The sequence below is a fragment of the Taurulus bubalis genome (genome assembly GCF_910589615.1).
Source record: "Taurulus bubalis genome assembly, chromosome: 12".
In the NCBI taxonomy this organism is placed as follows: Eukaryota; Metazoa; Chordata; class Actinopteri; order Perciformes; family Cottidae; genus Taurulus; species Taurulus bubalis.
The window spans coordinates 7,885,589-8,022,234 of record NC_136600.1 but is presented as its reverse complement, the minus strand read 5'-3'; the positions used below and the strand labels follow the sequence as shown (position 1 = coordinate 8,022,234).

The 136,646-nt window shown below is 43.7% G+C and overlaps 2 protein-coding genes across 2 annotated transcripts; one reads left to right on the top strand and one right to left on the bottom strand.

Annotated features, from left to right (window-relative positions):
• Positions 1-2,468: 2,468 nt before the first annotated feature.
• slc52a3-2b (solute carrier family 52 member 3-2b) lies at positions 2,469-5,656 on the top strand (the record flags this gene model as incomplete). The annotated part of the gene is made up of 3 exons (XM_079227923.1): positions 2,469-3,502; positions 3,703-3,826; positions 4,895-5,656. The coding sequence occupies 3 exons, from the start codon at positions 2,469-2,471 to the stop codon at positions 5,105-5,107; spliced, it is 1,371 nt and encodes a 456-aa protein (XP_079084049.1). The 3' UTR covers positions 5,108-5,656.
• Positions 5,657-16,821: 11,165 nt separating this feature from the next.
• LOC306745114 (nuclear factor of activated T-cells, cytoplasmic 1-like) lies at positions 16,822-73,459 on the bottom strand (the record flags this gene model as incomplete). The annotated part of the gene is made up of 10 exons (XM_079227850.1): positions 16,822-16,877; positions 34,578-35,237; positions 41,309-41,441; positions 43,387-43,442; positions 53,077-53,217; positions 54,227-54,399; positions 58,168-58,370; positions 66,989-67,148; positions 68,900-69,962; positions 73,339-73,459. The coding sequence occupies 10 exons, from the start codon at positions 73,457-73,459 to the stop codon at positions 16,822-16,824; spliced, it is 2,766 nt and encodes a 921-aa protein (XP_079083976.1).
• Positions 73,460-136,646: the final 63,187 nt, after the last annotated feature.

Sequence of the window (136,646 nt, the reverse complement as noted above, 5' to 3'; positions counted from 1 at the left end):
TGACAACCTTGACAAAAGGGGCTGTGATTGTCTGTAGACAATACTATCACAAATGAATGAGTGCGACTCTTTTTTTATGTTTCTTGATTTCTGCTGTCTCCTTAATTTTAATAAATACATAAACAAAACAAAAAGTTGACATGATGATGGTGCTACATGAAAAATGTAAAAGATCCCCCAAATTAAGAGAGATGGGCGTCGTCAAATTTCTTGGCAATTAATCCAAAAGCTGTCAAGACTTTTCACTAGAAACCAAATTCCATTGCTGGGCACCATGGACAGTTTTTGAGTATCCTGCAGGCTGTGCTCCTTAATTACATACTTGCTATTAATGAAAGCATGCATGCTGCGATGTCGGGAGGCTCATCAGCAGCAGTCAGAGTAGCCGGCGGACAGAGAAGACGGCCTTTGTGACCCCGGAACTAATTTCACAGAGCTGCCTGTGGGACAGATATATTGGAGGAGGTGGTCGGAGGAAGGCAACCAGAAGCCCTGCAGAACCAGAACCATGCAGTTTTAATTGTGAAACTAGAGACTATACCTGAACAAAAATAACTGCTGGCACAGGAAGAAGCCAATAGAGACGAAACCAAGGCAGGGACAGAGGACTGGCGGGACAGTCTGTGTGATATCTCGTGCTTCACTTTCATCGAGTGTGAAACCACAAGCCGGTTCACTCTCCTCACTCACACACACTGCAGTCTGTGTGTTTAAAGGAGGGCAGGCCACAAGGTTGTATGCTGGCTGGGGGAGGGAAGAGGAAAAGGAGGAGCTCCTCTCCCGTGACTCTCTCGTTCCCTCCCCTTGCTGATCTCCCAGGGCACACACGGAGCACATGGCTGAATGGTTTTAAAAGTGCCCTCCAATAGGAGGATAGAAGTGTCAATTCAGGACCATGTGCGCCTGTGCAGCCCCTCCTCTGTCAAGTGCAGCACAGACACGGAAGTAGAGCAATCCTGTGTGTGTGTGTGGAGGAGAAAAGGGGGAGGGAATGTACACACATTCGACTAATGTACAGAAACAAAGCTGTGATCACAATGGAGTGAGCGTTTTTGAAGGGAAAGAGGAAAGAGGAGAGCTTCCTGGTTATGTTCTGACCGAGGTAAGATGAGATATTCTGACACGCACTGTGGAAGGTGTCTGTATGAAGGCAGTAAGGGTTGTGGGATTTTCTGGATATCATCCCCCACATGTTTAAAGGAACCAGGATGATTGTACAGTTTTAGATATAATATGTTGTATTATATGTTAGCAATAATGAAGATACATTACAGTGATGACCGTTTGTTTTTTGACGTCTCCTATTTAACAACCTTTTTTTTGTGTCAGCAACCGAATAACAATATGCAAAAGTGTCGGAATAGTGTAAATGAGTTTACTATTTCTTTATGGTTTTAATTACAGCTAGTCATTCACAATGGTAGTGATGTAGATTTATTGCACGGCTTCACAATATTGTCCCTTTTTAATATGTCTGTTTATGTCACAACCACATGGGGCTTTTTATATGTGAGCAGTGTGTCAGTGTGTGAAAGGTCAGGCATACCAAATAGCACATGAGGCAGGGATGGAGTAAGAGGCAGAGCAAGGGGAGACTGGGAAGGTCAATCCCAGCCCCATGGGGACATGCTTTTGTTCTCAGTGACACCTATGTGACATTCAGCTCTGCTTATTCACTGAAAACTGTATCGTTTTATTGTATTTTGATATTTGATGGATTGCTGTAAAAACAGCTGGTGCATGTCACACTCAGAATGTACAACTCATCCAGTGCTTTTCATTATGTCAGAATTGTAATTTGTTTTGGTTTGTGACTAAATACCTATAAACTGTCTTGACATTCCCATCAGCCTCAGCTGTACCTGACGTTTAGTGCTGGTACGCAAATGTTAGCATGTTCACATGCTATAAGATGGTAAACATTACTTTGAAAGCATTTAAATGTCATTGAGAGCATGTTAGCAAGCTGGTGTTAGCTAAAAGCTCTGCTGGCAACAGACTCACAGAGGTGTCTCCAGCGGGCATGGGCTGTAGATTCTTGGTCTTGTTTATGACCCACACACTTTACACCAATCACAACCAACTCCAGATTCCACTTCTGAAGCCAGGTAGTTAAATGTTTTAGTGGAAGCTACTTTAGCTAGTGTTCATGCCATTTGTTATTTTCTTCAAATGCAATAAAGAGGCCTACACACTCAAGAGTGCTTTGGAACAAGTATTCATCCAAAGTAGTCCCTCTCTCCAAGGTGCAACATCTCTAATACGCAATAACTGTAAAACATGTTTAACATATACCTCATAGAGTTGTTGATAAAAGTAAAAAGCTCATATTACATTTTTATTTCATTTTTCATAAACATCAGCTTTTTCTAGATTTTGGTGAAGTCGATGCAACTATCCTGTCTTGCGTTTGTATTTCAGATTGTGCACGTCTACATTTCCTGATTGACCACATCCCCGCCTCCATCATGTCGCTAATGACTCATGTTCTGGCGTGCCTGTTCGGTATGGGCTCCTGGGTGGCCATCAACGGGATGTGGGTGGAGCTTCCCCTGGTCGTACCGGAGATCCCAGAGGGCTGGTATCTGCCATCGTACCTTACGGTCATCATCCAGATGGCCAACATCGGTCCCCTCGTCATCACTCTGATGCACCGCTTCCGCCCCGGCATGCTAAATGAGCGGCTGGTCATCTACTCCATTGTGGGGCTGGGGATCGTAGCCACATTCCTGCTGGCTTTTTTCTGGAGCCACACCGTGACGATAGAGGGCTCCTTGCACAGTGTGCCCCTGCTGGTGTTGAGCTTCCTGCTCTCTGTGGTGGACTGCACCTCCTCTGTTACATTTCTGCCCTTCATGATGCAGCTGCGTCCGCAGTACCTCACCACGTACTTCGTAGGCGAAGGCCTTAGCGGCCTGGTGCCCGCACTGGTGGCTCTGATTCAAGGTGTTGGCGTTGTCCACTGTCAAAATGCCACTCTGGCCGATGCCGCCAGCGGAATAGTCGATAACGCTACTGTTGGCAGCGGAGAGCTTCAAGCTGTCTACCAGCCAGCTAAGTTCTCTGCCCAGGTCTTCTTCGTGTTCCTCAGTGCCATGATGGTTGTGTGCCTTGTAGCCTTCATCCTACTCAACCATCACCCAGCTTTGGCTCGGGAGAGAAATAACGACTTGTACTTCAGCAGTGATCTGGCCTCTGGGAAGAGAGAGGAAGTTCTGTCCCTGCACTCCCAGACACCAGAGCAGAAGCCTATGATCAACCCGCTGAAAGCCGTTATGAGGGAGCCCAAGAGCTCCTTTGGGAGGGGGATGTATAGCAATCCGGAAGTGGTGTTCATCTTTCTTGTACTGGCATGGGTCAATGCTCTGACCAACGCAGTGCTGCCCTCAGTCCAGTCCTACTCCTGTCTGCCCTATGGGAACAAGGCCTACCATCTAGCTGCCACCATGGCAGCTGTTGCCAACCCAGTAGCCTGCTTCATCGCCATGTTTGTGCCGATTCGGTAGGTATGATTACTGGAACCATCTCTTATAAAGATTCTCAGTCTCTTCCAAACACATACAATTCAAATAAGTGCAACTCCTACAGATTCCTAGAAATTGTCGGTTTACTGAAATCATTGATTCTCCCACATCAGTGCGTTTCACGAAGCAGTTCAGTGTAACATAAAATGCTCAGAAAATGCATCAATTTTGTTTGCAGGTCTCTCATCTTGATGGGTTTCTTGGCCATGCTCGGGACTGGATTTGGGGCCTACATCATGGCCATGGCTGCCCTTAGTCCCTGCCCGCTTCTGGTCCACAGTGACTCTGGAACTGCAGTCATAGTAAGAATCTTTCTTCTAATGAATTTGAACATTAAGATGTTTTATTTAGACTGCAAAATGCCACTTAATAACAGTTAGTTTTGAAACTGCTGTTCTCTCTCGTCATGGGTTCCGTACACCCTATAAAAGAATGAAAGTGCAATCCACCTGTCATACTCAAACGTATGTTCAGTGTTGTGTGATTGGCAGGTCTTAAAATCAAGTTGTGTCAACTCCCTCTCCGACCTTATTGAGACATCACTGTCAAACCATGTTTGTGCCAACTTTATGAACGCGCCGAGTTTTTCCGTGTAAATTAGCTGGTACTCTTGTGTCACCCCGTTGGTAGCGATACGTTTTGTCAGTGTAATAAAACTTAAAAACATGATGCTGCTATGTAACTGCTCTGAAAAGTCAATGGGCTCACACACTCTTTCAAGAAAAAGGTTTATAGTTGAGAAAGACAAGCTTAAGAATACCTTAAGGAAAAAAGAGGCAAGAGAGCAGGGTAGGCCTAAGACAAGAAAGAGTAAGAAAGGGCGAGGTGAAGCAAGTGAAAAGATCAGTAAAACAGATAAAAGGTTTAACTGATTTTGACTCCAAGAGCTTTTAAAAGTCAACTTCTCTTTGTTCTTCTTTCCAAACAAATTGGAAAATATATATATTTTTCCCTCTGGATGTATCATATGATCAGTTTCTCCATGTTTGATATATACCACACTATACCACCTTACGGTATATGCAGCCCTCTAAACAGAGTTCCAAAGTGCTTAGCAGTAAATAGGGAAAACAATAAACAATGCTCAAATCATGAGACTATCAGAACATACAAAAACAAATCGAATGCAGGAAGTTCAATAACTAAAAAAACAATGATTTGGTGTATCAGCATTCATAATCCAATAACTGCAGCCAGCAGCTGATTTTATGAACTGCCTTTAGAGAGGAGGAGGAAGCAGGTAAACAGAGTCAGTTGTTGATGGGAGTGAGCCACTGAGTTGGACACTTTGCGTATTTGAGTAACTGAATAACAAGGACTGAGTGTCAGATCGTTGTAATGTATACCATTGATCTCTTTCTGTGATGCAGGTGCTGGCCTGGGTCCTGTTCGTCCTCTCCCTGTCCTACGTGAAGGTCATCATTGGGGTGATTCTGAGGGACGAAGGCCACAGTGCCCTCGTGTGGTGTGGAGCAGTAGTGCAGTTGGGCTCCATGGTTGGGGCCTTGTCCATGTTCCCATTGGTCAGTGTGTATGGACTTTTCAGGTCAGGTGATGCTTGCAACACCAAGTGTCCAATGTAGTGAATAAATATGTTTCAGTGAAACACTGCTGTACAAAACTCAAAAAAGAATGCGCTTATTTTAGATGCATTGAACTCATTGCAGTCGTGAGCTTTACATAATCCGATTGTTACTGTCCTGAGTTGTTCACCTACAACAGTATCACTCCCTGATGTTGTTTAACTCATTGGCTCTTATCGGAGTCAGATGGTTTATGTTTTATACAGAAATCTGTATGTATTGACTAACGGAGCAGAAAGATGAAAAAGACCTCAACATTATAAACATGTCCAATCACACAAGACCGCTTTGTTGTTGAGCAAATTACAATTCCATGTCAATTCAGAGGTCAAAGTCAGTTTACTTGAACTGTTAATATGATGTGAAAGTATAATTCATGGATGTTGCTTTTATAAGAACATATGGTACTTTTGGCTTTAAAATGTGCCTTCATTTTGGGACAGATTTGCACTGGCTTTTGGTGTACATAGTTGTACATTCTAACTTGCTTTGTATATGTTACTTGTGTGGAGAAACTGTTCAACAATACCAAATAAAACATGTTTTATGGTTACCTAAAAATCCTCATAAACATTGTCCTTATCCTCCGTCAGCTGGGGCAGAAGGTTTTGTACACATGGAGCGGTCAGTGGTCGGTAGGGCAATAGGGGGAGACACAAATAGCATGAATTTGTCTTAAATATCACCTATTGTTTTGCTTTTTTTAAAGTTACATAATCGAGAAAGACACTTTTGATTGTGTCTATGAAACTCACAATTCCTCTACACACACAGTCTGATCCCCCCCACCCCCATGTGAGTACCATTGATCTGCTAATGTATAGGTCATACTACATACAAAATAATTTACAATAACATGGCTATATGTGCCAATAGATTTATTATTACAAATGGTCAACATTGGACTTGGAATGATCTGACTGCATCTATGACTTGATAAATGGATGCACTTGATTCATTTTGATAGATTTTATGGTGTGATTGCGACATTTTACTATATACTATACTATACTATTTTCCAAGTAGTAATCTGCCCATATGAATACAGGCACATCTAGTTTTGTATTCCTCTGGTTTGCCATTGAGAGAAATGGATGGCTTTATTTTCAATAAATACTATAACAAATAATCATGTAATAATGGTCTACTGTTGTGCTATTTTACCATCCATTAACAATCTTAATCAAATAAGTAAGTATTGCTCAAAATGTGCATACAATCTTTATATGATGCATCATTGAACAATTCCTGAGCATCGGTTGCCTGCACGCCTTTAAAACCAACACTAGATGTCACTGTATGATTAAAAAAGCCTCAAGAGGAACTGAGGCTTTTTGCACTTATCTTGCCTGCAAATGTCAAGCTTTTAATGTGCAGGAATAAACTAAACTAAAGGACTCCGATGATTTGTTGGATCACATTTGCTCAATTGGTCATGGAAAAAAGATGGTGGTTAAATACATGGATCTTGGATGTCTTTTGGATTATACAAAACCTTGAACTCAATGTGATTGAAAACCAGAGCTTGTTCATTCATTTCTTGGATCCATTTGCTTTCATATTCAGTTTTCAAAAGTATAGAGTAACTGCTGTGTCTCAGTTCAGGAGGAGGAGTGATGCACGTCTCTGGATAGTTTGCCCGGGTCACCGGAGTCATGTCTGCATCATATCCTCCTCACACTAAATCAGAGAGTGTTTTAGCCATGTAAGTGTATTTGTGTGTGTGTGTGTGTGTGTGTGTGTGTGTGTGTGTGTGTGTTTTGATCCTTCCTCCACTCCACGGGGACGAATAGGAATGAGGAGCTCAAGGCCAGTCAGAGTCTGATTCAGATCCCAGTGGTTCCTCATCGAACATCTGGGGTCATCATCTCCTGTGTCTCACCCTTCACCTACTCTCCTTATCTCTTCCAGTGGTTTTATATGACATATGGTGTGCTGAGTTTAAAAGCTGCAGACCTGTTTGGAAAGGATTCTCGCAAAAGCTTACATTTGAGGAATGAATACATATATTTTCTCTGAAAAAATAATATGAAAGGGTCCCTTTAAGAAGAATGCCATGATACAAATGCACTGAGATCCAGACAGGTGTTTATTGTGCAGACTGCACAATATGAATGTGGGTGGCAGGATGACACAATGAGAGGAAGTGTGAGTCCTCCGTTATCTTTCTGCCTGCCTCTTTCTTCCTCTCCTTCACTCCAACTATTTTGATATCTCCTTTTCCCCCCAAGCTCCTTGTCTTCCTTGATTCACGCATATGGCAGACTTTGTGACCTTAATTTCAATTTAAAACACATGAGGGGAAATCCTAGCCCTCGCTGCTCTTTAATAGGCCGTCATGGGATTGGAGTATGCGAAGAATGATTGAATTTTGTGAGAAGGCCAGGAATGATCAGGTCTCGCCTTCCGTTATGCAATCGACCATTCCCCTCACACAACGCGACGTCTGGTAAGACCTAGAGGAGGAGCGGGGGAGGGGGGCGACGGACTGGAAACCTCCACGTCTAGACCAAACGACAGAAAAATATTTTTTCTTCTAAATGACTCAAGACAAAATAAAGCAGAAACTCGGCTATCATATATAAAAATAGCCCAATGAGATGTGAGCCACCACCCCAAAGGTGGAGATGTTGAATTGGGTCGCGTTTAATGGTTGTAAATGAGTCTTTTTACACTGTAATGCATGACATCCTATATTTCCTCACAGACGGAAACATATGGATCCCATACAAAGCCCGTCATACTGTTGTATTCATACGATTGTGTCATGTCTGTTTTCTCCCATGACTCGTTCCACCTGCTCGACCCACTTTTACAATGCCGAGATAAAAACTCCAAGACATACACACACATTGCCACTTTGTGCAAACTTTTTCACACCCACTGTGTTGGATTACACCACCGCGATATATATCCTTTAAATGAAGCAAGAGAGACTACCTTTCCCGTTAAGTCCATTATATTCAAATGGGCCTGGCCTTTTTATTTTTTTGTCTTCACAACAAGACATAAAGTAATCAAAAGTTAAAAGCAAACACTCAAGGAGGCACTTAGCAAAAAAGAAAAGCTTTTATGATAAAACATTCATATATAGTGCAGGAGACAGGTAATCTTTGAGGATGATAGGGTTGTCTTGTGGTCAGTTTCAGTATAGTATGGCTTGGGGAGCCTTGTAGATGAATGCTCCTAATAACATTCCCGCCCACCCATCACCCAGCGGAGCATCCAGGCAGAAGAACTAATACCTGAGTGTATTTCTTCAGTGGTGTGAAGTAGGCCTTAAAGAGCTGTTGGAGGCTGCAGTAAAGTAGGGTTCATTACCTTGACAGACTGATGACAGCTAAGACTGGCTGAGATGCACAGATATAGGCTACATAAATATCAAAGTAAAGGCTAAATAATCTGCAATCAGTGCTCAGTGTATATGCACACACAGCATGACTTTATATATAAAACAGAACACCTTAGCTGCAGCAGAAAAGAAGAGAAAAAAGGAAATACATCAATGTTTTGTTGCGGCTCTAAAATGTAACATCACTTTCTCGAAGTCCTTTGAAAGTAGTTTGCCTGAGGCATCCAAATCAATATGTGATTCACATGTTGCGGGTGCCAGATAACATATTTGTATTTGAAAAAGTTTAGTGGGAAGGGGTTTCAAAAGAATAATTCAAAATTTTGTGAAATGCTTGCTCGTTTTGCTTTCTTGCCGAAGGCCAGAGGATTGATACAACTGTCTGCACGGTAAATGTGAAGCTGAAGCTAGCATCCAGCTTTGCATGAAGGCCGTAAACAGGGGGAGACAGCTTGAGTGACTCTGCTCAAAGGTAGAACATTAAATCCATTCTAAAAAAGTAAGAGTAAAAACAAGTAAGGTTTTACGGCTGGTTGTGCATAGGAGTATTTTGTGGTTGGACGCAATGATTTCCAGCGACTTGCACGATATACCTAAACATAATGGGCCAGGCAAACTCTTTTCTACATTTCCCGTCTGTATGTCACGCTAAGCTCTCGTTTCCTGCTGTAAGCTTCATACTTATCCAAAGGCAGTAAAAATCTGTATTATTTTGGCTGGGAGCAGTGACTTCCTCGGGTCTTGTCGTCACTGTGAAGTTGACAGGCAACCAGTGGAGACTCAAGGAAGGTGCATGCCTCGCCATAAAAAAAAAGCTTGGCACCCATCTCGTTTTCAGACTCAAGTTTTTGTACAGATTAAACCCGTGCTAATTAGTGCGCTTTAGAGGTGCTTGTGGATTTTGTTACCGTTGGACAGAGCCAGACTGGCTGTTTCCCCCTTTTTACAGTCTTTACTCTAGGCTTTGCTAACTGGCTGCTTTAATATTTTGATATTTACCTTATAGAAATTAGAGTGGTATTGATCTTCTTCTAACTCTTGGCTGGACTGCAATGAAAATGTAAACTATTGCTTTTACATTTTGAGTTAAAACACATTCCCAAAATCAAGGCTTGTGACATACTGTGCTAAATCAATATAGACCACATAGAGTTTGGGGTCAGACATTATGTTTTATAATCCCTACTCCTGTGTGTTCAAATCATAACCAAAGAGACAAATAACTAAAGCAGCAAACTCTCACTCCTTCATGTCGGGAAGTCAGTTCGCATGGGTTGCATGTGGGGTCAACTTGAGGTCATTCTGGCCATCCATTAGTGGCCTTATTTAGAGTCTGATTCCTTTAAGAGGAGTGATTGGCCAGCAAAGACAAAGAATCATTACCTTTGCCCGCCCCCTCCCTGCCAGCAGTCAATAATGAGGGATCATTAAAATGAATAGATGGACATTCCCCTTTTCTCCGGATCCTTATTGCAAAATCAGTGTCAGGGGAAATGAAGATTGAGCTCGGAGAAGGCGTCTAAAAGCCTCACAGTGATTGTCGTGAACTCATCTCCAGTGCCAGGCTCCTTTATCTACTGTAAGAGTCTGCACCTGCCTGAACTCTTGACTAGCAAGGGCTTTTACTGTAGCCCATTAAGAGCATCCCTAATGTGCGCTACAACGTACTTCAACATAAACATTCTGCGTGTGTGCCGAAACATTTACAGCAAACAGTGGATGAACAATTGCTTTGGATGTCTTGGAGGGGGTTTATTTTCAACGAAGAAATAGAGCTCTCAGGATGAAAGGGATGTTGAAAACATTGACTTTGATAAGGGGAGAATGGAGAACTCGCGTGGTATTAACATGTAAACGGACTCTCAAAAGGTGCCATGTGTAATGTCTAGACACACATATAATATAAATAGGGGGGCAGCACTTCACCACTACGACCCGTAATAACTTAATTTACAGCCGCCAGTGGCTCCAGGAGACTTATCCCAACCCCAACACAAATACAGCTACTGTGGCACAAACCCCAAGCTCCGGGAGTGACAGCAGTCTGGTGGAGTGCTGGGTTTTCCCTGTGGCTGCATTTGACCTAACTGCTAACTGGAGGTCTGTCTGTCTCCCGGAGCCGTCGCCCTCTCTCCTCCCGACGAAGCAGCTTCCCGGCGGCGGGAGGACTAAACACAAAGGTTTTTCTCTGGTTCAGTCCAATTAACACACTATCAAAACATACACAAGCCATGGATGTATTATTGACAAAAGGGTGATAGCTAGCTGGTTGGCACGCTCTCTTCAGCAGATATCTCGCAACACCAAACACAAGCGTCTTTGACAACGCTGTCAACACTGCAACCTAATAATGTCCCTTCACTTTTTCAACAAAAATTCTGGCCGTGTCCACACATTGCGCCTTTAAAGATACTTCTCACTTTTCACATCCGTGTGCTTTCAAACATCTGTCCCGCTAAATTTGTGTAAATCCTTGCACAACATTTCACGCATCACAAAAGAGAGAGCCATTCAAGCTGAATGATTGCAGATGGAGAATAAAAGACGGCACAGGATTTTCCAGGCCCCATCTGGTTGTCTTTCGGAGCGTCTCTTAAAGTGTCTTTTAAAAAGGTGATTTGTCTGTGGGTCCGCAACGACGTGACCATGTCTGCGGGTCATCTGCTGGTCCTGTCCCATGTGATGCAGGCCCATGAAATGGGTCGGTGTACACCTGTGGAGCCCCCCCCAAACCCCGCCCTAAACAGATTTAAAAAACACATGTAAACACATGCTCAAATCCGCACACATGTGGTCCTCATCTTCTTTCTTTATCATCCATAAGGTAATTGATAAGACGGTCTGTTTATAGTCATATGACACAGCTCTGAAAGAAAAAAGAAAATCACCAAAACTGGTTTAAGGGAATAAAAAAAGTCTAATGTAGGACTGGCTTATGGGACAAAACTATCAAAGGTCCCTAAGTATGGTCATGCAATCATCTCTTTAAGCATCTCTTAAAGCCACCCCCATGGTTCTCTCAACATGCCCTTCATAACAGAGGTATACTGAGGATTTACTGCTTTCAGATGGCCGACGAGAGACGAGGGCAGCAGCTCCAGCGCTGTGCCTATGCACTCACTTTATAAAAGCCTGAATCAAGGGCTCTGTGGGAATACAATGAGGGAGGAAGCAGGGCCGTAAAGATGCTATAAATCCATACAATGAAACTTCTAAGTCATGCCCTCTTGCCAGGTGCTGTGAGCATGTGGACCCTGGGGAGAAAATGGCACGCGCTGCAATCGTCATGATCAGGGAATGCTTCTTGCATGTCTGTATTGTTGTGATGCTGTGGCCATCGGTTGGCAGTCAGATCGCCCCTCAGTCATGTCATTGTCACACTGAAAAACCAAATGCTGCCATAAAGCTAAACTGTGATCATCAGTATTAGACTGAAAACAATAATGACTCCTGCCCTAAAACTGCAACACAATCATCCGAGCTCTTTTTTTTTGCCACTTTTTACTTGGGTGGAAGCTGTAAGTAGCCTTTTGCGTAGTATCTTGACACTGAAGGTTCCCGCATGGTTAGCGGTGTGGAACGGTCCCGGTTAACGTTGTAACACAATGGTTAGCGGTGTGGAACGGTCCCGGTTAACGTTGTAACACGATGGTTAGCGGTGTGAAACGGTCCCGGTTAACGTTGTAACACGATGGTTAGCGGTCTGGAACGGTCCCGGTTAACGTTGTAACACGATGGTTAGCGGTCTGGAACGGTCCCGGTTAACGTTGTAACACGATGGTTAGCGGTGTGGAACGGTCCCGGTTAACGTTGTAACACGATGGTTAGCGGTCTGGAACGGTCCCGGTTAACGTTGTAACACGATGGTTAGCGGTGTGGAACGGTCCCGGTTAACGTTGTAACACGATGGTTAGCGGTGTGAAACGGTCTCACTCAACAAAGTCACGACTATTTGCTGTCCTGGCTCCTCAATGGTGGAATGAGCTCCCCATTGACATCAGGACAGCAGAAAGTCTCTACATTTTCTGTCGCAAACTAAAAACACTTCTTTTTTGACTACACCTTGAATAGGGAAGGTAGCGCCATAGTAGCACTTTAGTAGCTCTTAAATGGCACTTACTGATAAAACTTTGTGGTTTCACTTTATTGAAGAAATTGTTCTTTCTTGATTCTTGTTGTTCTGAGTTTGTACTCATGGTTGAATTGCACTTATTGTAAGTCGCTTTGGATAAAAGCGTCAGCTAAATGAAATGTAATGTAACACGATGGTTAGCGGTGTGAAACGGCCCCGTTAACATTGTAACACGATGGTTAACGCAATGAAATGGTGGCGGTTAAAACCACTGAGTTAGTGATCCAAAAGAATCATCGCGGTTCGGCTTAAAATAAGCACGTTTGTAGAGTGGCGTAAACTACGGAGATAACGTCATGTGACGCAAGAGACATAACGGGCCATAACCTAACGTTTTACGCAGGATATGAGCACAATTCTTTCGTTTGTATGACGCCTCCACCCACCCGCCCTCAGAGGACTTCTCACTCTTTGTGCTGAGTATCTAATACTGACACGGATGAGTTTACGTTGGAGTCTGTTGAAAGACCAGTGCGTCTCATACGGTGCAACGGGGGCCTTGTGCATTGGTATCGAGACACCAAGGACTTTTGCTCAAGCATCAGTATTTGACGGGTGAGACCGGGCTGGTCCAAAACTAACTAAACCTGCCAATCAGCACCTCTGCAGCCCACTAATAAACACACGGTATCTCATTATATCATGCAATGAAAGTCAAATTTTGTCGTCCCTTTTGGATCATTAGTAGTTTTTTTATTTTTTATTATTAAAAGGAAGTATTTCGTCTCAGCCGGCTGGAGGAGAAAAGACAAACAAATTTGAGTTGTAGTTTACATGTTATGGGCAGATGACGTGTTGTTAGTGATATTGAAGAGTAAGAAGCACAGCAGCATCTAACCGGACCCAAGTGATCTTTGCAGGTATGTTTATATGATGTTTAATGGACTGCAGCGGAGGAGTTAATTAGCTATCTAGCCTACAAACTGAGGTTGGCACTGCATTTTTGTACGGTGAATATTTGACAAGTGATTTAAAGAGCAGATGTGTAAGTTGAAGTAAATAGAAAAGGGAAAAAGAGCAATTTAATTTCAGTTGGATTTTAATAGTCTAGCACATGCATAATTCAATGTTTCACTTTTACAACTGAAATATTATGAACAGCATATAATGCAATGATGTAAAAATGCATATAACATATTTTTTAAATTGTATCGCTGCGTGCAGGTTATGCACTTTTCATCATCAAAAATAAAATGCAGGTCTGTCAATAATATGTCAATAGATTTGGAAGCCCCATTTGTTTTCATATCATGGATATTCCACTGCTTCAGTTAGTCTCTCTCTGCTTGACTGCTGCCTTGGTGGAAACTATGGCCTGGAGTCATCGCTCCACTGTGTCAAAGGGTACGGCGCCGTCAGAGGAAGACCAAGGTAAGAAGGACAGGGTGCCAGGAAAAAGGGGCGTGACTGCATCTGAAAATAGTGGGGCTATTTTGGGCCTACCACGCAGTACAGGGGAGCACCGCCTAGGCCTGCCTTCTGTCACTATGGGGATGGGCGCTCCATAACTTTGCTGGATGGAAAAAGTCTAGAGGACTGGCAGCTGGTACACAGGAGCTCCCATGGCACTGTGCTGTTTCACTCATAACTACCCGCCACTAACAATACTCACCGGAAAACACGCAGGCCTCTGCTTGTACTTGGCAGATCAGCAGCTTGTTGCATTTCATTCTGCTAAAGTACAGTGGTAGGTTTGTTTGTATTTCACTTTGAAACAAAAGTGGAAGGCCAAATGCCATCTGTTGATGGATTTAAGTGCCCTCTTTGCTGGAAATCCCATAGGAAAAATTGTAAGACGTGAAAAAACCTGCAACTATTTTGTTGCAATTGTAACGGTAATAGAGTAAAATAGATAAATACATTTAAATATTCATTAAAAAAAACTGTGAAAAAGAAAAATGTTTTCCCTACTCTTGTCAATGTCAAAATGTCTCTACTTCAGGCTTTATTAGGGATATAGGTACAGGCTAGAACAGTCAGAGGTTTACTAAGGTCAAGCCATATAACAAAAGAAAATCACACAGCCAAGTTAAAGTGAAGGCCTTAAAACTAAAGCACAGCCATATGGGCCATACGTGTAAAAGAAAGAATGCTTTTAGAGGAAAAGTACTGAATCCATTACCAACTGATTCACTAGTTTTTTTTTTAAACAAAATGTATTATCTCAGCTACGTAGAACTAGCTATGCTCTTTTGCAAATAATGTACTCCAAACATTAAAACATATTTAATGAAAAACATTTACTTTTAGCAAAAATAACTTCAAAAGTATTATGAAAAGGCCTTAATTATTAATGCACTTGCTCATGCGTAAACACAACACCAAAGTGATTGAGAACGTAGGTTACGTATGGTCACCATTATGACATTTATTAATTCATTGTCGAGAACACATTAAATGCACTTAAAACACATTTAATTTTTCATAAATATTTCATATTAAAGAGAAATATGTTTCACCTTGTGCCTACTGAGAAAAGCAGTATAGAGTTGCAACTATCTTGTAGCCAAGAAAGAGAGTAAGGCACAAAATAGAAACCTTATTCATACAGTTTAGTCATGCTATTATACTATATGTCCGCAGATGTATTAGGAAGCTATATTGTAAGCTACTGTCAGCTAAATGATCCCCAACGTTAGTACACTGTGCATGCTCCAATTGACAGATAACATGGAATAGACTGCAGCTGTGGGAAAGAAGACTTGACGAAGATACGTTTGTGACACGACAGTGGAAATCAATCTACAATATTTGGTCTGGAAGCAAGGAAACCTGCTCTGTGTCTACGGTAAAGTGCATAATGTTTTTGTCTTTTTTTGTACGGGGAACCGCTCTAAGCTAAAGTCTCCGACAGAAAAAGGAAACTTGGACAATAATTTCACCAAAGATAAAATCCTTTGGTTAAAGCACATCGATTATTGCCAGCTGTGAGTAACAGTCCTGCCAACTCCTCAGTGGAATCGACCGAATGACGAGTAAAACTGAGCCTGCCGCACGCTTAGATTGTCCCTGTGCCTATTTACATGCAAACCTGCAGTGCAACAAGTAACAGACAAATATCTATATTGTCCCGGAGTATTCTCATCTAAATTCAGCAGGTAAGCATACCGTTGTTCAACTATCTTATAGCTGGGGGAGAAGAAAACTCTGATACCTGCCTTTATAAGCCCGTGCAACCAGGGACTGCTGTCATAGGATATGTACTGTATATTTCTCTGATTGTCTGTGCATCATTATGTCATGGTCTGGGTGGGAGGGCTGGATAAAAAAAGAGAAAAGAAAAAGGCACTAAGGTGAAAAGCATAATGCAGGGTAGTAGAAATGGTACAAGTCATATCAAGGGGAAGACAAATTGAACAAAAATGAACGCTAAATAGCAAACTGCATGATATAAGCATAAGGCATACATAAGTACATTTTCAAATACATGTTTATACAAAAGAATATCATACAATAACATTCAGTATAAATGAACAATGAGATAATAATGAGGAAGCGAGAAAAAAATACATTTCTAATCTATTCACAGATTCCCTACATATTTTCCAGCCTTTTATTCAGTTTCCCTGTAAACAAATCATTGAAATTATACAAAAAAGTCATATAAAAACTTCCACTCTGGGTGACAAGGAACTATTTGCATTTGTGTCACGGCCGCTGTTGCCTGCTGTCAATATCGCTGCTGTAAGGCACCAGTTCGGTTGTTGCGGACGGACGGCACAAACGAATGAACCAAAGTGATGAAGCACGACACGTGTTGTCCCATTAGCTTGTCCATGCATTAACATACAGATCACACTGGAAATGAAGATTGTCATTCGTCAACGATAAAAGTGTTTCAGTCTCTTTGAGCTGTTTGGTCCGCTAAACAACATCTGCTGTGAATTAAGGCAAGTGTAGTCGTATACGTTGCCCCTGATTTCACTTCCCTTTTTTTTTGTAAATATAACATTCATCCATTTGTTCAAATAGAGCTTGCCAGGGATTGTCATTGTGAATCTGCAGCGAGCTTGAGCTGATGGGGATGAAGGTCAGGTGGGAGATCGTGGTCAAAAACGGATTCTTCATCATCTTGATCTCAAGTTGTTGTTTTTGGTCCTCTATTTGTTGACGCTGCTGCTTTGTGTCTGTTTGTTTGTTTGTTTGTTTGTGTATGTGTGTGTGTGTGTGTGTGTGTGTGTGTGCGTGCGTGTGTGCGTGCGTGCTGCTGCAGAAGACTTCTGAAGACGTCTATGCATGAGTGTGCACGGAAATGCTGGAGAGGTCGTTCCTGATGATCTCGTTAACTGTGGAAAGAAAAAATAAATTGGGATTCATTACCAACTTGTCACGTTGAGTGGCGAGTCAGATCATTCCAACACGATTGCATTTGGTGAAGAAAGGTGGCCTAGAAGTTACAGAGGTACGGCTTATGACAAGAAGGTTGGCAGTTTCTGGCTGGTTATTCTAAAGGTGTACGTTCGTTATGCAACGTCCTCTCCTAGATTATTCATCTGTTTTTCACGTATCACAAATGTGTTTCTATTCTAATCTGCAGATTTCCATGTGGGTATGGATGGGTCAGAAAAAACACAGGACTTTCACACAGGAGATAGCCGTTTGTGTCCCATGTGAAACCAGAAGAGGAGATTGACTTCTTTTTTTTAATACATACATTTTCAACATCACCTACTGCGACTGTCATCCGGGAGAAAATAAGTCGTTGAGAATACAGTTTAGTTTCATGGAATGTCATTTTGCAGGAGACAGGGTTGTCAGTGGGATTTTCAACCAGGAAAAGTGTGCAACAGAAGTCCCGGTCACAAGAGAAATGCTAGTCATGTTTTATTTGTGTTAGATTTAAAAAAAAATTGCCATGAAACCACATTAAATGTCACATTTGATGTGATTTCACAGAGAACACTTGACCGAAGACGATGTTAGTCGTGCGCTTGTGGCCTGCAATAAACAATGTCACATGAGGCCACGCCGCACTGAATACTTGGCGGAGATGTCGTCAAGTTGAAAAATACCGGATATCAGTCGCTGCAATCCAAACATATCACCGTGGTTACCATCCTTTTTACACTCCTATCTGCCCCGTACACACATGTCTGTTTTGAAGTCATCGTCTTGTCTTTCCTGCACCAGTTCCTGTGCCCGCGCCTTTCCCACAGTCGGGCAGACGCAGATCTGTCCCCTGTCTTTATCTGCTCTGTGTTCTTTGGCATAACAGAGGGAAGTGGCTGTGAAGATGGCGAGGACCCTGAAGACCTGTGGCTCAGCGCAAACAAGAAGCTGCTCAGTCATAAAGCTCGCCGAGATAAAGTGGGCCGATGCAGACAGAGAGAGAGAGAGAGAGTCTGGTGAAACCACCATCGGCGGTGAGGAGCCAAGACAGGAAGTCCACCCACTCTGAGGCCCACAGGCCTGCAGTTTGTTATCACTTTGGCGATTGGCGACGCATCCGCGCCGATTAAGACGAAAACAAGACGGAGTCCTTTCAATACTCCACCATTTCAATGGCGTGAACTGCCGTTGGTACAATGCCGTATTGAACGGCTCTGGTAACTCTTCTTTCACAACAATGTTGTTGAGCTGAACGGATTTATGGGAAATTAAGTGCAGACACCACATGGCAATATGTACACATATTACCAAGGATGGAGACAGAAATGCATCTAATCAATAATCTGTCACACATTGCAATTTAAAAAAAAGTAGGCCACACACCTATAATAGCATGCCCTGCTTTCTATACACACACACACACACACACACACACACACACACACACACACACACACACACACACACACACACACACACACACACACACACACACACACACACACACAAACAGATTGCTTGGGACTCACCTCCCTAAACAGGAGGAACTCCCATTGGAAAAATCCCACCTGTGCCAACACTGCTGGGTGTTTTCAACTCCATTCTGCTCCAGACCAAACATGCATTTACACGCTGAGGTTATTTTTAGCTCTGCCATCGCAGGGCATGAAGGAGGTGCAAGCGAGCGCATGTAAAAATTAGACGATCAAACTTTAATGTCGCTGCTCTTCTCTGTTCGCTGAGGTGAGAAAACAGCTCCAGGTACTTTCGAAGAAGGGAAGGGAAAACCCAACGGCTCGGCAGCAAAACACCACAAATGTACCGGTTATTTTTTTCTCAGAGGGAAAGCAGTGGTTTCCTTTCTACTTCTTAGTCATTTTTAAAAAAAAAAATAGTGACGTCTCCTCCGCCCACATATAAGCTGCGGTGTTATTTTGCTGCGCGTTATCAACTAATATTTTCCATCGGCATGCTCGACGATGTTCCATTCTGAAGAAGCGAGTGATAAAGAGAGAACAAAGGTAAACTGGCCTTCATGTTCTCTGTCAGAAATGTGAGAATCTCAGAAACAGGATGTGGCCGACTGTTATACCACAATACAACACCAAGCTGCTATTTATAGCCGTTCAAAAGGGTAGCTCGCCTTTTCTACTCGCACTGACTTCTGGGAAACCAAGAAATTAAAAAGAACAGTTCAGGCAACCTCAATGTGCACATAAACACAAAAAAATTATAATTCTGTTGAATATCTGTGCACATGCAATGCTACAAACCTGTCCGATTGTTTTTGGCGACAGCTACCCAAATGCATTTTGCAGTTTTTTTATATAATAGATTTACGTCAAATATTTGATTATATTTTGTCAAAAAAAAAAAAAAAAAAATCTCAATACTGAGAAGAGAGCAGGTGCGCCAATGAATATTTTCCTGTTTTTTCTTTTTTAAACCAAACTTTTGACTCTCACCTTCCATGAAGCGACTAGATAACCACAAATATGCAGCATGAGAGAAGGCAGGAAGACTTGCAGAGGAACATTTTGTGCAGAGTGGAAATTGGCTCCAAAAATTAAAGATCTTCTCTGTAAACTAAGCCGTGTAAAGCTGGCTAAAGTGTGATCATTAATTGTTCTCTTCTTCTGGTTCCTATGTGCTATCGTAACAAAGAACGCTATGTGATGTTACCCAATAATATGTTTGCTGTCAGATACGTACATGAATGAACTCTCTGTGGCCTGGCATCCTTCTCAACAGCATTGGAAACTTATTTTCTTTTTTTTGTATTCTTTTTCCAGTTGCCCAGGTTAATAATGGAAAGCTGTAACTGGGAGGACACACTCTCATGACTAAACAAAAAGTGGAAAATTAAACTCCAAATATTCCACTGCTGTAAAAAAAAAAAAGAAGAAAAAGAAAAAAAAAGCCCTACCCTGCTAGTCTTAGTTAAAAAGAGTGACATCCTTTATTAGCCGCAGTGCCAGTACAATCAGCGAACCGCAGCCTGGACTTGTCAGGACTTAAAGTTGGAGCCGGGCGGCTGCGAGATCTATTTAACGCAGGTGTGAGAGTGACACGGAAATATGACTGAGCGCTACACTGATGCCAGCCGCATTGAACAGTTCAATGGGCGATTCAGCTGCTTTGTGAAGGCCTACCAGTGTTTCTTGGCCGTGGATGGCAGCCAGCTGAATGAATGTTGACATCGCGAAAATAATCTGTCTGTATCAACTGTGACGGGGAGTGATTTGCTCCGACCTGCCGGAAAGGGGAGGTGCAGCGCCCCCCCTAGTGTGGTGCATACATCAGCCACACAGCTCAACTGTTATACACTGCAGAGTTGCACCGATGCAACCAGACAGGTTGTCTTAGAACAACCGTAGCAGAAGGTCCAGACTAAGCGGGCGCTCGGACCGAAAATAGCACCGCTAAAATAACACACGGGCCTGCGTAGGCGTGCACCCGCTGCTACAGGTACAGTACTAGTCTGAAGATTTTATGAAGTTTATGAATATGCCAAAACACTGCACATCAGTTTATAATGCAATGAACTATCAATTTGTATTAATCATAATGGGAAACATCAGAACAGTAGTTGCAGCAAAAGTTGAGCCAGTTTTGTTTTGTCGGAGATCTTGTTCCGACACAGCGGTCTCGTTGACGTGGATGAGGAGGGTTTTTATGACGCGGTGCTAATGTCGGTATGGACAATCTGAATTATGCGGAAAGGAGCTTGTAGAGATGGAGACGTGATAAAGTGACACTGTAGAATATGTATGCATTTTAATCCGCCCCCACCCACCCATGTTTTTGTGACTTTAAAACCTGCAATCGAGCCTGCCCCTTTTTTTCCAATCGCGAAAAATATGTCAATAAGCACAACACCACACCAATATGAATCGCTGGAAAATATCCAAAACCAATCAAAACTAGTAAAGACACGTTGAGATATTAGAAAATAATTCATGGTGCGGTGAATTTGGCCTCCTTTGTATTCAGTAATCCAAGCATTTGCGTTGTGACCTCATCCGTCTGCTCTGAGAGTTCAGTGTGAACCTGACCGGCACTGGGGATTTAGTTAGCATTGTTAGAGGAGAGTGCTGTGCATTGGGGTTCGATAACAGCCGGGCTTCATCAGAGAACAGAGGATGCCCTATGTGGTTGGGTGAGAAGCGGAGCCTCGAGGCCTGAGAGCCGCTCCAAGGTTCCTGCCGTCGTAACACAATCTCCTTCGGCCAAATCGGGCCCGGCTGGCAATGACCTGGCAGAGAGTGACTTCACTTTTCCCCCACGGCTTCCCTCAGCTGACCATCAAAAACACAACCTCTGATCTCCAGTTTGTAACGCAGGTTTCCTGCCAGGGACTCCTGTTCTCACTTGGAGTCTCTTGATACCAAAGTAGCAGGAGGGCACCTTCCTGAGCTTCTCTCACTTTCACTACATGAATAAATGGCAGCTGTGCGAGGGTCAAGGACCTTCTCACTGTAGCGAATGGGGATTTCCTATGCTTACTCGTACCTCCTGTAGTAGCACATCAGGTTTGTGAGAAAGAGGTGGCTTCCGTCTATTGTGGCGCTCCCAGCATCATAATGAGGAAATAAGTCTGAGTCACGGAGGCTCTTTCACATCAACACAGATAAACACTGGCTCACGCAGAGCAAAAGGAGACATCATCTTAACTGCTTTCATGTGATTTGGTGGGGAAGTCAAACTGAAGCTCAAAACTTGCTTGGAGAGAGACAATTGAATTTCCTGGTCCATATTACTTTTGTTTCCCCACTATATCAAATCTTCTCTCGGCCTCAGCAGAAACACTTAATGGACAATTTGCTGCCTCCCACGCACGGCTCAAGCGGCTGGACGCAGAGAGAGGCTCAGACAGCGTCCCTATCATCTTGTGCTGATAACCGGCAGCGTCAAAAATAGGGTAGGGGTCAAAGGTCAGAACACACACATACATGACACAGAGAGAGGGAGGGAGAACAAGCAAAATGGAGGGAGACACAATCATTATTCCCACAGATAAACACAAATGGAAAGAGACGGAGTGTTCCACTAATGCTTCATCATGATAAAGTGCTTCATAAATTCATCTGAGCCTCGCAGGTAGACAGCTTCTAATCCATCGCAGGGATCCCTTTGGGCCTAATGATGTGCTGATATGTACAGACAGCATATTTCATCCCCACAGCTAGGCGGATGTGTGAAGCCCTGGGCTTTCCCATGTGGAACCACTCAGTCTCCTCAACTGACACAGGAGATGGGGAGAAGAAGAAAAAAGAGATAGGACTGCAGAGCCACAGTTTGTTTTAAAACAAAGCCGAGTTTACTCTGAGAGCAGAGGTTTTACAACTGCCCTGCAGCAGCTGTGTGGTACTGTGAAAACACAGCTGTGCCATGGGCCGCAGCCAATCACCTCCTCACATTGTAAAACAACGAAGCCATGCAATGTATGATTTAGAGTCAGAGTCAAGGGTGTTATTCCCACTGGGTTAATCCCCCCTCACTTTTATGGTTTCAGGTTGATTTTCCCTCTGATCATTGTCTTACTGTCCAGCGGCCACAGTCCACATGAGAGAAGATCTGAGGCTGATAAAAGTTTTGAAACACTTTGGCTTCCAGTATTACCTCAAAGGATCGAACTTACCGAAAAGTGGAGCTGCGAGTGCTTTGCATTTGTCATGGGGTCTGGCCTCTCAGGCAACATGCTGCCTCATTGCTGGAGGTTGTTTGGGGTAGCATGCGGCCTAACATATATACCTCCAGATGCCCTTGTGTCATGGAAACAGTGTTAATTTTGCTAATGGCCATCAGGGGGCGACTTTTATGGTTGAGGTCTATGAAAAAATTATCTTAATTCTGACTTCATTTATTACCCCAGTAAACATTGTAAACATGAGTTTATGGTCTCATTCGCTAGTTTCAAGTCTTCAATACAGAATGATGTTCATTTAGTAAATGATGGGCCCATTTAGAGGAAAATACACCATAAAGCAGGGTATGCTTTTAGGGTGTGGCTACCTCTTGATTGACAGGTCGCTACCAAGGCGTCGACCTGCCTGGGAGTTGTCGGTGTTCGTTCATGAGAGTTAAATGTAACGCTCTGGTCGCCTAGACATGTTTCATTCAGTGTTTGGTTGTGCTTAGCTCCGCCCTAGGCAGTCCACAAACCAATAGAATGACGTGACGAAGACGAGAAGATGAGGAGACGGCCCTGACGTCACTAAACACTAACGGTGATGCTATCAAACATGCACTATCATTGATAAATAAAAATGTAGTTTAAAAGAGTAAAAACACTTTTTTGTCTCTCTCTCTCTCTCTTCTTTCTCTCTCAAACACTCACAGAGCAGGGATGCCAAAAGAGGAGTGATGCCAAACGCTTTGTTTAGAGAGCCAAAGAGAAAATACAAAATACAAAATAAAGCACAGTGTAAACAATAAGTGCTCTGATGTCACTGAGGAGATTTCCAATCAATATGTCTGCTGCTGTTTTTAGTCAAGGGCTTCTGGCTCAGTTGGATAAGAGAGCTGGAGCAGCATTGAGAAATAACAATGACACACTCAGTGCATCATGTGGAGAGTCAGAGGGAACCAGGCTCTAATGTGCCTCTCTTTTCAGAGGACATGCTTTATAGTTGACAGCAGAATCGGACATGTTGCCGAAGCCAACGGGCTGACCCTGGAGAAATTAGGTGTCTGGCTAGTCCAGATTAGGATCACTCAGAAACACTCAGAAGCAGTTGTGAGAAATGCCGGGCTTGAGAACCATAAAACAGCAGTATCCCAAATTAGAAGTCTAAAGACAACAACTTTTACTGAAAGCCGCACCACTGATGTGCTTATTTTGGCCACAGCAGTGCACAACCTTTGTCTTTGATCTCGCATGGTGCGCTGCGCCTCTCCCTATCTCACCTCACTCTGTCTCTCTTTGTGAGCCTGCCACTTCCCTCTCCTCCCTCTACTCCTCCTCCTCTCATTTCCTCCCGGGCCCAGGAGGCCACGGTTGTGCTCACTCGAGGCCGGTCTCCTGAGAGGATGAGGGGGAGGTGTTTACATGGTTGGAGCTGCTCTCCAGTGCCCTCATCACTGACTTCTCTGTAATCACAGTGCAGTCGGTTTGCGTCGCATAACAAAATAAAAGATATATATTAACAGTCCAGAAACAATGAAGTTTGGAAACTGATATGTTTATTCATTTCATAATCTTGTGACCCATATATATATATATATGTATATATATATATATATATATATATATATACATATACATATATATTTTGGGTTATGACCTCTAGGTTGGGAACCATTGATCGAGCACACACCGCCATAAGTGCCCTGGCACAAGAACACGTAGTCTGTACTTTTTCTACAGAAAAAGAAAAGGGATGCCACAGCACCGCCCACTCAGTGATCTTGATTACACGGTTTACTTTGATTGTGTCGAGTCGTATTTATTTAGCCGCAGCGGAGGAATAAGCACAGCACAACTCCACAATCAAAGTGTTCATCAGAAGCTCCTATAAAAAGGAGGACGCTAAAGAGCCTCTGACGTTCAGTGTGCACGGACGACTTCAGACGGTGACAAATCAAAAGCTCAGTTTCACACAACTAGCGAAGCAGAACCGCGCAAAGCAAACACAGAGGCCTGCAAACACACCAGACGGAGTGGGACGCAGACTTTTTTTCGGGATTGAGATATGAAAGGAGACGGATTAAAACCCTTTGCATGGCTCATTACTGATGGGTCTATGGTAAAATAGCTCAGCCATCTGATAAACCCGCGGCGATTGATTCAGAATTAGAAACGTATGGTCCCGTCCACATTTCAGTGGTTTTTGCAAATGGCACACAATGAAAAAAATATGAGCATATTGAAGCAATCATACTTCAGTGGGTTGCAGCCGTCTGAGTGCGAAGTTGGCTGCGCACATGCAAACAATAGGATTTACAACCGCGTTTGCATTGTGCTTCTTTAAATCACCTGTTGCCTGCTGGTCGCTACGTGGGATTTATTTTTTCTTTTATTATTTATATGTGGAGAAACTGTGTCGAAAAAAAAAAGGTTTACCTCAGTGCGAACTTTATTGTTCACTATTCATCACGGATGGATGGCTCAGAGAGGCTCCTTCCTGTTTTTAAAGGTGCACGTCTGCCTGGGAGCGAGTCTCTGCACACCGTGGCCTTTGCTTAATCCAAGTCTGTTTTGCCATTCAAGCATTGGCTCGGCTGGCTGTCGTCCGTTAGAAGGAGGGTTTGCTGGTCAGCTGGTTGCTGTGCTGGTGGGTTACTTCAAACCAAATTGGTTGTGAGGAGCGTCCAGACTCTTCCTCCCTCCTTTCGTTTTCCTCTCAGAACTACAGCGCACTGGACCCTCCAGGTCAGTCATCTCCAGCTCAGACTGGTGCTCTCTTATGGGTTGTTTGACAGCTTATTTTTTTTATGAAAGTCACATTTCCACTGGTCCAGCATCTTGGCGAGCTGGAGGGAAGAGTTTTTTTAATTTTTTTTTTATTTTGCAGGCTGCATTACATAGCATACTAAAGGTAAGTGAATCTTAAAAAGCTCCTGCTGCACACAAGGACATGGCCTCTCTCTCTTCAACACCCCTGCTGAGCTCTCGTGCTCTATATTGAAGCCGAGTGCGATCTGATTAACACCCTGTCTGCTGACCCCGAGAGCTGCCCTACAACTTGAAATCCTCGGCGCCCGCGGGGGGATTCAAAGACAGAGAGGAGGAGCCGGCCTCAGGGCACATCGTGGCCTGAGACGGGCCTGCCTCCAGACCCGTCTGGAGGCAGGACAAAAGGCGATCTTGGCAAATGTTCCCCTTATCTCCTTTCCATCAACCTCGCCTTTGATTTTCACAGACAGAAGAACTTTCATCCATCTGGAAACTGTATAGTTTTCAAGAAACCCAGGCGTTTGCCAGAGTCAGAGATGAAGACGGGGTGCTATATACTCTTCCAGGTGATTGTAGGTGAGGCCGATACGTTTGCTGTCTCCTGTAAATCACAGAAGTGCATTTTCACCTGCTTCTGTCCACGCTGTTTTGAATCACATAGGTTTTTACAGTCGCTGGGGCTATGGGAGTGAACCTGCCACTTAAATACCTTCACAGGAACCAGAGCCTGTTATTTCACTTTGTGATGCAGTAAACCTAACTGATTTAATTAAAATGTACATGACATTTCTGTTCACATGGTGTTTAGGGGGGCGAGCTTTCCAACTCAAGCTCCCTGATGATTTGAAACGACGGATTTACAACATTCAGAGGAGAGGATTGTCTCGTCTTCTGGTACTGGAAGGTCCGCTGGGTTTGAGGAGTCCAACAGAAGAGTAAGTTGTGAATTTGACCATAAAACAATAATGTTGAATGATACCACCTCCTAGTAAGGCACATTTATTAAAGTATTTATAATTATAAGGCCATACTAATTGTTAGTAAGTAACTTATGAATGTTTTGTTTATTAATAAATACCAAACACCCTAAAGTTCTTCTTTAACCCCTATAATTAGCATTATTGATCAGTATGTTAATACCTCATGAATAGTTTATAGCATGACATATTAAGGACATTTCAAGTGTTCATGTATGTACTTGAGAACAATTTTAACTATGATGCATTTGGTATTGAGCGATTGGTAACTCCTGTTGTTTTCATATTTTACGATATGTGATTACAACATCTGTATTCACATTAATATATTAACTGTTTACATACATGTGTGACTCCTTCGAAATGTGATCAGAATATTCTGTTTGATGATACATTTTCATCTCAAGGCCCACTTGCTCCTTCACTAGGGGATGACTTTTTTTTGTTGTTGTCACAAGATAGAAGAAAAAGTATGTAAAATAAAGAAAACACATACAACCAAAGAAGTATGCCAATATGTAATATTTCATATTCCTATTAGACTGAATATTACTACTGTGCCATAATATGGTCTGTCTTCATCTTATCATGCTGTGAATCTTCATCAATCTCACAGGAGGTATTATTGTTGACAAATGCATAAACACTTAAAATGTCCGCAGTCAGGGATTGTGGGAGTCGGGTCAGTGGGTTGGTTCAAATAAAGAGCCACCTTTCAATGCTAAACACTGCACAGCAGTTCCTTAAAAGCCCCTTGGCCTTTTCTTGAGGCCAAGGGGCTTGGTGAGGTTTGCGCTGCTCCACTCTAGCCTTTCATCAGTTAATCTCTCAATGCTTAACGCTATAAAAAAGGCTCACTGAGCGTAAAAGGATTTCCCTGTTTGTTAGCACGTTGCCTTGAGAGGAACTGAGCTCGGCCGAGTACAATCAGGAGAGTCGGGGGACCCGTTGAGGTTTATAACTGCCATGGGTCATATGTCAACAGTAGGACACTTACAGTTCAGTGGTTATGATCATTCCCTCCCCTGAAGTAAACCCTGGCACCCACTGCTTGGTAAGTCTCTGCACTGCAAGCGGCCACTGGTGGGGAGAGGAAGAAAACGTGATCTTCAACTCCGCCTGTGTTTATCTTTCTTTGACTTTTAGTGTTTCGGTTTTAACGGTTGGAGCTGTGAAAGAAGCTGTCTGTGTGTATGTGTGTGTGAAAAGAACAGGGACAGTGGAAGAAGCTGCCAGGGAGAAAAAGAAAATCACCAAGATCGCGTGCTACTTTCTTCCACCTCAGATTTTCCCCTCTTTCTCCTCGTCCATCTGCGTGTCTGCGTGTCTCCTTTATTCCTGTGGCTGACCAGATTCAGACCTCAATATTCCTGGATGTGAGGACACGATGAGTCTTCTAAACCCGGAATCTCGAAACACTAAAAATACTATAAATAGACTGCTGGCTGTCCCTCCATTTGAGGCCCATAAGTCAGATATCACACTGAAAAAAGAATAAAAAAATCACAGATCCTCTCCCCAAGTGTTGAAAATGACATGAATCTAATCGCTTTTGACAAATTCAGTACTTTGACAGTTGCATTTTACGTTGACCTGCCTGTGTTTAGAATGACAGGGCACATGTGCATTCGGTTTATTGCCCTGTGACAGATTCTACTGAGACTCTCAGTTTAGATCTGCGTCTGTATTCCCCCCCCCTCACCCACTCCTCCTCATTTCTTTATGACTGACTGGCTCTCCCACCCTCTTCTTTCCGAGGTATCCACACATGGAGGAGACGGCAGGCTCTGCCAAGAGTTGCAAAACCCGACGGCTTTCCCCAACCCGACCGGCTGGATCAGACTTCTCTGTTGACATCCGTCGCTTCAGGATACTATTTCACTGAGCTAACAGATTTCAGATGAGGGGCTGTTATTAAGTGGTCTGGGCCGGAGACCTGCTCCTGTTTACTGATGCCGCAGGTATTTACATCCCCTAAGAAATCGCGGTGGGGTTTTTGTGTTCACGTGTCCAAAAAGCAAGACTCCAGGGATGTTGTCCAGAAGCTGATCCTGACCCCTGACCTCCCTGTGGAGAGCCAACAAATAAAAACGTGTTTTTCTGCGAATACATTTTGCTTGTTGGGAGTTTAGTGTGTTCCCTGGACTCTATGAGTTTTCCATGTGCTCATATTTTTTATGCCAGAAGGAAATATCCAAGATTTGAGGTTAATTTATGGTTTCTGTGACTGCGCAGCGTTTGTGGTGTTCACAGTAATATCAGTTATTTCCACAGAGGAACAGTGTTTTATGGTAAAGACAGTAGTGGTGTAATATTTGCGGGGATTACAGAATGTTCTTCTGATCACAAACACACCAACATATCGTCAAACCATAACCTCAGAGTTCTGCACATGCCACAGAGACCCTTTGCCCCCATGAGCACCTGACGCAGAAAAGAGCGCAACTTGGACCATGCTGAAACACAACCATCACCACCGAGGCGCAGGTAGCGACCTTGCAGCCCTGTGGAAGAAGGAGACTGACTCTGACATTTGTCATGTGATGATTCAGTAATGAGAGTGTCTGGCGTGAGGTGGCAGCTCCGTGATCGCAGATGCACACAGGAAGGTCCCCGCCGAGCCACGGGCCCAGAGTCCTGACCCGCTGTGATCCGTGTGGCTCGGTACCTTTTCAACGCGCGTTTCCTCAACCTCAGAATGTGAGCCACAGGGACCGAGCCTCGAAACTGCTGCGTCGGGAGAAAATCTGAAATATGATGAAATGATGAACTGAAGTAATATAACTTTAATGAATAGACTCAAACTTGTTTGGAGAAGAAAGCCCTGTGGCTTTTACTCGGCTATATTTGATTGTATACTTCACTGAAGTCCGTTTGATGCCATGTAACTGACTTCCATACAAAGTCAATATTGTGCGCCTTGTTTTTACACAGCTTGGAATAATGGGGGGGAAAAAAGCAAGACACAAATCCTTGCAGTAGCAAATCTTTCTGACATTTGGGCAGAATAAACACTAAACTCATTCAAAATCAAAAGTCTCCCATCTAAATGTGTGCGTGTATCAGATCCCAGACACAAAAGAAACCCAATTTGTTTAGATAATTTAGCTGCAGTTTTTCAGCAGACACATTCTTTCTTGGTGACTGTGGATATTATGACAGAGCGACTGAAACCAGACCAGATCCTTTGGCACGAACACACATAAAAGCCAGCACGCTGCAGTAATGAGTGCACTGAACTCTTACAGATTCATCTCGCTGTGCTTATCAAAACTAATAATATTCCCAATGGTTTAACGAAGAGCTAAAAATCAAAGCGCTAATACTGTGACCCCGTTGCCAGTGTCATATGTAACCACTTAATTCCAATTATTTGCTAAACTGCAAACAATCTGGGACAATGTCGATAATTGAGTGGGTTTCATAATATCTGTTGCAAAAAAAAAAGAATAAAAGATCCCAACCAGGAATCTAAAGGCTCTTATGTTCAGCCAATGGGACAGAGATAAAAGAGATGAAAGAGGAAACAGAGGGTGCTAAAGTAATCCAGAGGACTTTCACTCAACTATAGGTATTCCTCTTCTCTTTAACATTCTCTGGCTTTAATTACTGTACTTCTATTGTAACTCCCACACTTTATATTACAAACTAAGGTAGTGTTTGAGCTGCTTTAACAATCACTTAAAGTTTCCTTCCTTTTGGCTCCTCTGTTCTAACGCTATCCGACTACGATTAAGACGTTTGTAAGATCAAGTGACACGTTTCTGTCTTTTGGTGAAGTTTTAAAAGCAACTTGATCAATTATTATTATCCACGACCTCGACTACAACAAATCTCTTCACGTTTGCCGCTGAGAGCACACCCCTTCAAGTATTTGGTGAGGTCTGCTAATATCCGATAATGGGTAATAAGAGCCATAGCAGCTCTACTTGCACAGTAAAAGTAATGGTTTGGGATCCTAATGAGAAGAAATTGAATCATATCTATTGCGGATCCCACAAGTGTAGTTGTTGATCCATTGCTTAGGTGATCAATGACTCTTAAAAGAGAATCCGAGAGAGAATCAAACCTACGACTTAATCTTTCCTACGACTATAAAAGCAGCAAAGCCCTAACTTTGACTGAAAGCTCAACGTGTCAAGAGCTACCAGGAAAGCAGGATCCCGAATACTTCATGAGAACGCATGCAATGACAGCAAGAGTCAAAAACAACAACAACAACAACACATCCTCTTTGTAGTCATAAATAATAAAAAAGCCATCACCCTTCCCCTTGCACCCGTCGATAGCAATAAGTCTAGAAGGAGACTATGTTCTTGGCATTGCACTTAACCACAAGACGGCCTTTCTTGCTGTGCACTATTAGCTTGAGCTTGACCTGCCCCTAAAAGGCCAGGGAGGGGGTCAGAGGTGGAGTGTTGTGAAAGCACCGGTGGTCGGCACTTTCACGTCGCCCTGATTCTATGAACTAAAAGAGACACGCACGCAAATGCATACCGTCTAAACATACAGGAGCAGCCTGCTTTAGTGAGTCCCATTAGACACTTCAAACCTCCACTTTAATGAACGGCGTGGTGTTCCGAAATCCTCTCTCTCTCCTCTGCCCCCCTCCAATCCCATAGCCAGCCTTGCGGCACACTCCAATGTTAGCGACTCAGCATGTTTTTCAGCGCGGTGCGGACTCGCTCTCAATCATCATTAGGGGTTTTTGCGGAGTCCTGGGGTCTGGGAAACTTGCCAGAATGTGTAAAAGTTTCCATGAGGAAAGCCTTAAGTTGCCTTCGGAGGCATCGGTGGTAGACGGAGATCCTCAGGAAGGTTAGAATGCCTTCTTTTTTTTTTGCCGGGAGGGAGGGAAGGAGGGCCGACAACAATTCTGTTTTCGTTTTGAGAAAAACAAGCCGAGTAGAGTTTCAAATGCATCAACCTTGAATTGGGGAGGAAACAATCAAAAGGAAAACTACCCTGAAACACGAGGCAATCAGAGCACATATGTCAAACGTCAGAAAATCGACAGAGGCTGCGTTGCACTCCGTGTTTTTCTTATTTCTGAGGAATAAGGGCCCTCTGTTTCCCAGAGAGGCAGCTGGTAGAAATCTGGCCCCCTGATTAGCACTAGTTCATTTGCTGTGTGCTGCGTTCAGCTGCACTTCATGATATCACCCGTCGCAGCAGCCGCTAATGAGACCGGACACACGGCAGCAGCCTCACAGGCACACACTCAGCCAGCAGACTACTTCTGCTCGACACACACGCACACATCTGCAGCATAATACCTATAAACACCAGGAATAGAGCTCCAAGTGGTGGGTTTGTATCAAGTGATGTGGGGAACTTTCCAAAATAGTTTGTGTAAAAAAAAAAGAAGCCACGTCTGAGATCAAAGGTGTCCATGCGTGTTTGTGTGTGTGTAAATGTGGATGGACATGTGTCAGTGGTTTGTTTGAGACAAGAGGGGGGTATGATGTCACCAGAATTGCCCCATCAGACGTGTGACAAAGCATGCCGTCATTTTTGCATTCTTTTAGTTTTTTGGGCCTAATTAGTACGGCTAACACGACAAACTTAAATGCTGCAGTCAGACTGTGTTTTTCCTAAATTCCATTGTTGTGTGTTCCTATGTCACTCAAACGGCGTTTCGCTCGCAGTCATGTGCCTTGTAAAAGTACAGATAGGCGGCTGTGAGAAGGCATGAAATGTCTGAAAACTTTTTTTATTTGAGTGCCGCCATGCGTCGTTTGCGGCGGGTGAGTCAACAATGCAAGCAGGCAGAGTCTTCCTCACCCTCTGCTCGCTTCTTTTCTCTGAAGCGCGCTGATCTTCCGCTTTCAGTCCAGCAATGAGACGTGAAACAGGTGTGAGCCGTCGTGCCACTGAGTGAAAACAACTTCTCCCACGTAGAGCTGACCGCCAACTGGATTCTTCCCCATAAAATCTCATTACAGACACTCGAATCGTTGCCTCGTGTCTCGCGCCGCAGCTAGCGAGCTTCTATCACAGCAGAGGGAAGAGTTTAGTAGATTACAATGGAGACTGTGTACGGCAGTAAGGGGGGGGGTCTACATCCCAGACTCCCTCCATGCTAACCAAGCTCCTTGCGGTACAGTAGCTCACCGTTGATAAGTTGAGTGATTTCTCAGGGGCTGAGTAAAATCCGGGCCTGGCCGGAGAGACACATTTCCTCTGGCTGACGAGAGCCGGAGGCCTCAGCGTTCGAGCGTGGGAGGCGCTGCGCTCTTGGGGAAGATCAAGTGTGCTCCCGCAGACTCCAAATCACCGGCCCCCAATTGCCGGGGAGGAACGCTGCTCTACATTGCTGGCGTTAAATCACCGCCGCTGTGATGAGGTCATCCACTTGCCTTCCCCCAACTCCTCTAATGGAGCGCTCAGCCCGCTAACACACGCTGGTAATGCGTGTGGACGGGGAGCCGGGGCTGCCCTGCGAGCTGCCTTCCGATCTTATTTATTTTAGCTTAGGGCTCATTTGAGAGGGTTTGTGATCGGGCCGGGCCCGGGAGCAGTAGATGCCTTTGGAGTGTGCTGTTACCACCGCACACTTACAGGGACTCCGCGAGCTCACCGCGGATGCTTGCGCAGACGTTAGGTGATGCAAACCGGCAGCGCACTGAGGTTTTTCAAGGGGCTGCTTCACTGTCCTTGGTCGATCGATACACATTCCTGCACGTCCCTAATGCAACTGTAATCACTGGCTGGATACATTTGGCCACCGGGTCGGAGAGCGATTGAGCCTGCTAAAGTGACAGTGGATGGAGTAGTCGGGAGGAGAAACAAGATTACATGATTTCACCTTCGCGCCGCAATGTACATTTGGTATATCTTCGTACTGTTGGTGTAAAAGGACCCCTTTCCAACCTTATTACAAAACGCTAAATAGAGCTACGGTTTCACTTCATCCAATCAAAGGGGAAATTAAAGCTTCTGCCTGCCATTACTATTTAAAACAGCCAGAATTTCAAATGAGCAGTCTTGTTTCAAATTAGATTTCCAGAGCATTGCCGTAAACTCCCCCAAAAAATATGAGGCAAGGGAAAAGAACGGGGGAGGAAAGCAGGAGAGACAAAGTTGGATATCAGTTTATAGAGCTGATAACAGACAGACCCCCCCCCTCGTGTTGTCTGTTTATGAGGTGAGGACTAATGGGACTCATCCGGACTGACAGGTATGCTGACAACTGCATTTCAACTCAATTACAGTTCCACAGCAAAACTCCCCTGGTCTCCTCGTGCCTATCACCCCTCTACTTCCAGAGCTGTTGATTGAAGTGTGCGCACACACACACACACACACACACACACACACACACACACACACACACACACACACACACACACACACCATTTACATTAGTCTATTGAACAAAAGGTGCACAGGAAGAGTGATATTCCTGAGTTCAGTTTGTAGCTGTGGGGGGAGGGGGTAGCATTTCAAAATGGCACAATGCCATTGATGTGCTCTATGAATATATGTCATAACAACAAGTGGAGCCTCTGCTGACACAGATAACAGGTTGACGACCTGAGAGACACACCGTGAGATGGACACAGGGGGCAATAAACTCAACCTTATGGTCCCTTAGGTGTGACTGGTTTCATTACCAGAGGGAGACCAGTGACCCCACAGCCTCCCCTGATGACGACAGCCGCGTGGTGTCGACTCCATGGGGAAAAGACGGGAAAACAAAGCCTCTGCCTTCCGCCTCCCAGCCTCCCTCTCAGAGAGATGGGGCTGGGGGTGGTTCGGTTCAGGAAACCTCTACCCATTGTTTTGCTTCCCTCATTAGTCGTTGTGTCAACAGTTTGGTTGGCCACGCGTGTGCCACTGTTTTAGTTATGCTGCAACCTGACTGACCTCACCGCTCTCATGTTTTGACAGATTGTTTCAAAATCCCATCAAGGCAATTTAGTGTTTTACAGTGAAGCCGCCACTTGGACAACACAAGCCGGACCACACGTTTGGCCAAAAGCAAATAAAGCTGCCCTGGTCTAAAATTACACAAATGTGACGTAAATCTGCTGCCAGCATTCCATCAGGAAATACTGAAGGGTGCAGCAGGGTGCGGCTATGTGTGGGGGCTTGTAGATAAGCAAGAGGTGTTAGATTAATGCAGTACGCTACATAAACAGCCATTTTTTGGGGGGTTGGCATGGACAGAGAGCTCATACAGAGAAGCTTTCATGTTGAAAAACAAAATGCCTCCCGTTAGACAAATTGTTATCAAATGGAAACTTGCAGACAACGTCACCTTGTTTGTCTTAACTCACCATCATCTAGGTACATCTGGTCCAGTTCCTGGGGCTCCTGTTTGACGGTGATGGCCATCGAAGGGGGGCTGGCGTCTTCGGGTAACCGGCTGGGTGAGCTCCCTCCGGCCTGGGCTGAGCCGGCTGCTGCCTGAGCCTGACCGGGGCTGTAGGCCTGAACGAACGGGCTCTCCACAGTCCCCCCAGGAGTGGAGGGGTGGGATGCCGGGGAGGATGAGGGACTGCTGTTGGCATAGATAGGATGGTAACCATGGGGCCCTGGGCTGTTGAGGTGGATGGGGCTGCCTTGGGAATGAAGCATCCCTAGGGGAGAGTTGTGGTCTGGTGAGGCTGGGTGGGCGAGGTTGGGGTGGCCAGGGCTCTCCTGGATGGGGGGCACCACAGGGCCTGGCGGTGCCGCATGGGTGGGGCTGTTGGGGAGGCCGTATGCCACGGGGGACAGGTCATGCAGGGTGGGGCTGGAGCTGGGGGACGACGATGGCATGGCAGCATGGTGAGGCGGGCAGGGGGGGTAGCCACCAACCAGGCAGGCATCAGGGTCGGCTACAGGCATGATGGGAGTGAGCCTGGGCCGGCTGTAATAGGGCTTTGAATGCACGGGCAGTCTCGCAATCCCCAGAGAATCATATTCATCATTGGGTTCTGTCTTTATTATCGGCGCTGGGGGAAAAAAGTAGAAAGAAAGGTGGAGATATTAAAAAAAACGTGCAGGGATTCCACGTGGCGCAAATGAGTGCACGAGTGAGGCTGGGTAAAGCAGTGAGCAAGCACAGTTGGGGCCGCGATACCCTCCTTAATCCAAACAAACAACCACCAGTGGATATGGGCTCCGTGTCAACTTGGCTGAGCTTTCTAACAGAGAAACCCTCACGCCTCCCAACCGCCACCCCTCTTTACCGCATCATGAAGAGAAAAAAAAAGCACACAAAAAAAAGAGCAAAAGAATAGGGGGGAAAGAAAAATGGATGAGTCATCAGTGTGGAAAGCCACAGCTGGCTCTAATAATGAATAAGACCTATTTTCTTTGGACTCTCTTCCAGCTCTGATATCCAATAAAAGACTACTTTAAAGCACTGGGCTGCTGCTGCTGCTGCTGCTGCTGCTCAAGGAGCCCAGGACCCCAAGGTTTCCTCCACACTCTACAAGTAATTGTTTCTCTCAGGACCAAAAGATAGAAGGAGAGGGTGAAAAAAAGGAGATGATTTGATTTTGATTAGGCCGCCTGAGCTCCTTAAGAGGCAGAGGAGCTGCGCCTGTGGTTTCAGGATCTTCAGGCCCCCGGCTAATGGAGGAGAGTGCAGTGACCCCACTTGATCATCCTGCCTCCTCTCTTCTAATTCCTAATCCAGTGCAGGCCGTCTGCACAGTTTCCTGATTGCTTCTGACGGACAGGTATCACATGCTTCCTGCTCGCTGTCAAGAGCCATTATCGAAAACAACTTTCTATTAATTGAGAAAATTCAGAACGGAGCTACACGGCCCGGGTTGAGAGATGGAGAGAGATCCACGTTAACAAGCTCACTGGTGAGTTATTATACAAGTCCATATGCACAGACTGTGCCAGCGCAAAACTAATAGGGCAGTGTTAAGACACCCAAATGCATAGCAAAGGCCTCTGAGTCACAATGGGCACACTGTTTCTATTTCTACACATTGTTAAAACGCGTTAATGGGTGTGGTGCGCGTTTGATGCCAGCCATTAAGAATTTTTGGTTCCAAGTGACATTAACTCAAAGGCCTACAGATGTCAATATGAATAGATGTCTATCTAAACGGTGTGTTTGCGTTCGTACACAATAGGACCTTTGAACAATAGTCAAAAGCAAAGGGTGCAATGTGAAATGAACGGTATGAAGTGTTTCCCATCAATCGCAGTTTTTTTTTTTTTTTTCATCGTGTCATGTATTTTTGTGGGAGTCGGAGTTTGACGTGACATTAATCACACTTGCAGCCTCTGAGGGTGCTGAGATGCGGGGATAACGCAGCAGGGAGCACGTGTACGTCAGCCCGGTCTGCTTTCAGAGCCCAGGGACCGGGCCTGGGTGTCTGCGGGAGCATCGCAAGGCGAGTCCCATGATGCCCAGGCCTCCTCCCCACAAGGCACATGACTCACACAACATCCACAGCCTCAGTGATTCTGTCTCTTCCATGCCTTCAGTTTCTTTTTGTGTGTGTGAATGGATGGCACAGTGCCACGTGTCAAGATGTGTGATGCCAGAGTTGCATCAGCTAAATGGGTGAATGGGTGTCATATTTTCTAAGAATGTCAGGGTTACCGGTCCTCGTGGTGCATGATGATTTACACCAATGGGATGAAAGTGGCAGATCGCCTAGCGTTGGTGTCTGTATCTTACTATCGATGTCGTTCTTAAGATTGAACAAATCTGATACCACGTCACAAGATGTCCTGCCTTTAACCAAAACCCACACGAGAATTTAATTAAGGGGAATCAGCAGTATCTCCGAAGAGATGGGATGCTGTTGACCTTTGCAGCCCCACTTTGTAATCCAGTTAGAGTGTATTTTTCGTTTTATTGCAGCTTAAAGTTTTCTGATCCAGTAAGGTAATTTGTCAACATTATTTTACTGTATGCCCTCTGACTATGAGCAAGACTGGCGAAACAGGAAATCAAATCACGTTGGACTAATGGCCCTTCTTTCAACTTTCAAACAATCCCCTCCCCCCTCCAGATTCTCCCTGCTCTGCTACAGATATAAGCAGAGATCTCCTCCTCCCCCCTGCTCCATCCATCTGTGTGTCTCCTTTCCACTTTGTACGAGAGCTGAGAAAACAGATTCACCAGGCGAGTCCCAACTTCAGCTGGCTTCTATTTCCTCCCAACCTGTGGGTTATGGCCCACAGACAGTTGATGTTCTGCACATGGTTTTCTCTCCATCTCTGGCAGTCCTCCCCACCCCCTGTCTGCTTGTATTAAACTGATCAGGCCTGATCTGGGTATTTTATTGAGCACTCGTTTCCTCTCAAGGGGAATGGGAATTGGGACATAGATGTGCGTATCAGTGTATTTGATTAGGATGGACCAGCAAACAGAGCTCATGTAGACACCCTCTCTACTTGTAGCCATTGAGTGAGGGATGTGACAATGTCAGACAACTGCGCAGAAAAAATAAATAAAATGAGGGATTTGTCGTGTTGCAGAAATGCTGAAGTCATTGTGCTCTCACGGCGTGAAGCTGCAGTACCATTCAACATGGAGCAGGTGGTGGTTCATTAACTCAAAGGTACCTGGTGCACCATGTCCCACTGTGTAGGCAATCTGGTCACCCTGTATACTGTTGGCCTACGTGTGCTTCGGTATGGCTGACGAAGCCCAACGCCCAACGTCCTAGACATGACACAAACAGTTCAGCCTTTGTCCAGTTTTCAGGGGGGGGGGAAACAAAAAATGTGTGTGCTTCATTAACTTTTCCTGTCTGTGTCATGCAACATGCTTCTGACGTTCCTCCCTTCCAGCTCCAACCACAAACCAACGCAGCGGAGAGAGTCAGCACCCGTTTGCGTTAAGAATAGAACTCGATATTACAAAGGAATCGCCAAACGGTCTGTAAAAATAAAGGGGTTCCGAGAAGTTCTTCACTCAAGCTTTTGGTCACTGCCAGGACTTTTTTTCTCCGGCCGTTTCTAGTTTAATGTGGTTAGTGCAAAGAGCGTCACGTCACGTACTCTACTCACGCAATGACGATTGGATGCGAGCTTGGAAAAGAGGGGCTCATTCCTTCTCGACCCGGCCGCCGAAGGCCGCTTTCGCTCATGTTCAATAACATGTGAGCGGCAAGACATTTCTCATGATCGGCTGAACCGTTGTGTTTTTAATGTATTTCATTTGAAACCATTATTTTTGCCCTTTGAAGCCCAGCTGAAGGACGTGAAGCCACTTGACCCTTGTGCTCTCTGACATACTGCACAGTGCTAAAGACACATTTCAAAGAGGCTGCTTCTGAGTGTCTCAAATCCTGCTTTAACATTCCCAATGGCAAGGCATCAACAGGTCCACAGCAACCCCTCCACTCATAGCACTGAGGCGTATCTTGGTCTGTCAGCTCGAGTAAGAGCAGGCTGCATCTGATAATATGTTTATCATTTCACGTTTTGGAGGCAGGGCGAGGTCAACAGAAGATAAGGATCTGCTTTCATATGTGAAACAATACAGTCTCTACTGAAGTAGTTTTCTCATTTGAGGGGAACACACAGCATAGTGAAACTAGGCACCGGTGTTCAGCCACAGTTAGGTGACAGCTGCATTTGCATTAAAGAACAACAAGATGGTCACATGACCTGAATGGAAAATAAAGCTGGTTTTCACATCTGTGTCCCGGAGTGTTTGCTTCATCCTTCCGCTGTTTCAAACAAGTCAGGCTATTTAAGGGTCGGTTTTGCCTTTTTATAGATGAGCAGACACCAGAGTGTGAAAGAAATGTTCTCTCCAAACAACGTCAGTGACTACAACTGTGCTTGAAGTGGTACAGCGGGCCGGAAGAGTCTTTTCATACGAACGAGCAAAAAAAAAAGTGTTGACAACAGTTTGTCTGTGTGTGTGTGTGTGTGTGTGTGTGTGTGTGTGTGTGTGTGTGTGTGTCCTCCTCCCCAGCCCACCCCGGGTACCTGGCCACAGTGTTGAATGTTTCTCTGAGTGTTGACACACATGCATACACACACACACACACACACACACACACACACACACACACACACACACACACACATACACACACACTTACACACACAGACTGAAACCTTCAAAAGCAAACAGCTTCACTAGGATTTCCTCGTTCTCTCCTCGTTTTACGCTGATGATGACCTTTATACAGAATTCTTTGGCAAAGCTTTTCAATAAGAGAGTGCTGATTAGTCACTATGCTGGTATCATAAAAAAGAAAATACATGTGTGCCCGTGCATCAATATTTCATTCTGCATTTATAATTATAACTATTGCTCTCAAACACATTAAAATCTCACTGACAACGTATCCCCAGTGTCAATGCTAATGCGAGTTTCAACTTGGGGCTCTATTGGCTGTGATGCTACTCCACCAGATACATTTTTTCTCAATGAAATCATCCAACACAGTTCCAGTATTACACTCCAGATTCAGCATCTGATTGAAATATTTGTTTTTACAAATATTGTAATGCGTGCTTTCAAAAGAGTGGTAAATCTCAAAATAGAGCTCAATAGCTTGCGATTTGCGGCCCCTTTGGCTGTAACGCTTGAGTTAATTATGCTCCTTTGCGAAGACATTGGCCCTGCTTGTGTGGTCCACACTGTACTTGTGGTTTACTTGGCAACAAAAGAGAGAACACAAGTCATCTTTTAATTAGAGCTGTGTTTATGCTCAGGGAAATGACTTAGAGACGCGCTGTGGAGGCTGATAAGCCTCTCCAGCTCCGCCCTTCCCTCTCCCTCTCTCTTCCCCCCCCGTAGAAGCACAGTTTGTGAAATGGATCTGCTATACAAGGACACTGTTTATCAGCCCTACGCTGGTCCAGTTACCCACAATGAACTCGCTCGTCATATAATCAGGCATCTCCAAATACGGGCCTTGCTCGACTTTCTCTCAGAGCCTTGTCCAAAAACCCAAACACTTATCTCCCGTGGCCATAAACACATCTGCTGATAATCTAAATGTCACATCTTATTAACTTAAAAAGCCATGCAAGCTCTCCCAGCATTAGACAGCTGATCAATGAATACAAGGTGACATTGTTTTGATCGAGTGGATCTTCGCTGGTTATCAGGAGTGGGACGCAGGTCGCGTAAAGGTAAGGTTGCTGGTTGGAATCCCTGAACCAGCTGGGACTATGTGGGAAACCCGCCTTCAGAAACTATTGCTTGGGTGCCAGAAAAGTTGTTTAGCACTCAAAGAAAGACACTGAACTCCCGACTGCTTCAGGGAAGCTGCTCATAAGCCAACAGCGAAAAAGATTTCGCCACTATAAATGGGAGGCATTGTTTCGCAGAAAGAAGAGTAGGTGCGCCTCGTCAACTTTCTCTGAACACATAAAGATAAAATAACAGTATTCCAGTCGGAATGGTTGAAAGTGACACCAAAGGCCGATAGTTCATCTGCGCCCATTGTGAAGAGTCAAGAGCTCTCGATGCAATTTCTTAAGGCTGAACTCTTCTCTAAAGTCTCGGAGATACATTCTCCAAATTCCAACGTGAAAGCCATCTATAAACACTGAGGCCAGGGACACATGATGAGCACGGAGAGAGAGGTATTCCTGGGTTTTCAGGTTGCTACATGAATGACAAGGCAAAGCACTGCCTGGTAGATGCACTTTGCGTGTGTGTGTGTGTGTGTGTGTGTGTGTGTGTGTGTGTGTGTGCACGGGCATTTTTGTGAGGTGGGGGTGTGAAAGTCGGTTGGCCGTGGAAGAGAGATTGACTTCTCTTCATCAACAGCGCTCGGAGGCTCTGTCACTCAGCAGGTAGACCTCATCGCTGGGGAACGCCGTCTCACTCCTGAGTAAACACACCTCACATCTCCTGCTCTCACTCACGGGCTACGGCACAAGCGGTGCCAGGTGTAACGTCGAAAAAAAGGCCGACCCTCCCTCCCCAAAAAACAAAAAAAGGCCGCAAATGTTCCCATGGCATGTTGCTGGGTGTGAAAACCTGGATAAATACTATATATGTGATGAACGCAGAGTGTGCAGCAAAAACAAAGACAAAAACAAAAGTAGGGAAATAAATATTTCTGATGATTACCGTTAGGAGGCAGGTAGGTGAAGCGCTGGTACTGGCTCCTCTTCCTCTTGCCGTTGCAGACGTAGAAGTTAACCTGCACCGGGCTGGATATTCTCTGGTTCCTGTACGGCGGGATCTCCACAACAACAGTACTCTAAATTACAAACAAGATACCGTGAGACATTTCAACTTCATGAGATAAGACAGCTGCCCACACCATCAAAAAATAACATTCATTAGTTGTATTTACACATCAGATATCACTCCCCCAACTTTGTAGTACAACTTCCTGCAGCCTATTAATCAATGGCTATGTTTATTTTACTTCATTTAGCGTACTGGTTCCAAGAGGCCGGACTGGGAACTGATCTGAATGAGCTGGTCTGGACTGTGTAGACGCGGTAGCAGAGGCCAGGAGGCTGGTCCAGTGCCAGTGTTTGTCTCTGAGGAAAACCCCAGGGCTTTGGCGTTTGTACAGCACGAGAGGAGAGAGGTGGCCGGGCGTATTTGTTTGCACAGCCATGGCTCCCTGTGGAGTGGCTCGCCTGTCCCCCCTCCCCCCGGGCCAGACCTCGGCAAGTCTGGGCGGATGTGCACTTTCTACTGCTGTCTCTCTGACAGGGGAACATGGAGGGAATTTGTCTGAGTTTTTGTGCCTAATTCCTGCTGCCACTCTTGTTGGGGTCCAAACAGACCAGAATGACAGGAAGCAGGGTTTTGTAGGTCATCTCTGTGGATGGAGGGAGCCGTGGGGTGGGTAGCGTGGGGGGGAGGGTTTTGGAGGTGAGGGACTTCTCCAGATGACGACAAAGAAAACATGCAGGTGGCTTATTGAGTGTGTTCAGTGTGTGCGTGTGTGCGTGTGTGTGCGTGAGCACATGGCTTTTCCCTCTCCATCCGAACCAATGAAAGTTAGCACGCACTGGATGGCAATAAAAACACTGTCGGGCAGGCAGTCTGGAGCACTTTAGGGTAGTCTGGTGGCAACTGACATAAGAGGAAGGCCAGGGCCCTCTTGCCGTCTCTCCCCACTTATTTGTTAGATCTACAAATAAACACACATTAGTATTTGTCTTTCATCGACCTCGCCTCCCCACACCGCCGCCGCCCCCGGCTGGGCCTTGCACGTCTGCTAATTTTCCAGCATCTGGGACCCCGGCCATGGCACATCAGCAGCCCTACAGGCCAATTAGACATCAGTCCATATTTACCCCCCTGACGCAACCGAGTAATTTACCTGAGTGAAATAGCAACAACAACAAGAAGAAGAAAAAGAAAAAACACCCTCAAGTTGCAGCATTTAGACGCGTGTGGGTTATTTCAGGCCCTGTGCGAGTGTAAATTGCCTCGGTTAGTTTACACAAATAAAGGGGGAGGAGGAGGTCGCTGATGAAAGGCGCCGGCAATGCAAAAACACTGTCATCACGCTAAAGCAAGCACGTTTTCGCAGATCCTGTACTCGCGGACCTCACGAACCTCAGTGGAGTCCTGATTAATTCCAGAGCACAACCAGCTTTTGTGACACGTAGAACAACACTTGCTTCGTTCCCTTTCTCCCCGGTTCGTATTAACACAACTCCCAATGTGTGGCTGAGTGTCAGTGAAACAACTGGACTGGTTTATTTTCTCATTACGGCTCTCATGAAAAGCAGCAGCAGGTAAAAGCGGGGTTGTAATCCACTCTCGGCTGCACGGCCCCGACACAGACGAGGTGTTCAAGTCCAATTCACCACACCGCGGCACTTTGCTGTGAACTAAACGTCTGGCCATGCTGGCAGGACTGTGGCATGTGCGTGTGTGTGTGTGTATGTGTGTGTGTGTGTGTGTGGGGGGGGGGGGTTCTGTGTGTCGGAGGCAGAACAACAATATGACATCCCGTGTTTACTCCGTTAGGGTCGAGAGATTTTGTGAAAATTCCATTCAGGATTGCATGGGCTAATCATCATATTCTATGTTGCAACTTGTAATGCCTGAGCAAAGGTTACATCATTACAGGGGACAGATGAGGAGGAGACGGAGAGGAAAAAGGGAAAGTGTCAAGGGAGGGTGGGACTGAAGATAGCGGGAGCATTTCCAATGAGTCTTTGAGGCACACTTACATTTTTGACGGAGTCCTTGTCAACTTTGGCTTCTGTCTCCCACAGATGGTGACCATCTATTGGCAAAATAATAAAATATATACATTTAGTGCCATGCTACAAACAAGAAAGATCTCAGATGGAGGGTGGCTGTAATCTGCAGATGATGCTCGGTATCAGTGAAGAGCTGTGTGCTATGGCGGTTAGGGGATTAGGTGTGGAGGGAGGGCCATTTTGTTCAGTGCCGTGATTTAATTAGCTGATTTAACAAGTCGTCGATAATTTGATAATTGATAAAAAGCCATTCATCAAGCAAAATGTAAACCATTTGCTGGTTTCAACTTCTCCAATGCATTTGCTGCTCTAAGTCTTTCTTTCACATTGATCCTATCTCACTCCCTAGTATTTTCTTTGGCAAATATCAATTCATATCCTTTTATTTATTTTTATACTTAGAATTTAAAACATTGAAAACCTGTCAGTCTCAGACATGAAAAAGCAAAAGACAACACATATATATCGTTTAAGGATTTGTGACACAAATATAATGAAGTTCAGGATTAACGTCAGCCCCAGGTCAGATCTTCAACCGCCCACTTTCTTACTCAGTTTCCATCTCCGTTAAATTTGTCACTATTGTTATCCCGTCATTAAATCCTTGATTAGATTTCTTTCTTTTTCTAGTATCCTCCCTTATTTCTATTCTTAGCTCTGCTCTGTGAAAAGAAGCTTTTCTTTGTTCTCTTTCTTCTCATCTCTGTCTTGTTGTGGTAAGGAGGTTCCCCTCGCTGCCATGCAATAAAATGCCTGTGAGCTGCTGCAGCTGTTGGAAGCCTGCAGAAGCTCAGCTCACATTCTTTGGGGTTTTCTCCGTGATTTCATGCCACACCTTAGCAAACAAACTCTCGGGCTCTGCTTGGGCAATCAGCACCGACCACAGTGCATTTATTTTCTTCCCTTTTTTTTCAGAACCGATGACTCATTAGGGCTTTGAGAAATAGACGTGACACAGAACAGTCTTTGTGTCACTGGCACACCGTGCGAGGCAATAAATAGCATGGGCACTGTGGCACCACTGGCTGTGTGTGAGCTGGGGTAAGCAGCAGCCGGGACTTTGCTTCTGGGACAGGAAGCCATCAGATAAGATAATCAGAATCGGTTTCCAAAGAACTGATAGCAGAAGTTCAGCAGCTCTGGAAGATGTAAAACCCTTTGTCTGCCCTCCCCCCAAAGAATTATGTTTTTCACATCATGCAGCAAGTGAAAGGATAAAAGATCCCAGCCACGGGTGGTTTATTATTGGTGAGCTGTGGTAGTGGGGGCTGGTGGTTAGCTTTACTATTCAGAGGGTGAACATCAGTAGATATCGCTTTCCAAAATGGCCATATTAAAACTCGGGGAAAGAGAAAAACAGACGGTGAACGGATCAGATAAGGGTTTTCTATTTGAACTTGGGGAAATCAGAGTTACATATGGAGAAATGTGCCTCGCTGTAACGGAGATGATGTGGATGACCCGGGGAATAGAAGCAGGGTCCTAGAGGACTGCCTTGCGGGCACAGAAATTACACTGTGTACTTGTGATTGAGATGCTGAAAAGAATGAGAGGTGCATGTCATGCTGCGAAGTGGCTCAGAGTATGGAAGTGCAATTAGAGTGAGCACAGACAGGGAGAAGGTCAGAGAAAGGCAGAGAGACAGAGACAAACAGAGATGAGCGTTCCTCATGTTACGTCTGGGGGAACCGAGGGGGGAATCTCACCCGCCTCCGCACTGGGAGACACTCCAAGAGGGAAACCTTAGACCACGACGTCAATCCCAACCTCCACTAGTAAACATGTTTTTCAAACTTTTCTCCTCCTTCTCGATCTTGTCCCTCGTCTTTTGCAGCTCTCTGCCACTTTGCTCCTCCAAACCTCTCAACGCTTGCTCTGTCAGACTTCAGCAGATCTTCAGCAGACATAAACTGGGACGGGGCCACATGTGGCATACCTTTGCGAGTCAGAGAGCGTGCTGTACGACTGATAACCGCAGGACTTTCCATTCACTCCTTCTTCCCTGCAACATCTGCAAAATGCTTCTGTTCCCGACAACACCTCCGCCTCCACCCACGCACAAACGCACACACGAAACCACAGTATCCTCTACCTTTTGTTCTGGCTTGAATGATAAGAGTTGGAAGCACATACAATAGAAGGTATAAGGGATGAGTCTGGAGAAGTCTTGCTATAATCCAGTGGCATTTACAAATATAAACAATCCATTCACACAGGCAAGTAGAGACGATTACCCTCAAAGGTACTCCAACCATCTGCCTATTGCTTTACGTGACTCACTTGTGCAAATTATTACCACAAAGACAAACACCTACACAGACAGCCAGGACAACACACACTCGTCATCAGACAATTAGGTCACGTACAGGGTAAGGCGTCTCGGAGTCTTCTTCAATTCTTGACAACGCATTATGTTGTGTGCATGGTGTTAACACACCAACGGTGTTGCTGCTAGAGTGAATATAACACAAATAAATCCTCTCATTTGAATATTTTCATGGCCTTAACTTCATGATAAAGATGTGTATCCTCCATCTGATGTCATCAAAAGGCAAACAACGTACTGCAGACACCTAACTATATTGTAGGCAAATCACATTCCTTGGGTTTTATAAAGCCAAAGATAGCCAAAAGTAATAGCATCTCTGTCCTCATAATGACCTTGCATATTTTGGCTTTCCACAGGTGATTTTTTTTTCTCCTAAAAAGTGTTGTGTAATGCACAACAACTTCCACTGACCAAAGAGAATAGTTTTGAGAATGGAAAATATGATTCACATTCTTAATTGCTGAGGTTTTCCTCGTGAAACAACCCAGATGTATTTTGCAGCTACGGTAGCCGACGTCTCTTTTCCAGAGCGATTTTCAGCAGTATTTGTCTCTTTGCCTGTTTACATACATCAAGTTGATATTCCGCTTTAGTGCCGTTCAGCTGTTGCTACCCAGACTTCAGCGGTTTTACACATATTTTCACTTTAATTACTTTGTTGTCCAATGAGGAGCAAAGCCAAAAGGCCAAAAAAGGGTCCCCACCATGAATGATCCCAGAGGTGCAGCTGCTTTCGCCTCTGAAGCACCTGACCTCTGCCAATCTCAGAAGTGGTGAAACTTGAGAAATGTGGGGCTGCTTCAAATTGAGAGGCTTCTGTATAAATCAAGACCTGACAGTAGATCCGTGATGGGTTTATAGTCAGGAAGTGAGTTATTCTTGGTGTAAAACAGGAAAAGCGTGAGCTGACTTGACCCGTGGGTGCATGAGGAGGACGGCGGCCAGTAGAGACAGATTTTTTCCCTTTTATCAAGACTCCAGCTGTGTGGCAATGAGTCTGGCAATGATCTAAAGACTGAGAGGGATGGCTGGAACATCATCCAGACATTTACATTTGTGTAATATGTATGTTCACATGGAAGCCATCAAGGTTGGTTGCTCTCCACAGTGTGTTGCACAGTATAGTGAAGGTGAAGGATGACTGCAGGTACATGCTGTTTTGGTTTTTGTGCAGGATCTCTTCAAGGGTTCTCTATACGACATTCAGGGGATTAATATAGGCGTCAACAAATATTAGCTATGTTAATATATAATAGTGTAATGTCTACCTGAGCGGGGAGGTCACTCTCCCTCTGTGTGGGCTGTAATTCCGAGCTTCTCTTTGCTTTGTTTACACAGCGCATGCCTTTTTGTGCATGTGGCTACCTCATGGACGCCGCTAATACGGCGGTTAAAGCTGACACCGCCGGCCCGGCCCGATGGCGTCGTTGTGGAAGCGTAGCGCACGCCCTACGGTTCCCCTTCAGTTAAACACCGTTAGCTGTCACCACTGTTGCAGCTGGTTAGCTGCTCTGAACTATTCGCAGACAAAGTGAACCCGGAGTCCCGTGCATTGAGCGATGTTTTATCGAGATGTATAACTACTTATTCCATGGAAAGGGCATGTTTTAAAGACCTTGCCCAGATAGGGAAGTGGAAACAATTGCCTCTCTCTCATCTGAACCATTCCTCTAGCTACGACATGTTCACAGAAGTTTGAAGAAAGGGTGGAGGCCACAGGACGATCTAGACATCTTTCTGTCCCAATAGCGACATGACCCCTTTGAAATATGGACGTGCTCGAAAAACAGGCATTCCAAAATTGTCCACTAGGCTGATGAAACTTAACGCCATAAAAGAAATACATTTCAATGAGCCAGAGGCTTTGAGAGGCAAACCTTCAGTACTATTAATCAAACGCTTCATCCTATAACAGGACACTTTACTTTAACTTTGCATGGTTACACTGACAATGTGTTTAATACAGGCTAAGCTAGCCAAATGAGCGCTCCGCTCAACACTGCTCTTGTATGGCTCTCACAGCTGCTTAATGCTGTCTCGACCCAAAGCGTCGTCATGGAAGTGCGGCGCCCCCAGGTAAACACCGTTAACTCTGTCAGCACGTTTTCCGTACTTTGTACTGTTAGCGCTTTTAGCTATGAGCCGCCGTCATGTTGAGAGGCAATGGAAATGCTCCCGAAACCAAATGTATCGTGCACCTTTAAAGGTGGCAGTGACATACCACCCGCACCTCTCCAATACCGTATGCCATGGTTCGCTCTTTTGGGGTAGCGACCCATCAGTTTCTCTCAGGCACAGCTTTGGTATTGCAGTAGTTAATCGATGGTTTATGGGGGATGGCAAAGGTGCATGAGAGGTTAATTCCCTCCAGCTCTGTTAGAGGGATCCTCTTGGAACTACAATTATTACACATAATCATTGATTTTGGTGCAGTATACCACCCTAATTAGACAGGATACTGTAACTCACACTCCTCTAATCTCTAGCCTGCAGCAGGGGTGGAGGCTGACCTTACACTGCCTTAGTGGCAAAATATGAGCCATGATTATGCAGGTTATCCCAGCCTGAAGCCAAAGGGCAGTCTAGACATACCGCTAGAAGTACAATACATCGACCGATTAGTCTGGTGTTTGGACTTGTCCATGCTAGAAGTGTTCAACGAAGTATAAACAGTCTATGAATGAACTCTAACAGCACAGATCGCAGACAGCGAGGCCTGCGTTCCTCGAGTTGGAAAGGCACGAGGATCCAAATGGTTCAGCCTTTTGCTGAGGAGTCTCCACATGACAAGAGAAATAGCCAAGGGGTGTTGCTGTGGACTTGTCTGTCCTGATGTTACGGATTAAACTGTAGCTCAGACTTCTCTTAGTCTTGGCTGTTCGACCAGCTCGACCAGCCAGAAGCAAAAGGTGGAGAAGACCAGACTTCTCCCTGCTGCAGTCCAGGCGTGTGTGGTGCTGCCGAGCTCCAGGCATCGCTCCAATCCGACCAGATGTAAAAACCATCTAGCTCACCAGGGAATTCCCTTGCCGGCCCTCTGAGTCAGAGTGTAGGCTTTCCCCAGCCCTCTCTCCCTCTGTCTGTCTGTCTGTCTCTATTTTCCCTGCCTCCAGCACTCATTCCATCCATGGAAAGCGGGACAAGCCAGAACGCACACTGCAATAGGTGCGCCTGGTATGTCCGCCAACTCCTTTGCCAAAAGAATGGTTTGGGCAAACCCAAACACTGACACAACCTCAACACATACAAATAATTAAAAAAACAAGCACGAAAAAAAAAGAGGAAAGTTTTATAAATGCCCACATTGTGGCTACGTGGAGGGTACAACTCTCCACCTCAGAGAGAAAAAATAAAAAGATAAGGCCTATTACAAATACATGTCAACAATAATTACCATTGAAAAGAATGTTTACATTACAGCAGAAATCAACATGTGGACTTGAGGTTCTTGAGTCTATCATTATCCAGCTACAGTCCGATTTGTTTGCTCTCTCTATGTGTGGTCTGTGATGAACTAGACAAAACTAGGAAGAGCAGTTGCATTGATTCATCCATTGAAGGAATAAATGAAGTGTATTCACTGTATAAAAGTCACATGACCCTACTCCTGGCATTCATTCACTAAACAAGTCAACATGAGGGCAGCATGTGATCACTTTTACTCCCCGACGTCTCAGTACGCGAGGTCACGAACAGGACGCCCTGTCTTTGTTATTATAATTTTTTTGCCTCCCCTCTTCCTCTCCTCTTCCTCTCCTCTTTCTCATCTCTCTGAGGGTCTTGCCTTTTCCGCTTCACCCCTCCTCAGGGAACCCCTCGCGGATGACTCACTGAAAACACTTCCTACGTACAACGCAAACAGGCCCGCAGGCGAAACAGAGAGAGTGTGAGCCCACGTACACAACAACAAACACACACACACACACACACACACACACACACACACAGCGCATGCAGTGGATGCACACCGTTTGCATCAGTTATCCTGTGGGTGACGGAGTGGAGCAGTGGGGATGCACGGAGCATTTGAAAAGTAGAAGTAATTATTTTTCAAGGCGCATTAAGGTCTCCCCTGCAGTGGCAACAGCGATGAGCTCTGCTCATTTGATGCTGAGGACATCTCAAGGGGGGGGGGGGCAGATAGACAATCAAAACAACACAGAGTGAAGGAGAGAAGGAGTTAAGTGGCAGTGAAAGACAGGATTTAACTGTACAGTCGGTGAAAAGAAAACATGGATGCAGGTTTTTTTAGAAGCATCTGCCATTGATCCGCTTTCCCGGACAGGAACACATGTGCCCATCTATGATCATTCATAGATGCTATTCAAGCACACACTTCTGTATGTTCACACCAGAAGTTATAATATTAGGCCGATGTATGACGTAAATATTACTTTAAACATTTAACTTAAACTAGTTTTAGATGTAATAGAGTTTACTATTTGCCTTTTCATTGACTTATAAAAAATACATACAAATCTGTATCACTTATTTTCACCGTGGTAGCTTTTTTAATGAATATTATAATCCTTTTCTCATTTTTAAGAGGACGCCAGAGGCCCCTAGAACAAGTGTAAAGTGGCAACACGGAGCACCAGAGTCAATGATTTCCCAAGGGCTAGTGGATGACTTTGGTGTCTCTATTCTCATCGCTTAACCAGAAACTGTTAATGTGACAATCTCTTCAAATGTTGATGTCATCCATTATTTAAGAGTCCAGTAATGAATTGACATCTGTTCTTGTTGTTTTCAAACCAGCCGATTCCAAAACAGTCATCTGGGTATGTTTCTGCTAAAAGCAGCTACATCCTTGTGTGTGAAAGCAAATGGAAACAGTTAAAGAAATACATGTATTTATGATTCATGGCTGTCTTATTTGGGCTAATAGGCTTTTGTGCTGTGTGTGATCTCCCTCTGACTCAACCTGGGTGATTCAATCATTGACACGAGTTGGATTGGGACACTCGAAAACCGTCTGCTGCTCCTTAGGATTTGTGGAATTTTCTGGAAGGTGTTTATTGGAGTCAATATTGGAAAATGAGCAGCCGTCCTGATCTTTGATGGCAGCAACCGTAATGGCTGTCACCACTGTGGCAAAAGAAGTGATTGGTGTCGTGCTGTACAAAGAGCTGGGCTGTGCGTGTCCCACTGTGTGTGTGTAGAAACACATGTCTGCGAGTCGTAATCATTGCGGCGCAATGCTCTGTATTTCATGGGTGCATTTAGTCATGAACTTTTCCAAAGGAAAATAAGACCAAAGTTATAGAATGAATCTGTAATATAATTATAATTTTATTGGCTTTTTTTCTTCCCTGCTCATTCCAGTCTGGTACTCTAAATCAACAAGAAAAAAGTTTAGGTCTGAGAAACCATCATGAAACAGCGGGATTCTCTGATTAAAATGCCAAAAGACAATATTTTGCAGCATATTCGGGACATAAGTACTTTTCCACACTCATACTTGCTCGTAGATAGTTGCCATTAGTGAGTGATGTATGCATTCCAGTGTGTGTGCATGTGTGTAGTGTGTTGCTCTGTCTGTAATGGGCTTTTTGACTTCGGAGACCCTGGAAGTGGTGGGTCATTAAAGTTTACATAAAAGCAGACTAAGTAGTAGACAGACTCTCTCTCTCTCTCTCTCTCCCTCTCTCTCTCTCCCTCTCTCTCTCTCCCTCTGTCTCTCTCTCTCTCTCTCCTTCTCCACACCACAGAGACGGAAAACAAACCACTGAAATGCTGATGGCAGGCGCGAGTGTGGGGATCCCGCGAGCGCAGAGCTCCACGCCGGCTAATGTCTTTAACAGGTATCGAGGATAGAGGTGCGAAGAGTTGGAGGACGAGGCAGTGAAAGGAGAGAATAAGAGGAAACGGAGAGTCCACGGTAGGCAGCGAGGGGGTGAAAAAAAGGGTGACACAACCTTGAAGGGGTCATGAGTCTCAAATAGCAGGGAGTGGAGAGGCGGAGGTGTTGTGTACGTATGGGCTTTCCTCTCCAGGGGATCCCGCTCCATGACTAAATAAAGCCAGGAGGAGGGAGACCCCACATTACCAAGTTCATCCACCTCCCCTCACCCCGTCTACCTATCCCTGAACCCCTTAAGGCACTTAGGAGTGTGCAAGTGTTTGTGCTTGTCTTATTTTGAAGTCACTGAAGTTAATTTTTATAATTTTTTGGGACGCTCAGCAATAAGCGAAGCCTTTCTTTTCCCTCCCAAAGTTGAGACACGACTTTGCGAGAGTTATTTGGAAGCAGTCATGAAGGTTTCAAGCATTCTCCACTGATTCAGGCAATTCATTCAGTGGTTTTATAATTAATTGCCACCTTCTCACCTAGTTAATAGTTGGCAAGGAAGCAGCTGAAATGTGATTCGGGAGATGCTAGTCCCATTTTCCATGTACTGAATGCTGGGGAGATTCAAAAAAGGTCAATTTTACATCAAAGCGTTAACTCTGATTTCTCTATCTTCATTTTGGGGCTTTTTGTTGTCGTACTGTTTGAGTGTGTATACACGCAGCAGACTGGATCTGGCTTTTATAAAGCATGCCTTGGATGCTCATTTGAGTTGCATAGTTGACATAGTTGCATGCATGACACAATTATAAAAACGTAATTTATTCATTTGCTTATGTATGCAGAGAAGATTATCTTCTGATATTAGGGGGATGTTTTGTCCGTCTTTTTATTTTACTGCCCTGACATAAAACATCTTGGTGACCTTGGACTATAAAAAAAAAATGTGAGAAGTATTTTTGATTGTAACAAGGGGAATTGTTACCCTCAAATAATGAAATCAATGATTCAACAAATGCCTCTCACATTCTTCCTTACTTGTTGCTCATCAACATTGTGTTTCAACATGACTACATAGCTATTGCTGTGCTTGAACTTTGCTTTGATTTAGTGGGTGCAATCAAGGAAACGAGCATTCCCTTGCAACTTTGCACTACACTGCCGCGGTGGGTATCCGGCAGAATGGGTGGAAGAGGGAGCTACAGTAGTGAGAGTAAATGTCAAAAGCAAGGGAGTCAGGGAGGGAGAGGAGCGAGGGAAAGTGAGAGAAAGAGACGTTGCACATGCCCCGGTTGTGATTCATTCCTTAACTTGTGGCGAGCACCAGCGAACAGGCAATGGAAACTTCAGCAAATGTAAATACGCTTTGGTTAAAAATATAGTGGCTTAATACACACCACATGTGGCTCTTTGGCACGGCCTGCTCTATTTTGACGGGAGGAGAGACGGAGGAAATGCGACGGAGGCAGAAGAGGGAGAGAGACAATCGAAAGAGATATCAAGAGACAGTAAACATGGCCTGGTGACGGCAGCTTACCCTGGGCCTTCTCCACGAACACCACCTTGGAGTCGGGGAGGAAGTTGAGGCCACTCAGGAGCATCATTTTGCCTCCGGTGGCAGGGTAACTATCCACACTCTGCTTCTCCACCAACGGAAGCTCCTGAGCTGAGCGCTGGGCTGCGGGAGAGACAAACATTTCAATACAGTGTGTGTGTGTGTGTGTGTGTGTGTGTGTGTGTGTGTCTGTGTGTGTGTGTGAGCCCACATAAGCTCACTGGCTGATCTCCATCCACTCCTAGAAGCACGAGCCCGGCACGCAGCCAGTTAAACAGCAGTAAAACAGACTTATCAACTTTATTATGTTGATTTCAAGACCTCTCAATTGAAAGGTTTTCGGCCAACGACTGCACTTTAAATGACATTGGAAAAGGCGGACGACTGATCAAAACAACATTTTCATGATCTGATCCTGAAGTCACTATTTTCCACTGAGAGGCCTTTAGCCAACCACCTGTCTCTGTTTTCTGTAACTGAGGCTAGCTAGTCAGCTTCAGCCGCTGTGATTCGGTGCTCAGATTCACAGCCAGAGTCACATTATGTTTATTAGCACATCAATTTAAACCTATTATCCCGCTGCATCATTTTTTTAATGGGAACTTACCAAAGCGCTAAATAAATCTTAAATTGAGAGAATAAACCTTCTCAGTAATGATGAACTAGCTCAGAATAACTTCCACATTAGACTATGAACTATAATGGCCGCTATGTCTCACCTCTGGACTTTAATTGGCTTTCCTGGGTGCAAAAAAACAACACACCTTTATACAAAAATGAATGAGGTTTCCTTCAATGCGCTCATTCAACCGTGCCAAAACTGGAGGCTGGCAAATGACCTTTGTGGAACCTGTGCTAATGGGGTAGTCTTACCACAATAACGTGTGCATTCAGTCATAAAATGTGAGATGAAATAGATAACACGTGTGTCTGGCATCACACGTACAATGCATATATTGCCTTGGCAAATTGCTTTGATCACATACAGCTTATTGGCTGCAGGGCCACTGAATTTGCTCCAGCAGGTAATAAAATAGCAGCTCAGTTTATTGTATTACAACAATATATGCCACATCTTGCTTAAGGGCGAGCCAGGAGAGCAGGAAAGCCGGTTTATTTCTGTGCAACTCACAGCATTCGATGGGGTTGGAAGAAGCCTGCAGGGACAGTGTCCTGCCATTGGGCTGGTTGATGTGCACACGAAACACCAGTTTCACGCGCGTGTTTTTGCGTCCGATGTCCGTTTCTCCTTTGCGAAGCTCGATGTCCGAATTGCGCAGCTTCAGGATCCCTGCACAATCGATTCTGGGACGGGGTAGAATTTAACACCATATTTCAAAACTGACATTTTATACTCAGGATAACAGTGAAAAGTGTTATTTATTGTTTTTTTCAAGACAGACATGTATGCTTCTCCAAAACAATTGTCTCGAGAAAGCATCAATCTGTGCTTTTCCTGCTATTACACACTAGTCATGCAGGATACTCTCAACACAGGATTTTTCAACAGAAAGTATGGACAAAGAAGTGAAATGGGAGCAAATTTGATAACTCTGGCTGTTTAAACTTCAAACAGTGGGTTGAGTAGCTGCACATTAAAGAACAGAAGAGAAGCCCACTGGTGTTACAGATCAAGCATTGAAAAATCCACTACAGCATGACCATGTTGTTATTAATACAGCATGTCATCAAAGACAGAATTGGACATTAATGACTTCACATCACAGTTTTAAAGGGTTACGGTGGTCTAAGAATTAGCAGCTCTCTGGAGGAATCCTGTGCACTGAGCGCGCCATCAAACTCGGTCCCATCAGCTGCAGCCGCTATACACAAAGTCACTTTATTGCTATCTGAGCGCACCGAGCCTCTTTGGTTCCTTCACACCATCGGAGCCTTACGCTTCATATGTTTAGGGTTAAAACCCCTCTGTTAATCATTAACACGTGTGGCGTTAGACTCTTTTCTGAGCTGTCTGTCTTTATTTCATTTCACAATTTGGAAGGGAAAGGAATGAATTTTCTTTCCATTTTCTTAGTGGAAAAAAAGCATTAATTTTCAGACATGGCCTCTCATGAATTTAAATAAAACTAGTGTGGCTGGTAAAAAGAAAAGTGAGCGAATACGAATGGGGGATATGGTTTGGCACTTCTATTATTTTACATGGTAGCTTTTTTGGCACTATTCCTGGAACAGGGTAAATGTCAGGTTTTATACCAGTCTATTTCTCCCCTTGACTTTGATTTGGACAATTTGAATAAATAAGAAGAAAATGATATGCAACGCTGGATACCTCACTCTTTAACAGCCTCGCATTGGTGCAAGTGTTGTGTGGTGCATGTAGTTTTAAAACAAACACAGGATGAATCTCCAGGAAGGAAATGTTTAGCCTAGTTTTTATCTGCCAGCAAGACACACTCAATGTGTGAGCTATTCAACTACTCTAATACTCTACTCTACTCTTTCATGGGGACTGTAGATATAAATCAAAAACGTATATTCTAAGCATCACCATAGGGATTAGGTTACATCTTTTTATTATCATACGGCATGATATTAATCTGTAGAAGCATAAATATTACTTTAATTTAAGCTATGCAGGTGTTTGTGTATGAGGGTGAATTTTTCTTGAATAGGAAAGAAAGGCAGATTGAAATTGTCTGTGAGTTTAATCGCTGTTTTCGACTGTCTGCATCCCACACAGCGAGCAATGGTTGCTGGCACGAGAGCAGGGAGACGGATGCTGCGTTATCAAGACGACTGTTAAACAGCTCAGTGGAAAAGAGGCAGTTCAAGGCTTTTCTCCGACCTTTCAGATAGTCGGGGGAGAAAGAGAGAACTTTCACTCCTCTTCTATAGCGTGTGTGCTGATGACAAAGAGGAACAGAAACTTCCCCTTGAATATTTTTTCAATATCGTATTCAACCCCAGGGGACACATTACGTCAAATGGGTGAGGGGCGCCACTCATTGTGATACAATATAAAGGTTATTGTGGTATTGTTGAAAATTTTATTTTAAGGCAGTATGGATGTTAAAATCACCCATGCTCAGCCAAAGAAGGCCACTAGCAGGTCAAGAAACTTTTTGTCCTATAAATATATTCAGAATCTCCTGCATTTCAACAAACATGTTGAAATGAACAAAAAATGTCTCAAGAAAATAAAGATTCATAAAATCATAACTGATTCTTTTTTTTTTTTACAAAATAATGTATGTCTTGTAAATGTTAATACCAGTAGGATAGACCTGATGTGCAGTAAGAGGTAACGGTCTTATGTAACCTATGTTTCGGATACAGCGGTTTTATCCATAACCCAGAGCCATGGGCCATGGTCCAACAAAATCCACTGCAGCCTAGTCTGAATGGAGCCCCAGGACAGGAGCTGGACACACTGCAGAGCACAGGCCCCTACTGCAGGGCTGGAGGAAGTGTGAGAGAGGCCAAGGCTGAGTTACCTCAGCCAAGAAACCGATGCTAACGTTTTTAAAGGTACACTAAGGTCACATTTAGGAGAGGACTTCAGGCAATGTTAACCACAAGTAAAATGTGTCCGTTCATTTCTGTTTGAGCTCACAGCCGACAGGAAATCTAAACGAGCAGTAAGCCTTCCTAACTGGCAAAGAAACGTAGCTTGCTTGCTAGCTCATTTAATTGGTGAAAACAAATGTTAGCTAACATACATAGCAAACGCAAAGTGTGCATCAGCACAACCTTTAAGTGCTTCAGAGTTGGCTGGCACTGCTACTGTTGGTTAGCTAGAGTGGATATGAATCAAACACAACAGCTTTCATGAATTCAGATACAAAGTCTTGTGTTGGGCTTGTTAATTTAGATTGCCTGTGCCTGCTCACACCGTCACGGTATACTTGAATTGAGCACAACCATCGTTACTGTTATTAGCAACACCTGTGTTGTTCCTACTATAGCAAGTAAAAATGTCTGCTCTGAAGGCATCTATTTAGTTTTTGTTTTGTATAGGCATATGTGTGCATTGAATACTTTAATTATACACCAAGAATGATTTGGTGCACTTTTTATTCCTTTATGCATTTGGATTGTTATTCATTTTTGTTTTGCCTCGTTTTGCTATTGCTATATGTCTACCACAATGGTCAGTTTTGTTCATCACGGGTGCCAGTTTTTTTATTGCACATTGCAAGCCACATGGCTAAAGTGACAAATGGTGCGCTCCAAACATTTATGGCTCACAATTTTAGGATGCAAAATTCCTTTCATCAGAGCTTTTACTTCAGTAGTGGTGTTGTAATACAGTGGTTCTCAACCTTTTTTCACGTATTCAACCCTGTGAAATATTTTTTTCAGCCAAGGACCAGCTGACCAGTGCAAAGCATTTTTGGTTGAAAAAAAAAGCTGTAATACACAGAGCTGTGGCATCAGTGTCTGAATTAATATGGAATATATACAATTCAGTTTATGAACTTATATTTTATTGAATATTTATTAAATAAAACATTTTAAAGTTTTTTTTTAATGCATGTTCATTTTAAATATATTAAAAACAAATCTCACATACCCCCTGGAGGGCCTTCACGTACCCCCATTTGAGAACCACTGTTCTAATACATTCAACTTGCTGGCAAATATTAGTCTTATCTAATGGGACTACATCATACTGGACGACCATGGGTGTCTAAGTGATTAATGGCACTAGTCTGGTTGTTACTTTTTAAGATATTATTTGGGCAAAGAATTCTCCACTGAATTTCCACGAGGGCTCCTGGTCAAACATCTATTTTACAACTGCAAGCCTCTCAACTTTAGAGTCCTAATTCACCAGTGAACCCAGTGTGTGGCCACTAAGTGCTTATTTAGAAATTATGCATCTCTTGGAGTCAAAGCACAGCTCAGTTTGGAAGGCCTATTCAGAAGTATGTGCTGTAAAGTACCTATCATCGGGAATTCTGTTTGTAGAGCTGAAGCAAAGAGAAAGGTGCTCAGAGAAAGGAGCGAGTGTGTTTTATTGTGGGTGTATTTTGAAGAAGGAATTGCTGGTGAAGAATATGGAGAAAGAAAAGATTGATAGGCGACTTATGGAGGTCTTAGGGCACTCACATGGCTCTCATGTTGTTTTCAGGCAGCAGAGGGATCTCCAGAACTTTGGTGTTGGATTGCATGACTTCATGGCTGGCGGTGGAGACGGTTTTGCCAGTGATGCGGTGAACCTGGTAGAAGGCATGTGGTCGCAGGAGGCGGTCGTCTGCGGTCCCTATGAACAGCTGCAGGGTGAGCGGCTCGCTTTCCATGTAGCCATAAAGCTGGCGGGAGAACAAAGGGATCCAGGTGAGAGGCAACATCAGGTTTTTAAGACCTCCATCTTAGGCAACCCCTCATTTAAGAAATACAGATAGAATGCACATCGGCTACTGATAGTTAAAGGGGCTTTTAACGATAGCTGACATGGTAGAGGGGCTGCGAAAATAAGCCCCTTGTCTTTGTTTGTTTTTTGGTTGAGTTGGAGACCCTTTTTCAGCGGTCTTTGTTGTCCTTTTTTTTTTTTTAGCTAGTTTTACCTTCCTTGAAGGGTGGATGAAGAAAAACGTTTTTGTATGTCTCCGAGTCTGTCTGGGGTAGGGATCTCATCTGTACGGAGACATGGAAGCTGATGGGGAAGCCGGCTTTCTAGAACTTCACTGATCTATTAAAAATGGTATTGCTGTTAGAAAATAAAAAAGTGCCTACAAAGAGGCAACCAGTTGGAAGTAACTCTGTGGAACAGAGACAAAATAAGACACAAGCGCAATCATCTCAGGTCTGCCTCGAGATGAGACGCTCAAAGTATATAAAGTATGAGCTTTAAAAGCACACTAAAGCGATTGACAACCAGTATTTGTTTTAAATTGGTGTACATCAAATGCAAGTCAAAATGCATGTGTGTTAAACAGTTATTTCTCTGACAATTATAAACATACATTTATGTGTCTATATAGGTACAGTAGCCGCAAATTCAGCAAACTTAACACCTACGTTTAATAACACCAAAACACTTCGTGGGGCTTGGCATGCAGACGAGATCCAGCCCTTTACCTTTGGGCAGTTATGAACATGCATTATGATTTCCATTAAAGCTCAGAAACTGCGTCCCACTGTGATGAAAGAGACTCCTCTATCAGAACCACCACTTCAAACAACTACTACTTCCTCTTGAAGGCCTCCATTAGCCGCTACCGCTCAAGTAATAAAAAGATCAAATCTTTTAAAAAAGAGAAGAAAAGCTCCAGAGCCATGCGTAGTTTGAAAAGCACTGTTGACTTTTTGGGGTCAACGCCACTTCAAATATTGAGTGCAACTGCCAATTTACATTCAGTATCCCTGGATCATTTTCTGACAGTGTCTAAAGTAACATTATTTGATGATTTAAACAAGTGTATAATGGCAAAAAAAATGAGGCAGGGTTCCAAAGTGTGGTGAAGGACAACTGATATCTTATGAGTGATTTCTGACCAGAATAATTCGCCAACCAAGTTAGGAGTCATACACTGCAGACCTCCCAGGATACACTTGCCCTGTGCAGCTCAAAGTGGTCATATGGTTCAAACCGAGCGACATCCGAGAGGACTGACTTCTCATCGGGTGGACCTCTTTGGATCCGCCCAGGTGGCTACTTGACCGCATAAGACATTTACTGTGAGGGATCACTTACAGTAGACCAGGGCTCACCAAGCCATGGCAAATCTAAAAAAAATCCCACAAATTGGTCAATTACACCCCAACGCATTGCTTCTGACCAATTTTCCTTGAGCTCCATCCGAGTGAAAACAGTGGTCGCGTCGGATGATACAAAAGACTCCTGTTGTTTATCTAAGACACTGAGTCATAAAACAAAATGCAGACCATATGTAACCTATGACATAATCTGATTAATGGGTTTATAATCACCTTTGTGAGGGCGGTCAGAGATGGGGCTGTTAGGAAGATGTAGGTCGGTGGAGGACTGGAGAGCTACGTCATTAGTAGTATGTGGAAATTAGTGCTGCAGTGTCATGGACACCCTGTCTTTTTTGAAAGCTAATTTGTCTGGATACTGTATTAAACGTTGTCTGGCCTGATAATAAACATGTCGATTAAATGCCTTTGGTCTGTACAAGATGACAGATGCTTTGGATTTGGGATAAGGCAGATGATTTTCAGTATTAATATGTTGAATAAGAAGAATATATGGCGAGACAGCGGAGGCGAGCATATATCCATATGTCTCAATATTCTCAGCAGCCAGTGGTTATCATGCTTTGCTTTGATTCAGATACCAAGGACGCGCAAAGGGGGAGCGGTGAAGCTAAAGCCGTTGTTCATCTCCACTTCCAACCATCCTATTTTTCGCTTCAGCTCCACATAGTGTCTCTAGCAGCTGTCTTGACCTGCGAGCTAGTCACACATGCTAGTCATCAGTGCGTTAGGCCGAGGTCAGGGGCTTCTTGAAGTCTTGGCGTCCCAAGAGACCACTTCATCTGTGTGGTGATCTCACCGGCAGACCTCGCTCTGCTTGTTATATTTTACTTATGGTGTCACCAGTGGTAATTATCCATAGCCACACATGCTACCAGTTACTTGTGTATTGACTCGTGAGAGCGCTACGGTGGACCATGAGGTACAAATCGGAGACGCCGGAGCATTAAATTGCATGACGTTTCCTCATGATTTAATAAAACGCAGGCAGCCACGCTACAAAGCCGTGTCGTCTGTCACTTTAGCCTCAGTAGACTTCTTTGGATGTCTCGGTGACCTCCAAGCATTACATCAGCTGCCACGTGGCTGTAAGGAAGCCCACAAGAGAGGCATGAGGCAGGGAGGGGGAGGCGGGGGAAGGGGGGTCTTTATCCCTTCACTCGTCTTGCGGTAGCGCACGATGACGGTGGCGTCCACGCTCAAAGCCGTAGTGACCTCATGCAGGAGAGGAAGTGATTAATGAGGTCAGGTAGTCCTCTTGGTGACGCTGGTCTTCCCAGCAGCAAAGGAAGGCGGTCTAGTCCTCCCTGGGCGACCTCCCCCGATCACTTTACCATATGTGCTCCTCTGACCCTGTCCCTAAGACCCCCTTTGCTTCTGTGATGCTTTCCTCAAATGCACACCACCAGCGGAGCACAAAACTTACTTCTTCATTTTATTCTCTAAGGGGGAATGAGATGGGATTGAGATGGGGGGAAAAAGTTGAGATAGTGTCGTAAACTTTAAGTGTGGGCTGACAACAGAGGCTTCACACACACACACACACACACACACACACACACACACACACACACACACACACACACACACCTGTGACCTCAGCTTTGTATTTGTGTCTATAATGCAGCCTGTGAGGTTGGACCAGAGCGCAGCTAATTTTCCCCAGATGAGCTTTCCGAGCTGTGACTGCAGCCTATCTGGCACGCGCACTGTATATTTATTTTGAGATAATCTAAACCGAGTTTGAATCCAGGCTTGATTTGCAGCTGTTTCAGGGGTGCCAACTTCTGCCACTGTGTCAGCTAGAACCATTTACACCTCCAACCGCAGGCCGCCTCCGTACGAGCCATTTCTGATAGCTGAGGCTGAAGTGAAAACATTGTGGATATGGCAGATGATGCATTAATTTCATAATTGTATGCAGCTGTATTGTCTGGGTCTGTGGTGAGGACGTGGACGGGGTGTCGAGCTGAAAAACGTGAGCGCATCCTGTGCACTTTCCGCCGTTCATCTCCCAGTGCCTTTGGACCATTACAGATCCATCATCTGTATCGAAAGTTACAGCCCTTGGGTATACAGCCCCCAGAGTTTTATTTTCTTCCTAATTCTCTTCGCTTCACTCACCAAAAATCGGTCATCAAATAATGACAGATATATATATATATATATATATATATATATATATATATATATATATATTTCTCCTTCAGTTTCTTTAGTGATAGTGACCGCCTCAATGCTGCCTACACCTGGCCTCAGTAGTTCAAAGACAGGATTTCAACATGCACTGCTTAATAATGACTTGCCGGTAAATTAGATGTGTCTGGCCTTGCTACAGATTGAGTGTGAATAAACTCCACAGGTCTGCAGTGGGCTGCCTGCTATCCCTCTGCAGTGATTTCATCACTGCCTGGAGAAATGTCATGACTCGTAGAGGTCCACGTGGCGCAGAGAATTGGGGAGAGGAGAAGCAGAAGGCGACTGGAAGAAGCAGAGGAGGGTGTGTGTGTGTGTGTGTGTGTATGGGGTGGGGGTGGACTGAAGCAAGGGAGGAGAAATACAACAGCAGATTCAGGCCTTTTCTCATTATCACCCCCCCCCCTCTGTCAAGTGCTGACAGTCCCACGGCCAGCCTTTGCTGTATCCAATTAAAGGTACACTCGTCCAAGTTGTCTCTCCTTCCAGACTTTACTCTATCACCCTCCTGGCCCGCTAATGTCTCCAGTGCCTCATATTGAATGCATAAGGCAACATATGCAATCCTTTAATGCGCCACATATTCATATAGCTCCGAAAGCTGCTCCTTTTTATAAGCAACTAGGCAGCTACAGTTTTTGTTGAAGCGAGCACTCCGGTGTTATGTCATTGAGGGCATAGTTTCAAGCTCTGGCCCATGTCTAGACCAGCGAGGGCCCAAATTCCACATAAAAAGAATGGCTATGTTACCAGCACAGCCTGCCATAAGAAGTATCGCCCAAACCTACAGAGAATCTGAGTAAGATGATGCACTGATGAGTGCTGGGCCCCCCCAACAGCATGACTACCCACCAGTGTCTTACTTCATAAATCTGCGGGCTGTCTGGTTATCACCTCAAACCAGTGAAAACGATGCACATTTCGCTCCATTTTTGTTTCCACGTGCTATTAACTGGTAATTAGTGGTAGCCCAATACCAGTGTAAGGGAAGCCCCGCAGATGGAAAACCACAATTTAAGAGTGGCATAAATACCCCTTTGGGCAACGAATAACGGCCCTGACTAAGCTCTAACAGCACTACAGGGTACGCCGAGGCTTTTGAATATCAAACAAGAGGCGGCAGTAGATTTAACGAGCAATTAGCAGCTACAGTATAGGATGCTGCAGATCAGGGTGTTTTTCTTTCTTTCTTTCGTCGAGACATTACGCAGCCAGGAAGCGCCGGCTCCCAAGGTGAAACCGCACATGCGAAAGGACCGAGCACATGTTCGCCAAGGTCTTTCATGTTGTCGTGGCGGAAACATACTGCAAATTTGATGTGCATTACATACAGTTGCAGAGGAAGGGAGATGGGTATTAAGTCACGCACACGGTAATAAGGACGATGGCCACATCCTGTTGAAATTACACCGTGTCTGTTGCTGCTTTGGACTTAATGAGAGACTGAGTGTGTGTGTGTGTGTGTGTGTGTGTGTGTGTGTGTGTGTGTGTGTGCGTGAGTGGTAAAGCCCTATAGGCCAGTCATTATCCTATACGGACTATCCATATGCAGGACTTTGCTTGCGCGCCGTGCGATAGGATTAATACTCCACAGGTGTGGCTGTCTGATGTTACTAAAGTTCTGGCAGATGTCTGTGTTTCTCGTCTGATGTTGAACCAGAAAGCCTTTTGCAACGTCTTCAGCTGAACCCGATCAGAGCCGGGTCACGCCCTCGATCCATATATTCTCAATGCAAAAAATTATTCAGCACATTTCCATCAGTTCTCTTCTGGAAACAAAAACATCAATCAATGTTGTGGTTATATTCTAAGTAAAGGTAGACTAGGTTTTTTAGTTTTTTTTATCTTGAGCATGGCTTTGAAAGTCATCCTGTGGACATTTGGCATAGCTGTGGTGAGAGAAAGGAGAGTCTGGAACAGTGCGAGAGGAGCCGATAGAGTAGCCCTGATCCCCTTAATGGCGCTGTGGTCTGCTGCAGTAAATAAAGTGGAAAAGCAGCCGCGGGGGTCACAAAAGTGGACCAATCGGGAGAGAGGAGGTTAAAAGGCTGCGGATGCGGAGGAGGGGAAAGGGAGCTGGGGGGAGGACAGAGTCCTCAATAAATGACGGAGATTTGGAGAAGGAAGCGCAGGGGAGCCGGCTCAAGCAGCAGAGGTAATGAGTCGAGGTAACCCATGATCCCGAAGGTTTTCCTCGGTGTGGGGCTGGAGCACAGACGCTCCATTCTCCTCGGCCCACAGTGGGAGCGCACTGGTTTGTGGCCGCCACTTAGGGTGATATCAGACCGTACAGATGCGAAACGTCCCTGTGCGTTTGTCAGGCAAACGCCGCTGCTTGTTATCGAGTAGCAAGTCAACAACAGTCTTGGTTTGATTATCTGTCGCTTGCCGTCTCTCTCTCTTTCTCTCTCTCTCCGGGGGGAACTGTTAAACCGCAGAAACAATGTGTCCCTTCATGTTTTTCGGCTTGCTGTTTTTCCCTCCGCTGTTGCTTTCCAACACACATGTCACCACCAGTCACAGCGCACACGTCTGATCATCCATGAGCTTAAGAAAAAAACAAAAAAACAACAGAGCTGTGGATGAATGGACTTCAACCGAGGGAGGCCTGCTGGTGCAGGTTTGGGAGATGGTTGAAGGATGAGCGGATCACAAGGAGTGACATCCTCGGGCCCTCCAGGGAGGGAGGGTGGCACCGGTGCATGGAAAAGGGGAGGTGGCGTCCGATTGGTGTTGGGATTCTGACTCCTATCCACCCCCACCACAGCTATGCTCAGCCAACCTCGGTGCCACCGGGCCCTAATCAGCAGGATGCAGAGCATCTCCAGGGGCAGCCCAGCCAGGCCCCAGCTGCCTGGTGGCTCCCTCTGCCCCTCTCTCTCTCTCTCTACTCACTCCAGTCTTAAGCACAAACACACACACACTTCCTTTGGTGCTTCCTACACCCAGGTCCCTGTGTTATTATACACTCATTCTCCTTGACTGCACCTCACCCACCCAGCGCCTGCCACCCGTTACCACAGGGCACCGGGGACCGCTGTCCTCCACGACAACGCAATTTCACCCAACACCTACAACAAAGACTAAGAGAGCTGAGTCAGATTCATGACGTGCACTCCAAACTGTGCAAGAACTCCTCGAAGATACCGCACATGCTCTTCTTCTTCTTCTTCTTCTTCTTCTTCTTCTTCTTCTTCTTCTTCTTCTTCTTCTTCTTCTTCTTCAATATACCCTCTGGCATGTACACATGATTGCGTAATCATTGTCGATTTGTCTCTCTACCAGCTGCCATGCTTGCCTAGTGGTTCAACCCTTGTGAAACCCTCCAGATATTCCGAGTGACTGCGCATAAATCACTCCTCACCGAAAAGCAAGAGTAAAGTGTGAGCTATGCGACTACGGGGAAGGTGTGATGGCAAAGCAGCTGTTATCATATTTCCTCCATGACGACCACTCGCCAATAATTGGACGACGTACACAGTGAGACTTGAAAAACATCCTTGCAAAGTTGGCAATGAATTGGTGTCTGTGCGCCATGTCAAATAAACAACCGGGGCCATCGACGTGAACGTGGTTGCGAAGACACACAGGACGGCGTGCTCATGGCTTATTTTTACTCCGCCTGCCGGAGTGAGTCAAGAAGTGGTGTGAACTAAATCAGAACCAGCCTCACCTGCCACAGCTGTGCACAGCAAGCGGACTCTGTTCAGCCTCATCGGGGAGGTGCGAGGGAGAGATGTTGATTCACCCGCGTGTGGACAAAGGCTTGTAATGAAAGGGAATAATTACCTGTGTGCACAGAGGCCGGCCTGTTTATAAGACCGTGTCGGTCAACAGCTGTCAAGTGCGCTCCGAGCAGACCGGGATGTGCTGACAACATCTATTTACAAAATAGGTAGGTGTGTGACAAGGACGGACCACCACACTTGAAACCGTGGGGTGCAGTTTTTTGCTTTGGCTGCATGATAAGATACAACATCTGCTACCTGAAGTCTTTCAATCAAGTGTGCAACAAAATCGATAAATTCCCCTGTATATCATCTGTTACTTTTTGAATCGACGAGATGAAAGAGGTACATTGTTGCTTGACCTATCAGGACGGGCACAGCGCTAGATCCCCCACTTTAAGTCAACCAAGATGTCAGCGCAGTGTGATGACAGCGGAGCGGAGAAAAGGAGCTCTGTGCTGTGCCGCTGTGGCGAGGCTGACGTGCGCTCTTCGCGTGTTCGCCAAGCACAATAGTGAGAGGCGATGGTCACGCTCTATACTAATTGAGTCAGCATGCACTGCTGCTGGTCAGAGCGACCTTTCTGCAGCAGCAGATTGACTCCCGGCTTCGGGGAACATTAATAAAACGGCATACGAGAACATACAGGAACATATGGACAGGGGTGTGCGTTATGCACACGTATGCAGTCAGAAGTCTCAGAAGCGGCCGGAGGGCTTTTGAGAGCGGCTAAATTTGCCAGACAAGTTTGCAACGCTAATTTAATGACATGTTGAATATTCTGTATGTTTTTTTGGTTTAAATCCCTTACGTCTAATCTTCTGGTGCAAACTTTAATAGATGAAGACAATATCCTTTTACTCCTATTTTTTGGTCGCATTTTAATTCTGAAGAATGAGCTGTACGAGTTTTGCAGATAATATAGATTTGAAAGGACATCACATAATTCAGAAATAAACTAAAACTGACAACTCAAATCTGATTGAAATCTTTTGTTGATAAAAAAAAAGAAGACAAAAAAGCAGGAGAATGTCAGTTTCAGGACTAATGAAAGAAAGCTCATGGCTGCTCTGAGACAATATGCTGTCATAAAGTCAGCAACAGCCAAACTTTCATGTCTCTAGCTTGTTGTTGGACAGCAAAAAAAAGCCCCATTAATCAGTCATGAATGCACTGTAATGACAGGAAATGATTCAACACAAAGCTGACCGTGTCTCTGATAAACACAAGCGTGCAGCAGTGAATCTACAAACCATCTGCTGGCCAGCACAGTGCTGGTGACGTACCTGCACGACAGGGTGGCTCCCACACAGCGCCTTCACCGCCCCTCGGCTGCCTTCGGTCTCGTAGTGGGCCCTGTGGTGGGACTTTGGCTGCACCTCGATCTGTAGGTTGTATGGGCCGGAGCAGGACGGAAGCTGCCAGTCAAGAGCCGGCAGAGATGGACTGCAATAACATGACACATTTTTCATTAGGGCAAAATAACAATCAACAATCTGTTTCATACCCTACCGCTGTTTGATACAATAGTGGATTAATCTCAATGGGAAATATTGACACTTCCTGTGCTAAACACTTTGCTGAAAGACAGGAAGTGCTGCAACATACATTTCCAGGTTGCTTAGAATAAAAACAATTGTATTTTATCCTATTCTTTAAACAGTGGTCACATTGGATTTGCCAAAGTACGAATTGTCAGGTTGGATTATTTTCCACGGTTTCCATCACTGGAGTCACAAAGTTCAAAACTTGCTTTAAATTAGCCCCAAATTAGGACACTTTATTGTAATCCAACTGGCTTGATCCTTTTTTTCGTTTCATCATGGTCTGAAATCGAATCAATTGAAGTAAGTCGTTGACGTGCGTAATTCCTGTGCCCTTTTATTTGAAAAATAAGCGAGGGGTGAATGTGCCCCGGTTAGAGAGCAGTGTGTTTTGTATTATGGCGTGACAGATGGGAGTTAGGAAAAATGACAGTGGGAGGAAAGACATTTCTAGGGCACAAAAACAAATCTCAGACAAAATTAGCCTGTCCTTTGATACAATTATCAATTCCAAATTGATTGCTGAATAATCCGAAAGAACGGCCACAGTCGTTTTAAGACAATAGATGGAGTTATACCATGGAATAAGGTCAGCAGTACACCCTGCATGATATCTCTTTCTCAGAGCTGCAGCTGGCCTCCCTTAACATCATTGTTCTCGAGATGGAGAGCCAGAGCTTCCCATGTGAACACCGTGGAGATATCTAAACCAAAACAAACATGTGCAAGACAATATTTCGCTATGCCGGATGCCTGGTAAACGCAAAGCCCTGACCCGAAGGGTGGCGCAGCTGAAAACAATCTCTGGCATCTTTGTGGAACTTGCGGGCTGTTTGTTGACCCAAAACGAACTGATTTCCCCCCGCGGGGCTTTATCTGCCCAGTCAGGGCATGACATCAGGTTAGCCACACAGAGAGAGATGGGCTGATGGCGCGACAGACCACAGCAGCCAGCCGGCTGATTAACCCACAGACTGCTTCCCCTTCAGTCAGGCCTGTCACCATTACTTCCTGTTGCTCACTATCTTAATCAAACACTTGATTTCCGCCAGGAGACTGTGCTATTGCCTTGGGAGAAATGCCACGACGGACACAATTGAAAATGAAAAAGCTTGTTTTGCTCAAAAGTCAAAATCAATGATATAGTCGGGTGCACACTCATGTGTATTTGTGCGATTATGTCTATATGAGTTCTTATGTTTGTGTGAGGGTTGCTGTGGCAACAGTGCCATGCACATGCTGGGCAACTCCACCCTGTGAAATATGATTTATGAAATAGTTTTGATCTTCAAAGAGAACTCCTTTTTGGAAGTGAAGGGCATGCAACTTTTGGATTTCTTCCTTTTGATATGGCCTTTGAAGATTAAAAACTAAAACTGAAATCTTGTCCTTGCAATAAATTTGCAACGTCGAATGGAAACGAAAATGCAAAAACGGGGCAAAGTAATGGCATTATTGGAAGAATTGTTTTACCTTTGCACTATCTGAAAAATGTTAAGGTTTGCCTTCGACAGAATGTGTTTGTCTAAATAAGTAAGCACCTGAGTGTGCTTTATCGTCTAACTAATAGGTGGGTTTTCACTTTGACTGGTTAGATCTGTATGCTTTAACTTTGTTGCAGTAATACTGGGTTGCTGGACCAGCTCCACCTACCTGAGGTAAGGCTTGGGTTTAGACCAGGAGTACGGATGCTGTGGCACATCCAGGAACCCTCCACAGTAGCTCTCCTTCTTGAGGGCCATACGGGAGGGGTAGTCCTCATGGCAGAGCTCCCCATCGGGGTCCACCTTCAGGCTCATGGAGTGGTCCAGCATGGTCTTCCGCGTCTTGATCGGGATCCCCTCCCCCATGTCCACTACTCCGTCTGTGGTAAGAGCGTTGATGGCAGCCACGATAGCAGAGTTGGTGTACTGGTTGGTGTTGGCCTGCCAGTTCTCATCCGTGACGCTGACCCTAGGGGAGCCATGTGGGGATGGGATGGGCGACTGGTTGGGAGAGCAGGATGTCTGACGGTAGGTGGTGCCGTTAAAGCTGTACTTTCTCTTCCCCATGCCGCCGTTGTTGACTCCGCCGCCTACACTGCAGGAGGGGGAGTTAGGCCTGGAGCCACGGGGTTGTGCCGGCCAGCCTTCCTCGGCCACGGCTCCTATCTGAGGGGAGGTGGAGGGTGAATGGTGAGGGGAAGCCACAGGACCGCTGGCATGTGGGCAAGACATGAGTGAAGAGGAGCCTTTGGGGGAAACGCAGGGAGACTGCCAGGGAGAGTTCTGTGGGGAGTTGTCGTAGTTGTAGAAGCCCGACTCGTAAGAGGACGCCTCTGAGTTACAGCTGCGAGAGGAAATGCTACTTGCTGGGCTGAGGCAGCTGGGGTCACGGTAGCCGTCGGCATTGGGAAGCGTCAGAGTCACGATGGAGTTGACGCCTCGCTTGATGATGAGGTCCTCACTGTTGCTCTCTTCTACCTCGTCCTCGGGATACTGGCTGTAGGCCGTGATCTCAATACGGGGGCTTTCCAAAGCCGGGGCCCCATTGGGTCTCAGGCCGTGGGGCAGGTAATAGCCTGATGCTGCATGGTTATCGTTTTGGAGGCTGTAGCCTGTCTGGTGGCAAGAGGAAACTGGGCTGGACTGTAAAGTGTGGTACTGGGTGGCCAGACAGGGGTTGCCCATTCCCAGTGGAAGGGACAAGCTGACATTTGGTGTGTAGCTGTATGCATCTGAAAGAAAAAGAAGCACATTGTAAGTATATGGAGGCCCAGTATATGACAACAGACCACTGAAAAAGCTCAGAGCCATTACATTATGTTGGTAATTAACTATGATTGCATTTTAGAACAATACCCCGACATAAATGTTACCAATGTGTCCCGCAGCGAATGACTGCCTCCCTTCTTCATAAACATCTGGAGAAGCTTAGCAATCATCTCCAAGCATTTACTGTATGTGGTTGCTGTGTAGTCGCGAGTTGCGCTGCCAGTCTGTTTGTTTGATCAGTTCATCTAAGGCTCTATTTGGCACTCCCTGTTGTCATATGTACTCTACACAAATTCCTCCAGCAGCGCTGATGGATGCCTTATTTGATTGATTGCATCACTCACTGAGTGAATTAGGCCCTCCCCTGTGGAAAACTGACAGCACTCTCGCATCGCTCTGAGCTTGTGATTAAGTCAAAGAGAGTTTGCTGCAGCGTTGCACACAGATGCTCCGCGGTACACACACAAACAAAGGGCACGCACAGGCAAGCGCGCAGACAAGTGCACTGACATACAAACTGGGGTCAACGTAAGCAGATGCGGCCCAGCAGGTACGCCTTGTGGCGGCTGCGTCGCAAGTTGTAAACCTAATGTCAGCCTTTTAATTGAGAAAGTCAATGAGGGTAAAAGTGGTCAAAGAATGACAACCATTCAGTCTGAAACCCAGCAAAGGGGCATTCCCCTTCATGCGGCGCGCTATATTTGTTTACCACAACGCTGCGCATCACATGAAATGATGAATCTGTCACACACCACATAATGTGTGGGTAGGCAGTCTGAGAGGACTTTATGATATTCTATTTTCAGAGGCGATTACGCGCCGACGAGCTCAATACACCACAAATTGAGTGAGGCCGAAGGCCTTGTGCCCCGTCGCTTTTGACAAACATTAACCTAAAACAGAGAAAAAAAAATCTTATTCTAATTAAACGGTTATGCTTTTGTTTGACTAAATGCAGTCTCTTTTTCTTTTCTTTGTTACATTGAACATAACATTTCCGATCCCAGTACAAATGAGTGCCGTCGCACTTTGCAACATACAGGAGGTAAAACAATTAAAAAAGACAAATAAACAAAAGTAAATAAACAAAATAAACAAAAATAAAAAGACCCTCCACTGTACCCACCTCTCTCAGGTTCATTCTGGACACCTTGGCTGTACTCAAAGACATAGCTGAAATCAAACTCTTGCCTTTCATGCTGGAAACTCATCTCCGTCCCGAGTGATTAGACGCCAAGTCTCAACACAAAAACTCCAGCTCAGTCTCCTCTGATGCTGTTCTCCTCTGGTTTGCCCTCTTCTAGTGCTAAACAGATGATAATGCCCTGCCCACTCCACCCGGTGGGACACACCTCCTTACTTCAGGCCTCGCTGACTTTGCTTGAGAGCTGCAGTTGTTATTCTTTTTTTTTTTCTTCTTCTGAGTGTGTGCGCGACCAGCGCGCGACACACTTGACTTCTCCTCCCACCCACTCAAACATGCACTGGGGCTTTCACTCCTGTGTGCTGCATGATCTTGAAACTTGACTTTTTTTGCTTCTCCCACTCACACACACGCGCACACTGCTGAACTAACAAAATTATAGCAGATCATCATTTGTGGGGTGAAACAAATGAAAGAAGAAAGAAAATGAGTCACTCTTGCACTCAAGGCAGAGCCGCTGCATGTAGTTGTAAGCATGCCTGTAGTTTTTCTCAATATATAGGTTGTCTCAATGTTCTTTTTTTTTATCCATATGCACTTTATTATTATCATCTGCATTCACTTTGTATGTTGACAGGAGAGAAACATTTTTTCAACTCTTCTGTATGTTTGCACATGTTGAAGAATTGACAATAAAGCTGACTTTTGACTTTGATGCGCATGAGAAACACAGTGTACACAGGAGTTCATTTGAAAACACTAACTATCACACAGATTACAGCGTGCTCGTTCTATCCTGCACAAGTCTTTTTCTCAATTATGCTATCACGATCAAAATGCTCTCTCCCCACAACCGAGGCAGCTTAGACTAAAGAATGGAGGGTTTTTACCCGCTAGAGTTGTGGTCTCGGCTGGGCTCAGACTGACGGCACCTCAGGGAGAGATAGGTGGTCGCCCGCAGAAGTCATCTGCAGCCTCTGGAACTAAGAACCCAGGGGCCACTTATCGCACATGGCTGACTCTGGGCTATGGCAAAACACCAGTAAATTGTGTGTGTGTGTGTGTGTGTGTGTGTGTGTGTGTGTGTGTGTGTGTGTGTGTGTGTGTGTGTGTGGAGGGGGGGGAGGGGGTGGTGGAGCTTGCATCTGCTTGTCTATGCATCTGAGTTTATGTATGTGATAATAAAGCAGCCCTCGGCATATTGCTGAAGCTGCACGTGGTTGCGCACGTCTCATTGTCGAGCTGGCTACCCGGAATTCTTGAACACATATCTCAGCTTTCTCTCTCACGCACGCACACACACACACACACACACACACACACACACACACACACACACACAGACACACACACACACACACATTTGTTACCAATTATAAGGCTTAGGACTGAGGGACTGAAATGAATATTAATACAACCCGCACCCGTCCGTCTGAAACCTCAAAGACAAAATGAAATTACCCAAATCCACAAAAAAAGCCAGTTACATCAGCGCCAGGAGACGCTGTAAATTATGACAAGGCAGACTATCAATAACTTCTGATGGACCAAATCTAATTTGTCTACCATGAATGCAGAATCCAAGAGCCTTCAAAAACAGGAGAAAAAAAACCGTATGGTAAACCAAGGCTGACTCATCTTCCAAGCTGAAGTATCTCCAAACAAGGAACAGAAGCTCAAGCTGCCCCTGATGGTCGCTGAGCTGCGGTTGACCTCTGACCTCGCTGTGCATGAGGAGAATAGAACATCTCCCGGAATTTGTTGTATTAAGCATAAAGAAAGGTAATGGGACCTTGCATCAAGAGGCGTTCAGGTGACAGCAACAGTGTCACCACCATCAGCATTCTTCTTTGCACAATGAGAAGCACCTGCAAGAGACCCCTCAGGGTGTGAATGTAACGGTGCTGCACGTGACTGAGGGCTAAATTAATCAAAAATGTATGTGTTGACATCTTGAGAGCCAAGATGTCACATCAGAAAATCATTCAAAGTTTCCTCAAAAATATATTGTTCTAAGGTAATAAGTTATCAACCTGATCAATATAGTTACTAAAGTTTGTATCAATACATCTGCATGTGGGTCTACAGTATGCATTCAAAACAACAGTTCACCTGACAGCTCAGGTGTCAACACATCTTGAAGTCAAAGCTCTTGCAGCCACGACTGCACGGTTCAAACGTCACATGCACGTTACCTTCTTCTGCAGACTTCATCTCGGCGGCCAGAGAGGTGAGAAGCTGGACTCCCCGCTCTTTACCGGCTGTCGCTCCAAAGCCGAACTTGGAATTGACGCTCAGGCAGAAGGTGTCCTGCATTCAACCGAGCGACGCGCAACTTTTCTATCCGACTGCGAGACTGCGAAGCGGGCAACGGCCGACGACACTGTTGCGTGGAGCTGAAATCGCGAAATCACACGCCGCGAGAGAAGCGCATCATCCGGAGCGGAGCAAGTAGCGCGAACCCTGGAGCCGCCAAGCGCGGTGGAGAGAGCTAGTGTATGGGGGCGGGGGGGCTGCTGGTGGGGGGGCCGCGGGATGAGGTGAGTTTTGACTCTCTTGCAGCCCAGTGAAGCTCTTTCAAGAGTCTCCCCAGGTCGATGACGCAGCGCGGTTTTGTCAGAGGGGCCGGCTCCGGTGCTTTTAAAGCTGGAAAACACCCTCCGTCCTCCCCGTCAGCGCGCCGCCCATCCAGGGATGACGCGACCGGGCCCGATGATGTGTCTTCTGCCCCGGGATCCCATCGGTGGAGGTGGGAGGTGTGTGTGTGTGTGTGTGTGTGTGTGTGTGTGTGTGTGTGTGTGTGTGTGTGTGTGTGTGTGTGTGTGTGTGTGTGTGTGTGAGAGAGAGAGAGAGAGAGAGAGAGAGAGAGAGTTTACTCTCAAATCACAATTTTGTTTTCTTTTTACATCACCCATACATTGGCTTATAATAATCCACTGTAAAGATAATACGTGCACTACAATTCAATTCAGTTTATTTTATATAGCCCAACATCACGAATACAAATTTGCCTCGGAGGGCTTTACAATCTGTACACATAACATCCCTCACATCGGATCAGGAAAAACTCCCCCAAATAAAGATAGCAAAAACCTTTTCACAGGGAAAAAAGGGAAGAAACCTGAGAGAGAGCAACAGAGGAGGATCCCTCTCCCCGGATGGACAGAAGCAATAGATGTCATGTGACCAAAATGAATAATGTAACTGAGTTACAGCACATTCAATGAATATGACTTTATGATGAAATTAATCATATAATGAGGGGTAGGCATGGTCCATGAGCCAGATAACCACGATCCACGTCTGGAGTTCCATAGTTCTGTCCATACTTCTGTCCATAGTGTCTAATATCCAGCCTTTCCACTACAGTCACATTCAAATACTAAAATAATGTATAGAATCACAACAGATGAGAAATGCCCTATATTGCTGATTAAACATTTTTTTACGTATATCACATTTATACCATGAGTTAATTTAAAGAATACTTTGTAAACTATGTCTCTGGACATTTAATTTAAAAAAATAAGTACATCAAAACAATCACTCCATCCTGGAGCTTTCCATCGCACAGACTCCTCACTCTTCTCTCAGCAGATGGAGTTTGCCTGTAGTTGTCGCAGAGTTTTAGATGTTTAATTGTTCACTTTTGGCTCAGATGTTGACACAGAAATGGCATTTTATGATTAGATAGATAGATAAATAGATAGATAGATGCATACTTTATTTATCCCCAAGGGGTAATTAGTTTGTCACAGTAGCGAGCAACTTACATAGAAGACACAAAAAAGACAAAAAAAATATCAGGAATGTAAAATACTCAATACAAACAACAAAACAGTAGAGTGTATTCATTTAGGAAATTAAACAATAAAGAAAGTGCAAAAATGCAACATATGTGCAGTGTATATAAGTATATACAGTTACTAACTAGACAACAAACGCAGTGCAAGGGCTATTGATGTTGATGTTGAGTCAATTGATGATGATTGACATCATATATGGTTAAATGTCACCAGATGGTCCACCTGGATTATGAATGAAGCTGATGTAATACCAGCAGTGTTGTGAGTTTGCCTGCTATATAAACTTACCATAGCTCAGTGGCAGCTACTGTATATAATTAGGATACTTTTCCCCATGATTTTCAGTCGCTGACCCTGACCTGTGACTTCCCTACAGAGGAAGGGGAGGATGAGGAGGAGGAGGAGGAGGAGGAGGGGGTTTCTCCTACACCAACAGCAGAGTATCACATTGCAGTATACTTCTCCTGATATGACTATAATGTCCTTCCTCGTAAATGGTGCAGATGGTGTTATTATATCATCACTGACACTGTGCAAACATTCAGTGTGTCCCCACGGTGAAACTCAAAAAAACACCAACGGGATCGAATTTCACTTCCAAGCGCGTTTTCCTCGTGTTTGAGGCGAATACGGTTTCACAGATTCACCCCAAAAATAACTATAACCCGAACCGCGGAGCGCACAGACGTGCCGTGTTCCCCGTCTCCGCTTTCCACTACACTTTGTATCAAGTCATGTCCCTTGTGAATCCGCGCGGGCCACAAGGCCTCATGCTTTTGCCCGAGCAGAGGGAAAATACCGGGCTTCACTTTTCAGCTTGATCCCCCTTAATTGCACTCCGTTAACCATTTATCAAAGCAATGGTTGCCGTTAGAGCACTTTGTTGTGATTTTCTGGGGTCACAAACTGATCAAACTCGTGAGAAAAGTAAGGTCACAACACTTGGAGGTGTTGTCGGATATGGCTGACGCGTGTTTTTGGTCATTTAAAACAACATGGCACACATTGTATGGCTGAGCATTGATTGAGCCGCTCATCCTCGGGCTGCCAACATGCGGGGCCTTCCTTCCTCACAGGAACACGGAAGCATGTTGGCAGAACAGCGGACAGTGTGATAAATGAAGTTTTAATTTGTAATGATAATGTGTCATGATGATGCTTGATGGGGCTTTTAAAAATTAACAGAGTTGAATGCGTGTCTTTTGGCACTGAATATAGAGTCTCCATTATGTGGTAGCATGGAAATGATAATGACAAGTAAAAAAAAATAAAAAAAACTCCACATAATAAGTAGAGCAGGAGTATCACTGAGTGCTGGTAGCTGCCATGAGTGCAATTAACAATGGCTTAGACAAGCTACAATGTAATTCCTTTTGATAGGGGGCCAGATTTAAAGAGAAAAATGACTCCCGCGAGTCTGAAATGTAGCTGGCAAGCTTGAGGATGATCACACATAATCAGAAGCAGACCGGCTTTCGGGGAGGCGGGCGGGCGAGCGGGCTGTTGGGGGGCAAGCGTGAGCAGACTGCACGGTGGGGGGAAAGTAATAGTGCTGCTGTGTTTTCTTTGCCTACAGTAGCGCGCCGGCGTCAGCTGCGGCTTGGCCCGACGCGCCAAGCCAGTGAGCTCAAAGATGAAGCAGAGGCATCACATACTTTGGGAGATGAATTATGATACACAGTAGTGGTAAGGGAGGGGAGGGGGGACTGATTGGCACTGTCAGTGGGATGGGCTTACACAAGTTGTTGAACAACTTTAAAACCCTGTGGTGTGGCATGGTTCAATGGCAGTCTGAAGGCTTATCTTGATGGATTCTGTGCTACTGAGTAGAGGCCCATTAGCCGCAGTGTCCGTCAACAACAGTCAGCGCACTTCAGACCGTCTCTGCAGCGACAGACGTCAGGTCATTAAGCAGCTCATTACAGAGATGTGTGTAACCTAAAAACCTGATGCGTGCAACGCTTCTCATGATGTAAAGTAGCTTCAGCTCTTCCTCAGGATCAGTCCATGAATCTCTTTCTTGCGATTCAAGCTCTGGTTTACTACACATGAGGTAATATTTTTTATTTTTTTTATGTGAAGAACATCTATAGTGAGACTGCGTTGATTTGCCAAAATACACCCTAAAGAGTTGGACACTTCTGTACTTGCGCGAGAGGTCCAAATCGTAACTTAACGGCGGTTCAAATCCGAAGTGTCTCCTAAACAGCAGCCAGTGAGACAGCTGTGAGGTGTTTTTCCGTTTCTCTTTCCTCGTTGCAAAGTCACCACAGATGTATAAGCACGCTGTGTGCAATTTGTTAGAGGCTTCTTGATTTAATATGTGAGTTTTACACTTTAAAAACAGCTACCTCAGTCTGAATGGCCTTTTGGAGCCACCAGGTTACAAAGAGAAAGCAGCTTTTAATGAGCACACTACATAGTTTAATGCATACTATGTTTGCAAGTCACTTGCTATGTCCTTTTCTTTGACAGCAGGTGTATCTGACTTGGTTCAATCTTTGATTAGCTTTGACATTCTAATGCTGCAACATTTCTTTTGTCAGAATAGCATCTTTCTAGATATTTTGATATGAGCGTTCTTCAAATACGTGCATGAGTACTTGACAGAAAACGTGTGCTAATAGTGACTGCTTTGCTGTCTTTGAGACTCAAAAGTACTTTGATGTAAAAAAAAGTGTATTGAATTAGCTTATAAAAAATACAATATATTCCATATCTATATCTGTACATATTTTTTTTCATCAGCTCACTAATCACAATTTACAACGTGATCAGGCATGTACCAGACATGCATGTTGATTCTTGATATTGCATTTTGCATTGTTATTCACAGACATTTTCTCTCTCGTTTAGGTGAGGCTTGTAGATGAGTCCGGCAGGTGGGTTTCCAGCTCACCTGCACACGCTTTGACAGCGACGCTGGAATTCTTTTCGCCTTGCGAATCTCCGTGTGGGAGTCACGTAGTCCTGGAAGACACTGTTGCCGGAACCAACACAGAAGTGGTTTAGGTACTTTCCTGCAGGTCAAAATTAAGGCTGGTTACGAAGATGGCCGTGGCTGGAGCGAAGGCGCCGGAAGCCGGGGGATCGGAAGCCCCGAGCCCGCTTTTGGCTTCGTGGTAGGTGTGATCGCATCGCAAGATGGTCTCCAGTTTCTATTGCATTTTTTCTCTCTGTGTCTCTTTGTGAAAATCCTGAAAATAAAACATGGAACAAAAACATAAAACCTCCAAACAAGTCCGGAAAGCGTTCGCGTCCACCCTGGAAATGCACGATTTTAATTCCTCGCGCTGCTACATCTGGCCCCGTGACAGCGCACGTACTCGGCGGCCACAACATGTCTGCGGAGAGCATTAGAGGCCAATACTACGTCCTGCGCTCAGATTTACGAGCGGCTTGCTCCTCGCTCGTGTGTTCCAGAGAAGAAGATCGTTGCTCGTGTCTTGTAAACAGACGCATGCTGCTTTTACATTTGCGGCGATTGAGATGTGGCCGTTGTGTTTGGTTTCGTTCTTTTTCTCCTCATGTTCCATTCCACTCAGCAAAAGTGTTTCGTGACACACACACACACACACACACACACACGCACACACACAGATCATAATGTGCCTTAATGGAGATCAAGAGTGTCCAATGCGGGGATTACTTCGCCGCTGTTTCCTCCATGTTGTCCCCCTGCTTTCTGTTGGTGTGACGCTCTGCTGTCGAGGGACGGGAACTCTTCGCCAACTCTGCTGATGATATGATAAATGACAAGAGTACGTTTTTCAGTATGAGTCCTGGACTTAATGCCAGTTTCTATAACGTTTTTACTACCAGTGGTTTTGGCCCAGGAGTCAGGCCACATCTTGGCATGGTCAGAAACCGTTTCTTAGAACTCTTGTGTAAAAAAAAAAAAGAAATTACACGCAAAATGACGAACCAAAAGTTGACAGGTTTAAATCATCACATCCAAGACTCTTCAAGCTGTGGGCTTAGTCTTGTCGTATTTTGTTTGTCTAGACACCGGGAATGCTGCCATTTGGGAATAAAAAGAAAAGAAGTAGATATCAATATGGACATGGACACTAACGAGACGCCTAAACCAAGAGACGTAGAGCTAACTCTGGGTGAATCCCTGCGATACATAAAATTCAAGGCTGCAAACCCGAGCTCTTCCCTCAAAGCTGCACAGTTAATCCCCTCCTTTTACAACATATAATTCACGTTTGACATATCCGGAGAAATGTGCAAGACTGGCATCTTGAGTTCCCTACCCAGTTATTATCTATACATTTTTTTAAATTTTCTTTTGCTCTATGAGCAATAACTTGAACCAGGCAGCTTGTAATAGCTGTAAACACTCATTTGTGTTGATACAAGTTTTTGCTGCGCGGCGGCCTTGAACCCTGCAGGCGTCGGTGGCTGCCGCTGCAGCTACAGACGTGGTTGCCCTCTCATCCCCTTTTTTTGATCGCGGCCTAATGCGAGCGGGCGACGGTGTCTGCGGTTTAATGAAGCCAGTTGTGAATGGCTGCGGTCGGGTCCGTCCTCACAGCCAGTGGTATACGCTGCTCACCACTTCCCCTTTTCCCTTTTGTTAGCATTCAGGCGCGTGGAGGCGCATACTTGAGCGCTCACAATGGAGAACTGCTCGAAGCTATCTTAGGCATGTCTGGACACTGCTGTATGTTTAGCTGCCGAGATTCCTCTTCTGAACAGGAAGTAGCGTACGTGTCTGGCCGGCGGACCGAAGGAGCGGGGCCGTCACCGTCACACGGACATTGACTAAGATTCTGAGCTGGCAGAAAATAGGGAAGCAGCGGTGTGAGTCTGCCGCTTTGTCATGGTTGTTTACATGCTGTACTTTAGATCTTTTTGTCCAACACGTGGCCGGCGTCTGGTCCCTTTGTTGCAGATTATTTTTATTTTTTTATAAATTATAACATTTAAAGCTATTGCTACACACTTCCAGTTGATATCCTGCGACTGCGCTCGATCATAAAGTAAATTCAAGAAGCGATATACCTTTTTTTTTTAAGAATTCCAGGGGAACACATTGTAAATCCAGAATGCAGATACAACACAAGCGAGCAGCGACTACAAGAGAAAACAAAATCATAAAAGTATGATAATGCTCTATTGTTTGTTATTGTCTAGATTAAATACAGCCCCGCAGGGTTGAAATGTGCACGTTGTTTTTTTAACTAATGACCCTTTATTGCACCCTGTCAGAGCTGTTTTCTCTCTGACTCTGGCTTTTGCTGACGTGTGAGATGCGATAACAGCTCCACCATGGGCACTGTATCTTACCCACATGTGTAGCTAATTCAAAACTTGTGGCCAATAACGGCTTCTATAGGTCAAAGACGTACGGCCTATGAGACAATTTTCCGACATCACTTCTAACGCAGATAATTACTCAGGCAAGACATCTGAGGAGGGCCATATTGTCAGTTTCAAACAAAACAGTGTGATATAACCTCTCCACCTCACCCCTCCCCTCTCCACTAAAATGTCTATCCATTCAGTTTTGTTGCAATCCATGTAATGGTTATGGGATTATGAGGGCGGATGGTTTCATTTTTCTAGCCTATGACTGTAACATCCAGGTCCATTACGGTGATTTAAACCCAAGCATATATGCCAAGGCCATTTTTACTGCAGTGCTCTCTAGCGTGGCTGCTCCACATTAAAACACATTCACGTAGTCCAAGCACAGTCTGGTTATGCGCAAGGGGTCACTCACAAATCGGAGCTCAATCTCCCGGTGTCTTTAATCATTTTGTCGACGAAATATAGAGAGGTGATTTGTCAGTTTCCATCGCTGGTTTACCTGATGACAACATGACAGGAGGTTTAGTAATGTATATTTTATTTCAAGAAAGAAAAAAAGATCCAGGCACACTACATTCCACATGTACTGTTCCACATGCATTAACTGGTGAGGGTTCATGCACACCCTCTGCTGCTTCCCAATTCAATGACATCACTGTTTGGACATCAATCTGATACCGTGACTCAAAGAAACATTTCAGGTAAAAGTTTGACATTTTGCTCATTGGCTTTCCTGCTGAGAGTGAGATGATAAGGTTGATGCCACTCTTGTTTCTTTAGATTCTGAAACTTGAGCCAGGAGGCAGTTAGCTTAGCTTAGCTTAGCATGAAGACTGGAACTAGCGGGAAGCAGCGGGAAACAGCTCGCTACCTCCAAGAAATCTGCCTCAAGCAAACTAATTACCATGTTGAACGTTGATACTTTAATCCGCACAAAGCCCAAAGTGAAACGGTCTTTTCAATGGTTGCCTTTGCAACCTTACAGTAACAAGACTTCAGGTAGTCACTGCTCCCGGCCAAGAAATAGTGAAACTTTTTCACTTTGGTTTTAGTAAAAGAAATAATAATAATAGTTGTAAGTTAACAGTCCCCTTGCTCCAGCTTCATAACAGGGTAGATATTAAAATGGTAACAAACATCTCACCTCCACAAGTAACGTCATTTCATCCTCACTCTGGTCATATGACTTCCTTAATAACCAGTAAAATCGTGCATGGTAGAAGTAGCAGCCAGGTTTACTTCACATCTGTCTCTGGAGCCATCAGTGTGTACTACATTATGTTCCCCCATAATACTTTTTCACATGTCACTGTTATGAGTACTTCTACCTAGATGCTGTGGCCGTATGTCTACGGCATTAAAAAAAAATGATATTTTCCATCATTATTGACCTGATTGGCATGGCATTCGCTGCATGCACTGAATATCCCAAGAGGAGGGCAAAAAAAGTCAGTCATGGAGTCAGTTTTGTGACTCCATGACCTTTCTTTTACTGGCATCATATCAAGCCAACCTTTTTCAATTCATGTCTCCTGAGTCTTAGGTCATAAAATGCACAATATTTGCAGTGTGCTTTCCTGCTCCCAACAGGAGGGAACCTATTGATTCTGGCGGCCAACAGGCCAAGCTTTGGCCCCTCTGAAGCGGGTTACGGAGTCGTCTATACATCGCAGCCCCGACTGTGAAAGTAACAGCTAGCTGGGTTGATCTTGAGGCCTTGTTGGAGCCCTCTGCCTCTCACTGCAGCAACTACCTTGTTTCTCCTCCGGACCGTCCACGTGTTTGTTTCACATGTCAGAGGAACAGCTTGCCAGACAGGTAGGACACTTGTGCAGCACCAGATTTACAGTAGAGGGACGAGTTGGTACAAGACCCCATCCATCAGCTGCATTCTTTACCACTTTAGTTCAAGTTTGACACCAGAAATATATAGTTCGTGGAAAAGGGTGACAGCGGATTGGCAGGAGGAAGATATCAATTAAACTTAGTGTCCTTCAATGCTGCTGCAGAGATGATTTGCAGGGCCTTTCTTGTACAGTCCCAAGAAAAAAACACACGAGGCAGGCTGTTACTGGGATTCTATGACCTGTCCTTGGAGTTGGTATTGACATGTCATAAAAAGATTAAAAATAGCTCCACCCTGGCTTACAGTGCTGCAGCGAGTCACACTCTGATCGTCTGACAGGGGTTCTGACTGAGGAGCCGAGGAAAATAACCCCTGCATTTTTTCTGGAGGGGTCAAATGAAGGACCAAACCCTGTCTCCTTCCTCTTTTTTTCTCCCCTCTTCCTGTCTCTATACCATGCCTTCCTTTTTCACGGCTCCTCTGATGGGATCCCCTCTTCTATTTCCTGCTGTTTGTGTTGAGGTGCTTGGAAGCCATGGCAGCTTTCCAGTTGGGCGGGAGGACATTTTTGTTTTACTGGTGTGACTGGGGGTGGAGGTTGAGAGGTTACGAGGTCAGCGCATGGGTGGTACGCGTTAAAGTTTGTATGTTGGCATTTTGATATATGGACAAAAGTAATGATGTGTTCCACTAAACTAGTTTGTCCCCCTCTTTGACCTTAAAATAATGTGAAAATCGAACTTGATTCAACTTAGACAATAAAGGAATTTGTACAAATTATAACTTTAAATGTTTGTTTATATTGGTGGTTGCTATTATCAGCTGTTCCTACTTTATCAAGCTTTCATGTGACTCAACATCACTGCCTTTACTTGTATTTAAAGTTACAACAAATATTCTACTGACCAAAAGAAAAATTAATTGTATGTGTGTCTGTGTCCCATAGGTGTCAAACTCAAGGCCTGCGGGCCGAATCTGGCCCTCCGCCTCAATTTATTGGCGACAGCTTGAAAGGCATATGATCGTTTTATAGTGATTTTATTGAAAAAGATCGACAAATAATCCCAAAATGTCCAAGAAGAGAAAGATCGATGCAGAGGGAAGGCCATTTAAAGAAGATGGGAAAGTGAATATACATGTTTGTGCTTCAAGAAGACAAACTGTTACTTTATATTTTTATATTTATATAAATGGATGTACAATATTTTTACACTTGAATAAACAATAATCAAATGCAAAGACAGTTATTTAACAAAATGTTAGGGAGTAGTTTATACAGTTTCAGTTACATCCAGCCCTTTGAGCGCAACCATAATGCTGATGTGGCCCAGGGGGAAAATTAGTTTGAAACCCCTGCTGTAACCCATAATAATAATAAAAAAGAAGTGAATCCACCACAGCACTTACCATACGCAATTGAAATTGTTATGATGTTAAGAACTTATAAAAACAATTAATTTGTTGGAGTACAAATAACTACATGTCCCATGAAATTTACCACCACAGCAGCACAGGTGGTTGTGCCATCATAACTTGGTTTCGTCGATATCCATCAAATCTTTTAATGCTCTCCGATTTTTTCGTGACCTAAAGATCACCATTGCTCTCCGACACGATTGTGAAACTACTGCAAAGTGACCACACAGTGCAAAACCGCCGCCCAATGTCTGACTTCCTTCAAGCTCCTCTAAGGCAGTGTTTTTATGGGATGGCCTCTGAGCGAGGCGAACAGTCTTGGAAAGGGAGAAGTGAGCAGAGGGGTATTCAGTTATTGAATAAACAAAATACAAATAAGGTGTTTTCTAACATCCTTATCCAAAGACATGGAGACACCATCAGGCTGTGCAGGGCAGGGTTTTTAGTTATTTGTGTTTTTGCAAATGTAAATCAGATTTTTGGGATAGAAAACGGACATTATCCATCAACTTCGGCAACCTAAAAAGTCATAATATTTCCCTTTTAATGTTTTTGCAGACTGCTGCATTACCCCAGAGTGCCATAGAGACAAACAATTAGTTCAGGTTTAACCCAGAAATCCCAATTTCACGTTAATATATTTGTTTTCCCCAGTCACCTCTTATATCCCCTGCAACAATAATCACTACAGACATGATCAGTTATTCTGCTTGATTGCGTAGTGCTAATACTGGACAAGTAATACTCCTTCTCTGTTCAACATGTGCACACAGAGACGACAGACACAAACCCTTTTTAAAGAATGTTGTGATTCACACTGTGTTATTAGTCAACCCTCTCCTTTGATTCATCCCCATCTGGCAGTGATACGGCCGGAGCGAGGATGCATCACATGAGGAGTAAACCACAGAGTGTGACGCTCCAGCGCTGGACCGCTCTGCTGAGGCTGCCGTTGCTCACACCACCTGTGCCGGGGAAGCACTGATAGATGTCAGGTTCACACCAGACTTAATCTGCTTTTCAAGGCCTTCTTTTACGAGGTTTAACAGCAACCACACATGCGTTTAAAAGCATGTGTTCAACGTGGCCGACACACACACACACACACACACACACACACACACACGGACCAAACGAGAATGACTTCACGAGTGAATTCCACAAACTCACATATGCATGCACACGTCAACCCGAGAGGAGGAACTGTTTTCCTTTTCTCGGCAGTCCATTTTACGCCATTAAAAGCACTGTTGAGATGAAACCAGACATAATAAAGTGCTGCTCCGCAGGGAGAGAACATGCTGCCCTGCTGTGGATCCATCTCAAGTCATTCCCCTTCAGCCCAGCAGCCTTAAGCGGCTCCCCAGTCTCTGGAAAGCTGATCTGGCGGTGTGTTTTTCACTTGAATCCGTCAGCGGGTGTTCCTGACCTCAGACAGTGATCCCAATCAGGAGGAATACCCTGATGCTGCAGTTTGGACCCTTCTGCGCTGAAACCAAATAGCATAATCGCATAATGAGGGATCCCTCTCCGGGAAACACACTCAAGTAGGAAAACTGGCTACTGCTCCATGCTGATATCGTGCATGGTTTATTTAAAAAAAAGGACAATTTCAGTAAGTAATAGTCTCAATTTACAAATTACCATTTTGTATTCAGCAACTGTTGGGATCTGGTGTTCATTCTTTCTCCGTACCTCAGTTGTGACTGCCAATGCTTCGGTCCTATTTGCTGCCCGCAGCACAGATCAGCGTTTTCAGTTTAAACAAAGACATATTTTCTTGCAGAGTGACTCGGAAACGTGATGAATCATGAATTCCAATTCTCCTCCGACGGGTAAACACTGCGGCGGTGCGGTGCGGATGTTGATTAATTAATAAAACATTCGAGGGGGGAAGATATGAGATGGATGGTGCGCACTTCTGAACATTCAGACAATAAACAGGATGCTCTCCTCCTGTCCTCCTGTAGCGATTAGGCGAGTGTATCCAGGATTAGCCTCAGCCGCGCTGACTTTCAATGGGCAGGGCGGGATTGCGTGCCCACCTGCCGGGCGCTGGGCGTTTTTTATTGACACGACGGCCAGAAGTTGTGTGCTGTAGTGCAGGTTACTCCGTGTTTTCTAACAGGGCATGGCTGCAGTTGAAGTCACCTGTGTGTACACAGAGATCGCTAGTTATACAGCGTGACGCTTGTTTTATTCATCCAGAGCATCAGTTGGGATGTACAGTTTACTCTGAGGAAGTTAGTTTTTGTGCTCTGGTGGATTAATCAGTCCTGCGTTCGGCACCACATTAACCGGAGCCAATGGTGTAATGTATACTCACTGTGTAGTGGACCTACATGTATGGTGGATTCTGGGATTATGACGCATCCTCCGCCCCTCCCCCGTAGTGAACATACTGAGATTGCGACAGCCTGCGTGCCTTCATGGTTTGCTAGCTTGTGAGCTCTGGCAGCAGGAGGCAGTGTTACTTAGCAGCTCCCATGTGTCACGACCTCGCCGCTATCTACGTGACTGCTATGGCTTCTGGGAAAGCGTCTGCGGGGCCCATCATCATGCTCCGGTAAAAGGAGCTCACAGGCCGGGACGCTGCCAAAAAGAAGAAGAAAAAAAATACAAAATGCACGATTGACTGTGGACGTAGAAAGTTATACATATCGTAGAAAGGTTTGCTACCAAATATAATGGCTGTCTCTTCTCTTTCAACTGTGGCTGCACATGTAAATACATCTGGACAATATAATTTCACACATCGTCACTTTCTCACACACACACACACACACACACACACACACAAATACACCCTGCCGACCCCTAACCCGTTCCCTCCGTAAGAAAATAAAGCCCAGGTCTTGTCAGAGGGAATCCCTGCTACCCCAGCTGAGAATACACACCCCGTACTGGTCCCTCCGCCATAATTCTCCTCCAACAGTCTAAAACCGCCCTGACCCGTCGTCTACAGTGACTCAATGCCTCGGCTTCCCGCACTTCCCAGAAAGCCTTGCCAGGCCATGAGTACGGAGACCTCCAGACGCATGAGATTTCCCAATTTTGCCCTCAATTGCTCCCCCATCGGAACACATGAGTAGTGGGTCTGAGCTGTGTATGTGTGTGTGTGTGTGTGTGTTGTGGTGTCTGCGTGTTGGTGCGTGTGTCCGCTTCTTGTGAGCTCCAAGATCCTTAAGGTGGAAAATTTGCCCTAAAAGTATTTACATATCATCATATGAACCAGATCTGCGTCCTCGCTTCACATTAGTGCTGATTGGCTGCCATGCTGTCTTTTTTTCTTCTTCTTCTTCATTTTTTCATTTTTTTAAAGCAACCAGACGGTTACGAAACTAACGGAGCAAATAGGTTATTATGTCTCAGTTATGGTTCCATGATGTGGTTTCGGAGAGATACGTCTCCTAAAATTCTCATGTCGATCGCGGGGAGTTCCTCCCGGGTCCGCCAGTGTAGGCGAACCAGAAAGGAGCACTTCACTTTAAAAGGAGCAACATATGACATTCAGAGCATTATTGTAGCAGCAAACAACTACATGTACAGATATTGTGGAGTCTTTCTCCATGTGTGTGTGTTGTGTTTTCAGATTGCTGTGATTCACTCAGATTTTGGAGCACTCACTGGATGTCTGTACACGCTGCAGGTGGAGCTGGAAGCAATTTTGGAAATCTTCACAGAGACTTGTTTACTTGTCAGTGAAGGAGAATCTCTGCATCGGTTCACAGAGTATAGGTTCAAAGCTCACATCGATGGGGCTGTGTAAGTTTATATTACTCTTCTGCCCCCACACCTCGACTAATTTTATATTGACTGATGCCTTGCCTTTTTTTCTTTTTTTAAAGGAACACAGGATTATAGAAAGACAAGCCCTGATACAATCAGACATAACTGACTTCATGGTTATTCTTGATACTTCATCCCAAGAAGACGGCACCTGGACACCACCATATATATTACATATATATATTTCTTTATTTTTCAGCTTGATTTTGTTCCAGATTTAGCTGTCAAAGGTGAACTGCTCCGGTATTAATCTGGCCAAACGTGACACTTAAAGGGTTGTACCGCACAAAGACATCCACCTCATCACTGCGCTCAGAATGTTTCAGGAACGTTTTAGAATCGTTGCTTTCATACAGATATGCAGCTCACCTGCCATCACAGTCTTTACCGTCAGAGTAGTATGGAATATGAATAATTTAGAGGAGCTGTCACTTAATAGATTGCGCGCCGTGGCAAATGCACTGACTGAGCGGATCGGACTGCGATTGAGCGTGACGAATTTAAGTTGCCAGTCTTCAGGTAGTTGGTTTGAGTTAATGCATCATGGCCTTTACATTACAGAGGGCGTGTCGGGGGCCACGCTGTGGGAATCTGCAGAGTCTCTCTTTTCTCTCCCAGCATGGACTGCCAGCGGTGGCAAGAGTCCATGTGTCGCCGCTGCCATCTGCTGGCTCGCTGAGGCACTACAGTCTCTTTACTTTGCAAGCCTCTTTGTGCCATAAAATAAATCGGTGAAATAAAAAGCAAAATAACCAAACAAACTAAATAACGAATAAATACTAAGAATAAAAAGACACTGAGAAAACATACTTAATGTTTTTCAAGAAAATAGCTCCCTCATATATAACTAATAACTAATCTGTGAGAGCAATACTTCACAGAACATATACATCAGGTATGTTTGAGTCGGAATATTGAACAATATAGTCACAATACTATGTCTATCTGTACAACAAAACCATCAGACTGATGGTTTTGTTGTACAGTATTATTACTGCACATTCTTTATTATCAGTCCCTATAGGAATATTAGATTATGTGATATTATTAAAGGTTGAGGGTAAAACTAAGATGACTTTGATATAGTCTGCCTGAAAAATGTATATATTCATGAAAGAGGATTTACAGTATAAGAAAGGATGGATGACTATCTACTTATGAAACTTTGCCCCATCTGGTGGAGGACGCCAGTTATTACCGGGCACTTTCATATTACCAAATGGTGAATGTAGTTTGAAGTAGCGTCACCAAGCATTTGTTGACAAAAGATAACAAAAATGTTCCCGTGTGAAGGGGAGACAGTCCAGGCAAAAACGTTGTTTAGATGCACTGTCAATTTAGAGATTGACAGGTCTTCTTTCTAGTGGAAAGAAAACATACGTTATTTTACTACTTTACCTATTGTTCTTAAACTCAGCAAGACGTTAGATACAATTAATCGAAATATAAATGTAATAGTGAAAAATATTAATAGGGAAGTTTCCTCGTGACATCTATTAATTTATGTTTTTACCCTATAGTGACTGTTGTGTCATCTGGAGTTTTACAGTCCGTTTTCTCTAAGTTAGGTATTTGTAACACTCCACTTCAGTATCACTTACTTTCCAGTTCCACTCCTGTCTTTTTTTTTTACACACGGTTTTACACTTATATTCATACTGTATGTGTTCATATATAATCCATACACTGATTTATAGAACATTTTATCCTCAACATTTTTTAACGTGTTGGACTCTAATGTATCAAAAAGATGAAACATTTTGAACCTATCTGTTCAGTTTTCTGTTCTGGAAATATATGCAACTTAGCAAATATTGAATAAGATAATGCCTCATTTGCATATTTGCCTGCTGCCACCGGCGGACTGTGCTGTACCGCCCTCTCCTTTCTGCTGTGCTCCCAGGCCTCACGCTCAGCGGCCGCCATGGTCCCATCATTGGATAATGCAGCAGTGTGGCACATTCCGCGGACGCAGCGTGTGTGAAATAAGGGAAATGTAATAGTGATTGAAATTCAAATATTTTGCTCATATTTCCCACAACTGCCAATTCCTGTCTTTTTAATTAAAAGCAGACGCGGTGATGTCACGCGTGGACGGGGCGAGAGAGACGGAGCAGGCCTGCCTCCCGGGCCCCGTCCATGTATGTCACACGGCAGAATTGCCAAAAATATCAGATATCTCAATGTAGAAAAAGAGGGATGTGTGTTACTTATGCAGATGTAAGGTAACCTAACCCACTGAGAAAATACCTGGAGAGGCGGGTAAAAGAACGGACAGGGGCATTATTATTAGTCAAAACTCTCACGGGAACATTCTCCACTGTTAGCACAATATACCTATTATACTGCACGCACACTGGCCCGACCGGGGGCAGTGCTCCTGTCTTTTCATGCAGATACATATAATTTCTATTCAAGTTCAACTTATGCCTGCGTCAGGCCTATTTTGCTCTTGAGTGATGACCCTCTCAGGGCACAGATTGCTCTCTTCTGAAGCAATACTAACTGGTAATGAGCATCCCCGTCCATCAGCCTGATACATGACTAATAAACATGCAGCGGGCTCTGCAGGGTTATTTAAAGGCTCGGAGACGGAGGCGTCGGGAGAGAAGTGGGTCTTTTTCTTGTCCTCGTGTCACTCTGTGTCAGCCACATCGGCAGCATTCATTAGCATGGGTCAGATCAGCGCCGTCAAACATGTGATGGCACATGCACACACACGCGCACACACACACACACACAGGGGACACACGGAATGGCTGTGAACGCATGCACATTCTGACACGTCTGTTGTCTTTGCTGCCACCATGTGGATAAGATGTGACATATCGCCCTCTGGAAGCAGAAATGGGACGCTGGTGGTCCATACGGCTGGGGAATTTATGTTGGAGTCACATTTATTTTGAATACAACAACTTTTTTAAAAGAGCTAGAAATACTTTGATCACGGCTTTATTTGTTTTCATTCGTACACAAGAGATTTATGTACGCGGAATAAACAGGAACTGCTAAGAATACTATTTGTCCACGAGCCTTACTTGTGCATAAAAAAAAGATTAAGACACATTCCTTCTAGAACATTTCCTTTAGTCTTAAAAAAGTTTTGTTTCCATACATCGTTTCCTTCATTATTTCATGCTTTAATATCAGTGGTGGGTGAAGTACTCCGATCCGTTACTAAAGTAAAAATACTAGTACTACGGTGTATATGAACTTTAACTGAGCAGGTCCAATCAGCCAAAGTGAGTAAGAACACCTGTGATGGTGTGCAGGTCGTTTCAATAATCATAATAAATAATGACCATATGTTTTGCATGCAAGTTCAAAGTAAATATAACCTTTGTTTTACCTCTAAAATGTAGAGTAGAAGTATAAAGGAGCATAAAATGACTTTCCATCTATATATATCAGTCATGTCTTAAACATGGCATTATTAGCACCACCACAACGCAGTGTTCACCAAAAGTCTTGTTGTGTTACAAATGATGAAAAGTCAACCATGACAATCTGAACTGCAACAGAAAACATGTGTAATTTCCGTTTGAGGCCCAAACACAAACCTGAATGACGAAAGGTCAAGAAGAAATTGTTCTCGAATATAATCAGCACGTTTAACATTTTAATTGTAAATTTTACTCTTGAGGGTGTCATTTATCACGATGGTGTATTTGTGTTGTTTCTTTATTTTAATACAAAACACATTTATATGTAAATTGTGTCTAAATAACATTCCCAAATTAATTATTTTGCTGCGCGATGGGCGCTCGGTTTGCGGTGTAATCCTTAATTTAGAACAAAGACAACACAAACATAAAGCGTGCTCATTTATTTATTTACCTATTTTTGAGAAAGTGACTAAATGTCAAGTTTGCTTTGATTGGGATAGTTCATTAAGTATTTGAAACATGACAGAATATATATATATATTTTTTTTTTCTTCCAACATGTTTTCAGGAGATATGAATATGGGAGCCCCAGGGTGTCGTTTAAGCGCGCCTGTATCTACTGTCATGTGACACAAATCAACAGGGTTTCTATTTATTTCTAATAGGAAAGGAAAACAAAAAGTTAAAGTGTCTTTTTTTTCCCTTTCTATTCCAGTATTAATTTTTCATTCCGTTTTCGATTTGTCAAAACCCAATAAAATCAACACCGCAGGCACAGCGGGAAATCACATCAGCGCACAATAATTTACCAGAACGATTAGCGATGACAAACCACGGAGGGATATTACTTTGACCTGTTCATAATTTGCACCATTGTTATGATCGTGACATATAGTCTGTACTTACTCCAGGGAAGGTGGTCTAATCAGGCTACTAGTGTAATTAAATCAACCTGCCCGGGGCTCTTATTGACTTGCTAATATGGCCGATACAATATGACTGGTATGACCTGCGCTCTCAGACATCCATCCATACATGTTAGCCGAGCAATAATTGCCTGAGTGGAAATAGACCGCAATGCATGGAGCAGCCTGATAGTGATGAAGCAGGGGTTGGAAGGAAGTTCCACACACGCGCACACACACACACACATGTTGTCATACATGCAGTAATTAAATGGATTAAAGGGAAACACTGCGAATGCATCACCTGTATTTAGCATCAGAAAAGAAGACAGTAATTACTGTACTTCTGCATGCACGCCGTGTAATTTCCACCACAGATCTCAATGCACAATGATGCCGAAAACTTATAAAAGCACACATGCTGGAAGTGTGTTACCGAGGAACGACTGCAGAGGCATGACGCCTTCGATTACAGCACGTCACAACACTGCAACTCTCAATTTTGTTTTACATTCATGAGTCCATTCTGAATTGACTATATGTGAAAAAAAATAAAAAATGGGGGTTGTGATGCAAAAGATGCCCCAGATGGTGGACAAAGCAGAGCGTTATTGTGAGACCCAAGAGCAGAGAAGCACAGAATCCACATTACTTGCAATACACATGTGCTTGTCCGCACGGTGACTTCGCTATAGCCCGTCATTTAGGCTCAGTGACACTGAGGCTCTTATTTCACACACAAACACACTGTCTGCTGTTACGGATCTGTGCTGGATGGGACAATAGCCGTTATTCTGTGCATCTCTGACTGGATATGGACTGAGGGGATGATTGTGCTCAGCAGCTGGTGTTGCATTAACAAGCACAAACATTTTCACAGAAATTCCCCCAGTGTTGTACATTGTCTGGAAGGCGTGGTTTATTATATGCAAAACGCATGTTTTGATAATATTCATGCAAGAGAAATTTACAGTGAGCCGACCTGCGGAACAATGGTTAAAGTAAAAGGTAAAGGTGAGGGCTTGAGTTTAAAGGGGCCCTCTCTCCCCCTGTGTATACCTATTGCTGACATTCAATGGATTGTTATACGCAAATAAATGATTTAATACGCCTCTCTGAAAAATACCATGTTGTCAGCTCATGGAATTAGTGCATTAATTCAAAGTGCATTGAAGTAAAATGTGTTCAATTGTGCTTGTACATTTGAAGCAATTGCATAGAAGCCCCCCCCCGATTACCCGAAAGCATCACAGCCTGTGTTGATCGTGATTGGCTCCCGTCACTAAAGAATCAGGAGAGCGTTTGAATCGGGAAAAAAACAAATCATGTGAAAGCGAGCATACGTAGTTGAGCTTATTAAAAAAGCAAAATGCAATATATATATACATATATATATATATATATATATATATATATATATATATATATATATATATATATATATATATATACGTATATATGCATATATATAGTGTATATACTGTATATATTCTGACATTCAGAATAAGGGATATTGAGTACACCTTCATGTGCTTACAGATAGAGAATGAAGTTTATTTCACACACACACACACACACACACACACACACACACACACACACACACACACACACACACACACACACACACACACACACATACCACACACACAGAGGCTGGGATGACCCTCATACTTCTAAGGAGCATGCCCTCGCTCTTGTTTTACACAATAGCCTCTCACAACTGTAAAAGAGCCCTTCTGTGTGGCGAACGGAGCACTTCTCTCCCTCATCCCTGAGCGAATGACTGCGTCTCTGAGTGAGTGTGTGTGTGAGTGTGTGTGTTGCAGGAGGAGAGAGAGAGATAGAGAGGGAGAGAATGCCTGTATGAGACAGATGGAAAGCAAAAGTGACAAAAGGAAAGAAGCAGGCGAGAGGAGAGAGAGAGATTTTCTCCCCGCCAGCATACGGGCAGACATACAGCACAGCACAGTGCTTATAAAATAATCCCCAAATGATTTAATCAGTAACATGATTAACCGTGGAGCAATTTAAAAATAATCTGGTAGCACTCAGAAACAACACAGAAGTCTTAATCATTACGGGAAGGAACGGGGAAGGGGGCTGCGTTCATGAGCCTTGCTGCAACCGTGACGTCAGTTTCTTTTCCTTCCTCCTCTTTCTGACCGCATCAGACCTTTACGGCCACACAAGGGTCAAATGTCAGACTGCAATTGATGTCACAGCGCTCATATGGCTACGGCTGACGCATGATTTGTTAGATATATACATTTAGATAATGTGCCTGTCCCCTAATCTATTCGGAGCCGCTCCGCTCTTCGCCCACAGGACCCTTAATGCACTCCAATGTATTTATGGTCAATAATTAAAAGAGAAAAGCGTGCATTAAAACCGGTCTCTACTTAACAGATCTTAACTAATGAGATTAGGATAATGAATAGGCCACTTTACCGGCTTGGCCCGGTACAGTGGCCTTTTCGCTGACAGCTGCTGAATATGACAAGGTTAGCATCATAAGCCGGTTCCTGCAGAGGGGGTTTAGGGGCATGGATTAATGTCCGAGGAACAGTGCAAGGAGGCCAGCCTATTTGTATAAATGCATTAATCCAGGAGAAAATGCACTGGACCTTGACTCATTATGTTTTGGGATTCCATAAATCGAGGAAAAAATGAATGCCAGATAATCACCTTTGCAAAACAAAATGACACTCATTTTTCCTTGAATGATGGAATACCAAAACAGCTCTCGAACCGTACGGACACAAAGAAAAAAGTGGTTTGATTATTGATCAGCTGTGCTCTTAACAGGCTTTTTAAAAGTTAAATGCGGTAGGAAACAAAGAGAATAGGACAGCTGCAGAGCTCTCTCAGCGCTCCTGTCTCATTCCTCATGAATGAGAAGGAAGAAAGAAAAAAAAACAGAGGCATGAATATGATTCGCCTTTATTCCCGCCGATTTCCACCTTAAGCTTCTTTTGCCACGGCGGAGGGGGAACAGCCTGCTGCGCATGTACGACATCAGCTGTGAACGATTCAGTGCCACCAGAGGTTAATTTTCAATTTGCACAGTGAAGGGTTCCCATTACATTTTGACCTGCAAATTGTATCTCCCCTTTAATAACCCCATCATTTCATTTCGGGGTCCCTTTGTAGTTTGGACCGGGGCCGGCTATATTTGGTGGCGGCCATCTGTTTATTATTTAGCTGGTGCTTGGATGTGCAGCCTGACTGCATTAGAGAGTTAGAGGGGTAGCAGGAGAGCGGCACTACCTGGCCCTGGTAGGGTCTTTACCAGTCTCCCCGGACCCATTAAAATCCTGTTAACTTTGATAATCCCTGGCAAGAAACCTGGCCTCTGTGGACCACTGAACAGGAGAGGAATACTTTAAAGTGCCACTGTTTAAGAGGTCATAACATCTTGTAAAGCTGTGTGTGGCTGCGGTGGAGGGTCACATAATGAGGCGGGAGAGAAGAGACAAAAGGGCAAGTTGTGCAGCATTGAATATGATTTAATGTACCTTTTTTTATGATGGGGAAATTCTCCTCCCACCCCCGTGCCAAATGTATTTTATATTTCACCCCCACTTTTCCCCCCCATGATAAATCATAGTGCTGCAATAGCACAGTAGCATTATTTCTTGGAGTGTTGTGTCAGACATAGACTAAACAAAAAATACTTCATGGATGAGTATTATAATTCTTTATCCATTCACAATCTAAACTTTTTTAATATATATTTGAAGCACCCCACAATTAAAAGGCCTCCTTCCTCCTCCTCTTCCTTTCTTTTCTTTCCTCCCCTGATGTTTGCCCTGGGACAGGTTCATATTGGATAAGACCCGCCTACTTGACATTAATCCAACCAATCAATAGGACAAATAACCTGTGACCATGACACTTGCTAAATGTCACTTCATATGGAGAAAATACACCATTTAGGATCAAGCGTGACTGTCTTTGTGGACACGCAAATTGGGAAAGCAAGTAATAAATGATGCTGTTGTTTTATAGCGAGAACAGTTTTCTTATAGCGAGGACAGTCTTATAGCGAGGACAGTCTTCTTATAGCGAGGACAGTGTTCTTTTAATGAGGACAGTCTTCTTATAGCAAGGACAGTCTTCTTATACTGAAGAGTCATCTTATAGAGAGGACAGTCTTCTTATAGTGAGGACATCTTCTTATACCGAAGAGTCTTCTTATAGGGAGGACAGTCTTCTTATAGCGAGGACAGTCTTCTTATAGCGTGGGCAGTGTTCTTATAGTGAGGGCAGTCTTCTTATATTAAGGACAGTTTTCTTATAGTGAGGTCAGTCGTCTTATTGCGAGGACAGTGTTCTTATAGTGAGGACAGTGTTCTTATAGTGAGGTCAGTCTTCTTATAGCGAGGACAGTGTTCCAATACCAACCTCAATTTGCTCCCCAACCTTAACCGAGTAGGTTTTTAAACTTTAACCCATGACCATTAGAGTTCCCACCTCAAATGTAGTTGCATAAACAAACCTTAATTATATAGAAGTGACAGATCAGAAAACGCCGTAATGAACTGCTTGTGCATTGGGTTAGAACAGTGGCGGGCCGTTTATTTTCTACCTGGGCCTTCTATGCCGTCTGATATCGTATACATAAATACGCACATGACGGGATGCTGTGTCATTAATGGACAATGCATGTTGTCCACATAAACAAGAACAAAGTTACAAGATAACAAAACATGACAAAACAATCCAACGAAACTACGGCACTAAAACACTGCACACTCAAGAGCAAGAGCCACGATCAGGAGGAATGATATTAACTAAATACACCATACACACATAAAACAACACCATACACATATTAACACAAAAAGCCGTTCACTCACTACATGCTGTTCACTAAAACTGGGGGCAGAATTCTTCATCAGGAGCTCTTCCTCACTCTACCTGTCCTCGTACTTCCATGAATCGATACCAAAGCCACTGATGTGACATAGCAACAAAAACTACAAGGCCTTACAAGAGCATATAAGTCTATTGTACATGTTTTCAACACAATTCAACCATAAATATTAACTATAAATATGACTCAAAAGTGACTCGAGAGAGCTCCCCAAGTTATGAAAATATCAATTTTTATATCCCTAGCTTGATGCCACACATGATTGGCACACCTTTATGGAAAGCTTACGACCCACGTAATCAAAACCACTGTCAGACAAAGCCTCAGTAGATATCAACCACATTGCATATTATTTTCAAATGCAATGTGGTTGACTTACTTATGGATTGAACGACACTTGCTTGGTATGGTGCATCTGCTTGAGCACAGAACCCTCTGTTCTGGAACTAGAGGGTTCAGGAAGAAAGCTAGGGGCACTTTTGCTTTCTGCGGATCTAAACCTACGGTTCACGAAATCGGCACTAAATGAATTACTACAAATATTTAATTTCACTTAATCAAACTTTGCAGAGATACTGTTAACACACACACACATATACTGCTATATGATCATCTTAACTAGTCTCACGAGTGTTTTCTGTATATTATACCATTTGAAATTATTCAAATAGCCCTTCTGGTTGAGGAGATATTCTGTATTTAGTATGGGTATGCAAACCATTTGGAATTTTTGGGAAAAATGTCTGGGGCTTTACTGGGGCTAAACTAGATACAAAGTCCACCCTCCTCCCTTTGTTAACAAACAGTTCAATGACGCGGTTGTACAGTTTATCGTTACACTTCAGTTCCAGTAAGTTTAAGTTTAAGTTTTTTATCCGTTCGAGAGGGACAATTGATGAACACTTTAAATTAAAATGTAAATGCATCCAATTACAGTTACAAGGCTGATTTCCATTGTCAGTTAGTACAGGCTAATTAACAGGTCCTTTTCGATGGGCATGGACAGTGAGGACAGTCGAGCCTCCCAGTTGCGTTTCTTCAGTGGTGGGCCGTCAGGGCCTGCTAAGCCTTCTCTGCTGGCCTAAACAGAATCACAAAGTTATAGCTATTTTTATTTACTTTTTATTCATTTTTTATAATTAAAAGTTATAGCTATTTTATAATTTAATTGTTTTTCACAAATACACTACATGTATTATAATTATTTTTCACAATTAGCTTATTTTCTCATTGCACAGCTCCTGCACAGCTCCAGCTTCTGTCTGTTCCTCAGCTTCTGGCTGCTTAACAGAGCTCATCCAATCACATTCCACCTCTGTTTCACTATGGTAGAAAAGCGGATTAAATCGTGACGGCCTGCTGGGAGGGTTCTGTACATGTGATTCCTCACAGGGACAAGGATCCTCAGCAGCACCCTGAATCTGCACACTCCGGTACAGTAGGTGGCGGTATGCACCTAGTCAAGTTGGTTGCGATCCGCCATATAAACTGAAGAAGAAGAACTTTCTGCAGACTTTCCCTGTGGACACTGTATAACACTTGGATCTGCTGTCCTCCCCGCCCTGCGACGCATCTCACCCTGCTTGGCCACCCGAGGCGCGACGGAAAGCAGGTCTGCGCTAGGTCGCTGTTAGCTTGAGAGCTATCTAACTTCCTTTTTAACCCGGTAAAGCCCCAGTTTCCAAAAAAATTCTGAATGGTTTGGCATACCCATACTAAATACAGAATATCTCCTCAACCATAAGGGCTATTTTAATAATTTCAAAAGGTATAATATACAGAAAACACTTTTGATATTAGTTAAGAGGTTCATATAGCAGTATATGTGTTATTGGTTAAAAAAAAATAAAAAATAAAAATATATATATATATGTATATATATTATAGCACTATGTGTTAACAGTATATCTGCAAAGTTTGACTTTGATTAAGTGAAGTTAAATATTTTTAGTAATTAATTTAGTGCAGATTTCGTGAACCGTAGGTTTAGGTCAGCTGGATTCTGTAGGTCGTAAGCTTTCCAGAAAGGTGCACCAATTATGTGTGGCATCAAGCCAGGGATATACAAATCTCTCTCAAAGCTCTCGAGTTACTTTCAAGTCCTCTCGAGTCATATTTATAGTTTATGTTCATATTTATGGTTGAATTGTCTTATATATATATGTATATATATATATATGTATATCCCGATGAAGAATTCTGCCGGCGCTGGCGTTCATCAAACTATTGGAGCTTTCAGTCACATCCCACAGACTTCAGGAGTTGATGGAGAATGCTCTATTATCAAAGAGATAGGTTAATTGTAATCAAGATCTATACGTAGGTCATGGCATGTCAATTCAGCTATCTCCACCAACTGAAGGTTATGAGCTAAAAAAAAGAGCTTTGTAGACCTTGAGTGATATATATATATATATAAAATAAAATAATAAACTACAGTAATATGAGCTGTTTTGGAAGGTAAATAAAAACTATCCAGAACGCTGTCATGACACTTTAGTACTTTTTTAATCCCGAGCAATCAAATTAAGGAAACTGCTGATGTTACTGCACGAAATAAAACCAGAATTCCAATTCATCCCCATGTGTAATAATAAAAACGTTTTTTAAACTGTCTGTATGGTTTCCCTTGTAATGATGTTTAGATTACTACATGTCTCAGTGAGCGTCCATCAGGTTGGTTAAGCATGGTAAGCAGAGCAGACGTCTGTCCGGATGCTGAAGCTGGCCCTAACAGGTGTTATGAGGGCTTCAGCATTAACACCAACACCTGGTCTTAAGCCCCAGAGACCACATGCTGCACAACACTATTAGTTAGCTATGTGGATCACAGATAGACAAGAGCTAAAACTGGCCGCTGCCACAGAGCGCGAGAGTGAGAGGCCTATAAAAGAATTGCCCTCCTCTCTATTCCTGCCGTTCTGATAACATTTTATCACCTGATTTCAAAGTCTTTCGACGGGAGTTATTTCAAAGCGAGCCAGACATTCTGGGACGGGAACAACTTTGCGAGAGTAATTTCTCTTCGCTGTGTATGAAAATTTAAATTCCTCACCGCTCAATGGGAAGCAGAGGTTGAAACGAGCCAGAAACCACCAGCATGTGCTGAGAAATTCCTTCATCCTTATGGTGGCGATTAACAAGACCGGCAGAGGAGAGGGGAGCATAATGAGAGGCGCGGTGGCACTGCCCTCTATCTGGAGAGAGTCTCGATGGCCTGCAGTCAAAACTATCAACCCCCTTTCATGATCATCTACCGCGCAGCAGCACTGATAATGCAGGAAGCAAAAAGAGGATGCTACGTATTTTTTTTCTCCGTCTTTTTTTAAAGCAACTGCGAGAATGTGTTCAATCCACTGAGAGCCATTTAACATTCCTTTGTAAAATGGCATCAGAAATGAAGGAAAAAAAATACCCTTCTTTTCAGAAACACATGTTTAATCCTTTGATGCCTACAGTGAGCTCAGACTCTGATTTGTATCAAACGATTTAAAGCCATTTAACATAAACAAAGGTTGCAGAGTGTAACATCTGTATGTCCAGACCAAGAAACAAGTACGGAAAAGATTCAGTTTTGTGAGCATTAAATCAAACGCATGGGGGAATCAAACAGGGCTCAAGGGTCAAGATAATAATGGCTTATGTCACAGACGACGATTCGCTCGTTTCAAATACATCGACAAAAACACATGATTAGTTGAACCTGACTAAGCAGTTGTCTCAAGGCTTTATTGGCAGGGCCAGGCCTCCGATTTCTCAAACAACAAAAGCAATGCAGTGTTTTTGCTCCGTCACTGCTTATCCTTTATTTTCTCAGATGCGGTTTTAGCACATCCAAGTGTCTTCTAAGATTGCCAGCAGATACAGATGAAGATATAGAAAAGGGGCAATATTGAACAATCTTTCCCATTGTGCTCTTCTCCTATGCTCATGGCAGGAGGCTCGACCTCCCAGGCTTCAAAGTGAAAAATGATCCATTGATTAGGCTGCTCAGTCATTAAAGGGCACATCCAAGCACTGGACAATGGCCATATGGGATCAAAAGGTCACCAAAGGGCCCTGTTCATAGCAAGGCCTTCCTGCAAGAGGGCACAGCAACTCCCTTTATGATCCTTCATTACATTAGAGGTTAACCTCAGTCTTTTTTTCTATTGGGAGGGGGGGGAAGAACTAGCAGGCGCTTTTGCAGCGGGAAGAAGGTGTGAAGGAGGAGATGTCGGGGAGATAGAGAAACGGGATGAGACGAGAAGGATGCCGAGAGGGTGAGAGGATGCGAGAATGCAGCCGGTGCGTGTGGGGGAGGGGGGGAGGGGGGATTTCATGGGTGTCGCCACAGCACCGATTCCTCCCCACTCCTTCTCCCAGAAAATTAAATATTGATCAATCTCACAGTCCTACTAAAAGAGCAGGAGATAAAGAAGAGTATTAAAGGAAATGAATAAATATACACTTGTATCACCTGTCCAAGTGTGTGTGTGAGTGTGGGAATGGTGGAGGGGGGGGGGTAAACAGTTGCAGGCCCATCCATCAGCCACGCCCCAGACACAGGAACAGGTCGGTCCGGGGGAAGGTTTAAAGGCAGGCGGACATGAGGCCGGGGTCTTCTTTATCGTGCTTCTTCCCTGACAGTGAGCAAACAACCCCTCATCTCTGATCGCCGTTATCGGTAAAGCCTTTTGAGCCTGCGCAGACTTTTAAATAATTAACGAGGCGTGCGTTTCTATAGCCCTCCTGATGAGGGATCTGCATCTCGGAGCTGTCCTTTATGCCCAGAGCTGTTGTTTATGCCCCGGCTCCTGTCCTCCCAAGAACACGGGGCATAAACAACAGAGTTCAATAAGTGTGCGGCGTCAGCATTATAAGATACACCGTTTCATCCCCCATATTACAAGACTACAATGACAAAGAATTAAGGTAATGGTGTTTCCTATCAGCAGAAGCACAAACAGGAGAAGAGGTTTCATCGTTGCACTACAATAATTGAATCTTATCATTTTCTTTTCCAAAATATGAGATATTTCTTTACATTATCTATCAATGTGTCAGTGGTTGTGATGTGATGGAAAAATACCACATTACTTAAAATACTTCTATTTGGCATTCATAAGCAGTATATACAAATGTAATACATAGTTTATAACACACTAACTACATTTTTTGTAATATCTCCTATACATATGTATAACTGCTTATAACTACATCATGGTGCATTTGAATTCCTAACTGGGTAGCACTGTATAATAACTACACACTATTTAGCATTAGTAAAGCATGAACTAAACACGTTTATAAAGTGCACATCTAAACCATTATATGTTTAAATAAATGACATTTAAATCATTTTTATTTATCATTTACAAACACTATAACTTATCTTATTAATCATCTATAAGTCCTTAATACTTCATTTACAAATGGGGAATCGATCATTTATAAAGTATGAAAAACAATCAGGAAACGCATAATAGTCAAGCTTATTAATCAAGAATGAAACATTTATAACTGTTTATGAATTGCATACTAATGAGTTACTAATGAGTATTCATGTTGGAACAATGCTTTATAAATGATGAATTAAGTGTTTATTCATGCTTTACTAACGCTAAATAGTGTATAGGTATTATAAAGTGCTACCCATAACTTTATATACTGCATGTAAATGCTCTAAACATGTATATGTAGATCTGGATAGGTAAAGCGTTACAAATACATTTTCTCTTCCTTTATTAGAAAACAATGTGTGACAATTGTATGACATAAGAAACGCCTGTCAGCTTGAGAAGCAGATTCAAATATGATATGAAACATGGCATCACTATACACCTTTTCAATCTCTTTTGACCCCATAAACAAAGAAACTACAGTTTAGAATTTTAAAAAAGCACACGTCAAGTCAAAGGTTGGAGTAAACCGAGTTCCCCAAACATTGATTTGCCCTGTATTTAATAAGATAAACATCACCAATCATCACAAATGCGGTGCTCACAGTAAGGATTTTCTTTTTTTAACCCAGTTTATGTCACTGGAAGCTCTTGTGGCTCTGAGGGATCTAAACAAAAGCCCATTTCACTTCACCGAATAATTAACTGTTTGCATTTAAACAGCCCCACCCCCCTTCAAACACACACACACACACACACACACATTGACAATCACCAAAGCAGCTATCGGATGCAGGCCCTTAAACAAATTATGACAGGGGATCTTCCTCACCGATCGACCTTTGCTGACCTCTTATATTGCAGATATTTATTAGTGGCCTTTCTCCAGATAACACTGTGCCTACATTGAGAGAGAGAGAGAGAGAGAGAGAGAGAGAGAGAGTTTGTGTGAGAAGAGGTTTGTAAATCCTGGAGTGGAAGCAGTCAGGCAGCTGGTCATAAACGCCAGCACTTTAGGATTTCCACATAAAGAAAAAAAAGTGCAACAGCCTCTCTATCCTTTCCCACCTCCCCCTATCTTCTTCCACCATGGAACAAACCCCCCTAACCTCCCTTACTGCTGTCGTTCCACTCATGATCCGGAGAGATGTTATCGCTCCATTTAAGAAAGGAACAAACAAGATTATACTGTAAGTTATCCATGATTATGGTCACAAATCTGGTGCTGGAGCAAGGGTAGGGGGGAGGGGGGCTGGGAGTGAAAGATGATGAAGTAAACGGAGTCGCTTTCCTTTTTTTCCGCTCAGTCCATCTCCTTTTATCCGCCACACAAACAGATTTATGGGATAGAGAAGAAAAGGCTTTTGTGGACAGTATATCTTTCAAAAACATTCAGGCCTTCTGGGAGGAGGAGGAGGAGGGGGGAAAAGAAATGTGACAATGACATATGTCTTCAACAGCTTGCACTCTTATTGTGTGTGTCTGACTATGACATAATCCCTCGAGTCAACACTGTGGCGAGCACTTCTTAAAACACACAGAACCTGACTGAAAGAAAAAAGAAAAGAAAAAAGAATGGTAAATTAGAAGGCCGTAGTAAAGGCACTCGTGTCTCGGGCGACACACTTTACACCGACGCCTCCTGGATTCTGACTGCGGCTCACAGAGCAGAAGAAACAAGCGACACCTTCGAATTCTATTCGTGTCATACAGTAGAGTGAGGGGGCTTCTCCCCCCCCACCACCCCCGTCTCCTCTGCAGCTACAACCATCAATTTAGCTGTGGTGGCCAGTCAGCCCCTCTCTGTCCCAGCTGTGTTTGACACTATTTATCTGCTCTAGTGAAGCAGATCATTTTTGATTATTAACCTCCCACCCAAAAAAGAGAAAAGCTCCCCCGAAAAAAAAAAAAGGTTAAGGCGCAAAATGACAACCTTGCGCGATTCCCACCCGGGCAATCAAACACTTGACTGTTACAGCTGCAAAGCCACTCCATCAAATCATCCTTTGAGAGCACGCACACTTCCACCATTTCTTTCTGGCCCCGTCCCTCAATACGTTTTCACCCCAGCCTTTTCATCCCCCCCATCCAACCCCCCTTTTCCTTCTAACTCCCTCTCCATCTCCATTGCTTTCTTGCTATCTCTTCATTTGTCTCTCAATCTAATCTTTGTCTTCCTCTCTCTGTCTCCCTTCCTCTCTCGTCACCCTCTGTCCCCGTCTCTCTCGCTCGGCTCTCTCGGCCCATGTGTGCTCCCTGCCCATTAAATTACAGTCCTCTCTAATAAAAGGTTGAACTTTCTTTACCCACTCATGTGGATGAAAAATCTGCCAGTTTCCCGCTGCTCCAAATTCCTGCCTGGGAATATTAGACACGCGCACACACACACGCAGACACACACACACACACTGTTCTTACGGTACCGTAACAGTGAACAGTGAAGACCCTGCTATGCCTCATCGTTAACATGTATCTTTCTCACTTAAAGTGTCACACATGCTAACATACAAACGCACGCGCGCACACCGTTGATGCATTTGTCAACCCCGCTGTTTCAAACCTGTCTCCCTGACATCTCCATTCTATACACACCGGTGCCATTACGCCTGCCCATCCAATAAATTAAGCCCATTTACTCTTCTGAATTATGTTATGTTTATTGATGCTCGTATAATTTAATTTCGCACAAATTCCATTAAAGATTATGCGCTCTGTCACAGAGCAGCACTTCCAGGAGAATGGGGGGGGGGGGTCTAATCGGGTTATAATGGATCTAGAGCCATGCATTACAGTCGGGACACACACAGCGCACGGCCACACACACACACACAAGTGTCATCTTAATAATGCAGAGTCAAGCCAACGGATCAATGGGTGCTGTGATGATGCCGTCAAACTGCACTAAGTGACAGGAAGCTTTCAGAGCTCGCTATCAAAAGGAAGTCATCTCTGGGGGATTATGCCGTCCCCCTGTCCCTGCGGGGAGTAAAACCATGTCACCTCGGTAACACAGCTGTGTCACAAATGACACACAACTGCACTCTGAAATGCCCCATGCGAGAACCCCTGTTTGACCCTTGGGTGAATTAGGTGCAAGTATTAAAACTGAAAGCCTAATATTTGTATGAAATTCCACTGTGGACTCCTTGCCCCCCGGTTGGTATTTCAGTCTAAATTAAATCACATTTAAGAGTTTAAAAAATCTGCCGGACTGTGGATGAAAACGATCATTTTCATACTCACTTTTTTTAAAAGGCGGCTCAGTTGGCCGATGCAAACATATTCTTAGTTCACGTCACGTTTGTATTAGAATAAAAGACATGAAAAAATTGTGAATTTTTTAACTATCACATGTCCCTTTTGACTTTGGATTGCTTTCTGCAATACAGCATTAACATGGAAAAGACTACTTGTTACACAATTGGCCGAGTTTGTGTCTCACTTTGGTAACATGGCAGCAACATCATGTTCCTTATCCTACTAACTAAGTGTCGCATTATACCATATAGTGTTTGCTGACTGGGATATTTAACAGGCAACTTTAATCCATATATCCAACAAAAGCATACTAATTCGTGCTCAAAGCTGGATGAATAATGATCACCATTGCCGAGTCACAGTTGCCCACCGGGCAGTGGGAAGAGAGACGGGGTAGTCAAGGTGTCAGTAATGGTTCAAATGAAACAAGAAACGTCTTAAAATCCTAAATGATTCAGGGGCCATTGCATTGCGACCATGATGTGACAACAGTGTGACACACAACATATTCTGATGTTGGTCTATTGCCATTGTCAGAATATTTTCCTTTTATTCGTGACAGCTTTTATATAGTAAGCATAAGACTTTTTCCTCAAAAGAAGAAAATAATAAGAAACTACGGCTTTGGTCTCGGATCAAGACCCGGTCTCAAATTTGGCAGCACCGGGGTACGGGTGGGGTTCGATTAGATTAGATTAGATATTCCTTTATTAGTCGTAGTGGAGAAATCTGCAGGATTACAGCAGCAAAGTAAAGTGCACACAAGAGACAAAATAGTACAAAAACAGTAATAAAAACCATCAACTACACAGGAAAGAAGAAGAAAAAAAACACTTCTGAAAAAATGCAAATCAAATCAAATAGCACTATGTGTTAACAGTATCTCTGCAAAGTTTGACTTTGATTAAGTGAAGTTTAAATATTCATTTAGTGCATATTTCGTGAACCGTAGGTTTAGGTCTGCTGAAAGCAAACATGCCCTAACTTTCTTCCTGGGCCTCTGGTTCCACAACAGAGGGACTCTGCTCAAGCAGATGCACCAATACATACCAAGCAAGTATTGTTTCTTCACATTTCAGTTTTTTGGCAAAAAAAAAAAATGCAATGTGGTTGATACTTTGCTGAGGCTTTGTCTGACAGTGATTTTGACGGGATTGTAGTTAGAGAGGTTTCTGAAGGTACAGCTGTTTTGACCGCTGAATATTCTATATCAAAAATGGCAATTAATTCACGCACATCTTCTTTTCAATATGAGTTGTTGATGAGGTAATGCATCTAAAACCTTCCCTTTATTTGCTGTAGCATAAAATGTTGGTTGCACATCCCTTATTAGGGACTAACCGCTGATCCCCCATCATGCAACAATTAAAACTGAATAATAACTGCAATTAAGAGCCGGCTGACAATTTTCTGATGTCGTGGAGCTTCTTGTCAGCTGCTCCTGAATCATTGCTCCAAACCATAATCTTCCACAACACTTCATGGTTCGCCCTTCTTTGTCATGACAACGAGTGAGAGCTTAGTCACAGTGAGCATGGAGACAAATAATGAGGATTTATGTTAGTCTTATTTAGAGAGGCTAAGTGGCAAATGATTGGAGTCCACATTTACATTTTTTGGGCACCAGTGACACCTTCGTGACACTTCTTGGGCACTTTTTTAAAATCCTCATATGATGTGCACAGTACGAGATTTAGTATATTACTTCATCTGAACCAACAAGAGCACCACCAGTATGCGCAGAGACTGTCTTTGTGTTCTTACCCACATTTTTCTTGTGCTTACACTTCCCCTGTAAAGTGACAGTCTTATTAAGAATAAGTTTCTCCCACACCTCCCGATAAGCCATTTGTAAGGCTTGAGGTGGAGTTTATCAACGGCCTGTAATAAGAGGCATGTAGCCTCGGTCCACCGTGGCTTTGTCTTCATTTACCTGCCTGTACATGTGTTGCATTCAGGATTAATTTGCTGCTTTGATGTATTAAAAAGAGCCAGAGGATTTCCAGTGGCATGCTCCCCAAGGTGGGCGGCTTTTAAAAGGAGCTTTTTCTTCATTCCTGCACTTAGGTTTATTACAGATCCCCGGACTGTCCAATTTTAAAGAAACATGCCTCCAAAATAGCAGGATAATTGTTTTTACTTTTTTATTTTACTCAGGCATTTCTTGCAAAGGAAAACACACAGTCTAGGTTTTTATAAAAGCCTGAGTGGTGGCGGTTCATGATGAGAAGAAGATGGAATCAGTTTTTCATGTTCTTTTAGTTAACAAATGAGGTCAAATTTATGAACGGGTTGAAGGACTCAACAGCACAATATCGCACTCAGCTGTCCCATCTGTCCCAATCGGACGCCAGCGTCCCAGAAAAATCATGAAAATGATATTTGCAATTATTGCCATTATAACTGCAATAACAGACATGCCGATGACTAAACAAGCAGCAATCCAAACATCCAGTCATCTGTGTACATCTCTGGCAAAAAAAAGTTTACACAATTTCAAAACAAAAACAAGAGCAGAGGCATCCATAAACCGAGTGTGATGACACATCAAACCCTACACCAAACAGAGCTGCGCTGTCATACACTTCCTGTTGTTATATTTGCCCTGCTCTGTGTTTATGGGAAGCAGACACAAAGACGAGGGGGCTCGCAGCGCTCCGGACAATATGTGGATGACTCAAAGTAAGGATTTGGCTGCTGTGTTTCGGACCTTTGCAACTGTAAGTGACAAATGCTGCAACGAGAATTCCTTTTTTTAAGAGTTCATCCATCCTAATGTTAGTGTTGCTGAACAGTGGCACCTTAAAACTTTCCTCCTCCCTCTCCCACTTGTTAATGCAGTTCCCTTTCCTCCCTTTCCCACCGGAACAGACAATTGCGCAAGACCGTAGAGCTTATTTCTCCACTTTAAATGCCTCTGTGTGAACATTAGCACATACTTTTTTGGTTTCTGCTGATTATCACCACCCGTGACCTTTAAAAATAAAATAAAAATCTGATGTTGGCCAATCAGTTGTCGTGAATCCTCTGGTCAATCTGCTCTGTTGAGTGCACGTGCGACGTCTCAGTGTATTATAATCTGCTCTGATGAATCCACTTTCCCTCGGAGTCTTGCCTTCAGCTGTGGGTTTCATGGGTGCGTGGGTGCGGGCGGCAATAATGATGATGATAGTGGAGCAACAACAGTTTCTCTCGTCAACAGTCAAGTCCTGTCACTCGCACAGAGTGTACAGTACTCTGGCTGCATTGCATTCTGGTCTACTGAGGCTGAAAGGAACTTGTGGTATATTTGACTTTTCAAACAGCTGGATATCTCTCCATGACTGGTCCGTAAAGACGTCTGATGTTTTTTCGACATTTTTCTCACCTTTGGAACTAAGCAGTGACATCGTATTGACCACACTCAGCGGGAATGCATCTTCAAACGGCAGCAAATGCCACGCAGAACCAGAATGGAGTGACTTCTTTGTCTTTGGGGTGAATTTTTCATCTCACTGTATGCCGACCAAATAAATCCTGTTAATGTACTATAACGTAGTATGTAATAATTAGTATAAAGTAGTATTTGTCCCCTTTACTAACACAGTTTCCCTTTGATTTACTGACTAAAACCTCTTGAAACAATTCCCTCTTAGCTGCCAAAATATAGATGAGAGAGAAGAGGAATTGATAAACATTTTATAAGCTCATCTCAGAAGCCTTTAGTTATCGCTGTGACCTCAAAAGCAACACACTGTATGTGCAGCAGAGGGATGTTTTTGGTATCATGCATATGCTAAATTAATATAGGAACTTCTCATGTGCAACCCCACCATTTGAAACTACACATTTTCCCTTGTATTTTAAGTCAACAATTTTGCCCCAAAAAAAGTATACGTTTTCATAAGAATCTATTATCTTGGCCAGTTAAACAAAAAACCCAACACGGTACATAGTGTGTCCAGCAGGTCATCTAGAGCTGCCTCTTTGGCTCATCTGCCCTAGCAGGTCAGTTTCTATACACCTGACCTACTCGCAGCTAACAGATGTTCTGCGCTGTCCTACGTGTCCACGTGTCTCACTTTATGCTTTACGCACTAGTGGACACAGATGAACGTCGCTATGGTAACTTCATTCATCTGCAAATCTCACCGGAAACGTATCTATCCCCCCCCCCAACCAACACCACCACCTCTTTTCCACCACCACCATCCCAATCAAACCTAATTATACCATATTGCTTTTCTTGTCCAACAATAAGGAAGGTTGCTGGGGGTGGGTGAGCGGGAGAGATTTAATGTAATTATTGAGACACCTCTTTCTCCTGCTCGCCGTGGCAAGAGTGAGATGCGCCGTGATGGACGCCGCTTGTCAAAATGCCTATTGATGAAGCGCAAAAACCCAATTTGCAGTCATAAGGCAACTACCTTCCAATTATGTTAGTGCCAGAGCATTCCTCAAGCCCAGCAACTCCAATCCTTCTCTCTTTTCTGAGTGGCTAGACCATTGCCCTTGGCAGACAGGTACCAAATGGGCTGCTCTCTGCATGCTGCCTTTAATGTTTTATTGATTTGCTTAGCATACGCCCCGATTCAACTCACACACTCCGACGCTATTGCCCTTTGTACTCGGAGCCTGACCTGCCCCACATGAAAATTACGTTATTGAAATATGTTAAACGTGGCGCGCACCCCCCTCTGTGAGAGAAAATATCTCACCTATTGATGGATCTTTCGGGGGCGAGCAGATTGGTAATATCAGATCCCCACCCGCTTAATGACTTCCATTACTACGATTCCATCGCCCCCACTCAACCAATCAATCATATGAACTAGGTAACATATCAAAGCCATGAATAAAATCAAAAGGGGATTAGAAGATATATTTTCCAATTTTCACGTCAGGTACGAATTAAAAAAATATATTTTAAAGTATGAAAAGTTGCCGAGATAGAGTAAATCCGCCTGCCATGGAGAGAGAGAAATGCACCAAACATTTGAAAGCAGAGTTGTGAAATTAATGAGCGAAGAAAATGTCACTCGTACAACAAAGGGCACACCGAGTCTTCAATTTTCTCGTCCCACTTAATAAGAGGGCTCACAATCATCATTCAGTTGACTACAGGGGATCCAATTACCTCGATCTAAATATGGTATCGGCGAGCAACAGAAGCACACAAATATTTCTCTCTCCATCCCATTATAAACAAGAACAGCGATTAAATCTAACTTTTTCTTTTGAACTGTGAGCCCAGAGGCTTCACACCCATTAAGCAGAGCATACTTGCATGCATGGGAAAATGCGTGCTTGTATATACGTGTGTGTGTGTGTGTGTGTGTGTGTGTGTGTGTCCACACTCACATGTTAATGATGAATATGTGTCTGCCATGTCCTCAGACTCCCAGAGCAGAGGAAGGGACCCTCAGACAGAATACACAACAGGGACGGACACAGCTTATTCCCAGACAATGTCAATAGCTCAAGGGTAAAATCATTTGTCACCGCTGCGAAATCCCTCTAAATGTATACATTTATTATTGTCGCGCTTTAATTGATCGCAGGGCGCCAAGAGAAATACCAAGGGTCTGTAATACTCGCCTATCTCATTTACAAATCACACTTCGCAAAGCTTCAAGGACATGTGGGGCTCCTCTAAGAGTAAAAGGGGAAGAAGAATATCGGCTGCCCGCCCTCGATATCGTCAAGTAACACATTAATCTGTCCGGCCTACGTTGGGCTGAACGATGCATTGCATAGCACGAGGATGACCGGTTCATGAGTCGTAAGGATATCTGTAATGCCACATATTTCTTTAATTTAAATGTTTGTGATAAGTGATAAGTTTGTTTCATGGAAATATCAACGTGACATCTGGCGAGATGTCGGCGTATTACATGATTGTATTGATCGTGTTTCCTGTGCATGCACACCATGTTTAGTTTACCTTTTACTTTCATTGGGAAATAATTAAATTGAAATAAACAGAGGCCTCTTCTCATGCAATTTTCCACACAGAGACTTTTAACTGGATACATGTTCATGTGCTTCATATCACTCTTGTGTTACCTTCCTGTGATTCATAAGGCTCTCTTGAACTCACAGATGATGTGATGCGTTCGCTTGTCTCGGTTCTGTAACAAATACATGGTTGAAACTCAATTTCAAACTTTCTGACTTCGGGAACTCCTCGCAGCAACACAACACAAACAAAGCAACACAAGAATGTTTTATATTTCATTTTTACAATTTGGCAAAAGTGAAAAAATTGACCTAATAAGAAAAGATTCAATAAAGGCCGGATTTCCAAATAAGTCTCGCTGTCGTGGTACCTGCCTCCGCTTCGTCTTCAGAAGAAAAGGTTTTCATGTGATGTCACCACTCACTCTTACATGCCTCCACTCCACCAGAAACATGCGCTCCCAAAAAATGAACACAAAGGAACACAAAGAGCAGAGGTGTCAGGTTTAATTTCAGTGTCATCCCCATCAACGTGCAGATTGGGGGCCCTTGCAACATCACCTCCTTCTCCATTGCCACCTTAAAGCAGCTGATGGAAGGAGGCATCGATGAGATGTCGGGAAGAATCGGAGTTTGTCGTGATTGATTAGTTATGTAATCTTGTCACACGCCCTCAAATATTGCCCAAACACTTTTGCCTAAAACTTTAGTGCCCACAAATAATAAAAAATGTGAATTCCCTTTGGACCAGGCTTATGTTAAATATCTGGTTGATAACAAATTACTCCAAGGAGACGACTAATATCACACTCATGATTGCAACAGCAGCGTAACGTAAAGCAAATCACCGTTTTAATGCTTAAATGCTCTCGTGGAAACCAATATTGTCACATTAACTAACCTTGTCACCCTTCATCCCTGGTCCTCACAATCCTCAACATAACTTCCTGCCCTGCATAAAGGGCCCCATTGTAAGAGGCTTCCATCAATCCGCCCAGTGCTGCAGGGGTTAACTGCTCTAATTTTACACATTATCAGACAACTTGCTGCCTGTTACCATATCTGTCCACATAGGAAGCTATCAATTGTTAAAGGACCAGCACCGACCCTAAACACACACACACACACACACACACACACACACACGTATCAAGCGCTCTATTCTCACTGGGACCACCCAGGTACAAGAGGTAATTACTTCAACATCTTTGGGTTACAGCAACACTCTCGACCCCGAGCAATACATCATCTCCATAGCTTGGCTTCACATGGTACCTTCCAGCAAAAAAAGTATTAGTCCTCCTCATCTCTGCATGTCCTGATTTGTGATTGGCTGACTTGTCTGTTAGCGTGTCAAGTTGTACTCAACAGCAAACCTATCCATGTATTCAGAGTAATTTTGCTTTTTTTTTCTCTCTCTCATTCCAAAATGATTGTCATTTCTAAGCATTGCTGCAATTATGTCTCCCATTCGGCTGCGCTGGTAATGTCTGCATAAAGCAATATTGTGTCTGACATGCGGCGTGTACGCCGACATCTGTTCATGAGCCACGCAGCGATATTCACGTTCCTATTGTGATCATTTTCAATTGATTCTTTATGAGTCATTTCGAAGCTAATGGCTTGTGCGCGGCATGGCGCGTCGAGGAAAGGACCTTTGGGAGATGGTACCCAGACTGACGGAGGGATCGGAGATGAGTCGTGTGCACAGCGAGACCGAGGGGGCGAAGACGCCACAAAGTGATCAACAATCTGCTGAAATGTGCGCATAAAAGACCACAATCACACGGCGCTCATCCATGATTATATTCCAAAGTGCCAATTATGTCGCGTCAGAAAACTACAGTGAGAGGTTGACACTCTGCAATAAAGCAAATCATTTCCAGTTGGAGGAGCAGAAAAAAAAACGTTAATATGAGGGGTGGAAGATGGGGTGAGGAGGATCTCAGTTAAAGGAAGTAGCTAATAAGGTTTAATGGTGCGTGTCAGGAAGCCACAGTATGCAGGGGAAACACAGCTGGATTCATTTTGTAAACTATTTGATATATACAATCTATCCCGCTCACAATTATCAGCTGCTCTCAGGCCACTGGGGACAGTTTAAGATCTCCAATCAGGGACATTTTCTCCACGCTCTTCGGTTGTCAAGGAAAAGGGCTTTCATGTAATTCCGTAAAACCAAGACCGGTCGAGTCGCAGCCAGTGCTGCTTCGGGAGATTTTTATACACCCAATGTCGAAGAGTTCATCACCCTTGGAAGCAGTGAGACGTGGGAAATATGACGAAACACTCCAACATTAAGGTTAACAAATCACATACTTCAAATGAGACAATGATGAAGGTATCACAGGAAAGCCTTTATTTCCATACGCTTGTGTTCAAAGACCAGATAAGCTCAAATCCAAATTCTGTTTTGCAGAGAAATCAGAATATGTCAACATTATTAAATTAAAACCCAAATGCTACATTAGAGACACTTCAATTTGAGTTGTCATACAGGAAGTTCACCTCCTGGGCACCTATAGGAGCAAGGGCCAATACTTTGGGGGTTCCTATTCGTCATTGTTTACAGTCCGACGACGTGAGACTGGAGTATAAAAGACAACGTCTTATCTCATTTCTTCAAACGCATTATTTTTTTTATTTATCTGCATATGAATGCAGATAAATAAAAAATAAACATAATTATTCATTCACTATTAAAAATAGCTAAATTGTTGTCAGTTCCAAGATTGTATTTTGGCCGAATGTGTTCCACCTATTTTGCTCACCACACGGAGTAAGAACTGAAACAAGCAGACTTCTGATACCAAAATCTACTAAAAGCAAGCTGTCAAATATAAGTCAACCGTTGCTATGGTACCCACCCAGAGGATCGAAGATTCAACACCGTTTTCCACAAATGTCCTCTTTTATAAAATGTAAAAATTATTTACAACAGTATTATGTATTATGATTTGTTATGCAAAGAAACTGAGAAGAATTACAATTTCAGTTGTCAAAAAGTTAGTTGGTACTCTCCGGGAAACAGTCTTGATACTATAAATACCATCAAAAATAGACACAAATAGAAAAATAAAATAAAAATTAAGCATTTGCAGACATATACCATTCAATTTATTTTAATTTCAATCAACCAAACATATTATAAAATAAAAAATAACATACATCTCCACAAAAGCTGAATGACAATAAAAAAACAATACATAATAGCTTAAAAAAGATAAAGATACAGTGTAAGGCATAACAGACCATTGAAATCCTTTTTTGACACAATGAGACACATAATCTTTTTTTAAAGACCTAAAGGAAGTCTGCACATTAATTTTAAACACAAAACATAATTGCTTTGCTTCCAAACTGAACCTTTGTGTTTTTAGCGGTCGAGTGTTCCGCTTCCGCACAAGGGTCAAATAATTGTCAGTGTCACCGGCAGATTTAGAGGCCGATGCACCGGAGGATAAACCACTGGAGGGGACAGAGCTATATTCTCTGGCTGGTAGGATTTACACTGTACTGCAGCGAGGATAAGCCCATCATTAAATCATTATGATTGCAACCCTTGACTCCTGAGGTTTTTTTCTTCTTCTTTTTTGTTTCTTCTACCCATTACAGCATATGAAAAGAGTATCCTGAACTAAAAAAATGGATGTTGTCTAACAAGCCACTTGCATTTGATGGGCCTAATTTAAACTATTATGTTCTTGTGGTTTCCTGATCCTATTATAAATATTTGAAGGGAAGTATTTATCATTGAGATACTGTATATCAGCACAGATGGATTTCCTGTGCAAGCAAAGGTCAGTGATTTAGACGTATAAACATGTGAGTGGGACTCTCCGTGCCTTGACCTGAAAATCATGGCCACAAAGACAAACAGGGGACGTGGCGAAGTTAGCTTGCCAATGAATCCGGTTAGATACGCTCGGTGTGAACCCGGTGCAGGTACGGGCTTTTCTCCTGTCGTGGTTGGAGGTGAGTGAAAAGGCCCATCATACTGAAATTAATCCCTCTTGTGCGTCTCTCTTTGTCGCCAGCCCTCTCTCCCACCAGCTACCGGCGACCTAAACAAGCGCTGCGGTGCCGCGGCTCGCCACTGGTACTGGCAAGTGTTTATCGCAGTGCGCAACATGCAGGTGACAGTAATTATCAGCAGATGACAGTGGCAGTCCCCAATGTGGACCAGATGGCAATACAAGTCGTCATGCATGCGTGTACAGCTGCAGGGGGAGGAACATAGAAAAGACCAAGATGCAGGGCGAAGAAGAAGAAGAAGGGAGGAAGTTAATACACATTAGGGACAAAGCGCGCTCCCCGTGTCATGGGGTAAAACCACAAAGACGCAGGTGATGCGGATCACACTGCTTGTAAAATTGCACGCTACACGCCCGGTTGAGGACATGTGCCCGGCATGCCACGTTAGCTCTCAAAACCTGTTCACACAGTGTGTAAACTCTCCGTCCCGGGGATAGACGCTCACGTGTATACGGCCGTATGTGCAAAGCGCAGCAGCAACAGTCACGGCCACTGTGATCAAAAGCACACAGAGTGGCAATTGCTGTTGGAAGTCAATGGCGGAGTGGAAGGAACATTAACCGTCACTGAAGTGTCAGACACCAGGATGCACGGCTGTGCGGAGTTTGCATGTTTGCCTTGAGCTCTCCAGAGCTTCCTCTACAGCAGCGGTCCCCAACTACCGGGAAGAAAGAATGAATGACAAAAATGTTGATTGATTATCAAGGTCGGAAAGATGTTTTATTTTGAAAAATGACCGGATACATCCGTCTGTGCATCTAAGGTACGTGATACGTTACCCCAAAAATTAAACTTAAAAAGTATATTTCAACTCTGCCGGTGTTCTGGGTTAAAATCAAAGCGGAATATCCTGAGATCGCCAAAAAAGCACTGAAAACCTGCTTCCATTTCCAACATCCTATCTTTGTAAATCGGGGTTTAAGTTATGGAGTAGACTGGACATAAAGGTTTAAGTTACGAAGTAGACTGGTGTCACGACCCGGCTCTTAGGTCACGACAAAGACGGGCGACACACATGGGTTTAAAAAAGGAACAAACATTTATTAACAACACACGACAAATTAAAGTTTCAACACAATAGGGTGCTGGCGGAACGGTCTGGTCTTGAAGGCTCCTGGGAGAATGGCCAGGTGCTCCCAGTTGAGCTGATTAGCGCCGCCTACCAGGGACCTGCAGGACATACACACACAAGCCAAGGCAGCCAGACGGACGTCACACTGGACATAAATGTTTAAGTTAAGGAGTAGCCTGGACATAAAGGTTTAAGTTACAAAGAAGACTGGACTAAAGGTTTAACATAAAGAACACACGTTGGGTATCGTTGTCTCCCATCACCCCGAGATGGGACCGGCTCGTTGCAGAGAAACAAGCCGTAACGGTGAGTTGTATTTTCATGCACTTTATATTTGTTTTTATGCCGGTCGTATAATTTTTTTACGTCATTTATCGCCCACACCGTGAAGGCCGGTCCATGAAATTATTGCACATAAAGGTTGGGGACCGCTGCTCTACAGGCAGGTTGACTCAGAATTTCCATAAATATGAACCTGTGGCCCAATCTTAATCTCCACCCTTACGGACTCACGAACTTTGAGGCGCGCTCCCGCGAAGTCCTTGAGGGTTTAGGGGTGTCCCATTGTCACATCGTAGAGTGCTTGAGGGCTCTCTGGCAGATATTGTGAGCCCTTTATGAGCCCTTTATGGTAATTCTCTTAGGCAAAGTCAGCATTTAATGCTGACTTTGAATTACCCACAATCCATTGCAATGTGACGTTAAACACGTAGTTCCCAATGGAAGTAAACAAAGAGACACGTGGGCGTTCAGCCTGATAAAATACATTTACACTACAACATTACGGATTAAAGATGGGACATAAAAACACATGAAATCAGAGGAATGCAAGCAGAAAATATATATAATAATATTTTTTTTACATTCATCAAACATTTCGTTTTGACAAAAACGAGTAAATAGATAATTTTAAATTACTTCTCATCTCGTGAGGAAGACGTTCAAATCGGTGAATAAAAAGTATAAAATAAATAAACAATTGTACACAATATTGTTTTATGTAGTCACGTGATGTGTTGCAGCAAAGTGCTGTCCCATTCATATTTACACCAGTTCAAGCCCTCAAGCCTCTCACACTCAGCCACTTAGCAGCTGACGTCAGTAAATCCCTGAGGGTTCAGGGTTTGAGGGTTTAGGGGGGAGATTGAGATTGGGCCTGTGTTTGGTCTATGTTCGTCTCGGAGCCCGTCCTGATGCATGCTGGGACACGGTCAAGCCACAGGTAAAAAGCCAAATGGTTTTGCATGCTACAGCACCGCTCACACCGTAAGTTCCTGCCATCACAGCAGGAGGCACTAATGATCGATATATAGTTTACTGCCATCTCACAGGTGAGAAAAAAAATAAATAAATAAAAATACTCCTTTCTCTTTAACACAATAAATCCTTAAAAACTGAGAAATACCAATACACAAAAATTGTGACGATAAGTGTCAAACACTAAAACTGTGTGTCTGCCACTGCCACCCACAGAACTATACGCCGGATAAAAAATGCAATAGCGTGACTCTTCTTTCCGTGCGATTAGGTGTCTCGTTAAATGCCACTCGAAAAGCCTATTAGTTCATTTCCCTCCTGGTTAATTAACATCTGCCCCTGACCTTTCCAACAAATAGGGGGCAACTTTATCTTGAAAGTCAAGGTTACGAAACTATGTATCAAAGCAGATTGATTACTGATCGCTGGACTGAAGGAGAGAGTCCTCGGCTAACTGCTCCGACTCCAGTCGCACAGGTGAGGGTCAGAAATATGAGGACACTCATGAGGAAATATGTGAGTGTATGTATTTCATTTAATGAGTGGAACAGGCTGGACAAACACCTATTCTTTTTTTGTTATAATTTTAGTAAAGAAAACAAATTGGTACATCTAACATCCAACCAATACCTTATACCCACTATTTATGAATTTTTTCTCAGTTTAGATATTAATTATGTCATATATTCAGATGTAATATGAATACAACGCTGAACATATGCCATCTAATGCTATTCACAATCAACGCTTGCAAAATATCTGTGTAAGCACCACATTTGAATCTTGCAGTGTTGGCCAGAGAATAAACTGTAAACGTATTATCATCTAGTAAAATGGACACACTATGGGAAAACGCTGGTTGCACCCAAGGGTGCTCTTGGTCCCGCAGAATGGACTTGCACTTCTCTGCCATTATGCAGCCATTATGATGCAGAAGAGCACTCATCAGACCTAATGAACACCAGTAGATCATTAGGTTAGATGTCTGTACTGGGCGGTTAGAGACAGAGGAGTTGAGAGCTTTCTGTCTGGCGAGGCTGTTCAGATTGTGTTGTAACCTTTAAAATGTCGCCCGCTCTCCCAGCCGATGCGCGGCGATTCAATAACTAACATTTCGGTTAACATTCGTTAGCTGCTTAAAAGCGACACGCCACCCATTTTCATACAAGACGATCCGTTTACTTGCCATGAGAAGTACTCCTCAGCATTGTGAAAGACGTTTGTACGGTACGCCGTCTCCTGCGGCAGATGTTGGGAGAAAATAACCCTGATGAAGTCATCGCATGGAGTCTTCATGTGTTCTTGCATGGTGGGTACCCCCGCTGTTACCCTTGTAGTCACATCATTTAAACAGCCGAAATTAACTACTTTTGCTGCGTTAAGTACTTCATTTAATTATGAAACCGGATTCAAACAGACTGTGTATAGCTTCTTATAAATTACCTGAATCCATTCTGTCAGTACTAATACTGGTTCGTATTTAAATCTAACTATGCCGGCAGATGCCAGCAATGGTGGCTTTGCAGCCCTTTTTCCATCGGTTGTTGTCACTTCCTGTAGTTCTTCTCTCCGAGTGAGAAATATCGTCGCTGTCAGAAATGAATATCCTTACAATTTACAAGCAATAGGCTGACGTCTTCCGCTGTAAAACGATATGATGTGAATGCACATCAAACGAGGTAAAGCATTATGGGAAATGTAGGATCTAATGTTTTTGGAGGTTATGGAGGATATATCAGCCTTTATTTAGCAAATCCCCCTTTTTTAATGGAAATGAAATACAACATCAAAGTTGTTTAAAAAACTTGAATAGCACAAAAGTCAAGGTCCACGTTATCCTAGCTCATTATCTTTTTCAGGAGCTTTCATCCACATCTCTTGGTCTTCATCAGTGGAGGTATTTTCTTGTCATGGTAAGGTGCTATTTTTTTTTTCATCATGTGGTGTTTCCATTATTTTGTCCAGCCCTTTCACGCTTCCTCTGTGAGCATCCCACTTTTCATCCAACCCCTCCCTCTCTCTCTCTCTCTCTCTCTCTGACCTGCACAAGCCCTCCCCTCCACACGCTCAGCATCAGAATAAACAGTGATGTATGAAGCACGCCATGTCTTCATTATCCACACAAGTCACTTTTAAAGCAGGACTCTGATCCCTATTCATTACGTCAAAGTGTGTAAGAGACGTTTCTATTACCGCACCAGATGTCCAAATCAGCCATGTTGTTTCAGCGCTTACTGTGCCCGGCCTCCCCCGTCCCACCGTTTATTTACGTAGGGGAGCTCTGGCGGCCGCGGGGGGAGTCCCGGCTAATTGTGAGCAGCTGTAATATCACAGGGCCGTCATTAAGAGGGCACCGGCTCGGCACACAGATTCATAATCCTGCATGAAATGGAATAGCGGCAACCTCCGCTGATCGCTACTGAATTACCAGATTGTTAGTGTGGCCTAATTTTCTTTACACGTTGTTTATGAAAGACTAAACCGCTCAGCGTGATTAGCACCCACAACTGTGTGATATTCCTCCAGAGACGTGGTCAAAAGGCCGGGAGGAGGGCCAGACTGCACTGTCGGAGGGGATGCTCAAGCTGTGGACTGAAGCAGTGCGGGACCGTGTGTGATTAGATGGGATGCAGCCTCCGACAGGTGGTTGAAATCTGGATATAAATCCAGATGCAGTGTGAGGAAGCTTGACTGAATCTAATTTAGTCATTTCTTGTATCTCGTTTACCAGTCAATTGATTTGATCGGTACATTTAAAAAAAACAAAATCGTGAAATGATACAAATCCAGAGCTCGTGAACATGAAGAGACGAGAATAACCTGGAAATCCCCCACCTTGGTTCACTCCCTGGAGTTCCAGCTGTTTATAGAACAAACCTGAAAATAGAATGATGAAACATAGACAAACAATGTCACAATCACCTTCAATTCCTTTACTAATAGTGTTTACTCCCGCATTGGCAGAGTCCTTTGGGTGCCCTTTTTGTAATATCTCCTTGTTGACATTTGAATTTGTCAGTGCACGTCGGGACTCCAAAATGTTTTCATAATCTGGTTTTATTATAAGCAACACCGGCCAATGTTGAAAAATGAAGTCAAGAAGACAACAACGCGGCCACCGCGGCCATCCGCTCGGCAGACCGGACCCAAAGTGGACCACACACAGTGTTTCAGCGAAGCTTCGCATAAAGGAGATATTAGAATACAAGCAAACTGCAAACAAGCCCCCACCAGCTACTCAGCGTGCTTTCTCTGCGTGTTTCGACTGTTATAAACAATGATGTCATCGCAATAGCGTGATCGCAGACGCTTTTTGGTGCTGCGTGTAGACAAAACCAGAGTGTTTGCGGAACATCGGGATTTTCACATCCTGTATTTCAAAGTGTGTTTTGTGAACACTGACTGTGTGTTTGTGAGAGAGAGAGAGAGAGAGAGAGAGAGAGAGAGAAATACGCATAGACATGAAAAGTTTAACTTTCATATTATATGTTTAGATATAACTAGAACTATATATTTTGTACCTGATAAATACAAATATAGTCTACTCTGACACTTTTGTTTAAAATTATATTCCTGATGTCGTTTGCTCTTCATTATTCTGCGGCTGTGGAATCGCCTCACTTTTCCAGTAACACACTTAAGGTATCTGCCTCTTGTCTGTTTATGCTGAAGGTTTATGCGGCCAGACAAACAGAGTTATGTCAAGAGGGCCCAAATCAGCCCCTCATTACTACGGCTTAGCTAAGAAGATACAGCATCAATATTAGATGACAATGATGGGAAGAGGTGTAGGGACACTCATTAGCTTAGAGGCCCCCGTCCTCGTCACCGCACATTGTTCACAGCGGGGCCAGGAGATCCACGCAACATGAGGAGGGGCGAGTCAAGACTGACCACCTGTACCATCGAGAAACTGGAATGTTTTGTTTAAAGATAGAGAAAGATTGTGGTCTTGGTAAAATATTGTAAAGGTCAACACTAAATTGAAGCGTTAGATGTCGCGTGTCGTGTGCTACCAACCTCGACTTTCTCCCTATGATATCTGTGCAGTAAAGGAATGCCGCACTCCCAATAATGTGTAAATTAAAATGCCGCTCGAACAAAGCAGCGATTTCGTCTTGAGAGGGACACAAGTGTCTGTGGATACGTCCAAGGACATCCATCCAATAGTTCCAAAAGATATTTCTCTCAAAGCCACAAATATGAACTTCATGTTCAAGGGTAAACGTTTCCCTGTGCTTTTAAGACATGAAATGTAAAATATGTCATAGTTTTTTGTCAGCTATATCTGATCTTAAGATTTTGAAGTGAGTGAAATAAGTAATCCTTCGTTAATGCTTTCTGGCTATTAGGGGAGGTGGAAAAAATCGATTCAGCATAGTATCGCGATAGTTTGCGTGACGATATTGTATTGATACACGGAAGCCAAGCATTGATCTTTTTTTTATGTAATCAATTATGGGAGGCATCGGAGAAAGAAATGAGAAATGCGCCGTCCGCGTGTAAATCAAACGACTTCCTGTCACTCGTAGCGGCGCTGCTGCACAGCTGTTGCACGGCGCACTGGACAAAGTTCACGACACCCCGCTGGTCAAAGACGTTAACTCAAGCATGAATCAAACTGGCTGCTGGTGCTCTCGTAGCGCTGGAAGCGGCCGGTGTTACGGATTAACAGGCGGCCGTGTTAACTGGTGACTTCTGGCCGAAAGTCGCCAGTTAACACGACCGCCTGTTAATCCGTAACACCGTCATCCGGACGCAGTTCCTGGAGAAATAATATTATGAACCTAGACACGGCGGCTTTTGTTGCTCCGACCTCTTTGGGATTTCCACAACAAGTATAAAGCAGAAATAGTAGTTATTTTCATGGTGGATGGCAGAAATGGAAACTCTTTGCATAGAGATAAACCACAGATATAAGCCCCGCCCCCTCTCTGGCACGTCCAGCTCGAATGACGCGACTATGCAGACTATTGTCAGGTGCAACATTTATGAAAGTGTTGGTCAGTTTGTCTGCTTGACAATCACATTTTGCTGCAATAAAAATGATTTGAAGTGAGATGAACAGACTGAAAACGTTATCTTCTTAGTTACAATATGTTGACAAAGTTTTTCTTTGGGGACAATTTGCGGTAAAAAAAAAAGGGAATAAAATCGCAATATTCAACATATCGCAGAATCGTGATAGTATCGAATCGGGACCCAAGTATCGTGATAAAATCGAATCGTGGGACCTCTGGTGATTCCCACCCCCTACTGGCTATGTACTTTTTGTTCATGTTGGTGGTAGTTTTGCCTCATTTTTACATCAGCAGTTACAGAAAACACCTCACTTCAGTCTGTTCAGGGATGATCATCGTGACTTCAGATTGAAACAGTCTTCTCTCTTTTCTTACATAGTCTACTAGAGTAGTTATGCTTCTGTCTGCGTCATCAGAATGCAACTACAAAGTGCTCCGGCTGGCTTCTCCAGAGGCAGATCAAGGTCAGGCCAGGAGTTCGCAGGGGCAGTGGGACAGTATACTGTGTGTGTGTGTGTGTGTGTGTGTGTGTGTGTGTGTGTGTGTGTGTGTGTGTGCGTGTGTGCGTGTTGGGGCTGGGGGGAGGTAGACGGTGAGGGGGACGCCTCAGGACCCTGACATCTCCGGTTGCCTGAGCCATGACCGCCGGGGTGAAGGAGGCTAGCCGCAGATCGATCGTTGCGGAGCTGGATCCCTGCGATAGAGGGGGGGCGATTGGATGCGGCGCGCTGGGACTGAATGACATAGGCCCAGACGTCTAAGTGTCCCATTAGCAAGACAGCCGCTCATGTCCTGGTGCTCTCCTCTACCCCGCAACCCCCCACCCCTTTCGCCGACGCTGGCATCGTATGGAAAACGGCTCAGGTGTTCCCTTCAATTGCCTCGAGGACGACTGCAGTGCAGAGGGCAGCGGCCGACACCGGGACAGCTGCAACTCTCCGCATGTGGCACTTCTCATCCTCCATATATAACCAGAGCAATTATATCTTTATGGCCTCCGTAAATCAGCCGAAGGAAGCGGCAACCCGGAGTGCGTGTGCGTACGTACGTGTGTGTGTTTACATACACGTGTGTATCTTCGCATTTTGCGCGCCTTGCGTGTGTTTACAGCGGAACGGAGCAGGGGGGCACCCAGGCCACGAGTGTGCTTTCTCCACACTCGGCTCGCAAGACGGCGCGCTGCGGTCAGATTGTTGCGGACCATTCCTAAACACATCAGCAATGATGACAAAACAAGGAGGCCACACACGGAGAGGCGGCTGTGACACACTGCCTGCTGGGCCCGAACACAGAGGCAGAGCCAAGCTTAACTAGGCTCTGGTGAGGGAACAGCCCGCATGTTTTATTGCCCTTCCACCCTCTGCAAATGAGCATATTTACACGTCCTCAAAATGTGCTTCGGGGCTGGGAGATCCTGCCCACAGTCTCTATCAAACGCTTTGGCACCCCCTGATTATAACTTAGTCACCAATGTGGCATCAAGCTGGGGATTTGTAACTGGTAATATAATCTGTCAACAACATGAGAAACTGTCTCTCTTCATGAAAATAGAAGATCTGAAGCAGAGGAGCACTTTGGAAATATGCACAAAGGGAAGTCAAGGGGGTTTAGAAAGTTGCTTAGATGTTGTCTGGGTGTTTTCATGCCATTCATTCTATAAAGTCATTGGATCTCAGAAAGTACCTAAATTACCTCAATTTATATAATATTTGAAACACCCTTTCATTGTATATTTGGTCGCAAAACCTGGTTGTAAATGGAAATCGGTTCTGAATTATAACAATAACATAAATCTGTAGAAATGGACAGTTTTCACTGTTTGGCGAGCAGCCATCCATCCATGTCCACTGCAGGTAAAATTAGCGTTGCCAAACAGAGTTTTCCTAACATGAATAGTTTAATAAATTAAAGCTAATCACTTAACTAATTGGTTAGCTGTGAATGTATTCAAGATATTTCTGAAATTGCTGATCAAGAAATACTATTTATATACATACAAGAATAATAAAATAATGTAAATTATTTTCTTAATAATTGTCTTTTTTTTTCTCACAATATAATCAAAAAGAACCAATACAAGTCTTCATAAGGAACTGAACCGATAAGCAGCATCAACGAGAGTAATAATCGATAAAATCCTAACGATCCTTAATATTTAGAGGTCCTCTTCATACTTTTGCTTTCAATTTAATCGGTTCTCAGAACAGTTTATCAAAAGGTCCAGCACGTAACAAGGACACATCAACCAGTTCGGGGGCCCCCAGGAGAAAACATGCTTGATGGGCCACTATTGAGTATTCAATTCAATTCAGTTTATTTTATATAGCCCAACATCACAAATACAAGTTTGCCTCGGAAGGCTTTACAATCTGTACACATGACATCCCTGTCCCGGGACCTCACATCGGATCAGGAAAAACTGAACTCCCCCAATATTATTGGGGGAGTTCATTGACACTATCTACTTCCTGGTTGCCATTCTGACGACTCGGTTCACCCGTTCAGCTGTCCAATCAAGAGGAAGCAATGTCATCACGACAGACATAAACAGTATGCAGCCAAGTTGTCAGTGGGCGAAGTTTAACACTTAAACACTTGGGGATTGTTCCGGGTTTAGTTTTCAATACACGTACCCATCCTCACACACAGAAACTTGTTTGGATAGAAACACTAGAAGACCGGATATTGCTTTAAAATCATTACTTTTATTTAGAGACAGGTTGATCAACCTAATTCTCTGAGATAAAACTCAAAGATGAGTCCTCTTTATGTTTTATGTATTTCCTTGATTGACCAAAACAAAATCACATGAAATGTACAGGGTCCTCAAGGGCCTCTGGGGGTCTGGGGCCCCACAGCATGTTGACTGCGTTACCCAGTCTGTAATCCAGGCTTGCTGATCAACCCCAATGATTATGGTTATCCGCTGTAGTTGCAGCGTGTGCGTTCTCCTTTTAACTGGATGCTAATGATTCATACGATAACTGGTGAGATGAAAAAAAAAGGATACCACAACGACCTTGCAACACGAGAATGTCAGCGAAAAAAACAGTGCATGCATGCAGCCACACACGTCTCTGATTCGTCAACAGAGACGTGAGATACACAAATGATGGAGTGGAGAACGAATCTGTACAGGAAATGCTCACTTGCTAAGCCCTGCGTGTGGCCAAGAGAGACGGCCATAAACAAAGATCCTCTTTGTGACTCCTCTTCACTCTCTAGTGCTCTCTCTCTCTCTCTCTCTCTCTCTCTCTCTCTCGTACCCGACTGTTGGTCTGATCCTAAGAACTCACTCACTTATCTTTTAAGTCTCACTAACTTGCACTGAAATCGCCTTTTCATACATTTCTTAAAAAATTCCCTTTTAAAAGAGTCCAGTGTCATCGAGCAGTGACACTGAAGGGGGACCACGTGCCCGGAACAGAAATGTGGGACATCGGAGGAAACAATGTGAAAATAAATACTGTGCGCATCTGAATTATGTAAATAATAAATATGCCACGGAGCATGAACTCCAAACCCCCGAGCAACTACAAACACCAAAATAGTTTCAGGGAGCTCTGATCTTGGGAGCAGATGTCCAGGAAGTCACTATTTTAGTCTTTTGGAGGTCCACGGATGACTGAAGACATATTCCTTTTGGACGGCAGCCATACTTACTGTATGAAAAGAGATATGGATACATTTCTGTGTAAGATCAGCTTGCTCTGTTACAACCAAACTGGAAACACAAACAAAAACTAATACAAATGACGGAGAAGATTGAATGTGAATCCTATTTCCATCAGCTGTTGAATTCAGTTAAACAGTTTTTAAAAAGTTACTACATTATAAATATTAAAAATTATTCTACATTGACACTATAGCAATGCATTATTTATGAGAGGGCAGTTTAAAGGCATTTCTGATGGTAAACTTCCAACACGTGTGTGGTGAAAATTGGAATTTAATTCCCTTTGAGTATTTAATTGAATATTGACACACACACACATACACAAATACAAATTAAACATCTCAGAGTTCTGTGTTGATGCCCGTTGTCCTCAAAATCAGAAGCAGGATTAAGACCGAGACGTACCGTTGCCTCGATCCCCTCTCCGCCGCGCCGGCCTCGCGCGTTCTCCCGCTCACTCACTGTAATTGCGACACAATGATGTCAGCATGACAGGTGAGACTGAATGCGAGACAGCGTTGAATAAGCTGCCACAGTATCAAGAGCACAAAAAAACGTATCTGAGACACTCTATGGGGTGTCAATTTAATCATGCCTAAACCAGGTATCGCCTTCCTCCCTGATTCCACCATTGACAAAGAATCCTGCATACTGCGTTGCACTGAGCGGAGCTGCGGCCTTCCACTTGATAAGGTATCTGTGACTGACATGCTCGCTGACACACACACACACGCATGCATGCATATCACATCACTTCGCAGTAAGTGTTTGATGGACGGTGACACGAAGGATGTGGCCGAGCTCTACAACGACCAAAACCAGCAAATAGAAGGAAAAAAAGAAGACTTTTTCTTTTGGGAGATAATAATTGAGGGATGAAACATGACAAAAGAATTCAATACAAAGCACACGGTATGACTCACAGAGGCAATCTTGGATATGCTTTGTGCTCAACATGCTCCACCTGCAAAGTCAAACTGAGTCATAGCATCGACACCCCCTCCCACCCATCACTGGCCCCCGGCCCCCATAGACAGTCTGCGGGCAGACAAGAAATAATTCATACGGCTTCCCACACAGGAGTGGGTGTCCTGTATCAGCCTGTGCGCTCCGCTGCCTGTCTGTTATCACCTGCAATTGAGGTAATCCACAGGACTATTATACTGCGGCTTATTGCACAGGAGAATATAGCTGCCTTCTGCACCAGCAGCACCTCCTCCTCCTCCCTGCCACAGCAGAATCATACCTGCGGAACGTTGACACCTACCAGACCAACAAACTCTCAGCACACATTGCACATTGCACTTTTTTTTATTGTTATGTAGCCACATATAGAAGAATAAAGAGTTGCATTCATGTTGCATCATCACAGACTCTATAGTATGATTCTATGATCAAGAAAATAGTTCTCTTTGAATATCAGATACTGCATAACAGCGCTGGAAGAAGTATCCAGTGCAAATATCAACAGTACACTCATTAAGTAGCAGATTGTTATACTTTTATATAATGATATGATCTATTGTTATAATTACTGTTGTATTCCTGCAAAAACAGCACTTTATTGCCATCGATGGTTGAGTTGGAGCTATTACTAACTCTTATGTGCTTTTGTTGTGTATATGAAGGCGGCACATTAATGCAATGGAGTAAAAGTATAATAATTCTCTCTAAAAGGGACTAGAAGGATAAAGTAAAAAAAAAATTGCACTCCGATGCAGTACTCACTTTCTACTGGTTATGAGGTTCCTTAAAAAATGTATTTAATTTTTGTTCTTCCCCCCCATGTATCCATTTCATTAACCCTTAGGTTCGTCTCGCAAATCCTAATTAATAATTTCACTTAAGCAGACACAGAGGTATGATCAGTAAATCAAAGTATTACAAGCGTTCATGGGGCAGCAGGTCATCTTCTTCCAGAGTGTTACATTATTTATTTAGGATCCAATAATATGTGGAATGTTGCTGCTACTTTTCATGGGCGGTATGTGTAATTCATCACAACTAATCATATGGAGACATACTTGAGTGTTTTTGTCTAAAATAATAATAATCAGAAAATCTAAGTTTAAAAAATCAAGCACAGGTTCCTCATAATTTCATAGAAAGTACACAGCGCTTAGCACAGTTTCCTGTAACGCTAGAGTAAGCTCCACTATACTAATGGACGACTGTAAGTGCATGAGCGGGGCCAAACAGTTCCTGTAATCTACTTTGAGTCAAACATGTCTTTTGTGTGTATCTAAATATCAGCAGACAATAACACAATACTGTCAGTTTCAGAAAAAAAGCCCTGTTAATTTCTTTTGAGCCGGGAGAGAGAGAAAAAAGAACATTTACATGCTCACACTCTACAATAAAACAGCATTTGAGAAGGGGGTGGGGTTAATAATTCATCACACTAAGTTGCAAATACCCATGCTCCCACAGCCTCTCGTGTTGCCACGGGGCCAGAGAGTGCATTGTACAGGGAATTGTCAACATTCCCATGATGAGCCTGCAGGCCCTGTGGTCCGAGGAGGTGTCGAGATGAGGCGGGGGGGCCAAAATTGATTGTAAATGCTGAATTATTCAACCGAGCCCTTCGCCATTTGAGTGAGTTTCTTCGGTTACGTCGAGAAGAGCTTTCATAGCAAAACAGGAGAAGATTATCTTCCACAGGCCCCCGTGGAGGCCCTGAACGCCTCTCATTAACGAGACAAAGCATCTACAGCCCAGACACACGGATACCGACACACTGACACAAACTTACACTCTCACACGCACACGCACACGGGGAAATTCAGACACACGTGGCAAAAGTGCTGCCGACATCGATATCTGATAGCTGTACACATACGCTGGCCGACTTCCAAATCATACAGGCCCACTGCACAGGATAAAAAAAAAAAAAATGTTTTTTTGAGTTGTCTTTGAGCATTACAAGTCTCTCAACACTAATCCATTGAAATACATAAAAAGCTCATCAAAGTGTTGCTACTTTGATATGCTCCATTCATTCGAGTGTAACTGAGAAGCCCTTCGCTCACTTGAACAGAAGATACATTTTCAAAGAATAAAAAAAAAGAAAGAAAGAAAAAAAAAGCAAGCGAGAGATGCCAGCTAATCCTTAGCCTTAAGCTGTTAAAAATATCCACGAGAAAAAAGTCCTTGTAACATCTCTATTTACATATTTACAAGATTCCCAGAGCGCACTCTGCTCTTTTATTGATAAAGACGCATAAAAAGAGATATCATGAACCCCGCCTGTCAGTTCAAGGGCAACATTTGTTCTTCTTGTTTAAATATGGTTTGAATCTGCCATAAATCACAGCATGTGCCTCATTACAAATAAAATGAGCAGGGGCTCAATAAAAGTAATTAAATGTAAATGCTTCTGCTTTACAGTGTTGTGGACCTGTTAATATAATTCAGCCTGACTCCATTTACAGAAAACCCCAATGACCTCACGGCCCATAATAAATCTATCTGATCACATTAAACAGAGAGCGAGTGAGGCGTTCACCGTAACGTACTCGGCATGAACTAAAAGGAGAGGGCCCGGAATGCCAGAGATATGACTGCAGGACCGCAGGAAACTCTAGCTTGTCGTTGCAGGCCCTTTGGCCCAGGCTATCATTAAATGACTTGTTGAAATTTTAATCCTCTGATCACATTAAGTGCTGCGGGGAAGACAACAAACTCTGCGGCGCAGATCTTGGCGGTGTCATCTCTTCGTGAAGAGGGACGTATTAACGGCCCTTCCGTATGAGGACGCGCGTTCCCCTTTTCAGTGCCGGTGTCTTATGAAGGCTTGGGTTTCACCTTTGCATAAGATGACGGGTGTGTGTGACAGCTCGTTTCACCACCCGGACATCCTCGCTGTCCCGCGCATCTCTTAGCAGCATGAAATCAAACGGGGTGACATGCCACCACGGGGTGTATCGCCACACTTCTGGGGACCATTATTACGTTTGTCCTCTCACCTGAGGCCTGAATCAAACCCTCAGAATGACAATCCTTTAAGCTTGTGCCAACTCTAAATAATATTCTATTTTATATAGACTAAAACACTAAACCCAAGTCTTTAACTTTAACGTATACTGTTCTGAAATCGGTTTCCTACATGGACATGAACGCTTAGAAGGTGCTCAATATGTCAGCACGAAAAGTGCTGATAGTGCTTAACCCTGATCACGTTACAGTGTGCGTTTTGGGTCCAGCATGCATCTGTTTGACCAGGACCACATGGCAGGCAAAGGACAGACTAAGTTTGAGAATATCTGGTAAGAAGAACATTTAGCAGCTAAAGAGACAGATATTTCCCTCGGGGGTTGGTGGAGAACAAAGCAGAGCTCAATGGAGAGCGATTCCAAATTAATTCTAATATTGCGCCGTGTTTGCTGGATATGTAATGAGTAACTGTGACACATCAATCAATTCAGACTACTTTAAATCGTTAAATAAATGTCATACGATTAATCCTTTGACGGAGGCTTGAGGGCTAAAAGCGTCCGAAGTACACCTTTGGTTTTAAATGGCCACACACGCACCAGAAGCGTTGTGTCATTCATAGATGCACCTTTCCTAAAATATGAGGTGCATCAATTTTCACTTCCCGAGCATTTGGGCCTCAGTTTCACATTTTAAAATAGCTCCTTAAAACAATTAGAAACACAGAAATATTCCTCATCTTTCTATACCTGACATGACAACATGCGGTCCTCAAAGAATTTCTAAATAACACAAATCACAGTGAGAGGAAGTCATATTTCACAAGCAATATTGTGCATTCTACTTCAACTGATGAAACAGCAGACGTAAAACAAGAAATCAAACACCTCTTTTTATTCACATTCTATTTTGCAATACATCTGATTACTAGTCCAGGTCATGCGGATACACAGCCCTTTTAACGTCCACTCTGACCTCATCGGTAATTACAGGTCATGCATTATAGAAATTGGTTTTGTGTGAGTTTGACAGGGTCAATATATGTCAATATTTTTTGATATTTTATCATTCAAGGGCTTGCTGTCGTTCTCTATACGCGCATCAAGAAGGAAAGCTGAACTGAGTGCAACAAACTAGTTTGATAAAAAGGGATGGTTAATCGCTGCATTGTCCCCATATTCTGCTGATAACAAATGATGCTCGGCGGTGGCGGCTGCCAAATCAAACATAAACAAATGAAGACCTCTTCACCCTCTGGCAACCCGATGAAAGCGAGACCCACTGAGGCCTGAAGTTTGGGATACATCGTTTGTAGAAAGAGGTTTTTTTTCTCGGCCTAATTGATACTGGTTTTATCCTGTTTCAACCCTCTGGGAAGCCAAAGGTGATGTTTTCATAAGAGGATCATGTGAATAAAGACAACACAAGGAGAGGACCCCTACCAGCAGAGCATCATGGGAAGGGGCTACAGGCAGAGCCCACACAAGACGCTGATCATGACACCAAAAGGTTAAACATGGACATCATGCTTGTGTCCGTTTTCCATCAGACCCTCTTGACTACAGATGATTAGAGAAAGTATCCTTTATAAATGTGCACTGCTGGTTTCTTCAAATACAAATAATGTTGTGGCTTTTGAGGGAAAATTAAATGATCTGGAGCACCAGTTATGTGTTGTGGGCATCATGAATTATGTAAACATGTCTTTCCCTTGGCTAAAAAGAGATGATGTGATTGGTTTGTTTGATAGGTATGCAATATGGCAAAAATATTGTTTCATACCATACATGACAAGGACATGACAAGGACGAGAAAGGTCAGTGGAAACGGGCTTTCACACCCGACCCATTTGGTTCGGTTAAAACAAACTCGGGTCCATTTGACCAGTTAGTATGGTTTGTTTGAAAGTAGATGAATCAACCTCAGGGTTTTATGATAACAGATATGTGGTTTAAGTGTGATTTCCAAAGCTAAAATACTAATAAATCCATCAGCTGATCCTAAAATCTGTTTTAAGGCCATGTATATAAAAACTTCAACACTGGGATTTTATACATAGATACAGTAGGTCAAAATGAATGAAAACTACTGTACTTCATAATTTCATGAAACCCATTAAAAAGGGCGTGATAGTGATCACATGTAAAACATCTCAAGCGCTCCCCAACAGTCTAAACACAACAGAAGCATTAAAGTGCGACATAAACTTCTATCAGTCGCTGGAATTTGATTTCCCCACGCTCACAAAGACAGACGCCGATGTTCACCAGATGTTCACCAGATGTTCACCATGGTCACCATTTTAGTTTAGCATGTTAGCAGGCAAACATTTGCTAATTAACACAAAGCACAGCTGAGGTCAATGGGAATTAAAAACCTGATGGTGCCGCTAAATAAGTGAAGGGAGTTGTAACAATGCATTCCGCATTCATGACAATCATTCCCTCAAAAAGATCAAACTCATGGTGGTATCAAAGTCAGGGGATCACTAAAGTCGGTACGCTTCATCATTTTGGGACCGAGAATGTCAAAAAACCTGGTATTCCTTGCAAAAGTTGATATTCCTGTCTTGTGGGCCGACAGACCATTGCCAATGATCTTCTGACAAAAAAATGCGTGTTCCGAGATTCAGTTACCTTAATAAATCATACAGGAACTGTGTGCACAATGTGCAAAGAAACAAACTATTTTCAAAGTAACAAAACAACTTTCAGAGTTCACTTCTTTGTTCCCACATCTGGATACAGATACCTTTTCTGAAACAGTTCTTTTGGTTGTTTCTGTAAAAAGGTGACAGAAATCTGAAGCTAAATCTTGCAGTGCTTTTGACCTCTCGGTGGTATTATCTGATTACACTGCTGGCAGCCAAACAATACTACACCACAGAGGAGTCGGGACAGGAGCTAGACATACTGTACACACATTCACTAAGCTCAGCCTTTCTCCACGGTGAAAATGCAGCATGTGCAGTGGAACACATACACTGAGAAACCCTGTCCTGTTTATGAATAGGTATATATGAGAACTGTACATTTACAAGGCTGCAAATGAAATTAGTACATCATTAATACTTTTTCCATAATGCAGGATAGTCCCATGGGTCATAACAAAGACACCTGGAAAACTACTGTAGTTGAGTAAACCAAATAAATATGACTCATCATATAAACCAGGATAACATTAGGGACTATATAACATGAATAGGAGGAGGGGTGGAAGAGGGAGAGTATTGTAATTATTATCTTTGCTGAAGGAAGGATAGTCTGACTATTTTCAGAGAGCAGGGGAGGACTTTTTTTCTTCTACTTCCCCATATGCTTCAATGAGATGTATGAGTAAAGAGTTAGGAACATACATGACTAACATGATATGTCCAGCGGGGCCATTTTACATGTCCATGGGCAATTTGGACAGACTTTATCGTCCGCTCCTCCACAACAACAAAACTGCAACCAAGACACTAAAAGCTTTCTTTATATATTTCACTTTGCACTTAAAACCAAGTTCCCTCTTGCGTAAAACCAGAGTTTACTGGTAATGTGGCAGTTAGTAGCTCTTGCGGCACATAGAGTGTGGTTGGAAAATTTGGCAAATAGCATGCATCATTTGTTTGCCATAAATTCAGCAATTGGTCATTTCATTTCGGAATTTTTTTTGTGTGCACTTTAGGATAATTCCTGTTGTAGTAAGATATTACATGTTTACATCAGGGTACGTTGTTTTAAATTGATTTATGCTTTTCATCTTTTAGTTTTTCTTAGAGGAATTTTCATACAGTACCTTCATTTTACTTATTCACTATTAAAACTAGTGGCCTTAAAATCATTTCATTAACTCAATAGTATGCTACACTGTATGATATATGAGTATATATAAAGCAAACAACAAAACAAGATTTATTCTCTTAATATATAATTATGTGTCTTTTGAGTTTTTTTGCTTTATATAGATCATTAACTGAAGGTTCAACCGCAGTGTAGTTTCCCACTTCATCACCTGTCATAACTAACAAAGAGATGAAAAAAATAAAAGAATAAGAAAGTGGTTCCTGTCCCCATTTCATTTCAGGAATGAGCTAATTGTCACAAAGTTGGCAACTGAATAGAGCCCGTGAGTTTAATCTGACCACAATAACATGTTTGATTGGTCCGAGCTGGGGCGGGCGGCGAGGTTAGCCCTCTCCTGTGGCAGTGGAGAACAAACATAAATCTTCTTCAACAATCTATTTTCCATCATACTTATTCACAGGGGACATCTCAAAGTGGTCTTTACCCTTTCTGTCAATGGCTGCCCTCATCCATCAATTTCATAGAGAATTATACCCCAGATCGATGTAGTTCACGACCGCTGAGCATTTGTCGAGGGGAGGTGGAGGTGGAGGTGGTGGGGGGTGCTTGTTGGTGGGCCACCCGCTGCACCTTGCAGTTAAGAATGAGAAGCGATGCAAAGAGGCCAAGCACACACAGGAAGAATGGATGGATTGATTGAACGAATGACTGGATGGGACCGTCCTTACAAAAAATGTTATTCGACTATGAGCAAATTAAAAAGCTACGCGAAATGGATCACTGGAATTATGCATGCTCACTGAAGCCCATAGGCCACATCAAACAAGGCTTTTAGTTTAGCAAATGGCATATTTGTTCTTAACATGAAACAATAGGGCAAAAAAACAAACATACTCGTCTAAGTCCTTGAGTGCACAGCCTCTCAAACTTCACTCGTGTCCTTGTTATCTGCTTGTTGTCAAAAGCTATTATTCCAAAAAAAAGAAGCTCAATTTAAGGAGACGGACAAGCTAATAATGGGTGTGAGGGACGAGGCCCCGTCTGGCTATTATGGAATATGTAGCAATACCATTACACACCCTCTGACAAAGATATTCAGGCTGGATAATGGAGCTATGAAGAGCTGTGGCACAATGCATAATTGTTCCCTCTGAAACATTGATGAATTAAATTAGGGGTTGGGTGGGATCAAATTCATAAATCAAATTACAGTACCTTTGCTTCTGCATGCTTAAACAGCCGAGCACTCTTTAGAAGTTGCTTTTCAATTTCAGGGGGGGTCGGAGGCTAGAGTAAATGAAGTAGGCATAATTATGTGTATCTTCTCACTCCAGCATTGTCTTCAATGAATTTTTAACAAAGTGCGACCATTAGCTCCAAACTAATACCAGTTAACCCTCAGCAAAACTGAATTATTAAATCTGTTGGCCAATATCCTGTTACAGCCTACTTATGAATACTTGATTTTATTTTGTATAATTGACAAGGCTTATCGTACAGCGGGGCCTTCCGCGGCAGCTTGGGTTTTGAGATGCGGCGATATGTATAGCCCCGCGGTACAAAAGGCCGGCTCGCGTCAGGTTCGTTTCATGCGGTCGGTTGCTTTCCTTACAGGTGGGATCTTATGACCTGTCATAACCGCCTCGTGGAGCGGCGCATTATCGGGCCGCCTGCTACTCCATGTCTGCTGTCAGGTTGAGCGCATGACAGACCAATTCTCTCACAATGTGCATACAGCAAAGCAGAGAACTAAAGACACTGCGTGTGTGTGATGCAGACCTTGAATTATTAAAGTATTTAAAGCCAGTCCCATATTAGTAGACTCACACACTTCATGTTGGCAGGAAATAACTAAAAAGTAAAATAATTTGAATTAAGAAGTAAATAAGTACGCACAAATGACCAGCCCTTTTTTCTTCTTCCTTGCATTCCATTCCTAATATGCAAATGTCTCTCCTGCACACACACACACACACGCCCACGCACACGCACGCACACACACGCACGCCCACGCACACACACGCCCACACACACGCACGCACACACACGCACACACACGCACACCCACGCACACACACGCACACTTAAGACATTAAGTCCTCAACCTGGACCGGGCTTGTGAGGGTTATTGGCATGTACACGAGATTGATGAAAATTACTTCCAGAGCATTTATTTCTTCTAATACCACTGAAAGAAGAGTGTGCACTCAGGAGATATTTGATCTGAATTAGGGAAACTGATGAAGCAATTGATTAATTGGAATTTAAGCCATCAGTCACCGGAGCCATCAGCAGCATCATTTACATTCCAAACAATCAGCTGAAGGGCCCAATAGGACACTAAGTATTAATACGCAGCAGTCAATGTGATACTGCCGCGTCGCCACCAAACCTTATTGACAAGCACAATGACATTTTTAATCCCCGCCTGATCAAATTGCATATATTTTGTGTTTTCAACACCAATTCAATATATCTTATACATTTTTAATCTGGTAGGAGGGGCAGGGGGTTTAGGCAATAGAGATTTATATTTTCCTCTTCTTTCAGGTGAAACACTGGAGACAGGAGGGGAAGATGCGATTCATTATTAATTACTTCCCCTCCATCTTTTCTTTTGTTTTTGCCAGGTATATTGTGACATGAATTGGGTTTAATTCATATGTTGCATGCCATGCAGGCACTGACACCACCCATCATGCTCCAAATGTGTTCATTTGAATTGATGCTATTTGCTACTATTAAGTGTATACAGCAATAATGGTTTAAGGTAAAGTAAAATGTTTATAAGCTAATAAA